Source organism: Callospermophilus lateralis, chromosome 7 (genome assembly GCF_048772815.1).
Source record: "Callospermophilus lateralis isolate mCalLat2 chromosome 7, mCalLat2.hap1, whole genome shotgun sequence".
Taxonomy (NCBI): domain Eukaryota; kingdom Metazoa; phylum Chordata; class Mammalia; order Rodentia; family Sciuridae; genus Callospermophilus; species Callospermophilus lateralis.
The window spans coordinates 50,000,588-50,144,766 of NC_135311.1; the positions used below are offsets into that span (position 1 = coordinate 50,000,588).

Here is a 144,179-nt window from a genome sequence, read left to right on the forward strand (position 1 = left end):
AGTTTTGTGCATGGTGAGCGATAGGGGTTCAATTTCATTTTGTTGCATATGGATTTCCAGTTTCCCCAGCACCATTTGTTAAAGATGCTATGTTTTCTCCAGTGTATGTTTTTTGCACCTTTGTCTAATATAAGATAATTGTAATTTTGTGAGTTAGTTTCTGTGTCCTATGTTCTGTACCATTGGTGCCAATACTATGCTGTTTTTGTTACTATTGCTCTGTAGTATAGTTTAAGGTCTGGTATAGAGATACTACCTGCTTTGGTATTCCTGCTTAGAATTGCTTTAGTTATTCTGAGTCTCTTATTTTTCCAAATGAATTTCATGATTGCTTTTTCTACTTCTATGAGGAACACTATTGGGATTTTGATTGGAATTGCATTAAATCTGTATAGTGCTCTTGGTAGTATGGTCATTTTGATAATATTAATTCTGCCAAACCATCTTCTAAGGTCTTCTTTGATTTCTCTCTTTAGGGTTCTGTAGTTTTCATTGTATAAATCTTTCACCTCAATCAATCAACAAATATATGGAAAAATGCTCATCATCTCTAGCAATCAGAGAAATGAAAATCAAAATTACTCTAAGATATCATCTCACTCCAGTCAGAATGGCAGCTATTTTGAAGACAAACAACAAGTGTTGGTGAGGATGTGGGGAAAAAGGTACACTCATACATTGCTGGTGGGACTGCAAATTGGTGCAGTCAATTTGGAAAGCAGTATGGAGTGCTGGTAGCAGGCCTGCCCTGGCCCCTGGGGCTCGGTCCCCAGTTCCTTGTTCTGCATGTCAAAGTGGCCAGCTCACAGGGTTGTGACGCAGGTTTGCGGTTTCCCGTTTATCTGCCTCAGTCATATGTGCCTCTTTGGGAACATCTTGACCTGTTCGGAGCCTTCTGATAGGGGACTATGACGGTAACCCAAGGACGCAGTTATTACTCTTCCCTCCTCGCTTTTGAGTCATTTCCCCAGCTATTTCAAAAGATATATAAGGGGAACAAATTTGGCAATAAAGCGCGGCAGCACACGCTTCCTCCTGGATGAAGAACCTTGGTGTCCTGTGTATTTCTTAACCTCACCGTCCCTCGCTGGACTCGGCTCCCGTAGCCGGACGCGGCATGGAGATTCCTTGGAAATCTGGGAATGGAACCACCATTTGACTCAGCTATTCCACTTCTTGGACTATACCCAAAGGACTTAAAAACAGGATAATACAGGGACATAGCTACATCAATGTTTATAGCAGCACTATTCACAATAGCTAAACTGTGGAGCCAACCTAGATGTCCTTCAGTGGATGAATAGATAAAAACAATGTGGCATTTATACACAATGGAATATTACTCAGCATTAAAAAGAACAAAATTATGGCATTTGTAGGTAAATGGATGGCATTGGAGAAGATAATGGTAAGTGAAGTCAGCCAATTCCCAAAAAACAAATGCTGAATATTTTGTCTGATATTAGGGGGGGTGATTCATAGTCGGGTAGGGAGGGAGAGCATGAGAGGATTAGATTAATTCTAGATAGGGAAGAGGGTTGGGAGGGAAAGGGAGGGGGAGGGTGATTAGCAAGGATGGTGAAATGTGATGGTCATCATTATACAAAGTACATGTATGAAGACTTTAGTTGGGTGTCAACATACATTAAATACAAACAGAGATATGAAAAATTGAGGTATATATGTGTATTAAGAATTTTAATGCAAAAAAGTACTTGTATAATGGCATAAATTGGCATGAACATACTTTATATACAGAGATACGAAAAATTGTGCTCTATATGTGTAATAAGGATTGTAATGCATTCCACTGTTGTCGTGTTTTTGAAAACAATAAAATCAATTAAAAATAAGAATAAAAAATAAATAAGTTTGAAACAGAAGATGAACATAAACCCCTAAACCAATATTTAGACAACATACACTTTTAATTCAGGGAAGAGTTACAAAAATCTTAATGACTACTTGGGTTTAAATACATGATGTCTTCCAAAATCTCACCTGGGAGATAATACAAGAGGGTTCAGAGGTGAAATTATTAGATTATGAAAGCTTTAACCTAATAAGCAGATTATTTCACAGATATGGATCAACAGGGAGGTACCTATAGGCAGGTAGGGTGTGGCTGGAGAAGGTGGGTCACTGGGGGAATGCTTTTGAGGTTTAGATTTTGTCCCTGGTGAGCAGAGATCTCAAGCTTGTTTCAGTGTTGCCATGTCCTGAGCTTCTTTCTGCCATGATGTTCTGCCTCATCTTGGGCCCACAGCTATGTTTTTGGCAAATGGCGAATTGAACCTCTGAAACCATGAGCCAAAATAAATTGTTCCACCTTCATGTTTTTCTTGTCAGGTCTTTTAGTCATAGTGAAGAAAAGCTCACTAAAGCAATGACAACCTGATAAAGAAGAGAATAAAATCTCAACACTTTTTTTTTCTGGGTACCAAATTTCTTTATTTGAAGGAATGGTACAATGAACATAAGTGGATGTTTTGGTACAACTTATAGAAAAGGTAAAGGTAACCCCAACATGCATGCACTGCCTTGGTGACCAGGGAAGTCACTTCCATGGCTATGGAAAGTCAGCCTAAGGTGTAGCTCTCATTATCACTTTCTCCCAGGTTGTGCTTGTCAAAGAAATATTCTGCCATGCCAGATTCTGGGAATCCCATCTTGTGCAAGTTGGTTACATGGACACCCAATTCTTTGATGGGTTTCACCTGATCATTCAGGTAATGAGTCTCAATGAAGTCACAAAAGTGGGGGTCATTTTTGTCAGTGGCAAATTTGTGCAGTTCTAGAAGTGACTGGTTCACACTTTTCTCCAAGTGCAAATCACATTCCATTGTATTGAGCCCACTCTCCCAGTCATCATGGTCTGGGTTTCTTGATATCCTGAAGGAAGACGTGGCCACCTCGTTGGTTCTGCAGCTTCATCAGTTTCTGGGCATGTTCCCTCTCTTCATGAGATTGGTGAAAAAAATATTTGGCAAAGTTCTTCAAAGCCACATCACCACAGTCAAAGTAGTAAGACATGGACAGGTAGACATCAGAGGCGTAGAGCTCTAGGTTGACCTGGCAGTTGATGATGGCCTCGGAGTCCGGTGGTAGTCTGGCATACCTGTGAGGGGGATGTGGTAGTCATGGTGGGTGGCTGAGGAGAGGCATGGTGCTGGAGAAGTGGCAGAGGCCTTGGTGCAGTCTGAGGGCGCTGTGAAGGGCTGCTGGCTCTGAGCCACTAGCCATGGTGGGGGTCCAGTGCTGGTTTTGTCCAAGTACTGTTGAAGCAGAAAACCCTGCATCTTTTGGTGGAGAACCCCTCTATAATTTCAATAGATTTTAAAAGAACCACAATATCTGCTCATTAGATAAAGTTGGAAACTAATACCAAAATACTACTACTAGTAATAATAAGAAGAAAAAAATAAGAAGTTTGGAAAATGATAAACATATTTTTAAAAAACTAATGTATCAAAGTTGATAATAACTAGCCTACATATCAAACTTCATCAAGACTAGGAGGTGCAAAAAATAAACACATTAAAAAATAAAGGTGGAAGGAAAGCAAGGAACTGGGAGATGGGAGAGCAAGAAATGAAAGATGGAGACCAGGCAGACATACACATGAGAGTTTTGTCAGAGCTGACAAATAAAGGCACATTCCTTTTAGTGGAGGTTTGGATTTGGGAGCATTTATGGGCCAGGCTTAGGAATCAGAGATGAGTGGATCATAATGTGGGCAGCTTAAGGGTGGTGTTGCTATGAGGAGGTGGTGAGCCTTTTCTGGAAAGGTCCTTGGGCAGAAAAATGGTGACTGTCACTTAAGATGGCCGTCCAGATGCTAAACAAGGACTTTACAAAAGGAGGCACAAAATTACAGATGCTATAGAATGGAAATTGAAAATACTGTAATCTAATGTAAATGAAAATAATTTTGAAAATGCAATAATGACTTCTAGAGAACTGATGAAAAATAACTAGAAACTCAACATCATTCTGTGACCAGTATATGCATTAAGTCCACCAGTATAAATTTTCTCACAAAGAAAGGAGACCTCAGGATTACCAAATGTAAAAGAACATAATGGATCTTTCACAAACAATTCTAGGTCCTACTGTTTTCTGTTTTCTATTTCTGTCTAGGCAAATTACTTATCACATGTGTGTGTCACTAATCTCATCTATAAAGTAGGAACAATAATACCACTCACTTCAAATAGATTTTAAGAGCATTAAGTAGAATCGTGCAAGGCTAAGAAAGTCTGGCATGCACTTTGCAAAAATTGTCTATTCTGGACTTAATACTTGGAACACATAGAATAAATCAGATGTTCAATAAATATGCATTGAATTCATCTGAGTTACTTACCACTCTTTACTAACTCTTGCTATAGTAACTCTTGCCCTTTTTAATTAATAAAATATTATTTGAAATTGATAGAATGGTTATAATATGCCAGACTCCAGTGTATTACACCTTTCAAATATAATATCCCATTTAATCCTTAACAGTAACCTTTTAAAGTTGGTATTGTAATTATCTAATTTTGTAGATTAGAAAACTATGGTACCAAGTGGTCAAGTAATTGACCTAAATTCACACAGGAAAGCTGGATTTAAACTTAAATTGGTCTGACTTTAGAGGCCTCAAACTTAATCACAGGTTATATACTTTAATTTCTAATTAGCACTTCACTATAATTATTCCAAAATCTTTTTAAGTCCCTCTTGAAAAGGCTGAACTCTATTCTTCTTGATTGAAGTATTTAAATATACTCTAATAAAACCAAAAGTTTTCATTTGAGATGCTGTTACCACTTAAGAGCTTTTCAGTTTTTCCTTTATATGTTAAGTACCACCTCTGAGATCACAAGACAGATTTTTTTCAACACCAGGACTAGTCCAGATAAGTATGATTATGCAACTTTGTTTGAAAACTCTTGAACTTCAAGCTACTTCTTCTAGGACAAGGTCTATAGAGAAATCAGTACACAGAACTCCAACTAATGTTGGTGTTTTAATGCTGCCCTGTTAACATATTGGAATGCCTTATGGATTATAGCTGATTTAAATTGCAGTGTTAATCATATATTTCCTACCCTATGTCAGAGCCGTTTTGATTCATGCCAGTATAGTGGTTTGGATGTGGGGTGACTCCCAAAAGCTCATGTGTGAGATGGTTCAGAGGAAAAATAATTGGGTTGTGAGAGTCTTAACCCAATCAGTGATTAATACCCTGATAGAGATTAACTGAGTGATAACTTAAGTGATAGGGTGTGGCTGGAGGAGGTGGGAATTAGGACGTGACTTTGGGGTATATATTGTATCTGGAGAGTGGAGTTTCTCTTTCTGAAACTCCTGATCAACATGTGAGCTGTTTCCTACTGCCACACTCTTCCACCATGATACTCTGCATCTGGAGCCATAAGGATTGGGGCCAGCCTTCTATGAAAAAAGACCTCTGAAACTGTGAGCCGCCAAATAAACTCTTCCTCCTTTATCTGAGCTCTCTTGAGCCCTGTCTTCACTGACCACTGTCCTATTGGCATTTTGGTCTTCTTAGCTCTTACCAGAATCGGCCATTAATCTTCCCTTAAACAATCTAAAGTATTTCTAGCATGCCCTGCTGCACATCCCAAAATTCCTCCCATCAATTTCAGAAAGCTCCCCCAAATTCTGAACCACATGGTCATTTAGTCACAGCAGAAAAAAAGCTGACTAAAACAGCCAGTAAGTCAGATATGGGAATGAGAGAGATGTAAAATTTAAATTGTGGCTCTGTTCTTTACCAATTTATAAAGGCAAATACAATGATAAAAAATATAGTTCCTATATTTTTCAAGTCAAGTGTAAAATATTTTAGGTATGAAATTAATAGGTAATTTAACCATTATCCAAGCACGAATAAATTCTTAAATCAGGTTTCTCATTGTTGATGCTCATCAGACTCACCTATTCTGATTTAATGATTATTACATGCAATCTAGAGTCCTACATATGAAACATACAACTAATCTTTTACTTCTCACATAATAAAAACTGAACATGCTTGTGTTTTAATAACTTAACTAAAAATAACTTTAATTTTAGCAAAATTTCAACCAAATCTTTAATTGACTTTTTAAAAATTGTACTTTATTTTTTATTTTTACTCTTTTTAGTTATACATGACAGTACAATGTATTTTGGCAAACTAGACATACATAGAGTATAATTTATTCTAATTAGGATCCTATTCTTATGGTTATACCTGATGTGGAGTTACACTAATTGTGTATTCAAATACAAGGCTAAGGAAGTTATGTCTGATTAATTCTACTGTCCTTCCTATTTCCCTCTCTCTCCCTTCCATTTGTTCCCCTTTGTCTAATATAATGAACTTCTATTCTATCCCTCTCCACCCTCCCTTGTTGTGAGTCAACATCCATGTACGAGAGAGAACATTCTGTCTTTAATTTTTGGTGACTGGCTTTTTTCACTTAGCATGATAGTCTCCAGTTCCATCCATTTACCAGAAAATGCCTAGCAGCTCAGGAGACTGAGGCAAGAAAGAGGATCAAAAGTTCTAGTCAATCCTGGGCAACTCAGTGAGACTCTCAGCTACTTAGCAAGACCCTGTCTCAAAAATATATTTTTAAAAAGGGCTGGGGATGTAAAATGGTGGTAGTAAGGCACCCCTGGATTCAATCACCAGTACCAGGGGAAAAAAAAACAAATAAAAAAGATTTGATGCAGTGTTTGTAAAAAAAAAAAAATCAAAAATTTAAATGAAACAAATTTTAAATACATAAAATCATAGAATATTCAGAGGTTATCAGGATATTTTTATAGGCCTGAGATCTAAAATATAATGAAAATATTTATTGTTAAGTTGGGAAACTAAGACATTGTTCCCAGTAAGGAAATTGCAGTTAATAAGAATAATGAAACATAAAATTACCAGTGATAAGAAAAGTAAAAATATGGAAAAATAAGATATTATTTTTATTATGATTGATTTTGTCAATTGGATATATGGCTTTACTGGATGACAGCAACTAGTTAGTTTTAAAATACTATAATTTAATGTTCCTTTTGTCCCAAGTTTTCATAATTGTATCTCAATTCAATTTTAATCATTGAAATATTAAATTATAATTAAAATGCTACATACAAATTAGTACATGTTATGTAACATTAACTATAATTAATTCCCCATACATAGTTCACCTAAAAATGTGTGAACAGTAACCAATACCCAAATATTTAATCTCTACCTAACATCTATTATTGCTAAATAATTACTAGTATTTGGAAAATTATTTTTTCCTATGATATCTGAGCTATTGATGGTCATTTTGACTTTTCATACAATAGTGTGGGAGAAACATATTGATTAAAATGGAATATGAACTAAAACAGGAAAGGACACCAAAAATGACAATATTTTGTTAATTGGAAAACAGGAATGAAAAGCCAAAAGCTGCATCTGCCCATAAGGATGATAGTTGGTGATAGTAGGAAAGGAGTTGGAGCATACTCTGGTGATGAACAGCACAAAAGAGCCTTTCAGGAATAGAAGGGTTTCTGGTCTTACGAAACACATGATTGTGATAGGCAGAAAGTACTCAAAGCTATCAATCACCTAACCTACTCATCACAGCTAAGTAACTATCATTCTTCCTCCATGTCCCACATAGTTGTGGATAAACTCCCACCTTCCAGAAAACTTGTGATTTATTCTCTGATGAATTTGAATTGGAGATAATTTAAACTTGAGACAATAGGCACAGGTGAAGACTCTACTAAAGTTAGCAGGACTTGGAAAAGTTTACCATTGGACAGTGAAACCCCAGCCTTCTATCTATATATGGCCCTTATTGCTATACCAGGACAATAAAAGATCTGTTTCTGGGGAAATGAGCCCCAAAGAAAACACCTTCAACTGCTTCCCCCCAAAATACATGGATCTTCGTTCAAACATTTCATTAAATTTCAGTAATAAATAGATTCCTCTCAAGAAATACACATACACACATAATTATTAATAAGCTTTTTTAGTGCTCTGTTTATAAATATAAACACCTACAATATGAAAGACAAAGACCAAAATTCCAAAAAAAGGAACTTACAGAAAATAAAAATAAAAATAAAGTTTAAGTAGAACTAAAATTAAGGTGCACCAAAAAGAGATGATTTTACATCCATGAATTAAGAAAAATATTTCCTTAGAAAAAGAAAATTTGGGGAGTTAGGCAATCTTAGAAACTAAAAATATCATTTATTAACATAAATAAGTTCAGTGAAGAGATAGAATATAAAGTAGATACGTTGAACAAAGATGAAAATGTATGAAATAGGAAGCATCAACCTAGAAATCCAATATTCTAATAATAGGGATCTCAGAAAGACTAGAAAAATTAGAATGCTTTCAACAAATAATATAATGACATTTCTGTAAGTAAAGAACACATTTCCAGATTAATTGAGCTTTAGTATATAGAATGAAAGATTTTCCAAATCAAGAAATCAGAAATCATGATAATCTGATTTACTCTGAAATTTCAGAACATCTAGGATAGGCTAAAAAGAAAAAAAATCTGAAAGTTCATAAAAAGCAAAAATTGGCAACATGTAAGAGACTAGGAATAAGGATGATGTCAGGCTTTTCATAGCAACAGTATATTCAGAAAAAAATATCAACAAATGCTTCCAAATTCTGAGACTATTTCATATATATATATATGCATATTTATATTCATATTCACATATATATAATTCATATGTATATAATATATGTGTATATATACTTATTATACGTAACATCTATATCTTTCTATACTTATATACAGTACAATGCACTATATTTCTCTAGATCATAGATACATATATTATGCACGTCTATCAATATATATCTATCCACAATATATACATATAGATATACATAGAGAAATTTATTTTAATGAATTTCCTAAAAAAAAATGTGATGGCCATGTCCAAAATTTATAGGGCAGGCTAGAAATTCAGGTTAGAGCTGATGTTGAAGTGTTGAGTCTGAATTCTGCAGGACTATGGGCTGGAAACTCAGGTAGGGTTTGTCTGTTTCCATCCTGAGGAGATTTCCTTCCCTTTTAAGGATCCTCAATGTTTGCTCATATGGTCTTCAACTAAGTGAATAGACATATCAACAATATTTGATAATTCGTTTTACCCATACTCTACTGAGTTAAATGTAAATCAAATCCCATCGCCCTCACAAAAAAAAAAAAAAAAAGAAAAGAAAAAAAAGAAAAAAAAAGAAAGAAAAGAAAAAAACTCAGAGCATCAAAATTTGTACATGACTAAAACACCTGGGAACCAGAGCCTAGTCAGACTGACACAAACTTAATCAACATATCTATTGAGAAGATTATACCCACTCAAAAATATTAAAAATGAATGAGGGTATGATGAAAACTTTATTCAAGATCTCAAACAAGTATTTTCTATGCATTCTTTCTTGGAAGAAATACACAACTAAACAAAGGAGGAAATGAAGATATAGTGCTGGTACTAAGAAAACAAGTATCCCAACATGTGAAATAAATAAAAGTCAGTTGTGAACAAAAATCCAAAGATAATGGAAGTATATTAGGCCTAAATATTAGCCAGTCTAAATTAGTACAAGAGGATGGGAGAGTTACAGAAGAAATATTTTCACATTAATTTCCAAAAATGGGTTAGATGGAATATTTGACACTTTCTGTTATGGAGGGGAATTTACACTTTAAGTCAGAAAGTTCACCATGAATTTGTATGAGCATATAGCAAATCAAAGAGTCAACACAAAAGCAGCAATTATGAAATATAAATCTTCAAGGAAATGTGTGAATATATTACAAGAATCAGTTACAGAAGGTTTTTACTCTACCTCAAAATATCCATTATTTCATCTGTGATAATTAATTTTACGTGTCAGTTTGAGTTTGGTAATGAAGGCCCAGCTAACTCGTAAAACATTGTTTTGGGTGTCATTTTGAATGTTTCTGGAAGCCATTAGCATTTGAATTGCTAGATAAACACAAGAGATCTGCCCTTAACAATGTAGGCAGGCATCATTCAATCCACTAATGTCCAGAACAGAATAAACTGATGGAGAAAAGGAGAATTCTGCATCTCTGAGTTGGAACATTCTTAGTCTCCTCTTCTCAGATACCAGAGCTTGGATATCAAAACTCCCAGTTCTTGGGCCTTCAGATGTCACCCTATACTCCTTCACTCCTGGTTCTCAGGATTTCTGACTTGGAATGAAAGTATATAATGGAACATTGACTCACTGTGTATGTATGTATATATATATATACAAATATATAAAAGGTTTTGGCTCACATGACTATGGAAAATAAGAAATTTCACCATCTTCTATCTGCAAGCTGAAGAACCAGGAAAACTGGTGGTGTAATTCAGTTTAAAGGCATTAAAATTCTGTTTCTCTGGTGAACATTTATGAATATAATCACCATTCCACAACATCCATGCCACCTGATTTCAAACCATCATCATCTCATACATGGATTCTTTCAAATGCCTCCTAACTAGTCTCCTTATATATTAGTCCATTTCCATTATTATACCAAAATGCCTGACGCTTGAGTAATTTTATGGAAAAAAGAGGGTTTTTCTTGTTTGTTTTACCTCACTATTTTGGAGGCTGACAGTCCAAGTTGGGTAGCTCATTGGTTTGGCCTCTGGTGAGAGCCTAACAGAGATGGCATAATAGGAGGATCTTTTTTTTTTTTTTTGCTCCTACTCTGTGTATTTGTTTTAACTTATTTTTTAAGTTTTAATTTGTTTTATAGGACAGCAGAATACATTATAATTCATATTATACATAGAGAGCACGATTTATCATGTATCTGGTTATATACAAAATAGAGTCACACCATTCATGTCTTCATACATGTTTCTAGGATAGTGATGTCCATCTCATTCCACTGTCTTTCCTACCTCCATACCCCCTTCCTTCCCTTCCCTCCACTTTGCTCTATTTAAAGATTCTTTTTTACATCACTGAGACTCAGTAAATTGAACAGAATCACACACACACACACATCTGTAACTCAAGCACAGATCTCCAAACTCTAATACATGTTGATTAAGTATGCTTCAACTTAAGTTTCCTAATGCTAGCTCCTTTTGAGTGTGAAGTATTCTTTTAACCAACAATATAAATATGTCAAATTTATCTTATTTATTTAGATAATTCCATAAAATATAAAGAAATTATTTTATATTTTTTAATTTGTTCTTTCTATATATACATGACAGTAGAGTATATTTTGACATATTTCACATATGTGGAATATAACTTATCCTAATTAGGATCCTATTCTTGTAGTTGTATATGATGTGGAGTTTCACTGGTCATGTATTCATAGGTGAACATAGGAAAGTTTGTGCAATTCAGTCTATTAATTTTCTGATCCCACTACCCCTCCCTTCACTTCATTTCCCTTTGTCTAAACCAATGAATTCATATTCTCTCCACCCCTTATTCTATGTTAGCATCCACATATAAGAGAGAACATTTGGCTTTTGGTTTGGGGGACTGGCTTATTTCACTTAGCATGATAGTTTCCAGTTCCATCCACTCTGCTTTATGGCTGAGTAATATTTCATTATGTATATATTCCACATTTGCTTTATCCATTTATGTGTTGAAGGGCACCTAGGTTGGTTCCATAGCTTTGATATTGTGAATTGTTCTGCTATAAACACTGATGTAACTGCATCACTGGTGTTCCTGACTGGGAAGTGGTGGGCCAGACTGGGCTGTGGATGGGTGGCAAAGTACCTGACCATGTCCAGTGGGCCTAGCTGGCCTGGGCCAGGTTGATCAGGATCAGGATCAGGATTAGGATCAGGATCATGGATCCTTCAGGCTGGCAGTGAAGCTATGTTCTGGTATGTACAGGCATGGCAGTGAAGTGGCAACCTGGTTGGCTAGAGCCAGGGTAAAACTGCTGGCCTAGTGGATGGAGCAATGAACTGGATCAGGGGCGAGGGTTTTGGAGGACTGGTGACTAGGGCCTGGGGTTCTGGGAAGGTGCTGAACCCCACTGGCACTGGGCCCTGGGGACTGGGTGGGTGCCAAACTGGGAAAGAAGCAGGGGACCAGCCTTGTGCTAGGACCTAGCAAGTGTTGGCCCCAGTGGGCCATGGGAACTTAGTGGGTTCGGGATCAGTTCATTGGGCATACTATTGGCCAAGTGCCCTCACACCTACCCTTCCAACCTCCTGTGCTGTAGCTGGCCCTGTCAGCCTCCACAGGCCACAAGGCTCACAGGGCTGGGGAGAGCTGGGCTGTCTCCAGCCTCTCCAACTTGTGTTCCCTGTGGGTAAAAATGCTCCTAGTTTCTGACTTTCCATAGGTTTGTTAGGCCCACACAGTCTGGGCAGACCTAACTACAAACTCTCTTCCCCTTCCCCTTCCCCTTCCCCTTCCCCTTCCCCTTCCCCTCCCCCTCCCCCTCCCCCTCCCCCTCCCCCTCCCCCTCCCCCTCCCCCTCCTCCTCCTCCTCCTCCTTCTCCTCCTTCTTCCTTCTTCTCCTCCTTCTTCCTTCTTCTTCCTTCTTCTTCTTCCTCCTTCCTCCTTCCTCCTTCCTTCCTCCTTCCTCCTTCCTCCTTCCTCCTCCTTCCTCCTTCCTCCTTCCTCCTCCTTCCTCCTTCCTCCTCCTTCCTCCTTCCTCCTTCCTCCTCCTTCCTCCTTCCTCCTCCCTCCTCCTTCCTCCTTCCTTCCTTCCTCCTTCCTCCTTCCTCCTCCTTCCTCCTTCCTCCTTCCTCCTTCCTCCTTCCTCCTTCCTCCTTCCTCCTTCCTCCTCCTCCTCCTCCTCCTCCTCCTCCTCCTCCTCCTCCTCCTTCTCCCTTCTCCCTTCTCCCTTCTCCCTTCTCCCTTCTCCCTTCTCCCTTCTCCCTTCTCTCTTCTCTCTTCTCTCTTCTCTCTTCTCTCTCTCTCTTCTCTCTTCTCCCTTCCTTCTTCTTTCTTCTTTCTTCTTCTTTCTTCCTTCTTCCTTCTTCTTCCTTCCTTCTTCCTTCTTCTTCCTTCTTTCTTCCTTCTTCTTCCTTCTTTCTTCCTTCTTCTTCCTTCTTTCTTCTTCTTCCTTCTTTCTTCTTCTTCCTTCTTCTTTCTTCTTTCTTCCTTCTTCTTTCTTCTTTCTTCCTTCTTCTTTCTTCTTTCTTCTTTCTTCTTTCTTCTTTCTTTCTTCTTCTTCCTTCTTTCTTTCTTCTTCTTCCTTCTTTCTTCTTCTTCCTTCTTCTTTCTTCTTCTTCCTTCTTCTTTCTTCTTCCTTCTTTCTTCTTCCTTCTTCTTTCTTCTTCTTTCTTCTTCTTTCTTCTTCTTCCTTCTTCTTTCTTCTTCTTTCTTCTTCTTCTTCTTCTTCTTTCTTCTCCTTCTTCTTCTTCTTTCTTCTCCTTCTTCTTCTTCTTCTTCTTTCTTCTCCTTCTCCTTCTCCTTCTCCTTCTCCTTCTCCTTCTCCTTCTCTTTCTCCTTCTCCTTCTCCTTCTCCTTCTCCTTCTTTCTCCTTCTCCTCCTCCTTCTTTCTCCTTCTCCTCTTTCTCCTTCTCCTTCTCCTTCTTTCTCCTTCTCCTTCTCCTTCTCCTCCTCCTCCTCCTCCTCCTCCTCCTCCTCCTCCTCCTCCTCCTTCTCCTCCTCCTCCTCCTTCTTCTCCTTCTTTTTTTTTTTTTTTCAGGTCTGTTTAATGAGTTGAGCAGGCTCTGGTTCGGCTAGGGCAGACTGCCTCTCCAGTCTCAGGACTTTCACTCTAAACCTTGGGGAGAAACAGTATTCCCACTTCTTGAGTTCTGTGTAGCTGAGCTAGCCATCTTACCAGGAAATTATTTTAAATTCTGATGGTCCTGCCATCAGTATTTATTTTCTACCATCATTCTCTCATTCTTGTTATTTCCAAGTTGCCTCCACTCAGGTCAACTTCTTTGGTTGGCAATACTTTGTGCGTGTTGCTACATGTTGTAGCCAGCAGGAGATATCATTATTTATAACTTGATGGGGATAAGACAACAAGAAGTTCCACATTTAGGTCCCTTTTAGACTCTGCCTTATGTATCTCTTCCCATGGCTTGTTTTCTGCATCCTTTACCTGTAATAAACGTACTCATGAGCAAAAGAGGTATCAGTGAGTTCTGTGATTCTTAGTAAATTATCAAAATTGAGGATGAAGGATTATGGAAAAATAATATTCCTACATGACAATCCCTGAGAAAAAAATGGAAAGATAGTGTGACTTGTAATGAAGGAGGGGAAATTAGCCAAACATTAAACCTCTCCCAGTAAATCCTTTCTACCAAACCATAGACCCTAAAGGAAGGGGGCAGATATTGAATACTGGGTTCTAGACTTTGACCTTCCCTCATTGCAAATTAGTCCTAAATGGAGGCACAGTTAATAATGAAACTGTGGGAAACAATAAATGCCAGAGGAAGAAGAAAAGCAATGGGTAGGATTTGAGCATTCATCCTTCAGTATCTATGCTCCTATTTGCTGGTAACAATGAGTTTCAAACTTTTTAAGACTGCTTTCCTGAGTTAAAATTTTAACCTGCACAACTTGTTCCCTGACTGCCGAATAGGCATGTTTACAGTTTCCAATGATCATATCCAGAAAATGAGCCCTGTGGTGCTTGAGTGATTGTGTCCACAAATGAATAAATGGCTTCACTGAATTTGTTTAGTTCTGCATCTTTCATTTTGTACTTACAGAGGATGGTTAGGAAAACTTTTGAACATGTAGTTGTTGTCACAGTGAGGGTATCCCCTGTAGACATAGACAGGTGACTAACTCTGGATATCATGACCATTATGTTTATATGTCCAGTATCATTCTTTTAAAATTTGTGTCTTACTGAATAAGATGAAATAAAAGATACAGAGTTGTAGTTTCACAAAATGAAAAAGTGAGTATTTTTAAAGAAATTAGTGCCTTGCATTACAAAGTACATATAAAATATCCTTCTATATTACTTGATTCTATAAAAGTAGATAAGTCACGGAAGGAAGTTCATGATTTACAATCAATTTTATTTTCCTTTAAAAAAAAGCTTTATTTATTTATTGGCCAGAAGTTCCTTTCATTATGTCACAAGCAAATGCATTGGAACAAAATTGAAAAGGAAACATGAGAAATTAATGCTATTGTTTATCAACTTATACATAATTGTTACTTTGAAAGAATATTGGTTTGCTCCTCTATACAGAACTACAAATGAAAAAGTAAGAAAAAAAGGTGCTCTAATGGATAGATTATAATGGCATGATGTTGAGAATTACTTTAATGATAATACATTCTAATTTAAGAATTTAAAAAATATCTCAGTTATTTTTCAGTGCTAAGTAAATAAACAATGTCTGTATAAGCAATTGTGAAAAACCTAATAGTAGACCTTTCCAGGTTGGAATTATTAATAGAATGTTTGTGGAATGAATTGTGTTCTTAGTAGAGACCAACAGGCTGCAGTAAAGACCTTTATGAATAACATTTGAAGTTTTCCTCTCAGAATGAAAAGAAAAATATGAGTGTTGACCCTGGCAGCTACCATCATATGTTTAACCACTGATTTTCCAGTGAAAAATGAACAGATCATAACAGAACATACTACACAATCAAAACCAACCCAGTGTTCCTCATAGCTTTATACATTTGGAACAACTCACCAGAAGGATCGTTTCCCTCAAACCGAAGAAAATAATTGCTGCTTAAATGGTAAAATGAAGAAGACAATCCTTTAAATAGTCACTACAAAGCCAAGAGATGATGCCTCTTACTCTACCAAGTGACTCAGGTAGGTCAGAGCACACTGTTAGAGAAATTCACGTCTCACAAGAAGGAATATATCATAGAACTTTAGAAATCCTTAGTTATATATTTTCAGAGACTAAAGTGCAAATTAAGAACAGATTCATCTTAAGTTTTCAGCAAATCATATTCTGTGAAGATCTATTAAATAAACAAAACATGTCCTCAAATGGCTCCTGAATACTAAAAAATGGAAATGGTTGGAGACATTATTGTCAACTGGCTGAAGTAGGCGCCTGATTAACTCTAAGACTGGGTCAGATAAGGTGATGTTTCCTTTGAGGAGCAATGTTACTGTGCACCCTACTGCTGCCATTTAAACAATCTCTAGTCAGTGACTTTCCCTGGAGGATGCTACTGAGGGTTCAAAGGGGGATGCAGGCTTCGTGTGGTCCCCTCCCACAGACTCACTTGTTTGTATAAAATAATTGCCCTGCCAGAGGCCTCCCTCCAAGAGATTCTGATTTCCATTTAAAAACATGGTGTTCAATTTTTCTGGACAAAATATTCATAATATTAGAAAAATATTTTTGATGAAAGCAGCACATAGTTCAAATCAAAAGTAAGCATTTAAAGTTATATTTATTACCATATGGTGTGATTATTTATTAACCAAAAAGTAGAATGTTAAATGCTAATAGAAAAAATATAGAAACACTAAAATATTGAAAGGAGAAATTTATTCAACACTAAATATGTGTATTTAATTCATCATTACATCACAAAACAAGTCACACATTACTTGGTATTCCTTTACTTGAAGTTAGGTGAAAATTAGAGGAAATGCAGAAAAAGGAGCACATTATCCATCTACTGTTTATTATTGTCAAAGAATATAGATGTTGATAAAAAAATTTGGAACACCTGTATCCTTAAATTACATGTTGTAATCATCTAAATTTAATCATAAATAAGTAAACCACCTATGGAAAAGAAGTTTTACTTATATGTTCTATAATTTTTAGAACTATAATATAATTCAGTCTCATATTTAAAGAATAACTCACAAAGAAAAATAAAACAAACATAATAAATTGGATAATTTTGTTATCAAACTAAATATATAAATTCTACAAAAATAGAGTTTTACCAAGACTAGAGCTGATTCCCTGAAACTAACCATAAGTTTAGTTGGTAAATTCTCAGCTATAGCATTTCTTTGTTCAAACACAATTCAATTGGATTGACATCTGCTTGCTATATAGGGACTCCAAAAAAGTAGACACAATTTATACTTGTGCTCAAAGACATTTCAATGCAGTTGGCAAAACTAGCATACTCTGAAGAACTTTGTATTCATCTGTTATGGCAACTACTATTATACAAAATAAGTTACAATATATACTAATGCTCTACTGTACTGCAGGATTAAGCAATTGTTGTATCCTTAGAAAAACAACAGAATACCTTACAAGCATAAAAAATATTAGGGAATAATATCATTCATTCATTCATCAAAAATTTATTAGACATTAGTTTTGAGCTAGTAAGTCTTCCAAGAATGAAATACAGAGTAGTGATAAAAATGAATAAGATATAAATTTTAAGAAAAATTATATTCTAGACATAGTTAACCATTTTCTCCTCTGTCTTTTATCTGAGTCTTCAACCTGTTCCACTACCATCACTTCTTTAAATTTAGCAAAAATCCAAGCTGTACCCATCATGGTACCATAAACTTCTGGCAATAATTAGTTAAGCATTATGCATATGACTCAAATAAAATAATAAGATTCCTTATGTGGTGTTGACATTTCTCCTTAATTTCATTTACATTCTGTCAACTCAATTTAAAATATTCCAATTAATATAATAGATGCACCATAAATAATCATTAAAAATAAATTTGTAGTGCCAAGAACTATCTCCATTTTTTCAGTTTGGAAATTATGAACTCCTAAGGACATAAATCTCATATAAAAACTGCTGAAATTTATTGGTTTTCAAAACCACCGCTTTGGAAGCAAATTACTACAAACAGATATTCCCAGAGGCTCTCTGAAGATTTTTAAGAGAACAAATTCAATAATAGTCCTAATTAAGATATAATTTGTAGGTATCAGTTAACTTACAATGTAGCTATATTGTTCACAACCAATGAATTGTTTTAGTCAGCTTTTTCACTGTTATGACTAAAAGACCTGACCAGAACAATTGTAGAGGAGGAAAAGTTTATTTGAGGGCTCCTGGTTTCAGAGGACTCAGTCAATGGACAGCATGTTCCATTCTCTGGGCTGGAGGTGAGGCAGAACATCATGGTGGAAGAGTGAGGCAGAGGTAAGCAACTCACATGATAATGAGTAAGGAGAGAAAGACTCCACTTTCCAGATACAAAATATATGCCCCAAATGTATGCTTCTACAGCCATACCCTACCTGCTTTCAATCTGACAGTTAATCCCTTCAGGTCAATTAATTCACTGGTCAAGTTGAGACTCTCATAACCCAATAATTTCTCCTCTAAACCTTCCTGCATTGTCTCACATGTGAGCTTTTGGGGGATACCTCACATCCAAACCTTAATAGTAATCAAAATTTTTGTTAATTTCTTATGTATATTATCTTATGTTATTTTTTAAAATGTGCTTATGTATGTAGTAGATATTAAAATATTTGTAATAGTCAATTTGAATTATCAACTTGATTGGATTATGAGATGCCAATGATTAAGAGGCTTCTGGGTGTGTCAATCAGAGTGTGTCTAGGAATGATTAGCATGTGGGATAGCCAACTGAAATGGAGACTCTCCCTAAGCATGGGCAGTACCAACCAACACTTTGGTGGCTTGGATGAAATAAAAGTTGGAAGAACAAGGAAGCAGCAGCAGATGCAAGCTCCATTCTTCTTAAATGAGTTCTTGATTGCTGCTGTGATCGTTGAAGAAGATCAAACTCTCACTTCTTCACTCTTCCAAAGCAAACTCTACCAGTGCTTCTTTAGAAAGTTTCCAGAAGCTTTCAGTCTTGGAGTAGGATAGCATCATTGATACCTCTTGTTTTGGGGCCTCAGCCTTTTGGACTGCACAGGTTCTGCACTGATTCTTTCAGCTCTCCAGCCTGAAGACAGCTATTGTGGACTATCCAGCTTTTGGTTGTGTAAGTCAACCTAATAAATCCCTTTTTCATAATTATACTTCCTGTTGATTCTGTTTCTCTAGAGAATTTTAATAGAATATTATTATTATGTATTCTCAATGTGCTCATCAAGAAGTCAAAGTGTAATATGTTAAATACAGATTCCAAAGATCCAATGTAATATGAAAAATTGTGAAGTAAAGAAGGCTATGGGGAGGTATTGGATAATTAAATCTACCAAATTACACTATGCCTATGTACTGATATATCACAATAAATCCTGCACACACAAATAAAATAACACACTATTAAAAATAACAGTAATAGAAGGGGGATCATTATAGCAGAGCAGGCAAATTGGGGAAGGGAGGAGGAAAGGGAAAGAGAAGGCAGTGGGGAATGTGATTGATCAAATTATGTTATATGCATGTACAAATATGGCATAATGAATTCTACCATTAGGCATAATTATAATGCTCCAATATAAATATGTAAACTGAATTTAACATCAATTTCAAACATCCCAAATAATCACCAGAAGTAATGAATAGATAATATACATGGACCCTTGCATTTTCCCTCAGTACTTCATATATACACATCTTGAGACTGATCCTGAGTCAATGGAAGACTCCTCCCAATGAAAGACAAGTATTTTTCTATAAGGTTTACAATTCACCATGTACCCTTATTACAACTAACATTTACAGAGATTCTATTTATAATAGAGGTACACTGGGAATGCTTTTAATGAATTGCTGAGTGTCTGGGAATTCAATTCAACACTTAACTAGAGTCAATGTTTCTTAAGTAAATATCTATCATCATCATAGAATGAACTTCTAGATTATAGGAATATGCATGAAATTTTATGAAGAAATTTAATTTTTATTAGAAATTATAAAATATATTAGTCAAATTTTCAAGTTTGGCATCATTGTGCAGCAACAGATTGGCCTGTGACGACTATCTTGGATATTTGCAATGTTAAATAGAAATTCACTTTCAACTGAGGTCAGTAAGGAGGCAAGACCTTGTTTGGCTGACTCCATTAAAAGGCCTGTATGTTGATAAGTATATAAGGTACGTAAGATGATGTCACCATTACCAAGTCCTTTCTTCTCTCATAATAATTGATATTATATATTCTTTATAAGATAATTATATTATATTATACCTATAAGATAATTGATATTATATATTCTCTATAAGAATCATATTTTTTTACTCCTAGACATAAATATTTTAGTTGGTGGTGATGGTGCAATTTCAGGATGCAATCTCACAAACTGAAATTTTGTAGACAACTTGAAAAATTAGCTTTCTAAATGAATTTATATAAAGACAAAATTTTATTTATTTTTTTCATCTGTAGTTATGAACTACAGTATTTTTAAAGAAGCTACTTTCTTGTGAAAAATAATCTTAGTGGCCAATTTTGCATTCTTCTAAAATTTTTCTTAAGATATAATAAAGAATTTTCAGAATAGGATTAAGTAATTAACCATAAAATAGAAAACTTTTTTAAAGATGTTTTTATTTTTAGATAAACATAATAACTTTATTATATTTATTTGTTTTTTTAATGTGGTGCTAAGGATTGGACCCAGTGCCTCACATGTATTAGGAAAGTGTTCTACCACAGAGCCACAACCCCAGCCCTAAAATAAAGATCTTAAAATTTATTTTACTTATTATTGAGAACACTGGATGCACTACATACTTCTAGAAATATTAGAATTGTAACATGATAGCTTTGAAGAACCCCAATGCAGCTAAAAATTCTTTTTACTCTGGTTATTGTCATTGATGTGTAGGGATAGGACTGTGGCTGACTTTCTCACAGTGACCACTAAATATCATTAAACGTAATAAATTTATACTGCTACTCAAGTTTTCCATCTAGAAGCTTAGAATTTTGAATTGAGAGATAGGGATGAGAATTATTTTTTAATGGGCCACATTATTGTCCTAGCTCCAAAAGGATGTCCAGTGTCTAAACTGATAAGATTTCTGGAGCTATCTTGGTGTCAGCACTTCCTAAGTTCTTTGACATCATTAGTCATTGATTAAATTCTCTCAATAAGTTCTACTTTTTTCTTGGATTCTATTACTTATGACTAAAACTGCACGAAATGTAAAGAGTATATCCTGTCACTGGCTTTTTACTCCTGACACTTAAGTATTTCTTATTAAATTTAAGCATTTTTGATGGTTAAAATTTTTTTCAGTTATTAAAAATTCTGATAAACGATGTATAGTAAATTAAAAATTTGTGTCAATACATAAATTATAAAATATCTTAATGAAGATTATCTTAATATTAAACATTCTGAAATTTATCTATAGTATTGTATAAAAGAGTAGACACAGGAATCTCTTAGGAAAGATAAGAAACAAGCAATAAATAAGTATCAAAACATTGGAATAAAAACTTTTTAAAAATTTCAAACATATATAGGTCTACTTATGAAAAGAAAACCTTTCTTTTTTAAAACAAATATTTTTTATTAACTACTCATAATTAAACAGGGTTAATGTTTTGTCATTTTTCTTCAAAAATTTTAATAAAAATAGCTATTTTAGATACAGTTGAACTCGACTTTGTTTTCTTCCTATTGCTTCATTACAAATCTGATGACTCAATCCATCTTTTTTATACTTTTGTAGGTATAAAAATACATTTTAATTTTTTGAATTTTATAAATTTGTTCTAATTAGTTATACATGATAGCAGAATGCATTTTGACATAAATGTTGGCAATGATGTGTGAGAAAAGGTACATTCGTACATTGCTGGTGGGACTGCAAATTGATGCAACCACTATGGAAAGCAGTATAGAGATTTCTCAGAAAAGTGGGAATGGAACCACCATTTGATGCAGCTATCCCACTCCTTAGATTATATCCAAAGGACTTAAAATCAACATTCTACAGCGATGCAGCCACATCAATGTTTATAGCAGCTCAATTCACAATAGCTAAACTATGGAACTAACCTAGATGCCCTTCAACAGATGAATGGATAAAGAAAATGTGCTACATACACACAATGGAATACTACTCAGCCTTAAAGAATGAAATTATGGCATTTGCAGGTAAATGGATGGAACTAGAGAATATCATACGCAATAAGTGCAATAATCTAATCCCCCCAAACCCAAGGCTGAATGTTTTCTCTGGTAAGCGGATGCTTATTCATAATGGTGGGGTGGAGTGTATGAAAGAATGAAGGAACTTTGGACTTTAGAGGGTAGTGAAGGGAGGGGTGGGACTATGGGGATGGGAAAGATGGTAGAATGAGATAGACTTTATTACCCTATTTACATGTATGATTACATTACTGGTGTGACTCAGCACCATGTATAGTCAGAGGAATGAGAATTTATGCTCCATTTGTGTACAATAGAGCAATAGAAAATCTGTTTTCCCCATAGAAAGCCTCTTTGTCTTTAATACTTAGTTCTTATTGGATATACTTATTTCTTAGTACATTTTCTTGTCAATAGTAATACAGGAAAAATTATATTTTCATCCCTAAATGTTGTGGTTTAGAGATGAAGTGTCCTCCCAAACTCAAGTGAGACAACTCAAGAAAGTTTAGAGATAAAATGATTGAAATATGAGAGCCTTAAATTAATCAGTATATTAATCCCCTCATAGGGATTAACTAGGTAGTAACTGTAGGCGGATAGGTGTGGCTGGAAAAGATGAGTCATTGGGGTGTGTTCTTGGGGTTTATATTTAGTCCATGATGAGGAAAATCATGTTCTTAGCTACTTTCCTCTGCAACACCCTTCTGCCATGATATTCTGCTTCACCTTGGGCACAGAGCAATGAAATCAGGCATATAAGGACTGAGATCTCTGAAACTATAAGTGACAAACTTTTTCTCCTCTAGAATTCTTCTTCTCAGGTCTTTAGGTTATGGCAATGAAAAAGCTAAAACTCTGTAAAATACTGTTATGAAAATAATTTGCAGGAAAACATTTGTGTTGCAATAAAAATACAATTGGTAGACTGTCACAATCACATGTAGAAATGGCTGGGCCTGAGAGCAATATCATGGTGTCACAGAAAGAGTGACTCTATCATTGTTTCTTGTCCTCTAAAATGTTTTCAGCTTATTTTGACTAGTGTGGTGCAACAGATACTCAAGTTTTTGAGAAAGCATTGGATTATAGAGAATTTAGGAATTTAAGTAAGAATAGTTATTTAAGTGGAAGAAAATATTTTTTCTGCATAAAATAGTAATCTTTAACAATCATATTAACTGCTTGGAGAACAGAAATTATTGTTTTAGAAATTGTTATTAATTTCTAATAAACTTGTTACATTTTAGTTATATTCTGGAAAATCGGTTGGGGTCTTATGGTTTATATGTAATGCAGAATTTTTTTTTTTTTTAGTTCTTGATATATTATATTTCACACTTTGATTCAAGTGGGATATGAACTCCCATTTTTACCCCACAGAATATTTTTTAAAATACTATTTATTTAAAATTTTTTTTTAGTTATAGATGGACACAATACTTTTATCTATTTATTTATTTATCTATCTATTTATTTATTTACTTTACATGGTGTGGAGGATTGAAACCAGTGCCTCACATGTGCAAGGTAAGTGCTCTTACACTGAGCCAAAACCCAGCCCCAGAGATTTTTATTTTTTCCTAAAATAATGGAGGAAAACTCTTTAGTATGAAGTATCTGAAGAAACGATTTCCTGTAATTAAAGTACTGTACAGTATAAAGAAAAAAAAACAATATTTCTAAATTATTTTATAAGAATTCAGTAGAAAACTTAAGGCCGTTCTTGCTCATTATTTTCAATGCAAAGATTATACATAAAGATAAAAAAGAGCACTAAAAGAAAAAAAAAATAGAAAAACCAAGAGCGATTTATTTGAGAAATGCAAAAACTAAAAATATCCAGTATTATCTCAATTATAAATCATATGAGGTTGAAGAAGTAAAGATTTTTCCATATAATACAAAAGATATTTTAAAAATTAAACATCCATGTGAAATTTTTTGATGCACAAACAGTATGCTTAGTGGTGTAACATTACAAATATTCCTACTAAAGTTATGAGTAACTCAATCACTACCACTATTTGAAATCATCTGTAAAGTGCAATGAAATTTAAATAAGACAATGAAATGAGCATCAAGTATTTCATGTATTGCAATGATAGTTTGAGTTCTTTATTTGGGTGTGGGGTACAGGGGATTGAACTCAGGGGCATTCAACCACTGAGCCACATTCCCATCCCTATTTTGTATTTTATTTAAAGATATGGTCTCATTGAGTTGTTTAGCACCCCTCTTTTGCTGAGGCTGGCTTTGAACTTGTGATCCTCCTGTCTCAGCCTCCTGAGCTGCTGGAATTGCAGGCATGCGCCATGGCCTAGTCTAGAGGTCTTGGGAAAAAAAAAAAAAAAAACAACTTAAGTTCAAATGAGAATTCTTTAAGATAGTACATTTCAAAAATAAAAATTCCTCATTTAGACAAATAATAGCCAGTAATAAAGTATAACAAAATAAATGATTTTATGTATAAGTATAGCAAATACTCATATATAGAAGTAAATCAATCTGGAAAACAATGAAAAAAATGCTTCTCAATTTATAATGAATTTATGTTATTAAATCCATCATCATTTGAAATTCTTTTAATAAAACCACATATGGGATATCAGAGTTTAAGTTAAATGAGCTCAGAATACTTACATTAGCCTATGTTTGTGCAATATCATTAAACACAATCTATTTTATAAAGAAAGTGTTGAATATTCTATGTAAGTCTTGAATTTCTTTTTTTTAATTAAAGTGAAAACATCCATTTTATGCGCATAGTTTTGCACCATCATAAATACAAAAAAATTGTAAGCCAAACCATCTTGAGTCAGAAATCAATCTGTAACTCTATGGAGAGAATATGAAAATTCACTTAAATACTATAAGTAATTATTTGAATAAGTAAAAATAAATTAAAAGAAAGAACTTTTTCTTATGTTGCCAAACTCAATATTTTAAAAATTCAATCCTTCAAAATGAACATGTAAAGTTAACATATTCTCAATATAAAGACCAATATATGCCTTAATATTCTTGTTCCTTTTCTACTCTCTTAAAAATTAAAACAAATCTAAAACTCATTCAGATAAAAATCAGCAAATAAAATATCCAATAATATTTGAATGTGTCATGAGTGAAGATAATAATTCCCAATAATATATTAAAATATAAAGCTACAGTAATAAAATATTGTATTTCAAGCACCACTACAGATAGATCAATGGAGAGGATTAGATAATAGAAAACACATGTATTGTACACGGGGATTTAGTACATGATGAAATTGTACCATATTATTCAGAACATTTAAGGTCACAAGGGAGAGGAACACAACTCAAATCAGTTGCTTTGGTCTGAAGGTCTGTATTCCTTCTACATTCATAGGTTGAAACTTTTAATTTGTAATGTGATGGCATTAGGAAGTAGAGTATGGGAGAGGAAATTAGGTCATGAGGGTACAGCCCTCATACAGAATTAGTATCCTTTATTTTTTTTTAAAAAAAAAAGGCCCTAGAGAGCTGCCTTGCCCCTTCTACCATATGAAGAATCAGAAAGCACAACCTATTAACTAGGAAATAGATCCTTACCAGACACCAAATCTTCTGTGGCTTTGTTCTTAGACCTCGCAGGCTCCAGAATGGTAAGAAATAATTTTTTTGTGATTTATTACCTACCTCGTCTATGGTATTTTGTTACGGAAATCTGAATGGGACTAAGACACCAGCCCAAAGGGGAACTTTTTTAGTTAGTGGAACCATTCCAGGCAAATATAAGGTTTGTAGCTGTATCAACAGAAATCAAGGATTCTTCTTTCTGTAACAGTATGTAATAATTGTCACAGTTCCTGGCCTATAAAATTATAAACAACAAATATCTGTTAATTGTATGCACAGATTAAAGAGCAGTCTGGAATCCAGAAGAAGTAATGGAGAAATGCAGTGGCAGGTATAAAGTGGAACTTGATTCTCAGGCTCAAGACAATTACAAGGTTAGAAGCAAGATTGTGTTCAAATTGTTAACGGCTCAGAGGACACTCAAAACAGGGAACAGAAGAGAAAAAAACTAGGTAAATTCTGGGTGAAGTCTGAGATATAGAATTTGAGGGAGAATGTAGTAGGAGAAATACATCTACAGATGCACAGGGTGTGATTTTTAAAGTGGCAAGTTTAAAGTACAATTTGGAAAAAAAATCACATAGAAATAAAAAACAAATAATAATTTTAAGTTGAATGAATTCTATCAAGAAAGAAAATTACTCAGTTGTAATAAGGACATTTTTAAAAAGAGTAATATTTATTAAATTCTTATTATGATTCAGAGAAATTTCTAAGGTATTCACCAATCAGTAATAGCCAAATAAGATTGACAATATTATCACTCACTCTCATTTTATGCATAATAAATAAAAACTCAGAGGGTTAAAATATTGTCCAAGATCACATGGTTAATAAGCAGAGACCTGAGTTGTATCTGAATCTAGAGCCAATGGATATAAACTCTACAATGAACTTAATTGTGTATGTATACATTTGAAAGGAAAACTAAATTAATTTAAAAAATAATTTATTTTAAAGTGATATTACATATATTCATATGCATATATATGTATATATGCATATGTGTGTATCATACCAAAACACTAACACATCTAAATTTTCATAATATATTTTTGTAAATAAAATTTAATATGCTTGCACTTCTGCTCTCCTGGTTGATAAGGAATATTGTCATATTCATTTTGAGGTCTTCTTGCCATAATATATTCATGTACTCATATAAAATTGATAGGCTTCTGTGGTCAGAAAACTAGGGAAGATGTCCAGTCATTATTTCAAAATTGTTGCCATTTTTACTATTGCTCTTTTGCCCACGTTGATGATATTTTTAAATTCTGATAACTACTATCTATCTGGTGGGCCCTGGGGTTTCAGACTAACTGACTTGATTCTTAAAGGCCTCCATTCATCACAGACTCAGCCCTAGTAGCTTTTTCTCTTGTTTTTCGAATTTAGCATTCCCTATTTAGTTCCCTATTAGCAAAGTGAAGTAAATGCCCCTCTACTTCCCTTGAAATCTCAGACCACTAACTCTGAAATACTTTTTTCTTTATAGGTGAACAGTACCTATTTTTGTCTTATCTCAGGTTAAGAATCTTCTTGGGAATCTTCAATTCTGTATTGTAGTTCAAACCAGTGAATATCCTTAGAAATTCACTCCTCTACTCAACAACTACTTCCACCTCTTTCTTTTCTTTCGTTTTTAAAAGTTGAAAACAGTTGGAGGGAGGGGTTTAGTTTCCATCAGGCTGAGCTCACAGTGGAGAATTTACTTATAGCAGCCCTTCCCTGGGCCTGTTCATACTGGACCCAAGCCATGCTCCCTAGGACTATGGTTTTCTGGCCAAGGCCAAGTCTCTACAGTCTCTAGCCTCAGCGTCAATGCAGAAAATTTCAGCCAGTCCTCTGTTTGGTATTTAAAAACCTGACCCGAAAGAAGCTTATTCTAAACTACTCACATATTTAGCCATAGCACTGAACATTTTTTTGAGTTTCAAACAGCTTCAAACTCAAGACTAATCCTAGTTACCAAAGTTACTGTTCCATGATCTCAAATATCTTCCATTCCTCTAGCAGGGAATCTCTCCAAATCTCTTAGCCAACACAGAAATTTTACCTACTTCAAAAATATTCAGTTTGTGGACTTTGTCACTTTTTCAACAATAGTGCCCTCTTCCCAACTTCCAGTCATACAATTTCATCCCATACATAAATGATATTTAGACTTCCAGGTAATGGGTTTCCATAAAATAGATAGAGCTTTCCAATTGATTTGTTTAAATTTTGATCAGAAATATAGTTTTCATTATGATGAGTTACAAAAAATTTTATATATGTATATAAAATGTATTCAATAAAAATAAAACAATATAGACTCACTATATGTAATACAACCAGACATTTCTATTCTATTGTACTTCATTTGATGTTTTAAAAATATTCTTGTTTTGACTCTCGAAGTTGATTTCATGATGTACTAATGAGACCCAAAAGTCAAGATGAAAAACAATGGCCTCTGAGACCTTGGAGACATTAACTTGTGTGTGTTCTTCTCTCAGGTGTAGACAATTAAATCAGTTTTGAATTATTTCAAAGTCTAAGATAGGAGCTTTAAGTGTCCTTTTCTATTCCTCTCATTTCTCAGTAGTCTCTTAGAAATTCCTTTTACACTAAACATTATATCAGACCACTGATGTTGCCCATATATATGGGACTTTATGAAAAGTTTCTAGTATCCATTAATTCATCAATCAGGGTAATAGCCATTGTCTCAAAATTATCCATTGACTGGTCCTTTTGATAAGTATACATTGCATGAAGTTTCTGAATAATCTCCAACTTGTCCCATATATAACTGATGCTAACTTATTCTATAATATTCAAGCCTGTGAAGTTGTATATTGATTTAATATTCTAAATTGTTATAGTTAAAGAAATATCCCAGGGTTTCATAAATTGACTTCCAGACCACTCACATATAATCAAATCAAGGCTTTATTGAAGCACACCAGTGGTAACTGACCAGAACATAAAGGTGTTCTCCTGATCAGCCCCAAACAATTTCAAGGGCACTCCTAATAAGCCTGAAAACTGCAAAAGGGATGTTTTGGGGTCTAGCCAATACAAGAAAACCAAGTTACAGAAGCAGAGAGTACAGGCAGGTGGTGGGAAGCTTAACCCATCACAATTAGCCTAGTCACCCCAATTACAGAAACATAGCCCCATTAGGTAGTTCCATGTTCTTAAGGTTTCTATAGCAAAAGGAAAAGAATAACTTTCCCCAGTAATGACCTTTCTATTTGGCATGGTTGTTTTACAAAATAGAGTCACTTGGGCTTGACTATCACAAAATCAATATCCTCCAAGACACTACACAATTTACTGACTGAAAGGAAAGTGAGTAATTGGGAGACAAGTGAGTGAGAAATGAAAGACTGAGTGCAGGCAGAGATATACATGAGTTTATTTGTCAGAGCTGACAAATGCAGGCTATCTCTACATAGACAGAGAGAGGCAACGGGCTTGGGGTTTGGGACTTTTATGGGGCAGGCTCAGGGATTAGAGTTGGGTGGGCCCTCATACAGGTAGTTAAAGGTGGGATTGGTATGAGGGAGTGATGAGCTTTTCTCAGAAAGGTCCTTGTGCAGGAAAGCAAAGTTTTTCTCAAAATGGTGGCTGTTACTTAAGATGGCCATCCAGATGCTAAGCAAGGACCTTATACTGACAATAACTTCAAGTCAGTCTTTCCAATAAAACATTTTAAAAATCCTTAGTTTATACAATATCTGAACAAATCATGATTTCCTTTTTCATTGCTCCTTCACACTGCAACAATTAAGCAGTAATGTAGACTGTCTCTCATTAACTGGTTCTCTCTTAAGTTAACTATATTCAGAGATTCATGTCACTTCAGCTCTGTGACCCTCATTTCACAATACATAGCAATCTTAAAACCCACCCCCAGTATTGGGAAACACATGCCACCTGGACACAATTTCCATATCAAGTTGAAATGCCAAAACTCCTTGTATAACTCTCAGGTAACTTTATACCTTTGTACTAGCCACATTTCCTGCTCCCACTGAATTTTCACTTTCATTGCCTACCTCTTGGGATTATTCAGCCTTAAAAAAAAATGTTGTTGTATTTTTTCCTCTTAAATGCATTACTTCTTTATGGGAATTCAGAGTTTTAAAATATAATGAAGATATTTTACTTTTAGGGAATGGGTGAGCATAGAGAAGATGGGTACAAAGAAAGTAGCTTCTTGTTACAAATTTATTGTAAGCACTTAAGATTACCCTCTTCTGAATGATAGGAGAAGCTTAATAAGACAGCATGGAAAAAAGTGCACAAACTCTTATATATACTTTACAGTACTTTGTTTCACTAGAAGAAATATGAGATTAAAGATTATTATTTGTTGGGTTGGGGACGTGGCTCAAGCGATAGCGCGCTCCCCTGGCATGCGTGCGGACTGGATTCGATCCTCAGCATCACATACAAAGATGTTGTGTCCACCTAAAAATAAAAAATAAATATTAAAATTCTCTCTCTCTCTCTTAAAAAAAGATTATTATTTGTTGACTTAACTTCCCAAAGTGCATATTCCATTGAACAAATATAAGTTCAAAAACAATTAAATAGAGCATGTAAATTGACATCAGTAGAAGACTTATAAAATTATGCTTTGTATTACCTCAAAAGGAAAAACTCTTTTATGTTTTAAAGACACATAAGTGGGATGTAACTACTTTTGTATGAGAAAAACTTGAAGTATGGGTTTGGTCTAAATTACACTCACAAACACATAATGTATTCATATACTTTTGATAATTAATACAATGAACAATATAGCAGACACGTGCCATTGAATGTCTGATCAAGTTCATGGCTTTTTATTGTTAGTACTGCTGTTAAATGCTGACCTCACCATTCCTACATAGGTTATAACAAGTGTTACAGATGTAAGGGATACAGCAGACAGTTATATTAAGACTGTACTATTGTGGACATTAGTTCCATTAGTTCTAAGAGGGGCTGGAAAGAGATTGAGACATTTCAGGATCATAGAATAGAGATCCTGCTGGTGAGAAATATTAACATCCCAACCAAGCAAGAATGATTCTCACCCAAGCACAATCTAGTCCCAAATGAGCCTTAAAATTATTTCAACCAGAATTACTGTGGAGACAAAAGCCCCAAACCAACAACCAGGACCTAAGGAGGAACAATCAGAGAGGGACCTCAGGTCCCACCATTTGAAATGTACTCATATATCAAAAACAGAGAGACATCCCAGAAAAAGTAAGATAATTACACACCAAAAGATGTGTGAAAAAGTGGAAGGGATTCCATCAGCCGATGCATAAGTCCAGAATTTCTGAGAACACAAGAAAATAGGCAAACAAACCCACCTCAAAAATTCACAATCCTCTATCTAAGGATTCCATTGATATTAAAGTGAACAAAATCCTAGCAAAGATCATAAAAAACTGAATGTTAAAATGTTAATTAACAAAAGATCTAAGAAATCAATTAAGACAGCATATACAGGAGATGAAAGACCACTTCAATAAAGAAACAAACATTGAAAGGAAACCAATCAGAACTCCTAGAAATGAAAGACACACTCAATCAAATTAAAAACTTTCTAGAAAGCATCACCAACAGACTAGACTGCATAAAAAATAGAACTTCAGCCCTTGAAGACAGAACTTCATGCCTTCAAGAAAGGGTATGTGCACTTGAGTACACAGAATTAAATAAAGGGAAAATGATAGAACATGATCATAATATACAAGAACTCTGGAACAACATCAAGAGACCAAACCTAAGAATCCTTGGAATAGAAAAGAACATGGAAATACAAACTAAAGGCTCTAAGAACATTTTCAATGAGATGGTTATGGAAAACTTTTTTCCATCTCAGAAATGAGATAGATATCCATATACAGGACTCCAAATACACATAATCAAATAAGAAGTTCCTCAAGACACATCATAATCAAAATGCTTGACATAGAAAATAAGGGAAGAATATTAAATACTGTAAGAGAGAAACATAATTTTATCATTTAGAGGCAAACAGTAAGGCTCATGTCTGATTTCTCAATTCACACCCTAAAATCAAGGAGGGCTTAGAATGAGATATACCAAGATATAAAAGAAAACAACTGGTAGCCCAGGTTACTATATCCACCAAATTTCAGTTTCAGTTTCAAATTTGAGGGAAAATGAAAAATTTCCATGAGCATAAATTAAAAGAAAAAAATTAAATAAAATAAAGCACACATTAAATAAGATAAAATAATAAATTAAAAGAATTCATGAACACCAAGCCAGCACTGCAGAGAATACTCAAAGATAAAATGCACACAGAGGAACTTAAAAACAAATCCCAAAGCTCCCAAATAGAGGAAGTTCAACAGAATAGAATCAATAAAGTATTAAATGTAGCAAAAAATCCAAATGGAAGGAAAGCACAAACACATATCCATACTAATACTGAATGTTAATGGTCTCAACTTGTCATTTGAAATACATATATTAGCAGAATAGACCCAAAAGCAAGAACTACATGCTGTTTATAAGAGACTCAGCTTATCAGCCAGCAACTACAGGATAAGAGTAAAAGATAGAAAAATACTCCACACAAATGGAGGAGTAGCTGTTCTCATACCTGACAAAGCATATTTTAAGCAAAAATTAATCAGAAGAGACAAAGAAGACCGCTACATCCTGGTAAAGGGAAAACTTCAACAAGGAGATATAACAACAGTAAATATTTATGCCCCAAATTCCAGTGAACCCAATTACATTTTAAAAAAGAAAAATGCTCTATGACATTATATCACAGATAGACCCCAACACAATACTACTGGGTGATTTCAACACACCTATCATGAATAAACAGGTTATCAAAACAAAAAATCAATTATGAAATTTCCAACTAAATAAACCTATAAATTAAATGGATCTAACAGACATATAGGATATTTAGTCCAAAACAGCTGAGTTTACCTTCTTCTCAGCAGTTCATGGAACATTTTTCCAAAATAGACCTCATTCTACGTCTCAAAGTAAATCTTGGAAAATTAAAAAAAGATATAATTTCATGCATCCTATCAGAACATAATGGAATAAAACTAGAAATCCACAGCAAAAAAATAATAATAGAAATCACATAAATACAAGAAGATTGAACAATACTCTCTTAAAATGTAGTATACATCAAAGAATAAATAGCAAGAGAAAGACTTTCTTAAAAATGAACGAGAAGAGAGATGCAACATATCAAAATCTCTGGGACAGTATGAAAGAAGGTCTAAGAGGAAAATTCACAGCTCTGAGTACCTACAATTAATATAGAGATCCCAAATGAATAAGCTTATTCCTTACCTCAAGATCTTAGAAAAAGAACAAATTCCAAAATCAGTACAAGAAAGGAAATAATCAAGATCAGAGCTGAATTTAATGAAATTGAGAATAAAAACACAATACAGAGAATCAATGCAATGAAGAGTTTGTTCTTTGAAAAGATAAATAAACTCTTAGCTAAAGTACCCAAAAGAAAGAGAAAAGACCCAAATCAATAAAATTAGGGATGGAAAAGTAGATTCAGACTCTTGGAGAATCTTTAGAATACATTTTGAAAAGCTATACTCCAATGAACTGGAAAATTCAGAAAACATTGACAAATGTCTAGATTTATCACACATATGGCCTATCCAAATTGAATCAGGAATATATAGAAAAGAAAGACCAATATCAAGTAATGAAATTGAAATAGCAGTTAAAAACCTTCCAAATAGAGAAAAGCCCAAGACCAGATGGATTCTCAGCTGATTTCTATCAGACCTTTACAGAAGAACTAACACGAGTCTTTTTCAAATTATTCCATGAACTTGAAAGAGAGAGAATACTTCCATATACATTAAGTAAATATAACCCTGATACCAAAAACAAAGAAGTATCAAGTAAAGAAAACTACTGACTGATATCCCTAATGAAAAGAAATGTAAAAATCCTTTATAAACTATTATCAAACTGCATTAAAATACACATCAGGAAGATAATATACCATGATCAAATGCAGTTCATTCCTGGGAGGCAAGATTAATTAAACACACAAAAATCAATAAATGTAATTCACTGGTTAAACAGAATTAAGGACAAAAATCACATGATCATCTCAATAGATGCAGAAAAGGCCTTGGATAAAATTGAGCATCGATTCAAAAATGCTAGAGAAGCCAGAGGTTGAAGCAACTTATTTCAGCATCACAAAGGATATTTATGATAAACCCAAAACAAACATCATACTGAGTAGAGAACAACTATAAGCATTTACTCTAAAATGTCTGTCGACTTTAACCATTGCTATTCAATGCAGTCATTGAAACATCAGCCAGAGTGATCAGGTAAGAGAAGGTATTCAGGGAAGAGAAGGCAATCAAAGGAATACAAATAGTAAAAGATGTCAGAGTATCTTTGTTGATGACCAGATTCTATATATAGAAGACCCCAAAATACCTCACCAGAATACTTCTAGGGATTATAAAGGAGTATAGCAAAGTAGCAGAATACAAGATCAACACCAATAAAGCAATAGCTTTCCTATACTCCAACAGATCCAACTGGGAAGAAATCAAGAAAACCAGCCCATTCACAATAACCTGAAAAGAATATTTGGGAATTAATATAACCATGGAGGTAAAATATTTTACAGTGAAAATTATAGAACACTGAACAAAGAAATTGAACAATAGCTTACAAAATGGAAAGAACTACCATGTACTTGGATAGACAGAATTAATATTGTCAAAATGGTCATACTTTCAAATGCATTATTATACAGATTCAATACAATCCTTATCAAAATGTCAATGACATTCTTCACAGAATTAGAAAAAAATCCTTAAATTTATTTGGAAGATTTTAAAGAGATCCAGATTAGCCAAAGCAATACAAAGCAAGAAAAGCAGTATTGAAGGCATCAAAATACCTGATTTTTACTCTAAGTACACATGTGATTGCACAAATGGTGAGACTCTACATTGTGTAAAAAAAGAGAAATAAAAAGTTATGCTCCATTTGTGTACAATGAAACAAAATGCATTCTGCACTCATGTATAACTAATTAGAAAAAAAATAGCTGATCTGAAATTATACTACAGAACTGTTGCACCAAATACAGCACAGTCTTGGCATTAAAACAGACATGAATGCTTTATATATCCTACAGATTAGTGCTCTATCTGATGTGTTTGTGGTAAAGATTTTCTTCCATTCTGTATTCACCTCAGATCATTTATTTTGTTGAGAAGAAGTTTTTTAGTTTGAATCCATCTTATTTATTGATTCTTGATTTTAATTCTTACACAATAGGAGTCTCATTAAGAAAATTGGGACCTAATCTGACATGATGGAGATTTGGGCCTACTTTTTCTTCCATTAGGCGGAAAGTCTCTGGTTTAATTTCTGGATCCTTGATCCACTTTGAGTTGAGTTTTGTGCATGGTTAGAGACAGATGTTTCATTTCATTTTGTTACAGGTGAATTTCCAGTTTTCCCAGCACCATTTGTTGAAGAGGCTATTTTTTTCCAATGTACATTTTTGGCATCTTTGTCTAATGTAGATAACTGTAGTTATGTAGGTTAGACTCTTTGTCTTCTATTCTGTACCATTGGTCTACAGATTTATTTTGGTGCCAATACAATGCTGTATTTGTTACTATTGCTCTGTAGTATAGTTTAAGGTCTGGAATAATATTGCCACCAGCTTCACTCTTATTGCTAAGAATTGTTTTGGCTACTCTGGGTCTCTTATTTTTCCAGATGAATTTCAGGATTGCTTTTTGTATTTCTATGAGAAACATCATTGGGATTTTGATTGGGATTGCATTGAATCTGCATAGTGCTTTTGATAGTATGGTCATTTTGACAATATTAATTCTGCCCATCCAAGAACAAGGTAGAAATTGCCATCTTCTACGGTCTTATTTAATTTCTTTATTTAGTTAGTTGTAGTTTTCATAATATAGTTCTTTCACCTCTTTAAGTTTATTTCTAAGATTTTTTTTGAGGCTATTGTAAATGGGGTAGTTTTCCTAGTTTCTCTTTCAATGGATTTGTCACTGATGTACAGAAATGCCTTTGATTTATGTGTGTTCATTTTATATTCAGCTACTTTGCTGAATTCATTTATTGGTTCTAGGAGATTTCTGGTGGAATGTTTTAAGTCTTCTAGGTATAGAATCATATCATCTGTAAATAGTAATAATTTGAGTTCTTTCTTTCCTATTTGTATCCCTTTAATTTCTTTTGTCTGTCTAATTGCTCTGGCTAGAATTTCAAGATCTATAGAAGTGGTGAAAGAGGGCATTCCTGTCTTGTACCAGTTTTTAGAAAGAATGCTTTCAATTTTTCTCCATTTAGAATAATGTTGCCCCGGGGCTTAGCATAGACAGCCTTTACAATGTTGAAGTATGTTACTGTTATCCCTAATTTTTCTAGGATTTTTAACATGAAGGGATGCTGTATTTTATCAAATGCTTTCTCTGCATTATTGAGATAATCATATTATTTTTATCTTTTAATCTATTGATGTGATGAATTACATTTATTGATTTCTGTATGTTGAACCAATCTCACATCCCTGGAATGAACCCTACTTGATCATGGTGCACTATCTTTTTGATATGTTTTTGTATTCGATTTTCCAGAATTTTATTGAGAAATTTTCATCTATATTCATTAGAGATATTGGTCTGAAGTTATCTTTCTTTGATTTGTCTTTGTCTGGTTTTGGAATTAGGGTGATATTGGCCTTATAAAATGTGTCTGTAAGTGTTTCCTCTTTTTTCCATTTCATTAAATAGTTTGAGAAGTATTGGTGTTTGTTCTTCTTTATAGGTCTTGTAGAACTCAGCTGTGTATCCATGCAGTCCTGGGTTTTTCTTGGTTGATAGGCATCTGATGACATCCTCTATTTTTTTGCTCGAAATTGATCTGTTTAAATCTGTTTAAATTGGGTATATCATTCTGATTTAGTTTGGGCATATCATATGCTTCTAGAAATTTATGAATGCCTTTATCATTTTCTATTTTATTGGAGTACAAATTTTCAAGTAATTTCTAATTATCTTGTGTATTTCTGTAACCTTAACATCAAAACAAACAAACAAACAAACAAAGAACCCAATCAATAAATGAGCCAAAGATTTCAACAGACACTTCTCAAAACAATCAACCAACAAACATATGAAAAAATGTTCAACATCCCTAGAAATTAGAGAAATGCAAATCAAAAGTACTCTAAGATTTTATTTCACTCCAGTAAGTATGGCAACTATCAAGAATACAAACAACAATAATTGCTGGCGAGAATGTGGGGGAAAAGGCACACTCATACATTGCTGGTGGGACTGCAAACTGGTGCTGCCAATCTGGAAAACAGTCTGGAGATTCCTTGGAAAACCTGGAATGAAACCACAATTTGACCCAGCTATTCCACTCCTCAGTTTATACCAAAAGGACTTAAAAACAGCATACCTAGAGCACAGTCATATCAGTGTTTATATCCACACAATTCACAATAATTAAATTGTGGAACCAACACAGATGTCCTTCAGTGAATGAATGAATAGGGAAACTTTGATACACACACACACACACACACACACACACACACAATGGAATATTACTCAGTATTAAAAGAGAATAAAATCATGGTATTTTCAAGTAAATGAATGGAATTGGAGAATATAATGCTAAGTGAAACAAGCCAATCCCTAAAAACCAAAGGCGAATGTTTTCTTTGATATGAGGATGCTAATTCATAATGGCAATGGGGTGGGTAGCATGGAAGGGAATGGAGAAACTTTATTAAGGGCAAAGAGGAGGAAGGGGAAAGGAGGGGAGAAAGGGATAGGAATGATGGTGGAATGAATTAGACATCATTACCCTAAGTACATTTATGAAGACACAAATGTTGTGAAAATACTTCGTGCACAACCAGAGATTTGAAACATTGTGTTCTATGTGTGTAATATAAAATGAATTGCATTTTGCCATCATTTATATCAAATTAGAATAAATAAATAATTTAATAAAAATAAATAGCAACAACAAAAAAGACATGAAGACTAATGGAACAGAAGACACAGATACTTATAGCCATCTGATACTTGACAAAGGTACCAAAAAATATACTTTGGAGAAAAGACAGCTTTTTAAACAAATAGTGCTGAGAAAACTGGGTGGCTTTATGTAAAAGAATGAAACTATAATCCTATCTCCCAACCTCCATAGAACTCAAATTAAAATGGATCAAAGACTTAGGAATTAAACCAGAAACCTTGTAACTGATAGAAGATAGACAAAGTCAGCACTTCATCTGACTTCATCCTTATCAAGATCCCGAGCCTAAGTCTTTGATTGACTTTGAGTTGAGTTTGGTGCAAGGTGAGAGATAGCGGTTTAATTTCATTTTGCTACATATAGATTTCCAGTTTTCCCAGAACCATTTGTTAAAGAGGCTATCTTTTCTCCAATGAATATTTTTGGCACCTTTCTCTAGTATGAGATAACTGTATTTATGTGAGTTTGTCTCTGTGTCTTCTACTCTATACCATGGGTCTATGTGTCTGTTTTGGTGCCTATATCATGGCATTTTCTTACTATGGCTCTGTAGTATAATTTAAGGTCAGGTATTATGATGTCTCCTGCTTCACTCTTCTTGCTAAGGATTGCTTTGGCTATTCCAGGCCTCTTATTTTTCCAAATGCATTTCATGATTGGATTTTCTAAATAATTGTGTCATCAGCAAATAGTGATAGTTTGAAAAATTCTTTTCCTATTTGTATCCCTTTAATTTCTTTCATCTGTCTAGTTGCTCTGACTGGACTATGTTGAATAGAAGTGGTGAAAGAGGACATCCTTGTCTTGTTCCAATTTTTAGAGGGAATGCTTTCAATTCTTCTCCATTTAGAATGATGTTGGATTTGGTTTAGCAGATGACATTAAAAGCCTCCAACCAAGAAAAGCCCTGGGACCAGACAGTTTCTCAGAAGAGTTCCACAAGACCTTCAAAGAAGCATTAACACCAATATTCCTCATATTATTCCAGGAAAAAGAAACGGAGGGAACTCTTCCAAACTCATTCTATGAGGTTAATATCACCCTGATACCCAAACCAGACAAAGACACATCAAGGAAAGGAAACTTCAGACCAATATCCCTGATGAACATAGATGCAAAAATATTCAATAAAATTCTGGCAAATTACATAAAAAAAGGTATTAAAAATATAGTACACCATGACCAAGTAGGGTTCATCCCAGGGGTGTAAGATTGTTTCAACATATGGAAATCAATAAATGTAATTATTTATAACATCATATTTAAAGAGAAGATTTATATGATCATCTCAATAGATGCAGAAAAAGCATTTGATAAAATACACCTTCATGTTCAAAACACTAGAAAAACTAGGGATACTAGGAACTTACCTCAACATTATGAAAGCAATCTATGCTAAATCCAAGGCCAACATCATTCTAAATGCAGATAAGATTTTTAATACATATACATATGTATATATCTTACAACTTTATATTAAAAACACAATCTGGCCATGGTGGTGCATGCCTGTAATCCCAGTGACTCAGGAGGCTAAGACAGGAGACTCTCAAGTTCAAAGGCAGCCTTGGCAATTTAGCAAGACCCTATCTCAAACTAAAAAGGGCTGGAGTGTGACTCAGTGGCTAAGTGTTCCAGGGTTCAATCCTCAGTATCTCCCCACCTCGGGAAAAAAAAGTCAATTAAAAGTGGACAAAAATGTCATTCCTTTATTTATGAAGTATCAAAATTTTGCCCAAATTTTCATGTGATATTGACACTGTGTAAATATCTTGTACTTAGCTTCTATCATTACAGCCTGCCACAAAGTCCATCCTAAATTATGTATGCTGTTTCAAAAATATGGCATAGGCAGTAGATGATCCTTTCCACATTCTTAAACAGAGGTTAAATTGCACTTATGATTTAAAGATGATTCCTCAGACATTATTGTTTAGCTAAGAGCTTTCATATTTGAGCCCTATATTAACCTATGATGGTATAGAAGAGAAAGTATATTTGTGTTTATTTAAGAATAAATAAGGAAATTGGGATAGAGAATTTAAACTACACAGGCAGTATCAGAGTCAAAAAACAACATATTTTTCTAAGTATAAATCCAATGCCAATTCTATGATCCCTGATAATGCTAAGCAGAATATTGGATAAAACCAATTTATCTTGGATCACATTTGGGGGAATTTAATTGTGTCTGTACTAAAAAGTATATACATTTATAGGTTATCCCAACAAATGTGCCCAGTATTGAGTATTAGGAAGTTTGCTAGTGCAGTGTGCTTTTTCACACATAAAGTATGCTAGCCAATATCTGTCTCTGACAAAGTTGTGATTTTCCTAATGCTGAAATATTATTATTTTTTAAAAGAATGAAATTCACTTTCCTATATTTACTGAAGAAAAGAAAAAAAAAAGAAAGAAAAGGCCTTCCCTAAACCTCACTGAAAGTTGTTAATGTCAGGAAGACTTTTTTATTTTTATTTTAAAATCATCTTGGGGTTTTCACTGCTGTTTCCTTACTTTATAGAACTTGAGTGATCAATTACTCTTAACTGACAAGTAGACTCCATTGTATTCTGGCTCTAAAGAATTATACTCTGGTTGGCTTTGTGAGATATTAAACTGCTCTAGTCTCACTCCCTGAATACTATTCTTCTTTGCCACAAATTTCTGGCTCTTTCTCAGGGTCTACCTTCCCAGAACCATTGAAGTGGAAGTTTTAGATTTTTATTATTGTTTTCAAAGCATAGTTACCTCTTTGACTACAGCCAGAAGCTTTGAAGGTAGTTGTTGATAACAACCTGCACCTGATGGGCAACTGAACACTTGACTGAATTTTCCACTTGGACTACCTCAAAAGCATTATCATACTAGTCTCTGGTTCCAGTGAAGACAGACTTCCTGGAGTGTTCTGAACTGGAATCTCTTGGCCTACTGGGCACATAAAATCCTGCCAAATTAGACCTGTATTTCTGGACTCCTGATTTATAAAATAAATAAATAAAGAGTTGCATATTGGATATCTTTGACCTTCTTTCATATCCACTGATAGCAAAAGTTGCTTGTTTTTTTTTCTGATCATAGCAAGATTTCTTTGTATAAATAGAAAAGGAGTTGAGATGATACTAAGGGAATGAGACCAGTAGACTAACTTTAAAAGCAGCTTCCATGAGAATAAACAGGGAGTTTGGCTTAGAAATCTTTTTCATGAATTATATATTTGTTTTGTCTGTTTCTCTTGATAGTCAGGTTGACCAAAATTAGAAATATGAGAATTTAATACTTGTGCTCATAGGTGAACATAATGTATTGTTATCAATTTATTTTTCCACATATTTCTAGCACATATGATTTCACTAAATATCAGATACTAATCATATTTAACATTATATGTTTAGAAATCTCATTCATGTCCTCTCTAAATAAAACAATTGTAATAAGCTAATGAGAAAATAAGTTAATGCTTCCTAGAAATATAATTTTGAAAAGTGAAACCAGGCTAAATCACAATACCCAACAAAATTGACATGCACATTAAAATAGGTTGGAAATCATAATCTAGAGCTTTTATTTTATATTTATATTAATATGTTACTATATTTGCTATTAATATTATTTTGTTACAATTATGTAATTTGGTACCAAATTTAAATTTTTAAAGGTGTTCCATATCTGGGACAATGGGACAAAATGGTTTGAAAGACCAGTGACTTCTAAACTTTGCTGAATATTGGAATCACCTGAGGATCTTCAAAAATTGCTAATGCCAATTCCCATTCCCCAACTTATTTAGTTAGCTTGGAGTTCAAACGGAGCACTGAGATTACTAAAAGAAATGACACAGAATCTTAAGTCTTGAGTTAAATTCAATTTGCTTATCTACTGTAGTAGTGTCTTGAGAAAATTGGTTGATATCTCAAATATTTTTTCTTTTGGTAAAAAGGAAATGTTGACCATGCATTTTCTATATTACTAGTAGAAATTTTAAAAATTACTTCATTTTAGTTATACATAACTTTGACACAATTAATATGCTTAGAATTAAATTTGCTTCAATTCAGTCACCTGAAAAGAATATTTGGGAATTAATATAACCATGGAGGTAAAATATTTTTACAATAAAATTATAGAACACTGAACAAAGAAATTGAACAATAGCTTACAAAATGGAAAGAACTACCATGTTCTTGGATAGATAACTTTCAATCCATACTGACAGAAATAAATAAATGATTAAACAAATTAAAAAATGAGTGAGAAAATATGTTCTCTCATCCAGAATAATTACAAGTAAATGTTTTAAAGTAAATTACAAGTAAATGTTCTGCCTTCAAGAAGGAAGTTCATAACTTCCCCCTCATTGAGTGTGGGCTGTACAAAGTAACTGCTGCCAAAGACTATGTAAAAAAGAAAATAAAGAGTAACTTTATAGTGGATAAATCTGACAAACAGTATCTCAAGCCAGGTGATCAACATTAATATCAATATGATAGTTCATGTTGGTAGTATCTTCCAATATAATATAATGAGAATGGCATTTTACCTCTGAGTCTTCCTTCCCCAAACACATTACTCTAGTGAAAACATGAGAAAGATATCATAAAAATTCCAACTGAGAGGCATTCTACAAAATACTTGACATCTTTTCTCAAATTATCAAAGTCACTGAAAATAAGGAAACTCTGAGAAATTGTAATATCCAAGATGAGCTTAAGAAGACATGGAAATTAAATGCATTGTACTCTGGGTGAGATCTTAGAACAGAAAAAAGAACATTACAGAAAAACAGAAGAAATGTAAATAATGTATGAAATTTACTTAATAATAATGTATTACTATTAGTAAATTAATTTTGATCAATGTATCATGCTATGATAAGATGAGGAACTGGAGAATAATAATAGAAGAAATTGGTATTGGATATGTAGTAATGCTCTGTACTATCATTTCAATAAGTCTATGAATCTAAACCTCTTCTAAAATAAAAAGATTATTAAAACATCTGTGTACAATATTATTAATTAGTATTTGGAGAGGTTTATCTTACATGTAATCATTTTGAAGTAGACATTTACCGACACTTTAACACATGTCATCATCATTTCCTAGAAAGAGAAAAAGGGACCTTTATAATATTTTGAATGAAAATAAACTCTATCAAACATATGTACTTAATGAATTTCTTTTTGGTTTATATATGCATAATATTTTGTAGGTCAAATATTGATAGTATCTACTATATTAATGTGCCGAATTATGAAGTTCAATAGCTTTTTCAAAATTAAGGAACTAAATTAGGTATATAGTTCTCTTTTTTTCCAAGAAAGTTTATATTTATCCATTTGAATTTTCTAAATAGCTTTATGATACTGCACTTTTTATGTAGGTTTGTTTTAATAGCATATGGGTTAACAGAGGCAAGGCATATAAAGATATCTTTAAAAACTTGCACTTTCTAAAATTTTACATTTTAAATATGTGTGTGTGTGTGTGTGTGTGTATTATAAAAGCCCAAGAAAATAAGTTCTCAGTATTATTTCCCTGACTTCACTATAATAAGAAGTATTCAAATTTTAGCTCATATTCAGAATAGGCATAGCTAGATATTTAGACCTATTTTTCTCCTGAACTATATTGAATACAGTGAACCTTTTATTTTATGTTTCTTAAGTTTCGGCATTTATTTAAATAAAAATGTTAACCAAGCCAAGTAAAATACCAGTTTGGTAAAACTGAGTTCCAACAAAAATACATGAGCCAGTTCCACACATACAAATGAAAGGGGCTTGGTAGACTCTAAGCTTTATTTTTCTCTTTATTTAACTACTAATTAAGAGGGGTAGCTGTAAAACAAACCTAAAACTCTAAGATGAAGAAAATTAAGATTTTTCAACTCTGTTCTTCTAGGAACAAATACACTTAAAATACTTTATTCCATTTTTAAATTTTAAGTTGTTATATATGATAGCAGAATGCATTACAATTCATATTACACATATAGAGTACAATTTTTCATATTTCTAGTTGTACACAATGTCACACCATTTGTGTCTTCATACATGTACTTAGGGTAATGATGTCCATCTCATTCCATTTTTAACAAGCATGAAAAATCTGATCTCCAGAGAGACCTACTTTATAAATATATTTATAAATATAAAATTCATCCTTTCCCTCACTCTCTTTATGCTACCATTCTAAATATTAAGTAAGATTTATAAATTTTAAATATATATAGATTATAATTTACTTATGGGCAAATATCTCATAAATTTGCTGAAATCTACAAACTGTGCTTTTGCAATAATCAGTACCCACAATGAAAATCCCTTCTTAAATTACTACAGTCATGCTCTACATGGTCCCTGTTATGTATAAGATGACCTAATCAAATGACTGATCACCAGAGATTCCCCACCTTCTTCCAAGTAAAAATTTGGCCAAAGGCTATTAGATATGGTTTCCAGGTGGGAAAAGTCACAATATCTAAGATCATGCTATCCCCCTCAGGTCATATCTCTTTCAGTTATTAATTGTTCTAATCTCTCTTTATTTCTCTAGATTCACTGCAATGTCTGAAAAGAATAAAAAAATTATAAATTCACTAAACTAACAAAATATTTTACAATTATTGATAATCAGGACTAACAAGATGTTGGAGGAACCAGTAAATATAACCAGCCCTGATGATTCATGGGGTGTGGGATTCTTCTGTGATAGATAGATATTAATAAATTTCATGTGGATATTTTTCCTTTAGCTGTCCCTTCCAAATAGTTTTAATAAGGCCCAATTTTAATGTCTTTGTTTACATAATGTTAAGATATAGTCAAGGGGCTGGAGTTGTGGCTCAGCGGTACAGAACTTGCCTAGCCCTGGGTTCCATCCTCAGCACCACATAAGAAATAAAATAAAATAAAGGTATTGTGTCCATCTACAACTAAAAAATAAATGTTTTTTTTAAAAAAGATATATTCAATGTCACTTTTCAAATTAAGGCATCTAAGTAATGAAAAATCAATACTGTGTTTAAAGTTACATAGATATGTATCATTTTGTCTTTACAAAGATATGAATTTGCCAAGTGTGAAGAGAAACAATATAATACTGAATATATTAAAAATAATGATATATAATGAAAGATTTTTACTATGGTTTCTTGACTAGTGCTTGCATGTCACTTACCTTTTAGGTAAGACTGTTGTCAGTCTCTTTATATCCATTTATTCTGAAATGCCAGCATACGTATGAAGCTTTCATGTAATTCTCCCCTGTACTACAGGCTGAAATCATAAATTCCCTTCCAGACATCTCTTGTTGAATGTGTAATAAGCATTTTAAATCTAATACATCCAAAATAGGAACTTATTGCATTAATTTTCTATCACTGTGGGACTAACTTAAATAGCTTAAAACATTTCTTGATTATTTCAGTTTCTGTAAGTCAGAGACCTAAGCACAGAGTTTTTGTGTTCTCTGCTTAGAATCACATATGGTTACAAGCAAGGTATTGGCTCATCTTGAGTGTGGATACATCTCCAATTTTATTCAGGCTACTGACTAAATTTAATTCTTTGTTGCTATATTACCAAGGCTCCTATTTTCTTGATATCAGCTATGGGCAATAATGAACTCTCAGGTTATCCTCATGTCTTTGTTGTTTGATCTCCTTCCTCTCACCACACATCAGCTTGCTTCTTTAGGTCATTAGGAAAGCATTTATTTGACATTTCACCTTTTGAGGCTGTCAATAAAGATGTCATAAAATTCTGTAAATTCTACCTCCTAAACATAATCCAAACCACTTTTTATCTTCTTCTTTTCATTAATTTCTTCTATAATACTTTCTCTACGCAGAGCAGAATTACTTTTTAAATTTTTATATCAAATCATTTCACACTTCTTAGTTTTCTTGTCTTTCTACTTTGAATGAAAGTCAAATTTCTTAACTAAGTCTTATAAGGCTGTACGTAAAGATGTTATGGTTTGAAGGTGATCTCTCCAATTGCTCTACATTATGAGTTGAAACTTAAACCCCACTGTGATAGTATTAGGAATTGGGTTCTTCTGGGAAATGAGCAAATCATGAGTGTTCATGAATGAATTAATTTCCTTATAAGATAGGTTTCAGGGAGAATTCACCCACTTTTTTGCCCTTGTGAGGATACAGCATTCGTTCCCTCTGGAAGAAGCAACAACAATGGAAGCAGAGAGCAGTCCTCATCAGACACCAAACCTTCTGGATATGTGATCTTGGATTTCCCTGTTTCTGTAACTATGAGTAATAAATTTCTATTGTTTATAAATTACCCAGTCTGTTGTATTTGATCACAGTGATACAGACTAAGAAGGCCTCTCTGAAGGGATATTATTTAATAAATAACTGACTAAAGGGAGCCAGCTTGGTACCCATCACAGGGAAGAGTATACCAGCAGAGAATACAAAAATTCTGAAGCAGAGATATGCTTGACATGTTTGAGGAACTGAAAGAAACCCTGTATTACTAGTAACACCTTAGAGTGAGTAAAGGGGGTGGCTAACCACAATATCTGACTCCTCTGGGAAAAGTGACAGGAAAGATGTTCTGTGACTAGTACCAGTGTAATTTAGCATTGCTTTTCACTAACCTTAGATATTTAAGCTGCTAGTTTCATGGGTACTTTGTGGATTGTCTGAACATCTCCAATCACAGAAGTCTTTCACCTTTAGTTCCCTTGATGAATACAGTACATTTATATTGGGTGTTATTTATAATTCCTGTCATTATTATCCATATCTTCTGTTATAATATCCTTTCCCTGTTAAGCAGAACTCTTTAAAGTGGGTATAAGAAAACTCTGGCTTTCTTTTTTATGTAGCCCACATCTGGGACAGAGGAAACATGTAACTTTAGTGTAATCATGGTGGGCATACCACCACTTTCCACCTGTAATGTCTCCGAGGCTTCCACAAACTGCTTCAGTCATACTTTTCTGTTTAGCTTTTTCAGATGTTCATCAGATTAGTCTTTTCTCATCAAGCTGCTATGAGCACTTATGAATTTCGACTTGTATTCTCGATAAACTTCTCATTTCACTTGAGGCAAGTGGGAAACAATCCCCCCCATTTGTGGGAACTCAGACATTCTTACAAGTACTTTCAAATTCCTACTTCCTGGATGAACCGTTTAATCCTTGCTTATGTAAACAATGGCATTTACATTCTTTCCTATGTTATTAGTGCATAGATCGCCTGGTGACACTCTTTAGATAGTACAAATAGCATGTACACAGAATAGAGTACATACTTGAGAGAACTAACCATGATGCTACATTGCTGGGTTCAACTCCTCCTGTCTCTGCCACTTACCAGCAGCGTAAATGTGACCAAGTTACTTAAACTTTCTATGTCTGTTTCTTCATGTGTAAAATATAGAAAATAATAGCATGAATGTTGTAAGATTATTAGAAGAATTAAATTAACTATATACATATTCTTACACATAATCCTAGGCATACCCAGCTACACACACACACACAGAGAGCTGGATGTGTATATATATTCATATTTATTTATGTATGTACTTGTATTTATTCTTTTTTTAAAGGATAGCAAAGTTTGTATGAAGGGAAAAGAGAAGGGTAAAAGAGACTCTAAAGGGAGAGTGGGTCTTATCAAAGGAGAGCACAACTTACTCCTTCGTTCCCAGCTTTTATTGGAATAGGGGGTAGATTATTAGAAGATCTTAACCAAGTATCAACTCTTGGCTCTGGATAGACAGACTATATTAGTTAATGACTTAAGGGCAATTCATAGTCATCTTGGCCTGACAAGTCCTAACTGGGACTAGTTTTATAGAGTTTATGGTCAGTGGGCTCTGGTCTTAATTATTCTACATTCCCAGGTCTGGGAAATCTCTGATCTGGCTTGAATTGCATTTCTCCTTCAAAGAGTCCCATCTGTGGGCTAAACTTGGATTGCAGGGTAGTCTTAGAACTTTCCCTCCATCTCCTAAGACCCAGATCCCTCCCCACATTTGTCAGCCACACATCCACACATTTTTTTAAAAACTGGATCATATGGTAGCTTTATTCTTATTTGTTCTAATTAGTTATACATGGCAGTAGAATGCATTCTGACACATCATACATAAATAGTGTGTAACTTATCCTTCTAGTTATACATGATGTAGAATCACACTGGTCATCTAGTCATATAAGCATATAGGGTGTTAATCTCTAATTTATTTTATTATCCTTACTACCCCCATACCCCGTCCTCTCCCTTCACTCCCCTCTGCTAATCCAAAGTACTTTTATTCTTCCCTAGCACACTCTCACCCTTATTGTGAATTAGCATCCACATATAACAGAAAAAATTTAGCCTTTGGTTTTTTGGGATTGGCTCCTTTAGCTTAGCATGATATTGTCCTGCTCCATTCATTCACCTGAAAATGCCATAATTTCATTATTTTTTAAGTTTTTGTTTTTTAAAAATTTGTTCTTGTTAGTTATACATGGCAGTAGAATGCATTTTGACATATCATATATACATGGAATATAACCTCTAATTTTTGTGGTTGTACATTATGTGGACGTACACTGGTGGTGTATTAATAAATGAACAAAGTTATGTCTGATTCATTTTAATGTCTTTCCCATTCCCATTCTCCCTGCCTTCCCTCTCCCCAATCCCCCCGTCCAATCCAGTGAACGAACATTCCCTTCTCTCCCCACCACACCTATTGTAAGTCAGCATACACATATCAGAGAGAACATTCAGTCTCTGGTTTGGGGGGATTGGCTCATTCTACTTAGCATGATAGTCACCAGTCCCATCCATTTGTCAGAAAATAGCAAAGATTCATTCTTCTTTATAGCTGAGTAATATTCCATTGTGTATATGTACCACATTTCTTTATCCATTCATTCATTGGCTGAAGGGCACCTAAGTTGTTTCTATAGCTTAGCTATTGTGAACTGAGGTGCTATAAACATTATTGTGGCTGCATCACTACAGTATGCTGATTTTAAGTCCTTTGAGTATATGCCGAGCAGTGGGATAGCTGGGCCAAATGATGGTTCCATTCCAGGTTTTCTGAGGACTCTCCAACTGCTTTCCATAGTTGGTTGAACCAATATGCAGTCCCAGGAGCAATGTATGATTGTATCTTTTTTCCCACATCCTTGCCAACATTTATTGTTAATTTTATTCTTAATAATTGCCATTCTGATGGAGTGAGATAAAATCTCAGTATACTTTTAATTTGCATTTCTCTAATTGCTAGAGATGTTGAATATTTTTTCATATATTTGTTGATCAATTATATGTCATTTCTTTTCTTCTCCCTCCCTTCCTACTTCCCTCTCTCCCTTTCTTTCTTTTACAGTAGAATGGATTTTGACATATTGTACACAAATGGAGCACAATTTCTCATTCCTCTGGCTATACATGGTACAGTAGTGTAATCATACACATATATAGGGAAATAATGTCTGTCTGATTCAACTGTCCTTTCATCCTCACAGCCTCACCCTTCCCCTAACTTCCCTCTATACAAACCAAAGTTCATTCATTCTTCCCTATCCTCCACCCCACTATGGATCAACATCCACTTATCAGAGAAAACATTCCACTTTTTGTTTTTTGGGATTGGCTTATTTCACTTAGCATGATATTCTCTAGCTCCATCCATTTACCTGTAAATGCCATAATTTAATTCTTCTTTAAGCTGAGTAATATTCCATTGTATATATGTACCATATTTTCTTTATCCATTCATCTGTTGAAAGGCATCTAGGTTGGTTCCATAGTTTAGCGATTGTGAGTTGAGCTGCTAAAAACATTGATATGGCTGTGTCACTGTAGTATACTGATTTTAAGTCCTCTGGTATAAACTGAGGAGAGGGATTTCTGGGTTAAACAGTGGTTCCATTCCTAGTTTTCTAAGGAACCTCCAAGTACATATGTATTCTATTCACTAAAATAAACTATATATATGTAATTTATATAAATTTATATATATATACACATATATATATATATAATTACTTGTAACCTATTTTATTGTAAGTCTATGTATATCTTATAATCAAGACAAAAAAGTTCCATGTTAAGGTGCTGCCAGAAAAATACATAAATAAGAAAGAAATAATAAAAATATGATGAAAATTCTTAAGTAAACCACATGCATAGTATGTATATGTGTTATAAAAATGTCTGAAACACTACTAAATTTGATTTGTATTATGGCATTCGATGTAAAAGGTATTTCACAAAGAATTATTGCATTTTTACTCAGAATAAGATAATGCTCCATTGGGTTCTTATCTAGTGATCTTTAAGCTGGACATTGTTCCTTACCTCAGATACAGGAGCAATCATTCCACCCATTAGCAGTGATTATCACACAACATTTGTGAATTTTTTATAAGAAACACAATTAGTATGTTGAACACAAGTCTTGTAGTGTAATTTTAAATCACATTTCTGTTTTATCTCTGATATCACTTTAAAATTTAATCAATATGAGTAATCTTTCCTGCCCCTGGACGGAAAATTGGCTAGATTTCATTGCTTTCTAGCTTCCTCTCTGGTAATAACAACATTATGACCCCTCATATCACAGAACATTGTTTCCAATTAAAAGTATAATATATACAATATAATCTATTAATCAATGTTTCAATGGCTATTCAAATTAAGACTTTTCTCTGCCAAGGTCAAGGGTCTACAGTTGCCTGACTCAACATAAAGAGAATGGTTCTTTGTCTTCTGTCTTTTTTCCCCTTGTCTAATCTTCTTCCATGGCTAGCTGCTTTCTCAAAACTCTTGGGAGATCAAAATGAACAGAAGTAAAATAAAATAGTTTTTCCCTGGCTGATTATGCCATATTCTTTGTATCTGACATGTGGATAAATTTTACTTTCTTATGAGAATTAGATTTGGAGGTTTCTAGAACTATGGAATTTTATTCTCCTGACTGGATGGTCACTATTCAGTGCCCAATTTCCTTGGAGATCTCTTTCACATAATCTCACACTACTGGAGACAATTGGAGTTCCTTCAATAATTCTTGTTTATTTTCTTGGTTAGGCCTTAAAATAGCTTCTGTCCAGCTCTCTTTCTTACAGTGGCTCATAGTGGTCTGTAGGGCATGGCTGCCCGCTTCCCAGTCTTGGGGCCGCCCATGTGGCTGGGATGGCCCCTGGCGATCAGCCAGGAGGTAGTGCTGTGGGCAGTGATGGAAGAGGTGGACAACCTACAGGATAGGTCCAGGACTCTTCTGCCCTCATGGACAGCTCATGCCTTCCCTTATGGACTATGGGATGGGAACCTACTCTGGGGCATCTGATTGTCCTCCGGTGAAGGAGGGCTGGGTGTGGGATGCCAGTCGACCTTTACATCTCTTGGCTCATCCTGGTGGGGGAGTGCTTTCCCCGATTCTCCCACCAGTCAGGAGGAGACAGGGGGCTAAAAACCCCAACAGTGGTCCACTTACATATCCTTTAATACAACAAAGGTCTCTTGGAGACCAGACTAGTCTCAGAGAAGAGGCATAACATCATGGTATTTGCAGGTAAATGGATGGAGTTGGAGAATATCATGCTAAGTGAAGTAAGCCACTCCTAAAAATCCAAAATCCAAATGTTTTCTCTGATATGTAGATGCTGATCCATAATGGTGGGTGGGGGAATGGGAAGAATGGAGGAACTTTAGATAGGGTAAAGCTGAGGGAAGGGAAGAAAGGAGGCATGGGGTAGGAAAGATGGTGCAATGAAATGGACATCATTACCCTGGTATGAAGACAGGAATGGTGTGACTCTATCAGGTTCTTATCTAGTGATCTTTAAGCTGATCTTTAAGTACAACCAGAGACATGAAAAATTGTGCTCTATATGTGCACTATGAATTGAAATGCATTCTGTTGTCATGTATAACAAATTAGAATACATAAATAAATTTTAAAAATTAATTATAAAAAAAACAAAAACAAAAACAAAAAACAGCCCTGGCTATATACTAAGCAGATATTCATTCATTTTCATCCCTTTTCTTACCCTTTAGATAAGCTGAGCAAGTGTCTGACTCCAAGTTGCAATCCATCAATTTCAGGAAACTCATATAAAGCTGTCTTAATGGTTTCATTGAAGTCTACTCTAAGACCACATCAATATTCTTCTTGAGTTTTACGGCACCATTTTCTTCAGATAATGCATTTAACCATCTGTATATGCTGATGTTTTCCAAATGTCCTTGAACTACCTGAGGGAATCAAAAATCAGAGAACTGGGTTTCTAGATTTTCTTTTGTATATTTGAGAAAGGGGGCAACAGGTAAGGTCTATCTCATTTTTATTCAAAGCTATTATATTGTTACTTCAGTAAAAAATTTAGATGCTATTATATTATCACTTTAGTAAAAATTTAAACAAATCTATGTACGTGTTATACATTTTTAAGTCCCCTGATGAACTATAACCTCCTTATAAAGAGATAACTGTGTTCTAGTTTTTTTTCCCCTATATTCCTCATGACACACAGAATAGAATCTATACTTGGATCAACAAGGAAAGCTAGTCAAAGGCTAGAGCCTGGTATTAGGTGGGATATGGCAGGGTATAATAGTGAAGCAATTCAAAATAAGAAAAACATGAATTTAAATCCTTACTTCACCATTTGTAGTTAGTTGAGTAATCTGGACTTGTTTAGGTTAAACTTAGTAGGCACTAAATTGTTTACCTGGAAAGTGTAGATAATAAAGCTTCCCTCATAAAGTAAAAAATTACAAAAGTATTAGCTATTAGCTACTTCTGTTAATAGTAGTATATTTAATAATACCCATTTATCTAGAAGAATAATAAATCTGGCCAAATACAAATAGATTAATTTTATTTTATAAATAATTTTATAATTAAATTAAACAAATAGTTCTGCAATTATCTGCAGATTAATCACTAAAAGCAATTTTTATTAGTATTTTCTGAATTACAAAGCCTAGTTACTTTATATTCCCTCTTTATATACATGTGACAAGGAAGAAAGGAAACAATGAAGGGAGCAGAGGAGGGAGGAAAAGAAGGAGGAAGCAGAGATAAAGGAAAGAATTACTGAAAAAAGAAGACTATTTAGAATACTACCTACTTAAGGGAAAAGGACAGTGAATGTTACATGTTAATTTCTTCTAATATGAGTCATCATAAAAAATGTAATCACAATGAAAGTTGGTTTCAAATTTACTATATGGTAGGTAGTTGGCCATGGATGGTTTCCCACCATTTAATCCAAAAGCCTCTGTCTAGATAGGAACCATCTATCTTGATTACAAATAAACAATAGATATTTATTAATAAGCTGAATGATAAATTGGATTTCACAGGTGACATTAGATAAGTGGATTAACTAAAATATTACATAAACATTTGATTCTCTAATTGTATGTACAGGTTATAAGAATCTGTAAATATTTTACTTTTTAATAAATGGAACCTGAAACTTTGCTATTTTTTAAATAGTCTTGTATTTAGGCACTGATTCTGGAAAGTTATGGGTCCTCTGACTGAGTAGAGAGCTAAAATACAGTAGTTTCCCTTTATTCACAGTTTGGCTTTCTGATGTTTCAGTTACCAGTAGTCAACCACAGTCTGAAAATATTAAATGGAAAATTCCAGAAATAATTCATAAGTTTTAAATTGTGCACTGTTCTGAGTAGATTCATGAAAAATCTCCCGTAGTCCCACTACATCCCACCCTGGACATGAATCATCCCTTTATCCAGCCTATCCACATTTACACATTTATCCACCCATTAGTCACTTAGTAAGCATCTTAGTTATCATCAGATTGACTGTCACAGTATTGCAGGGCTTGCATTTAAGTAGATCTTATTTTATTTAATACTGGCCCCAAAGTGCAGAAGTAGTGATGTTGATGATTTTACTGTAGTAAAATTATAGTTTACTTTTATAAATATCCTATTTTATTATTAGTCATTGTTGTTAACCTCTTATTGTACCTAATATATAAATTAAACTTCATCATAGTATGTAATGCATAGGAAAAAAGCATAGTATATATCAAGTTTGGCATGAGCCTTCATTTCTGGCATCCACTGAGGGTCTTGAAACGTATCAATTATGGCAATCACAGCAACTTGGGATTCTGATGTAGGAGGGTCACAAGTTCAAGGCCACTACGGGAAACTTAGCAAGATACTGTCTCAAAATAAAAATAAAAAGGGATGAGAATATAACTTAGAGGGTCTGAGTTCAATCCCTAGCACAGAATCTGACAGACAAAAAATAAAAACAAAACAACAACAACAAAAAATGTAATGAATAGTTTGGATGAGATGCAAAGTAAAATCATTATTTTAGATAATAAATTCATGTATAAACATGTGTGTTTATGTGCCTACATGATATTTTTACCTTGCTTCTCTTCTAAACTTATATTACATATATACACATCAGTAAATGCTTCCTTTATAGAGTCTACTGTCAAATCCTAATTAAAGTAAACTTGAATATAGCTCTTCTATAACACATGACACAAAGTTAAACCAAGTGTCTATGGTTCTGTAGTCTGCTCTTAAGAAAATACAGAAAAGGAGCTGCAATGTGAGTCAAATACAGAACATTGCAATTGATTCACATTTCACAGGGATGGGGAGAACTGTGGGTCTAGATTGCAGCTCTTAGTCACTAGCCAGCTTTGCCTGCATTTTCATGATAGGCTCTGTCTTCACTTTTTAAAATACTAACAGGCTTCTTGTGGGTGGGATCAAATGACTGCCCCTCTCCCTTCACCTGTGAAATTTCAGAGCCTATTTGAAAAGGTCCATTGTTTCCCAGGAATGCCAGGCCTAGTCCAGGAAAGAAAGTCTTCATTTCAGCAGGAATTTGGAGCCTGCCTGAGAAGGCCAGCCAGTTACTTGGTGAAAACTGTAGCAATTCATTCAAGCTCTGAACAGTACTATCTGAGCCTTACTTGCTTACTTTCAACTCCTAAGTTTTATGACTGTGTTTTTTCCCCTTAAATCATAGGGATGTGTGCATGTGCATCTGTTTGTGCACATCGCAGAAAAAAGGAGTATGTATATGCAGCATGTATACAGGCAGAGAGATGATGGAGAAAACCTCTTTCCCCAGTGAGCTGTTGCCCTGAGTATAAGACATAGGTTCCTCTGTTCTAGCTTTTGCCCCTATATTCACAGCACTTGAATGCATTCATGTGAATAAGCTCAGATGTTTAACAAGAATTTAAAGTAGGTTCCCAATAAAATATATTTGTACAAGAATACAAAACAAAGATACAGTACATGAATTCAAGACCTAGACAGAGAGCTCCTGTCTGAAGTACATTAAAAATAATTTCTAAAGCTAAATTAGGACTAGAAGCCAAAAGAAGAGAAACACCTTGATACAGAGATGCAGAGTCAAATCTTTCTGGTTACAATCTACAGGGAAAGACTAGCAGTTATCTAAATTTTCTATTGTTTATATTCTCTGACATTTTCTACAAAATAACACAGAAATTTTCCAAGATTTTTCATTCTACTAATAATTATTTATAGATCCTTAAAATTTACCTCTGCTCCTGAAAAAATTCAAAACATCACCTAAGCATTCAAATTGACCTTACACTTTAGTGTAAAAGTAAAATAAGCAAAAATAGCACCAATAAACTTGAAAGGAAAGTATTTATCCTTATGCTTTTTTATCAGAAGAATGATGCCAATACAGCAACAGAATAGGATTTTGGAATTTTCTTTCTTTTTTTTTTCCCCAAGGAAAAGGGAAGTAGTCCTGAATATGAACTGATACTAATTATTATGTTGAACATCTAAAGATTTGGGGAAAGCTTTATTTTCTGACTCTGACACTTACAGAGTTAATCTGTAATTTAATATGGTGAACCACTATGTAATTGTTTTCCAAAAGGAATATTGGAAAATCAGAAAACAGAGTAAAACAGGCTAGTCAACTCAAAAAATGGCTTTTTCCCTTCTCTTTTCCTTCGTCAGATGTTTCCTGTGATCTTGGGAAAAACCTGATGTGACATTATTAGTCACTGGACTTGAGGGTAGATGGTGCACAAAAGGAAGCTTGTCCTTTTGGGACCTGGTTTTGAACCAGTTTCAGACGACAGAAAAATACTCTTTTGTGGCTACTAAAGTTCAGGAATGAATTCTGGCAGTCTTACCCAATTCCCTAAAGCAGAGTCCACATTACCAGCATCTAATTGGCAGGCTTTGCTTGTAACTCCCACTAGGGCCAAGGTAATGAATGGATTCAGTGAAGGTGTCCTGAGTCATCTGTATAGTGGCTAGTCTGGGTACTAGCTCTTCCTTCTAACCTCCCCAGATAAGTCACTCAAGGGAAAGAGAGAGGCCTACGTGCTTTCATAACAGTGACAAGACACAGCAATTTTATTGATTTGTAGTTCCAAAGAAAGTTATTATCTTTATTTGATCTGGAGAAACAAAGGAGTCTTAGGAAACAAAACATATTCTTTTGGGGTCACTTCATTCATTAATTTCCATTCCAAATACTTATTTTTGGCTTAAATATTCAGCTAAATGTGGTTGCTAAATGTTCAGATTATTCTTTAGGCATCAAGGAAGAAATCTGGACAATTCTACCTAGACAAACCCATAAGGGTTTACTGTTACTACTAAGTAACTTTTATTTCTTATGTTTGGGAGGGAGAATTTGCTTGTTAAGTACAAATAAGTAAGATTAAATACTTGGTGTTGATGCATTTTTATCTTGTTAATTATTTAAATAATTAATATCAAATTTGTATCTGAAAATATTACATTTGCCTTTTTAGTAAAGCTCACCAGTCTCCCAAATCCAGCAACCACAATCGAACACGACAATTTCAGTGCCAATAATATACCTTTACTCAAGTTAAGAGTGTAGGAAAAAGATTGTTAACAAAAATAAAATGACAATCATGAGAAAAATTATGGAATGATTCATTAGTGTTGAAAAAAGTACTCTCACTTTCTACCAAGAGACTTATGATAAAGTAACATTATTTATTTTCTTAGCAAACATTTTAACACAGATTCTGCTTAAACTCAAATAAGGCATTACTATGTGAAAGTCACAAGGATTATTTCTTCAGAGAATTTTCATACATTTGTTATATTCTTAAACTCTTTCCCTTTCCAGAACCAAAAATCAACATGTATGCTACACTCCGATTTTTTTAATGAATAAAAAGATACAGTGAAGTCCCAAGAACAAAATCCACATTGAAAAGTTAGGTGCTTTGAACTTTCTCATCACCTTACCAGGGTTTCCGCACGGGTAGTCTAAAAGACAACTCAGCAATGTCTGAATGAACTACAAACAATGGCTCCTTCACAAGTGGGTCTTTAATTGATTACGGCTGTGTTTATGGAAGCAGAAGAGAATTTACAAAAAATAACAGATTCCCTTCATTTGAGGGAGTTCTACCAGCATACATGATAAGGGTGGTTCCTCTACTAAACAGTCCTGTTCCCTTTCCCTATATATACTCTTCTGTTATCCATCTAACTGGAAAAAAATGAAAAAAAATATTACTTTATATTATTTTTTACAAGAATTATCTCCTCTTTATTTTTTAATGGATTGTATTCATACTAAAATATAGCTCATACTCAGAATTCAAAAAAGGTCTGGTTTTCCTTCCTCTGTTATAGAATCTTTATTAAATATTAGGGAAGGTAATTAATTAGGAAACATTAGAACTTAAATTAGTGTGGTCTCTGCTGTCAATTTGCCTATAAACTAGACATGGGAAATGTGGGAAGTGAGATGATTTGGCTAATTGGTTCAAGGAGTAATATGTAATTTTTCCATTTAATTTTATGAAAAATTAAAATTTTCAAGTTATTTTACATTATATAACGCCTTAATATGGGATAGTGCTATGAATTATCTAGTGATTTGAGGTAGACGGAAATTAAAATTTAGCTCTTAATGTGTAATTTCAAAAGGTTTTTCATTTGTCTGTTAATAGTGACCTCTACAGGTCAAATGTAACAACAACAAAGCATCCATATATAACACTCTAGGGAGAAAGATTTAAGAGAAGACAAGGGATAAAATTGTAATATTAAATTTAAAATTTCTAAGTCTCTCAATGTCAATTTATATTTTATATCGTTAAACCAATAAAATTAGTAGTCTCATAAACATCTATGAACTCAATCTCAAAATAAAGTAATACTTGATAAGGTCTTAATTAACTTATTCAAATAGAATTAATTAACTTTGAAGAGCTTAGAAGCAGAGAAACCTAAGGAGTATGTTAATGTTAATCTTTCATTATGAAAAATGAAGATGAAAACATAATATTATGAATTCTTTTTCTGAAAATTATGTGAAAATAAAAGTTGATAATAAAAAATGTATCTTAAAGCTTAAACAGTATGCTTTTAACTCATTCACCAAGGACCTCTTTAAAAAAACAGTGAAAATAAGTAGTTGTGGAATTTTTATCTTTGGTATTGGACTTATGCTTTAATTAACATGTTATTAATTTATTGATTCTTTAATGAAAATATACTGATAGGTCCACACAAGATAAATATTTCTGTTTGCAACATTAAATTTGATAGTTCTTTATAAGTAAGCTAGGAAATGCTGCAATAATGTTTAAACTACTTAAACATTTTGGGTTATCATTCTAAAATTCTTTTTAGCTCAAGTCATCAAAATAATTAATCTAATAAATTGACTCTCTAGTTTTAGTTATTATTCGCCAGTTACACTAGATATTCTAATGTACACCTGAAAATTATAAATTAATGCACAAAAACTTTCTCACTTCAACCTTTTAATTCCTTCACACACTTGCATTATCTTTCATATCATTGGTTTCTCAAATTCATTGATCTCTTTATTCTTTCCCCAATATGGTCCTACAATTCAAATACTCTCTTGAAATATCTGAAACTCCTCCTCTCTATTCCATTCATGATACTAGATTAACAGACTCTAACCCTTATACTTTCCTATCTATCCTGAGTAGGTGTGTTTTCAGACAGAAGAATTTGACAATTTAAGGATATATTTAAGAAATCTATAGTGCCCAATAAAGCTAGTCAGGATCTCTTGAAAACAACAAGATAGGGTTCATTGAAAAATAACTATTTAGTTTTTATAATGAATAATAATAAGCATCTGAAATCTGGGATCAAAATGAATTATGAAAAAATATGTCCAGAATTATCCGGATGTACATTTAATGATAGTTATGAAAGAAGTTATTTGTAAATATCTAGGGTTATTTGATACTCTTGGTTTTCTAAAGTTAATTCTAGTCAGTATTAAATGAATTCTTCCTCTGTCATTTTCTTGCTAAATACTCCATGTCTCAGTTTCCTCTTGTGTAAAATGAGCACAATAGGATACTTAATATGATAAAATGTAAGTACATTAGAAATTCACTTAAACAGTGAATTACTTTTAATATGTTAAAGAAAATAAATTCTACTAAAATTCATGCAACAGTGATGATTCAGAATTTTGAAAAATCTTAGAAGTATGCTTCCTTCTTCATGTCTTTTAAAGTCATTCTGCTAATTTTGCACATTAAACTGAAATATTTTATGCACACCATATAATTTTTGCTAATTATTGAATAGGTTTTAAGCATATTTTTTAAAATGCTAAGAATTATAAATAAAACATTGACTATATTATTCAATTTTAATTTTTAACCTCAAACTCATTAAGCATGACTAGTATCAAAACAAAAAAGAAAGAAAGAAAACTGAATGAGTGTAGGTGAGGATATGGAGAAACTGGAACTCTTGTGAATTGAGGTTGGGAATATAAAATGATGCAATTGCAGTGGAAAACAGTGTGATGATTCCTCAAAAAAAAAAAAAAATCTCACTTCTGGCTAAATATCAAAAGGAGTTGAAAGCAGGCCCTCAAAGAGATATTTACACATTCATGGCAGCATTATACACAAAAGAAATGGAATCAATCCCGGTATCCCTCAATGAATAAAGAAAGAAAATGTGATATAAATATATATGCTATTACATAAAATAAACTTGAGGATATTATGATAAATGAAATAAGTTAGTCACAAAGAGACAAATACTATATATGATTTCACTTACATGAAGTAGCCATACCTCATAAAATTTATAGATGAGGCAAGTAGAAAGATGGAGTTCAGGGACAATGGGGAGAGAGAAGTGGGAGTTGTTTCATGGGTATAGAGTTTCAACTACTCAAAATAAAGCAGTTCTGGACATAAGTTTACACAACAATGTGAATATATTTACTGCTATTAATGAGTACAGTGGAAACTGTAAAATAGTAAATTCTATGTTTTTACCACAATTAAAAATTTCAAAATTATGTAATATTTTAAATATATAGAAAGATTCTCAAAATAATAAGCATCTATGTGCCCATTAAATAAATATTACTTACTTGAAATTACAGAATTAAATACTGGATCTTCTAGCCCAAATGGATAGATAAAGATTTATATTGTGAACGGAAGAAACTTTTATAACAAAGAACTTAGAGGGAGGAAAGGAGAAGGTATATAGACATAGATGACTGAGAGGGTAAATGTGGCTGTACAAATGTGATATTGTAACCTGTGATGAAATATTCTGAAATCAGATGCCTTATATAATTTATTCAGATATACTGCAAAAGGGATGGTCAATTTTCTCTAATGACACCATCTCTATTCCCCTAACTTCTGCCAAAGAATACTAATTCTTTAGGATAAGTTCCATGAGAACATACAAAAGGAACATCTGTAGGAAATATCGAAAGCAGTTTCACCTTATTTTGTCGAGTAAAGATCTCATGGCTGGATTTACACCTTGCCTGTTTATGCCTTTACCAATCTAATTATGAACTGAGATAACTAACATATACACAGTAACATATTTATTTGAATTTCAAAATAAAGGTAGATTTATTGACAAAGAGTAGTCAGAATTTGGTTGATCTGCTACATAATGAAGATAGTCTCTACTAATAAGACAATTTAGTGTGTCTTAAATTTTCTTAATTTACTTTATTTACCTCTGCTCAAATGAGAAAGCACATGATTCTAATGACTTGATAAAAACTCCTCTAAGTCAGGTATTTTTCAAATCTTTGCTTCAAATAAAACTAAAGGATAAAGTTATCAGCAGATAAAGGATTAGGAATAATTTTTAATAATCTGCCATGTCAATTTACTATATAAACAAGTTTGGAAAATTGAGTATAAACTCCTTCCATTCTTTGCTACTTATTTATGTAAATGAGAGCTCTGTTATGGTCTGAGTGCTTATGCCCCTGCCCCCAACTTTATATGTTAAAATCCTAACCCCTAAGACAATGGTATTAGGAAGCAGGGGATTTGGAGGGCATTTGGATCATGAGGGAAGAGTTCTCAGGAATGAGATTGTTTCCCTTATTAAAAAGGTCACAAGACACTCTTATCCCTTCTATTATATACAGACACATCAAGATGGCGTCATTTGTGAACCAGAAAGTTGGCCCTTATCAGCCACCAAATTTTCCTATATCTTTACCTTATACTTTTCAGCCTCCAGAACACTGAGGAACAAGATCCCTACCCAGGTAACACGTACAATTTCTACAAAGATTACAATAAGAATAAGAATAGGTGATTCTCATCAAGAGAGAGAAAGTAGCCAACAGAACAAATCCCCCAAAAGCCAGATGTTGGATTTAGCAGATAAGGACTTAAATCAATTCCATTTAAAGACTTAATAAAAGAGATGGGGGGAGCTGGGGTTGTGGCTCAGTGGTAGAGTGCTCGCCTAGCACATGTGAGGCCCTGGGTTTGATCCTCAGCAACACATAAAAATAAATAAGATAAAGACATTGTGTCCATCTACTAAAAAAAAAAAAAAAAAAATAGTGAGAGATGGGGAATGGGAACAACAACAACAACAACAACAAAAATACCCAAATGGACAGTCTAAAGTTGAAAAGTACTATCTGAAATCTAAAAATTATGGCTCTAATTTAATAGCAGATAAGAGATTGCAGAAGAAAAATTTACTTAGGGTAAATTTACTTAGGGTACTCAGGTCAATATCAGTTATCTAATACAAAGAACACAGAGAAAACAGCTTAAAAAGTTAATAACCAGAGCCTCAGTGTCTTGTAAACAAGTATCACACAGTTATTAGCAATTTAGGTAACACAATAAATGTGCAGAAAACATATTTCAGGAAATAATTATCAAAAATTATTAAATAATTATCAATAATTATCAAAAATTATTCGAGACTTGGTTTAAAAATCTACTCAATATTCAAGAATCTTAGTGTAAAACATGCTAAATACAAACAACTACAGTGAGACTGTCATAGTCAAGCTTTTAAAAAACAGAAACAACAAATATTTCACCCAGGGGTAATAAAATCTATATATACAGTGAAAGAACAATAATAATAGTGGCTGGTTTCATAAAAGGAAGAAAATGCAAACAGAAGTAATTTAATATGCATGGAGTGCTTAAAGGAAAAGAATGAGAATCCTGAATTCTATTTCCAGTGATATATCCCATATGCATAAGAGTTTAATGTAGACATTTTCAAATAAAATATGAGATGTACCCCGCAACAATGATAAAGGAAGTTCTTCAGACTGATGGAAAATGGCACTGGATGGAAAATCACTTAAGAAACAATGAAGAGGACTAGAAATGGTAAATTAATGGGTAAACACTAAAAGAAGCAAAAAGTCATTTTATTTTGTTCCAAAATATTTCAAAGTAAAAAAAGAGCACTATATTATGATGTTTATTACATATGCAGATTTAAAATATATGACAACAGTAGTCAAAAGGATGAAGTACAAATGGAATTTTACTACTGTAAGGTTATTACAGGTTTTTAAAGTTATGTGAAGTAGCACAGTATTAACTTGAAATATGCTATGACAAATTAAGGATGCATATTGTAATTCCTAGAAAAAGTGCTTACAAAAGAAGTACAAAGAAGTATAACTAAACAACTATGAAAGGAATTTAAGTGGAATTTTTAAAAAGTAGGTAAAATGGCTGAGTTTGAAGGTAAGGATAGTGAAAAAGAATTCAAACTATAGCATATTAAACAAAGTGGAAGTGAGAGATTAAATACTTTAGACCAATTTCCCCTTTCTTTGTTCCCCTGGTAATGCATTTCACTCTTCAATGTACTGCATAATCAGCTAACTTGTAAAATAATTATTTTAGTTTTCTTTTCTTTTGGAATTGATTGCAGCAACATGCTATGAATGGAATAAGGCTTAAAATTCCTCATGTAATATTTATGTTTGTAAAACAGAGAGAGGTGATCCTCTTAGTACAAAGATGTTTGGCAAGAACCAAAAATATACCTGTGTTAATGACTGTGAGCTAAGAGGCACAAAATACCAAACATCTACTAGATGAAAAAAAAATACTTTATGGAAAACCTTGAGGGAAAAGCCCTGTAAATACAGGGCAGAGGATTTATATGTAGGTCCACTCTTTTGATTATCCTGATAAAATTAACACCTGTTACGGTCAATGGGAAGAAGCTGAATTTGGAAGAGTACTTGAGAAAGATTATAGAATAAAGATAGGTTTTAAATATCTGAGAAAATTTACTTGCTGCAACATGGCTTGAGATAGCCTAAACACTATTTTTTGTTGTGGAAAATGTCTTATAAATTTCAACAAATTAAAAATAAATTAAAATTTCAAGATATTTACCTGAGAGTTTGGAAGTCAGAATAATTGATCAATGTAATGATCCTCACTATGTTACTCAAGTATCTCAGAGATTAATAACCCTTACAGAGAACTAACCCTAGACATAGGCAAATAGGACCACCCTTAAAGACATAATACCTGAGAGTTTTAGTACTTTGGAGCAACTTCTGAATACCTTCTAAGTTCCCGAAACCAATCAGGTTTGTAAAGGCATCTGAAGTTCAGACCAGGCTCCAAACAGACCTTATCTCAGTTTTTTCCCTTTGACACTCCCCAGATGGCATACATACTATGGGATTTGTACCTGTAGGAACTGTAGCCGAGTCCTGATTCCTAGGAAGTTCTGAATCAAAGGGGATTATTCTTACTACCTTGAGCAGTATCTCTCTAATAAGATATTGGGGATTGGCTCCAGAATGTTCCTGGTATGATAATAATTTTTTTTTGACTCACTCATGTGAAACACATGCCAAGCTGTATACTTCCTTAGCCCCTCACAGAACCTTAGTATTAAATTGTATGTATAGTCCTGTGCATGGGCTATCACCTACATGTATTCTAAACATTTACCACTCTTGGTAAACAACACCCAAAGAAGACTGTTATAGCAGTATTCTTTAACTTTCTGTCTCTGGTACTGAGAGTTGTCAACCTGCCCTCTCAACAGACTTCACATCACATGTTAAGCCAACTTTCAGTGGTGGCGATGAGAGACTTTTATTGAAACTAGACCTTTCACTGTAAATGGTCTCTTCCAATTAATGCTCTTTTTAAATATTTAATCAGTGTGATAATATCATGCTACTGTGGGTAAATTTTAGACCTTCCCAGGTCTAAGGAACAATCATCATACAAATGGGACCATTCTTCTTGTACCACCTACAGGACCCTCATTGTTTTGTCCACTATTGGCAGTACATGTTGGTTCAATTTACATTGAAAGTATAACATTTTAGGAATGCTGTTTACAGACTAAAGTATTCAAGAGAAGATATGGTAGGAAATGGATTGCTGTATGTATACTCTATAAAATGACAAATGATAAGTTTAACAAAACTAGAAAATAAATTATTCTTATAATTATTGCAAGTTCTAGGACTTGTATGAGTGTCACCACAATGAAATACTTTGAGAAAGACAGTGTACCAGTATTAACAGCAGCATGATGGATGATACAGCATCATATGTAGTTAGTAACCATCATTAAATTAATAGTACTGGAAATACAGAGGCAAATTAGTCTGTTTAAACAAATGGGTTCCAGAGAGCCATGTATTGTGAATAATAAGTGTTGCTATCTTTTTATTGTGATGGGAAATATTTGATTATGTAAGAATTGTACTTTTGACAATAAAGAAAAAAGAAATGGTTCCTAAATCTAAACAGGCAGGGATAGAGCCTGAACACTATGAAGAATCTTCATTTGCTCTTGATTGCAACAAACAAATATGTACGTGTCATTCTCTATCCACTATTCTAAATCTTAATCAATAAATTTCTAAGACTTAATAGATCTATGAACTTTGCAAATGCTTTAAGTCAAATTATTTATTTCAACAATGAGTCTCCAAAAACTTATTTTTATTGTGTCCTATATATTCTAGCAGTGCCTCTACTTTTGGGAAAAGGCAGGGGCCATTGTTGTGTGTAAGAGAGTTCAAGGACAGTAGAATTAACAACTATGTTTGAGTCTCTGTACTAGATATTTTATATATATGTGTGTGTGTGTGTGTGTGTGTGTGTGTGTGTGTGTATTTGAGAGAGAGAGAGAGAGAGAGAGAGAGAGAGAGAGAGAGAGAGAGAAGTTTAATATTTATTTTTTAGTTTTCGGCAGACACAACATCTTTGTATGTGATGCTGAAGATCGAACCCAGGCTGCACGCATGCCAGGCGAGCGCACTACCGCTTGAGCCACATCCCCAGCCCTAGATATTTTATATTAATTACACATCTAATCCCCACAATTGGTCTATAAGATAGACATTTATTCATTGATTAACAATGAACAGAAACTTAGAAAACAAGTTGCTCAAAGTCATACAACTAGTAATTAACAGAACTAGGATTGAAATTCAGGTCTGTGTTCAATGCTATAGTTAGTCAAATTTTAAGCTGAAACAAATAACTTATTTCTACCCAGAAGAGTTTGTTTCAACAATGATGACTCTTGGAAACAAGAATACAATTCTAAATGTATCTCAACAATAATTTTTACAGCTACATAATTTGTCTTTGTGAGTAGACATTTATACTTTTAAACTTTCCTGGCATTCTGCTTTTTGCAAAAAAAAAAATATTTAACAATATAAGGCAAAGTTTAGTCTATCCATATCTAGTTCTAGAGTAAAGGAATATAACAACAACTTTAAATTAGATTTTGCTGCCATCAATGAGAAACTAAAAAGGTCCACTGAATACCAATCTTAAAGTGTAGGGTTAATGCAGTTATAAGGAAACTCATTTTGGAAAATGCTGATCTTTAATGGTAATTGACCAATTAAATAGTACAACTGGAAAAGGGCCATCCTATTTGGTGTTCTGGTAAAACTGAATGCAGGCAGAAAGCAATTTTTTTTAAAACCTTGATTGATTTTTCTGTGATACCCAGATTGTTTCTTTCAGGGAAAATAATCTTCATTCTGAGCATAATGTAAAGGAAGTGATGTAGCAATAGCTAACATTTAGATAATGCTAATCACCAGACACTATTCTAAATGCATCATACATATTAACTCATTTGATTCTTACAAAATCCTTATGAGGAAAATACTATTTTAACTATTTCATCACCATTTTATAGAAGAAACAGTTGAGACAGAGGTTAGCTCATACAACTGGTTAGTAGCCAAGTGGAACTTGAAGCCATCAATCAGGTTTCAAGCTCTATGCCTTAATCACAACACAATACATCTTCTCTGTGTGGTGTGGTGGTGAAGAGGATAAACTCTGGAACCAGACTGCCTGAATTAAAAATTCAGCTTCACTACATACAATATGTGACTTTGAACATAAGTTCTCTTAGCCTCAGCTTCCTCCTTTGCATACTGAAATTATAAAAAATCTTTATCAGGGTTGAGTGAAGCAGTCCACTTAAAGCACTCAGCACAATCATTATGATAATGAAATAACTTCCTAGTAGATAGGGTAGGGTGAGGTAGATTAAATAAGAGACAGTCTAATTCTTTTGTAACCCCAAATGGGGAAAAAGAATCAACCAATATGTGGATATATTAACATATAAATATTGTATATCCTTAAACTTGGACTTGATGTTTTTACAAAAATACTTAAATAATATTGTATTAAATATTATTGAAACATTTTCTCTAAGAAGCTCCTGATTAATCACAACATATATTTATAACATAACATTGGCAAATCCCTCCTAATTAAATTCTGAATAAATGCTTTTTCCACTTACAAGTTTATTGAAAATATTAGCTTGTAGTTAAATTTTTGCACATTTTTAATATATATCACCTGAAGAAAATATTTGTAAAAAAAGTTAGTTCATTTATTAAAATCTTCTTTACAGTTTGACCATACTGTGTTCCAACACAATATCGTTCCTATGTCATCAAAAATATTGATGATACAATTCTTAAAAGTCCCATATTGTTTTCTTCAGATTTTTCTTTCAAGTTGCTGGCACCCATTCTGAAGTGGAGATCCTGTTGCTTTCCTAATTAAATAAGCTCAACTGCTTTTCCTCTAATTCTATTACATTTTGTGAAACCTTAAGCAGTTCTGTTCAAAACCAACAGAATGTTGTTTAACAAATTAATGTTTCAATATCCTGCCATTTATCTTGTGTGTTGCATGGATTTGGTCATTGAAGCTTCTCTTAGCTTTGCAATTTATCTATTTCAATAAATTCAGTAATATTTCCTGGTTCAAGTGCATTACTTAATATGTAGTTACATCACATGCAGTTTCAAAAACACATAAATTAATGAAGTAAATACAATCTAAATTACTATACCATGTAAAACATGTACAGGCACTGACTACTATGCTACAATTGATATACTTAGTTGACAATAATTATAAAATGCATCCTTGTTTTAGATATGTTAATATTTGGAAATATGAGTATCTTTAATTTGGCAAGCTATATATCCAGCCCCTCTAACTGGAACATTTTTATTTTTAATGTTCTCAAACTTCATAGTTTGAAATAGAGAGAGCTACTGTCCTGTAGCAGTGCTACCAAGAGAAATACTATCTACTAACTCATCTACAAAAGTCTAGATAAAAGCTTATGAGATGTATTTAATACAAAGTTGACCTGTTCTCTTTCATATTTGTGTTCAGACCTTTCCTCATATTCTACATCCATTATTTGGACTTAATCATGCTAAGTTTTGAAGAACATATTATACTACAAGAATTTTCTCGTTTTTTTTTTTTTTCTAAATCTTAAAGACAAGTTAACTACATACCAGAAGTTCAAGGTTATGTTTTAAATTTAAAGGCTGTGATCATTTAGTTAAAATTCCTTGGCTCTTCCAGACAAAACTGTTGAAAGGCTTGCACAAAGTTGAGAATAAACATTCAATTGTATCTTTGCATCTCCAGCATAAAAGTAATTAAATACAACTTTCTTGATGATGGCCATTAAGTTACTGATAATTCTCTTTTTAAAATCTTAATCTTTATAGTGTTTGTATCCATTTTTAAAATTCTATATTAATACTGCTTAATAATCACACAGAAATAAGCCACACAGAAATAATCAAAATGCAGTATAACTTTTCAAAGTATATAAACAACTTACAGAAAGCAGAGATTAGAGACTAAAAGAATATTCAGACTAAAACTGAAATCTCAAGTTGACATCTTCTTTAACAATCTTCCTTAACAAAATAAGTCATTCTCTGTTCTTAACAAACTAAAGGCAAAACTTTATAGTCCAACTATTTGGACTATAATTACATTCTTTTAAAAAATATTCTTAGTTTTAGATGGATTCAATACCTTTATTTCATTTATTTATGCGGTGCTGAGGATCGAACCCAGTGCCTCACATTATGAGGCAAACGCTCCACCACCGAGCTACAATCCCAGCCCTATAATAACATTCTTACATGCAATTTTTTAAACTGTTGTTTTATCTTTCATATTTACCTTCAAAGTATTTTAGCTGTTTCAGGTATTTTAGAAATCAGAGTACATTAGGATTTAAAGTATTTTAAGGTATTTTAGAATTTAGAGAAAATATATGCAATAAATTCCAGTTCATTTATTTATTTACATACCTGAATATATTTATGTACACAGGACTCTGCTGTAGGTTATGGGAGATAAATATATAGTTACAAAATATGCACCAAGAAAAACAAAATGATAAAAAGTAATAATATATGGTATAAAGTGGAATTAGATGTTATTTTAAGGGCACTGTATACCTTTAGGGATTAAAAGATTTCATCATCTCTGTTATGTTTTATCAGTTGAAATTTGGTTTGGTTTATATATCAAAGATTCAAATTCAGTAACCTAAGATAAAGGTGCTTCATTTTTAACCTGGACCTTGTAAGGGTATCTGAGGAAACATCTTTATTTCTGTCAACAGGAAGAATAGAAAGAGTGTGGAAGGTCATATTTAGAAAGATTTTATGGGCCAGACCTGAAAGGACAGTGAATCACTTTTATTTCCACTGGCTGGAACTCAGTCACATGACTACTTCCAAATGCATTTAAACCCTGGAAATGTTTGTCAGTTGAAAAGAAGAGAAAGTTGTGGTTTGGGTGAGCACTTAGCAGTTGTGTAATTTTTCCTCAGAGGGTATTTGTAATCATTAAATGAATTATTACACATGGAGCACTTTAATGGGATATCTCTTTCATGATAAGAGCTCAATTAGTGTCTGCTATAATTATTTTTCATTCTTTTCCCAGAAATTCCAGTTTTCCAATACAGAATAACCAAGTTTTGTTAAAAGCATCTTAAAAAAGTATTTCCCCCATTTCTTTTGTCCCCCTACTGGTGTGATCCTGAGTAGTTAATTAAAAAGATCTAGTTGACTGAAATAAAAATTTAACTTTATATGAAATTTCTATATTTCCATATTACATATTATTGCTTATATAGATTATTAGTTATCCTAAATGTGAACAAAGATTTTCTCTATGTAAATTTTATAGTTAAGTAGGATATATAAAAATTAAATTTTGCTAGTTTAAGTGTTTAATTTGTAACATGTACAATAGGATTATTATTTCTTCTTCCAATCCATGACATTCTGTTAAAACAATTTAGCAGGGGGGATGGGGGGTGGTGGATGCCCACACTGGTGTAATTGGACTAGATAAGAGTAAAAAGGAATTCATGAGAAAAGTTTTGCCTATTAAAGTAAATTTGTAATTGATAACCAAGTACTAAAAACCTTCATTTAACTAAATGTTTATCTCGTTAAATATTACTGTCTTTGGAACTTGTGATTAAACAATTCTTTTAGGCAGCAGTTCAATATGGAAATTAGTGTAACTATATCTTATTTTATCCTGCTTAAAATATAGCATTATAAAGTTTTCACATTGTACTTTGAAATCACAAACCATTAACTGTTTCAGCATGCCATTAAATTGTGCATTCCAATTCAGAATGTGGCTCTAATGATCTCTTAAATGAACTTACCTTAAATAAATTAATGTTAAATTAATGTTAATGTTAAAGCTTGGTAAACATGGTGTCTGAAGGATATTATTAAATGTAAAAGAATATTGTGGCAATCACTAAACGGTGAACAGAGCACATTTAAAAAAATTTCCAAAAGCTATATGAAATTTTTGAGATTGTAATCCTCTATGTTCTTTCTAACATCTCCTTTTAAGGACCAACTAGGACACCATGAACGTAGTCTGGTACAATGTTTGGTACAATGGATAATAATTGATGTTGGGCAAAAGTAAAGAATATCTAAATAGACTAACAACTTTATGTGTTCAATAATGTCCTTTACCAAACACCAAGAACATACTTACAGGTTAGGTGCATTAATTGTTACAGCAAGAAAGAGTGCATACTATGGAGAATTGTGGGACTTTTTTGTAAGGAGATGTTAGAAAGAACTTAGAGAATTAGAACTTTGCATGGACAGTTTTGTGAGGATCAAATAAGGATAGAACATCCTTATGTAGATAGGATTCTATCAGAAAGTTGGGACACTTAATGATTGGTATCTCAGTAAATATAATCTGTAGATAAAGCACACAAGAGAAACACCAAAGTCTAGTTGACAGTACTATCCCTGAGGAGTTCTTGGAGAGGCGCAACTCAAATCTGGACACGTGGGGTCCTTGGAAAATGTGACAGAAAAGATTTCAGCATACCCTAGTCAGAGACACAAATTTATTTAAGAAAGCAGAAAACCATGAGAGAATGTCACCTATCTTGAGAGAGATGTCTTTTATGATAAAGTACGAATATACACTCAAGGGAGAATGCCAGCCATTTCCAGAGGGAAAGAAAGCAACTCCTTGGTGTAGTATGATAATATTTATAGAGGAACAGTTACTAGGAACTGGATTAGAGTTGTTATCAGAACAGAATTATCAGTTTCTTGTCAGTTTTTACTGCACTTGCAAATTGCTTGAATTGTTAATTTTGCAAGCAAGTATGTGGCCCAAAGGGATTGGGCCATGGACTTGGGCAAAGGCTGGGTTGCTCAGGGAATACTTGTTTTACATCTCAGAGGTTTATAGGAATCCTACATTCTAACATATCTTAAACCCTTCTCTTTTAAGTCTCTTCCTTTTCTGAGTCCCAAATTCCTCAATACCAGGCCAGTTCCCAAATATCAGGGTCTGCTTTTTATTCTTAAGGAAGTGCTTACAAAAATAATTATAGTCAGCATTCCATATCCATGGGTTCTTCATTCAAAGATTAAATCCACCAAGGATGGGAAATATTTAGAAAAGATGAATCTGTACTGAAACTCTCATTATTCCTTAAACAATTCATTATGACAACCATTTACATAGCATTTACATTGCATTTTAGGTATTCAAGTTATCTAGAGATGACTCAAAAGTACACAAGAGGGGTGTGTATGTTACATGCAGAAACTATGCCATTTTATATAAGGAACATGAGCCAAGATTTAATATGGTTGGGGGTAGGAGGTTCTGGAACCAATATCCCTGTGGACAGATTTCAGGGAAGGTCAGCAATTGATTTGAACTAGTAAACATATACATGAAGGATTTTACTAAGTTCTGTACTACATCATCATCTGTATTGATAAAGTGAATTTTACTAAATTTAATGTTTTATTATAACTAATAACATGATTTTTTAAAAAATCTAATTTTTTATATTACCTAATGGACTTCCACTTTATACTTTGCATCATATACAGAAAATTTTATCATTAAAACTAAAAATGCAATAAGATTTTAAAACATGGAAAAAATTAAGTTGATATAAGAGCTGGATTTTTATTTGCTTAGGAGTACAAATTTTAGAAAAAATAACAGAAAGTTCATAGGGCAGAAATAATTATTCACTAACATTTTTGAGCTTTATAAATCAATTATTAACCAACACTGAGTGCTTGCTATGGGCCAAATTACTGACAAGTAGTAACTAATTTACTCTTTTCAACAATATGAGTTCTGTCATTTTCCCTATTTTACAGGTGAAAGAAAAAAAAAAGAATTGGACACCCTGTCTGTGTGAATTCAGAGGTAAGTCTTCAATCTTACCTCTCCTACTAAGGAGGTTCCACTAGACCAATAATCAAAGTTTAAGATTGTGAGATATCAACAGCCAGAGTGGACCCTTAAGATGAGGATTTAGATGATATGGTACCAGTCATTGATATTGTAATTATTTTAGACTAGATAACAAAGTGTAATATTAGTGTAAAACAGAATGGCAAAGTCATATTTAGTTTATATATATAGTTTTCTATACATACTCTGTATGTATATATACACACTACATGTGACTTAATGAGTAGATCTTTCACAAGAAAATGAGTTAGACCCTTTCATACTGTTTCACAGAAGAAAGAATTAGTTGCATTATGAATATATAATAACAATTATATTATTTAAATATTCCTTAAAATGATTCTTTCCTTTAATTTTTAACAAGTATACTAAACATGTCTATTAATTCTTAGACATCAATTTTCTTGGATCTGCTATAACCATGAATCAAAAAAGGCACATGAACTTTTCATTCACCTCCTCATATGCAACTATGAAAAATCATCTAGCCAAAAGTCAATGTACTGATAACCCAAAATCTAAATCTCAGAAACGTAATTGAGACAGAGAAATTGTAATTACTGACAAGGATAGGAGCTGAATAGACATAGGAGTTGTTGCTAGTGATTCCAATGGACAACATACAATGAGTAAAGAAGTGGTGTTAGAGATAGCCAAATAGCAGTTTGAAATTAGGAAACAGATTTTAATGAATAAGGTACCTGGGAATAAGAAAGAGCATTCTCAGTGTCTGACATTCTAAATTCAGCCCCCATGAGGCCCAATATTATCATTTTCATTCTTTGGAATTCTAGGACATCTGAGACTTTACAGTAAACAATTCCTTTTTGGTGGGAGAGGTACTGGGGATTGAACCAGGGGCAATCAACCACTGAGCCACATCCCCAGCTCTATTTTGTATTTTATTTAAAGACAGGGTCTCACTGAATTGCTCAGCACCTTGCTTTTGCTGAGGCTGGCTTTGAACTTGCAATTCTCTTGTCTCACGCTCCCAAGCCACTGGGATTATAGGTGGTGCCACAGGATACAGCAACATTTACTTCTTTTTAAATCTAGTTTACATTAGTTTCTGAACCTTAAGACCAAAAGAATTTGACAGAATAAACAAAAGTGCATATAGCGGAAAGCTTTAATAATGCCACTTCATATGAAAGGTTGGAATTCCAGCTAGAAGATTACAATTTTTAATTGTGTTCCTGGCATAACCCGCACCTGACAATCAAAACAGAGTAGGAACATCAGTCCTACAACCTTAAGGAATTAAGCTCTTCCAACATCTTGAATGATCTTGAAAGTTAATTCTCTTTGGAGCTTTTCCATAAGATCCAACACATTTATTTTGACCCTCTGAAAGCCAGAGCAAAGAAACCAGTTGACCAATCTGGACATCTGACCTGTGGAACTGTGGGACTGTGAGAAAATCAATTTGCATTGTTTTAAGCCACTCAATTTGTGGCAACCTGTTAAGCAGTGATAGGAAATGAATACATTATCTCAGACCATATACCTGCCACTGAATCTTCAGGTGACTATAATCATTATAAGGATCCAAAGTAAACCTAGCCCAATTGCTGATCCATACAACTATTTGATGATTTAGGCCACCAAGATTCTTTGTGGTTTATCAGACATTAATAAAAAGCTGATAAATAAAATAAAAATAAGTACTGAAGATTGGAATCTGCAGTATTAAAAATCTGGAACAGATGACACTAGCTTTAGGATTAGGTAAAAGGTTGAGCCTTAAAAAGCATAAAGTAAGCTGTTAGTGCCCCTCACCAAAAAAAAAAAAAAAAAAAAAAAAAATTGTGAGGAAACTGCTTTAAGAAGTCAGGAGAAGGAATCATATACCTAGATGATATATCCTGATGAGGGTATGTACAGTAGAAAGCCAACAGTCAAATCCCTAGGAAACAGAAACATGTAAAGATACAGGCAGAAAGAAGGTCTAAGTAAAGGAGATTGAAAGGTTTTCATTTTATTTATTTATTTATTTTTAGGAGAGTAGTCATGTAACCAAGAAAGAATGATCCAAGCAAATCAATATTCAAAGAAGAGGCCAGAAAGCTGTGAGAAATCTGACAATATGGATTCCAGGATTCTTAAATATACGTACTTTTGACTTATAGTTGCACTTTCATCAAATTATCCTACAGAAAATTAGAGAATTTTTTAGATTGATAGAAATTTTCAAAGAAAACCATAACATATTAAGTACTGATTAAATAAATGATGACACAGACATATTGTGCAATTAAAAAATGTTGGATATTGGTTGGCATTTCAGCAAATAACAGAAGGATGTTCACTCTCATACCTCCTGTTTCTCTACTTCTTTAAAGCAGGCCATAAATCCTGGCTTATAGCAGTTTCTCCTCTAAAGCAGTCCATAAAAGCAACCTTTCCCAGATGTAGGTCATAAAACCCTCATTCCAGAGGAGTACACCCAATTTCTGGAAGAAAGGAATGTTCTCATCTCTGAAGTAAGACACACCAAGAATCTGAACAAATAGGTCTCACTAAGTTTCCTCTAATTTGTTAACCTTTTGATTTTCAATTGTACTTCTGCATAACTGTCCATAAAATATACTGATTTCCATGTTTCTTTGGGTCTTCATTTCTAAAGGCTACCATATCATGTAAAACTTATATTAAATAAATCTATATGCTTTTCTCTTGTCTGTCATTTGCTCTAAGAGTCTCAGCCATGAACCATGCAACTAGTGAGGAAGACATTACATTTTCATTTGTGTTTGTATGTGTGTATATATATGTGTTTGCATACCTTAAGTAGATATACATGAACGTGTATCAGAAAAGAAAATCTTAACATATATAATGATATCTGAACATATTGAAATATACACACATAATGTTAAAGGAGTCATCAGCATAATTATATAATATTTTTTATTATTTTTTCCTTTATGTTACTATTTTAAAATTTTCCTATTATAAATAAATGTAAGGCAAGCTTCATTTTTTTTAACTTTAACATTAGTGAAGACGTCTTTCTCTGCAAAGAGTGCCAAGAAATACTAAATACCACAGAAAATAATTTTTTTTTAAAAAGCGATTATTTGACCTGGCATTCAATAGTTTATTCACAACTTAAAAAAAAAAAAAAAAACATTTTATTTGAATTTGAGACCCCTGGAGTTAATGAACAGGAGTCCTCACTTCAGGAGGATGTCATGAAGACAAAACAAGAAAACTCGGGTAAAGAACTTAATGAGTTCTTGATCATCACAGAGTAAATAACCAAAGAGTACTAGTTAAAAAATTTTACGGGAGAATAATAATATCCATATTATAGTATACATGCTTTGGATTCAAGTTACCTTCAGCAGCAGATCTTTTAGCCTCTTTCAATCTGTTTCCTCATCTGTAAACTGAGGACAGGTGCATGTATTTCATCCAAAAATAAAGAATTAAATTTGGTAACATACATGATGCCTAATCCCTAACATTGGTTTAGAAATATTTCCGAATGAATGAATGAAGGGATAGTGAGAGTAAACTGACACACCCCTTACAAGAATCTTGGCTGTGAAATGAAGTATGAGTGTGGTCAGTATATACAAAACAGAGAAAGGGAGCATGATTTCATGGCAGGAAAAATTGAGTATATTCATTTCATGAAGAGAAGAAAAGAGTGAAGAGAGAGAAAATCTATGAAAAGACAAATGATAACTTAATAAGAGTGAGTGGGCTCTAAAGCATAGGAGATGCATTGACTTTAGTCTGTGTTCCTATGGGAAGGAAGGGATAGATATTGATGTAGAAGAACCAAATCCTTAAGAAAAGATTTTCTTGGAGTGGCCTATGTTGAGTGACCTATCTGAAGCTTGAACAATATTCATGTTGACTCATAAGTCTGTAAGCATCTGCTATTATCATTATTAGGGTTTTCTGTTCTTGGTGTTTTAAAAAAAACATCCTTGCCTTCACCCTCAAAAAAGTAGCAGTAAAATAAGTGGAAACTTAGAAAGGTACCTCATTGAATTAAAAAAAAAAAATGAGAGAAGACATTTACTTACTTGAGTAGTGCCTTACCCTTACCCCAAAATGATTGCCAAGATCCAGATAACGCTACATAATTAAGCCTCAATAACTTGAATTCCAACTTCATATAAACACTGGTTGACACAAGCTATGGGCTTGTTCCTCAGTACTTCAAATTAACATTTTGAACATTTTTAATTTGGGGGGTTGTGTAAAGGAAACATTTTAAAGGTATTTTTGGCAGGTGCTTTGGCTAGCTTCACTGAATCTATTCATTAGTAAAAGGGAGCATTCTCCACTGGTTGCAGACAAAACTGAAGGTAAACTTACTGGGTAAACACTCCAGTTTACTTGTCCTGATTAATTATTTATGATTATTTCACTATACACAATAGTTTTGTGAGATAAGTTAATAAATAACATATGGAATCTAAGTAGATGGTCAGTTATCTCTCAAGGACTATATAACATTGAGAGGTACTCAAGAGAATTTTAATTTATGTAGCTTTATTGTAATTATCATTATCATCATCACCATAACCACCACTGCCATCACCATTTTATTTTCATGTGGAATAAAAATTTATCCTAGAAAAAAGCATTAGCATACTTCACATTTAGTAACTATAATGTCCCTTATATTAGTCAAGGTTCTCCAGAGAAACAGCAACAATGAGGTGTTTGTGTGTGTGTGTGTGTGTGTGTGTGTGTGTGTACACAAACATGCAAAAAGAGACTTATCTTAAGGAACTGACTCGTGATTATGCAGGCTGGAAAGCACAGATTCTGCAGGGTGGAGCAAAAACAAACAGCATGTTGACCACATATATGAACTTCAGTGTAATAATTACATAGATATTCACATGTGTGAGAGTGCATGTATGCATACATATTAAGAGGAAAAATAGCTGGCCATGGTGGTGCATGCCTGTAATCCCTGCAGCCCAAGAGGCTGGGCAGGAGAATTACTAGTTCAGAGCCAGCCTCAGCAACTTAGCAAGGCTCTAAGTAACTTTGCAAGACCCTGTCTCAAAATAAAAAATAAAAAAATGGGCTGGGGTTGTGGCTCAGTGGTTAAGACCCTCTGGGTTCAATCCCTAGTACAGAGAGAGAGGAAAAGTAGATGTGATTTGTAGGCTGAAGTTCATTAAAATTATAACTACACATTTGCTATTGTGGCAAAATAATTCATCTCCCTCTGGTAAGGATTTATTTTGTCATGAGGCATACTACACTCATTTTGATGATGACTATTTGCAAACACTGGAAAATAAATTTTATGGGTTGTTAGTTACTTTGGGAAAAAAAATCTCTTCATACATAAGTACTAGCCATTGCCACAATTGTGCTTGTGACAACCTACCCCACAACTAAGAGGCATAAAACAACAATCATTTTTTTCTTGTTCACAAATGGGTATGCTGACTAGAGGTTGGCTTATTTAGGCTGATCTTGGCTCCAAGTATAGTATAAGTTGAAGTTCTCTCTCTCTCTGTCTCTCTTGTACTCATGGGACTAGTGGCCTACCCAAGATATATTATTTATATAACAATAACAGAAGTATAGGAGAGTAAGCCCAATTGCTGCATTAATTTTAAAACTTTTACTTGTATCATGTTTGCTAATAGTGCATAGGGCAGAGCTGGTCATATGTTCAAGTTCTAAATTAAGAGCTGAAGTAGTATATCCCACACATCTAGTAGTATATCCCATACATTTTATTTATTGTTTTATTTATTTTATGTATCTGTGTATGTGTGTGTATAACTGAAAGGTTACATGGTGAATGATTACAGGTAGGTGAAGGGAAACAATTTAACCAAACTCTAATTTCTTATAAATGCTGATATATATATCTATATATGTTTGTGTGTATGCAGGTATGTATCTATCTACATTTCCACTATTCCTGTGTATGTGTGATTATATATGCTTCCATATATTATATATAAGGCATTATATAATATATAATAAAATTATATATATATATATATATATATATATATATATATATATATATATATATAAAACCACCAGTTTAGGTGGATATAGAAGCTCAAAAGAAAAGAAACCAATACAGCAGGTAGGAGATAAAAGTAGTACTCAATTCTTAGATGTTTATTTTTCTTATATGTACTTTGAACATAATCCAAAAAAAATGAACTATATGAATACATTGAAACCACACTTGGAACCAGGGAAATTAAGATACAGGTTATTGCTGGGCACAGTGGTGAATGCCTATAATCCCAGTGATTTGGGAGGCTGAGGCAGGAGGATCATGAGTTCAAATCCAGCCTCAGCAATGGCAAGGCACTAAGCAACTCAGTAAGACCCTGTCTCTAAATAAAATATAAAATAGGGCTGGGGAAGTGGCTCAGTTGTTGAATGCCCCTGAGTTCAATCCCTGATACATTAAAAAAAAAAAAAGATTCAGGTTATTTCTTGTCTCATTAGCACGTGCATTAATTCAATGAATGTTTAGCTGACTTTCCCAATTGGAAAAGACAAAATGGGATGATTTTTAGATTCTCTTTTGTTATTACTTAACAGAATAATCTCTATAATCTGTTTTATTACTCTTCTATTTCTAAAATATTCTTGGTTTTCATAACTGATGGCTCTTATTCCATTTCTTTTCTAATTTATCTGGTCTGCTATAAAGAAATTAGTATAGTTGGACAAACCAATGAAGATTTTCAGCAACCTTGCCATCAGGCATTCTATAAAAGTGGCTGCCGGCAATATTCTTCAATTGAGACATTTAACATGAAACTTTGATGTGACTATTTAATGAGATGTATAAATCCAAAATTGACCAGATATGCTTAGCATCAAATTTAACTGTAAATTTAGTTTTCAGAATCTTTCAAGATGGCAGAATAGAGAACAGCCACTTTCCTGGCTGCTCTGTGGTATGAAACCAATAAAGCAGATAAGCAGCTAACTTCAAGCAAGGTGGGTGAATAAAAAGGAGGGCGGAACCTAACTGGGATTTAATATTGGACATTCAAAGTAGATTGGGGACTCAGGACGTTAGATATAATAAAATAAGAAAGAAATCCCTAATGCCATGTGTTGCAATGGCTGGAAGCAACAGCCAGAGTGGTTCTTTTGTGAGCAAAGTGGAGGGAAAAGGGAATTAAAAGAACCCACATTTTTAGGAGGCCTCAGAAGTGTCTGATTATGGAGAGACCAGAGATCAAAGACAATGTCCAACTGGCCTGAAAGGTGTGCTGCACAATATACTTCTGAGGGAAAGAAACCACATCTCCCAGGGCTACCCTCAGAGAACAGAGGAAAAAACCATTCTGCAGCCACAGTGCGGGAGACCACCAGCTGGAGGAGCTGATTCCTGGCAAACCCACACAGCATAACAGAGTATGCCTAAGTGACCAGGAGAAAATCAAACATGGAGAGGGGTTTACACAGGGGATTACTGGTCATGGAAACCCACCTGGCTTTCCCCATTCTCATCCAATCCTGCCGCTTGCTAGACTGGATGGGTGACATGTGCAAGACTGGAAATATGAAAGGGTGGGCAGAAGAGATTGGAGTTTAAAGACTGAACCCAAGGAACCAGGAACATGGAGTCTGCGGGTGACAGAGAGAACTAAGAATTGGCTTCTCCACTGCATGAGTGAAACCCACGGGAGATGGGTGGGGTCCAGTCTTCCAGTAAGGACTGGCAACTCTTGGGCCCTGGAGTTGTGCTGATTTAAAATCTTCAGATCAATCGCCATTCAAGCAAGAACCTAAATACTATGTAAGCCTAAACCCCACCTTCAGGAGTTCTGCCTACAGAATTCCTCTTACAATCCAGCAACCCAACCCTGAGGGTAGAGAAGGCATCACACTCCAGCATTCTAGGCCACCCCACCTACCACTGCCATGGGAAGCTGAGAATCATGTGACCTCCAACGGAAACAATTCTTTAACTTTTCATCAAGATCTTTTTTTTTATTTGATTTTAATTTAATTTATTTTTCTATTTTCTCGGTTTAACTGTAACTTTAACGGTTCATGGACACATACCTACTCATATATTTTCTTTTTCTCATTTCTAGCATTTTGCCTAGTTATTTTTTCATGGATCAGTATTTTGAGAACTAGGATGTTTGATTAATATAGTTCAACTTTATTTTTAATTAATTTTTTAATTATTTAAATTTTTGCTTTATACATATTTTTTCTCTTACTTATCTATTTCCCTTGATTGTCTTTCTCTATTCTTCCACTAAATGGCCAATCTCCAGTGTTCTCACTTCATACTTCCTTTAATTTTTTACTTCTATTTTCTTTCTTCCTCCCTCATAACCATCACATTCTACATCATTTCTGTTCTCTCCTCTCTACCACTTGAAACTGTATACCTGTTTGCAAACTTAATGTTATTACTGTGGGTAATAATTAATCACATCATTTCTGTTTATTGTAAAAATTAACACTGTAGATGTCATAGCAGGAACTATTTGATTTAATGCTATATATTGTTTGCAGTGGTTGTTATTATTTGTCTCCCTGTACATGGTGAGGTGCTGGAAACTTTCAGGGACACTATTAAGTCCACAGGGTAGAAACTCTACTGTCTCAGATCCATGATGTTAGATGGGTAGACACACAAACAACATGAAAAACAAGGGAACAAATCACCCTAAACAAACCAAAGATACTTCAATAACAGAATCAATGAAAGGTCTTTCCATTCTGTTTACAGTAATTGTACATCAACAAGACATAACATTAATAAATATTTATGCACCAAACAGTGGAGCATCTACATACATCAAACAAACTCTTTTTAATTTCAAGAATCAAAGAGATCCCAACGCAATGAGAGTGGGTGACTTTAACATGTCTCTCTCACCATTGGATAGATCCTCCAAACAAAAACTAAGTAAATAAGCTATAGAACTAAATAATACAAATGTTAATTTAGATTTAACAAATATGTGTGTGTGTAAATAACATTTCACGCATGAATGACTGAATACACTTCCTTCTCTAAAAGAAGAAAGTTCCTTCTCTAAAACAGATATTTTAGGCCACAAAGTAACTCTTAGTAAATACAAAAAAATAGAGATCACAACTTTCATTCTATCAGATTGTAATGAAATGAAATTAGATATCAATGATAAAATAAAAAATATAAACTACTCTAACACCTGAAAACTAAATAATATGCTATTAAATGACCAATGGATAGCAGAAGAAATCAGGGATGAAATTAAAAAACAAACTTAGAAGTAAGTGAGAATAGTGACACAACATATCAATCGCTGGGACACTATGAAGGCAGTGCTAAGAGAATAGTTCACTGCATTGAGTTCATTCATTAAAAGAACAGAAAGTCACCAAATAACCTAACATTACATCTCAAAGCCCTAGAAAAAGAACAACTCAACACCAAAAGTAGAAGAAGTCAGGAAATGAATTAATATCACAGCTAAAACACATCAAATAACATGAAATTAAAACAAAATCAATGAAATTAAAACAAAAATAAATTTCAAAATAATCAATGAAACAAAAATTTGGCTCTTTGAAAAATAAAACTGAAAATTCAAATTACTAATATTTTTTAAATTTATTTATTTATTTATTTACATGAGCATTATTATTATTATTCTTTTGCATTACAATTCTTAATACACCTTTATACCACAATTTACCATATCTCTGTATACAAGATATGTTGACACCAAATTCACACCTTCATACATGTATTTTGTATAACCATAGGGTCTCCTTCCACCATCCATGCAATTTCCCTTCTTCCTCCCTTTCCCTCCCACCCCTCTTCCCTATCTAGAGGTAGTCTTCTTCCCATGATCTTCCTCCCTACCACATTCTGAGTCACCACCCTTATATCACAGAAGACATTTGTCATTTGTTTTTTTGGGATTGGCTAACTTCACTTAGTATAATCTGTTCTATTGCCATCCATTTCCCTGCAAATGCCATGATCTTATTCTTTTTTAGTGCTGAGTAATATTCCAATTCTTGATAAAAATGGAAATATCACCATGGACACTACCAAAATTCAGACAATAACCAAACATTACTTTGAAAATGTATACTCTAATAAAATAGAAAATCTTGAAGACATCAACAAATTTCTAGAGACATATGACCTACCCAAATTCAATCAGGAGGACATAGAAAATTTAAACAGATCAATTTTAAGCAATGGAACTGAAGATGTCATTAAAAGCCTATCAAAAAAGACAAGGACCACACAGATTCTCAGCCAAATTCTACCAGATCTTCAAAGAAGAACACACACCAATCCTTCTCAAATGATTCCATGAAATAGAAAAGGAGGGAACATTTCCAAACTCTTCATTATATGAAGCTAATATCACCCAGACACCAAAACCAGACACAGAACATCAAGGAAAGAAAATTTCAGACCAATATCCCTGATGAACTTAGATGTAAAAATTCTTGATAAGATACTGACAAACTACATAGAAAACACATATCAAAAAGACAGTGCACCATGATCAACTGGGGTTCATTTCAGGGATACAAGTTTTGTTCAACATATGGAAATAAATAAATGTAATTAATCACATCAACAGAATAAAAGACAAGAATCATATGATTATCTTAATAGATGCAGAAAAAGCATATGACAAAATATAGCATTCATCCATGTTCAAAACACTAGAAAAACTAGAGATGGTAGGAATGTAACTTATTTTAAAAGCTTTAGATGCTGAACCCAAGGCCAACATCATTCTAAATGAAGAAAAATTGAAAGCATTCCCTCTAAAAACTGGAATGAGAATGGAATACCCTCTTTCACCATTTCTATTCAACACAGTCCTTAAACTAGTCAGTATAATTAGACAAAAGAAAGAAATTAAAGCCATATAAATAGAAAAAGAAGAGCTCAAACTATCCCTATATGATATGATTTTATATTTAGAAGACTCAAAAATTTCACCAGAAACCTACTAGAACTCATAAGTGAAAAAGTAAAGTATCAGGATATAAAATTAAACACCCATAAATCAATTGTGTTCCTGTGTAACAATGATGAGTCAGCTGAAAGAGAAATTAGGAAAACTCTCCCATTTATAATAGCCTCAATAAATAAATAAATAAATAAAATACTTGGGAATCAATCTAACAAAAGAGGTGAAAGACCTCTGCAATGAAAACAACAGAATGCTAAAGAAATAAATTAGAGAAGAACTTAGAAGATCTCCCATGTTTTTGGATGGGCAGAATTAACATTGTCAAAATGGCCATACTACCAAAAGCACTATACAGTTTTAATGCAATTATAATTTCAATAAGAAAAATTGAGATACTTAATATACTTTTTTTTAGAACTTCATCTTCAAAATCTTGTTTGTATTTTCCATTTAACACCATTTTCAGAATGGATAAAGAAACTGTGGTATATATACACAATGGAATATTATTCATCATTAAAAGAGAATAAAATTATGGTATTTACAGGTAAATGGATGGAGTTGGAGAATATCATGCTAAGCAAAGTAAGCCAATCCCAAAAAAAAACCAAAGGCAGATCATTCTCCCTGATAAGTGGATGTTGATCCCTAATGGAGGGAGAGAGGGTATGGGAAAAATAGAGGAACTTGGGGCTAAGGGGAGGGAGAGGAAGGGAGGGTGAATGGGGGCAGGAATGATGGTGATGGACATTATTACCCTAGGTACATGTAGGACTGCATATATGGTGCTATGCTACATCATGTACAACCAGAGAAATGAAAAGTTGTGCTACTATTATGTACAATGAATCAAAACACATTCTGCTGTCATATATACCTAATTAAAATAAATAAATAAATAAAATACCTCAAATTCAAGTGATCAGCATGTTGCTAGTTAATTATAATATTAAGACAGTGCAGGTCAAGTTCACATTTCTACATTTGATTAGAGTCACTGCTTTTCTTTACCCATTTTTTAAACATATTAAATGCCTACTATGTGACAGGCACTATAATAGATACAGAGGTAGGATGGGAATGAGCAAAATCTGGACACTCTGTCATAAGTTTATCAATACATTATAGTGTATTTAATATTCCAATGTGTAGAGCCTTGGGAACATCCACAAATTGTAATATTTATGCTTTTAAAAATTGTTCTATTCAAACTGTCTATAATTTCATCATTAATTTTCATTAGAAGAACATTATAGAAATTTTCAAGTATATAAAAACTCATAAAAGAATTGCAAAAACAAAACAAGAAATGCACACACAACATTTAGTCATCTCTTTAAAAAAATATATATTTTTTAGTTAGAGGTGGACACAATATCTTTATTTTATTTTTATGTGGTGCTGAGAATTGAACCCAGTGCCTCATGCATGGTAGGCCAGCGTTCTACCTCTGAGTCAAAACCCCAGCCTTAGTTGGCCATCTTTCTACCAAACTTCTGAAATCCACCTTTTTGCTTTTTAAAAAAAAAAAAAAAAAAAAAAAAAAACACAAAACTTGTTACTGGGGATTGAATGGAGGTATGCTTAACCACTGAGCCACATACTCAGAACTTTTTACTTGTTGATACAAGCTCTCAGTAAGTTGCTGCAGCTGGCTTCAAACTTGTGATCCTCCTGCCTAAGCCTCCCAAGTTGCTGGTGTTACAGGTATGTAACAATATGCCTGGTCCCTATTTTGCATGAACATTTAAAGGACTTTCCAGATATCATAGTATATAGTGTATAGAAATTTCAGAATTTATTCCTACCAAAAAGCATTTTGCATAACCAAATGCTATTTTCCACACCCAATGAAAGCATAATTTCTTAATATTATCTACTAGTATGAATATTCCTATTTTCCCAATTGTTGTGAAAATGTCACAACCTGAAGAAGAACCATTCTTTCATTGCATTTGATATGTCTCTAAAGTTTTTTCAATATCTTAGGAGTCCTAGCTTCTTTTTCCAATATCATTTTATTGGTTGAAAAGCTGGGTTACTTCTCTTGTACAATCACCCACAATTAGATTTGTTTCTTGTTGTGTCATGACATTTGTTATTCCATTCCCTGCTTTCTCTAAACTTGGAGTTGGATCTTCAAGCTTAAATTCAGTTTCAATATTTTTGGTAAGATGTGTGTATTTTATTGCATCACATTGGGAAGCACATAAGATTTTCTTGTACTACTTCTAATCAGTGGATTCAGATGCTGTCAACCTGATCTGTTCACCATAACACTTAAGTCAACCTGTAGAACTGGTTCTATATCCATTATTATATGTTACAAGATGTTTTTTTTTCCTAATAGAATTTCTAATTCTATAATTCTTTCTGCATTCATTAGCTGGAATTCTCTAACAAAGAACTTTACCTTATCAAAATCTGGTTTCCTTAAATACAGTTTATATAGGAATTACAAGCTAAATGATTTTTCTTTCTTTTCATCCATTTTCAGTGTGAGCTGGTGCCCTGGCAAATTTCAGAGGTACACTACACAGATAGAAGAATAGGGATGATAAAAGGTAAAGCCAAAAGCCTTTCACATTTAGTTCTTTAACAAAGTTCCTTTCTAGAGTGAATTTCCTGTAGTTTAACTTGGTTTGATTGTGAAGAAAGGCTTCTAGTCATTAAATTAACAGACTGTTTCCTTTAAATAACTAAGTTATGAGCATGAAGCAAAAGGGATTTCTACATGCAAAAATTTTCCTCCAGGGTTTATTTTCTAATGCTCCTTAATACTATGTTCACATTTGAAGGATTCTTATAATTATTAAGTTACATTATGAATTTGCTGGTGGTAAGGTGTGAATGTTGTCTGAATGCCTTCTTGCATTCTAAACAAGTTTAAGGTTTCTTGCCAGAATGAATTCTCTAGAGTTGCATAAGCAGTACATGAAGTTTAAAGTCCTTTCCACATTCCTTACTGTCATAGGGTTTCTCGCCAGTGTGAGTACTCCGATTTTGAATAGTAAGAGCAGTCTGAAAGTCTTCTCATATTCCTTACATTTATAGTTTCTCACAAAAATAAATGCTCTGGTGTTGAGTAAGTTGTGAGAACAGCCTAAAGGCCTTCCCAGATTCCTCACATTCGTAAGGTTTCTCTACAATGTGTGAATGCCTTAATGTGAAATAATTTCTTTTTGTTTTTAATATATATTTTTCTTAGTTATAGACGGACAAATACCTTAATTTTGTTTATTTTTATGTGGTGCTGAGAATCAAATCCAGTCCCTCATGAACGCGAAGCAAACGCTCTACCACTGAATCACAAACCCAGCCTGTGAAATAGTTTCTGAGTAAGATGAAAGAACTTCTCACATTGCTTGCATTTGTAAAGTTTCTCACCTGTATGAATTCTCTGATGAAGAGTCAGGTTGTAACCACAACTAAAAGTCTTCCCATACTCCTTATAATCATAGGGCTTCTCACCAGTGTGAATCCTCTGATGCAGTTTAAGTTGTTGCCCCACTCTTTAGGCCTTTCTATACTCCTTGCAGTCAAAGGGTTTTTCACCTGTATGAAGTTTGTGATGGATTCGAAGGCCAGTACTGCAAAGAAAAGCCTACCCACATTCCTTACACTCACAGCACTTCTTATCACTGTTAAGTCTCTAGGGTCGAGTAAGATGTGCATACTGTTTAAAGGTCTTCCCACACTCCTTATACTCATAAGGCTTCTCACCAGTGTGAATCTGCTGAGTAAGTTGTCCCTGCACTCTGAAGGTCTCCCCAAATCCCTTATATTCATAGGGCTTCTCACCAATATGAATTCTCTGATGTACTCGAAGGTCTGGGCTACATGTAAATATCTTTCCACATTTTTTACATTCATAGAGTTTGCCAGATGTATGAATTCTCTGATGTCTACTCAGGCCTTTTCACATTCTTTGCATTCATAGGGTTTCTCACAGGTATGGATTCTCTGATGGAAAAGTAAGTTGTTGGCATACTCTAAAAGCCTTCCCACATTTCCTGCATTCAGAGTGCTTTTCTCTATATACAGTGCTTTTCTGATATACAGTAAGACATGTGAGTTTTCTGTAAAGGGTGTTTTTTTTTTTTTTTTGTCACTTGCATTTTTCCTCCAACATTTCATATTCAGTCTTTTCCAAAATAGAAATAATCAAGGATACAACTTTTAATTCTTTCCATTATTTCTCATTGAGATAAGTTCATTTCATAAATATCATTTTCTTGAAATAACTTTTTAGTGTCATATTTAGATTCCAAATCTAGGTTCCATCTTCTTTTTACATCTATCACAATCATCCAAGGCTTTTTCCCTTGTTCCAACAGAGTAATCACATCTGCTTTAGAAATGGAACATTGCAGTGCTGAATTGCTATAGTTCTTTAAAATCACATCTCTGTACAAATTCTTCTCAGAGGAGTTCAGGTATTCCCAACCCTCATGAGAAAACCCTACAGTCACATCTCTGAACATCACCAAATCATAAGCCATAATTTTAGAATTTCAAGAAATGGTCAGCTTTCCTCAAGGTTCATTTACTGAAGGAGGAGAGTCCATAGAGGCCAGAGAATGCTCAGTCCTCACTGGTCCCTGAGAGCTGCCCAACCTCAGATTCCGCAACTCGCTCCTGGAGAGTGCTCAGATTGGCCCATCCTATTTAAAAATTTTGTGAGTAATCTCTATAAATGTTTTTGAGAATAATCATAATATAAATGAATTTAAAATAGAATTACATAACAAAAAGTTCTTCCTCAGTTTACTTTACGCTTACTTGAAAATATATTGTTGTACCATATATTATGCCAAGATGTTGTCTTTGCTGCTAATTTGCCAGATAAATATGAGTGAGATGAATAAAATTCATTAAAGGCAAAATGTACATAGGTAGTTTGAGGCTATAAAGTTAGTACATTAACATATCTATTTTGTATAAATTTTAGATGATTTGATATACACATTTGCTACTAAGGACCTTTTATTTTTATCAATTTTTAAACTTACACATAAATGCATAAAATTCATACAAATTGTTAGAATAGTGTGATGATTTTATACATGTATACATTGTGTAATGCTTAAATCAGATTAAACATATTTATCTCCTCAAACATTTATCATTAATTTTTGGTAAAAAATTTTTTTAAATAATTTCTTCTAGCTTTTTGAAATGTGCAGTTTATTATTGTTATCTATGTGCAATAACACCAGAATTTGTAATTTGAAAAAGAATTATCATCACACAAAAAGATGTAACCTGCACATTGCTAAAAATTTTAAGGCAAAATAAATAGTATAAATGGTAATATTTAATTTTTACAAATACATGTAATACAGGTAGAGTAAGAATTAGAATTATTCCAAGTTATTAAAAAAAAAACTTTCAGTGGTTGGCAGTTTATACTTTTTTTTTCATTTTGCTAGTAAGTATAAAGTTTCAACAATAAATATTAACTTTAAAAATAATAATGCATAATTTCAACTGAGTTATAATTATTTTTCAAAACTGGTCTTTAGGGTGACTAAGTCTGGGATATTTATGGGACATAATGTAGCTGAAAAACGTACTTGCATGACACCTTCTCCTTATAATAGTTCATCTCATGAAATCCTCCCTGAGGTTGGATATAAAATAATTTCATGAATTATGTTTGAAGGAGAAGTGGAAATGGGATAGTGGGAACAGAGAGGAAGCTGAAGTCAATTCTAAGTCTCAAAATTAATACTATATATACCCATGATATAAGAAATCACTCTTGATGAAATGTTTCCTTCCATTTTGAATCATTTAAGCTGAGAAAGATTATCAGTATGTTTGAATCCCAACTACCATCATTAATAGTTTAACTTGAAAAATATAGAAAGAAATTTAATGTCAGCAATTGAAATATGAGAATAATCTATAATCACTTTTCTTACTAAGGAGAGGTGTTTGTATCTCTGCAAAATTAATATGCTAAAGTTCTAATTCCAAAATGATGGCATTAGGAGAAGTAGCCTTTGGGGTAAAGATTAAGTCTTGAGTATACTAGTGTCCTTACAAAAGAGGATTCCGAGAGCTTCTTTTCCCCTTCTACTCTGAAGACATACTGAAAAGATGCCAAGAGACCAGGAAAATACTTCACCAGATCCTGAATCTGCTGGTGCCTTGATTTGGACTTATTAGCCTCCTAAACTGAGAAAAATATATTTTTGTCACTTATAGATGCTTAGTGGTATTTTGCTAAATCATCTCAAATGGACTGATTGAAACAAGAGAAAGGGAAGGGAAAAAGTTTCTTTTAGTCAATAATATGTCACATCCAGGAATAAAGAATAAAAGAATATTTTAAACATTTTTAAAGTCTACATCATTAAGTAGCTATTATTTCAAGAAATAAGAACATAATGACTCTAAATACTACTATAATGAAAACTATTACTGCTGTCTTAAAATGCTATTGTTCATTTTGATATTCCCATAATTTGAATATACATTGATAAATGTAGCTTACAAAAGCATATGTGTACACACACACACACACACACACACACATATACACACACAGACTTTAACAATTATAAGTAACTTATATATAAAATTTTGATAATTCAAAAGAAAAACATTTAGAGATTGGTTATTTCATCTGTAGGCTACTGAATACTTCCTTATACTAGGAAACTTGTTTGTTAATCTTACTACACAAATATGAGGTTGGATATGAAAAAAAGCAATGGCCTAGTAATTTATTTTCCAAAGATGGCACATGGAGAGTTGGAAGAGAACAAAAAGCAGTATAAGCTTTACATCAAAATCAAATGACCAATAATCCGAAAATAATGTCAGAGTTCTTGCTCAGTAATGGAGCATAGCAAGGATATGATAAAGAATAATTTATGTTCCAGTCAAAATAAAACAATATTTTGGAATAATCAGGTAAAAGGCTTGAGACTGAAAGAACTAGGAAACAATACATTAAGATTTCTTTCTAATATTGCTTTTTAAATAGAAAAATTAAATTACTATAGTAACAAGAGATTAGTGGAAATAATAAATATCACTATGCAAAAAATGAACTATTCAGGAGGGTTACAATATAATGGAAAAGCAGAAATATCATATAAGCCAACATTAATTATGACTAAACTTTTAGCCTTTTATCATTTAAGTAATCTATAAATACATGTATGACAATTTCCCCTATTTCAGCCCTGCTGTCTTTAGTTTATAAGGGCCTAGCGCTAGTAAAACTTTCATTTTCCTAGGATAAGGCTTCCATCTAGTGACAATGGATGGTAACTACAGAAAATGGTAATGTGCTTTATGTACACAAAACACCTGTTGGTGTTCTTAAATTTTAAGTCATTTTTTAATTAATTTGAAAAATATTTATAGAGTTCCTATTATAAGCATAAATTTGTAGATTCAATTATGGAAAATTAATGTTATACTAAAATTATAGTGAAAAAGAATGGTTTTGTAGTCAAATAATTACCAATTAAATATAAAAACAATAAATATAACTTCTATAGAACTTTTATGACACAGATTCTCTGCCATACTAATCCACTTACTACCACCACTAAGCCCATTAGGCTGGACACTATCTCCAATTTACAGATTTGAAAATTATGGCAGAGTAATTAAGTAACTTCCTTTATATAGAGAGTAGAATATGAATATAAACCCCGGGTTGTATGAATCCCCAAATTTGTTCTTTTAGTCATCTCTAAATGAAAAATTGAAAGACTGATAAATGACAAGATAAACAAATGATGAGACAACCTTCATTATTTATTCATCTGTTTATCCATTCAATAAATATTGAGTATCTACAATGTGTCAGGTACTACTTTTGGCCTGAGGATAAAGTAGCAAACATGATAAAGACTAGCCTAATGGAACTTATGTCTTAAACATGCACATACACAGGCATTAGCATGTACTTTCTAGGCTGTTATAGTACAAGAAATTAATAAGGCAGAATAAGTGATTAGGGATGGGTACATGAGGAAGGCACTGTTTGCAGAGTAGTCATGGAAATCCTCTGTAAAGAAAAGACATCTGAATAAGGATGAAAAATATGAGCATCTGGAAGCAGAATACCAGAAAGACAGTGAATGCAAAGGCATCAGGAGGGATTCCAGTGAATTGTGTATCTCCACCTCCACTGCAGCAAGAGTGACTAAATGACTAAATCTCATGAAGCAGCATAGTAGGATAGGAGATTTTAGAAGTGCCTAGAAAGACTTCATAGGACAAGATAAGTTCTTTAATTGGTACTGCAACATTCCAGATAAAGGATAAAGATTAAATTGAATAAACAAAATAAATTTACAAATGATTTTATGGGAAACTATGTAATAACAAAACATATAGGATATCAAAGGAAAGACCACATTTAAATAAGGATTAAGAAAATCATCACCTAGAGAGTGGCATATGCAGCATATACGAGCATATAGAAATAAAAATGGATCTTCAAAAAGAAGGAAATAGTTCAATTTCCCTGCAGCATGAGGTGAATACAAGAGTAAAATATAAATTAAGGCCAATGGAAGCACTCAAAGGATTAGGGAGATAAAATTAATCCCTCCTTTAGTTTTTATTTCTTCTCTTGGCCTTATATAGCTTCCAGGAGAGTACTGTAACAACTCAAGTTATGTACTGGTTTCCATCTAATATGGTACTATACGTGTCATTTTAATGTCTTGGAGAGTGCTGGGCACAGAAAATGTTCAAAATTCACTCTTTAATCTTTTTATAGACCACCAGACAATAACAGATCCATTGACAAAGTTAGGTTTATTAATTTGTTATAGTAAGAGAGTCTGCACATTAGAGTAATGATGGGGCATTTTGCAAAAACAAAGGAAGTGTTCCAGTGTTCTTATGGTTTGAGAGTAAGGTACAAATGAAATTTAAATGAATAGTTCTCTGATAGGTTAAAAGCAAAGGAGGGTTGTGTTAGGAGGAGGCCAGGACTGAAAAGTGAGCATAGGGTCCTGTTTTCTCGAAACTACAGAAATGAATGTCAACTCTTGGTCTGAAAACACATTACCTGAAGCTTTGATTTGAGAAAGAAACAGGCAACTAATACTCTGTGTCATAGTGCTTACATAGTTCAGCTTCCCAGGATTAGTGAAAAGTTCCCATCTCATTAATATTTTTAAAATGAGGTTTCTGATAATCTATGGACTTAGAGAATTAAGTTTTTCAGTGTTGTCACTGTAATTAATTAACAAAAGAATTTTTGTAGCTTTATATATTGTAGCTTTGCAATATATTTGAATTATTAAAGCATGATTTTAAAACATCAGTTTTGCTGTGAAGCAGGAGCATGACTATCTTGGGAATGAATGAGGAAGAAAGCAAAGGAATTTAGGTAAATTGGGGACAAACCATTTGTTCAGACCACTTGTAGGCTAGTACTAAGAGACTGGAGTTTTCCTGGAAATTGATAGTCTGGCCAGAAATATCACTTAAAGAGACAGCTGGACTCACTCTATGTGACCCCACCCAAGGAGTCTATCTGCTGGGATGAATGACTGCAAGTAGAACTGAACAGAGGGAAAGAGCATGAGGAAAATATTAACATTAAACTGAGACGAGTGATGGGAGGGAAAGGGAGAGAGAAGGGAAATTGTATGGAAACGGAAGGAAACCCTCATCATTATACGAAATCACATATACGAGGTTGTGAGGGGAAAGGGGGGGGGGAAGGGAGAGAACGGAACAACAACAGATGAGGTAGAGAGGGAAGATGAGAGGGGAGGGGAGGGGGGATAGTAGGGGATAGGAAAGTCAGCAGAATACAACAGTCACTAATATGGCATTATGTAAACATTGTGAATGTGTAACTGATGTGATTCTGCAAGCTGTATTTGGGGTAAAAATGGAAATGCATAACTCACTTGAAGCAAATGTATGAAAGATGAAAAAAAATTAAAAAAAAATAAAATTATTTGAATGTAAAAAAAAAAAGAACTAACACAGAATCATAGGTGTCAATCAGAAAGTTCATCACTGATATCATGAAACTACATGGCATAAATTCTTCAGGTCCCTCTTAAGGGACCTATATATTTAGTTCCCATCAATAGCCAAGAGAGAATTGACTCCCTATTCCCAGAGAATCTTGAAGCAGAAAGAGAAGGTGAAGGAACAGAGAAAGCAAGGGCTGTATCTCCCACCCTGCTACAGTCCCTGAGATCAAAGGACATAATCCTAGAAGTAAGATTAATATTTGTAATTGGATTAAAAGTAAATTCTAAGTAGTTAATTGGTTTAAAAATAAAATGAATAGGAAAGCTAGGGACTATTATAAGGAAGAGAGATCCACTAGAGCATGTTTGAAGCTGTAAAATAAAGTTTTTGTTTCTTCATTTTTTTGGTAGCCCACTAAGTTCAAGTAATTTAACCATTCAGAAATTAGTGACATACAGGTGCTTTTACTTCAATGAGATACATTTGAAAAAATGCTGAAACAAAAAGCATATATGTACATTTTGTCTGAATAAATAAATATTCAGTTGCTTTTCCAAAAGATTGTGACAAAAATTTGCCCACATGTGCACATCAATATTTGATTGACTATACCAAATATTTTCCAGTTTGATAGTTACAAACTAATATCTTCCTGTGGAATGGAATCAGTATTCACTTTACTACTGGTGAGGCCAATCATCTTCTCATCTAATAATGGCTCATTTATAATTCTCTTTTGGAAAATTACCTGCTTATATCCTTTACATACTTACCCATTCTTTTCCAAAATGTTTTAGTGACCTATATTTTCTGACACTTTATCACTAGTTTATATATTTTTTTATATTGAGAGGATGGTCTAGCTTTATAGTTTCACAGAAAGGCTATTTATGCCAGTACCATTTATTGGCAAAATAATTGTTTGAATGTTTAATATATTTCAATTTTTTGATTGACCAATAAACACTTAAATGTATAAGCATATATGCAGGTAAATATCCATTCAGGTTGCATGTTTTTAAAATTCTGTATGCTAATCAAATCAATCCCTAATTACAAATGGACTTAAGCAAATATTCTAGAACAGGGTGCTACTTCCCTACCTTTTATGGATTCTATGTCCAAATACCAGAAATAAGCACGTCACATTATATTATAAGAGGTTGATTTTCCTTGCAGTAACCAAAATTTCAGGAAAATTATACTTTTGTTCATCTGGTATTTGAAGGTAAAGAATAAACCTATAAATAACTATGTGTGAAATTCACAATCATCTATAAAAAATAACACAGCATAATAATGACATATTACATTTATCATAATTTTACAAAGAAATTTTTAGCCTTGTTTCTTAAAATCATCATACAAATCAATGAATATATAATACCTGATTGCCAGCAGAATATATTTTATTTCTTGTGAGTTATATTAATTTACATGCTTTAACATTCAATGATCATCAAACTATTTGTAAGATTCTGTGTCAATGATGGGAGAATGGGGATAAGAATATATCAATTCCTGTCTTCAAGGAGCTTACCATTGATAACAAAATCATTTTTATACATGTAACTATAATAAAGCCTAAGTATGATGACTTCTATGCTAGATGTAAAAAGCACTGCAAAAACCAAGATGAAGATATTGTACTTTGGGAAAAAGGAAAACTCTTTGATGGTGGTTATTTTGAGTTAAGTTACTAAATTTTGAGATAGCAATAAAAAACTAAAACATTGAAAAATATGATCTCTAGGGCTGGGGTTGTGGCTCAGTGGTAGAACACTTACCTAGCATTTGTGAAGCACTGGGTTCATTCTCAGCACCACATATAAATAAATTAGTAAATAAAGTAAAGGTCCATTGTCATTTAAAAAAATATTTTTAAAAATCTGATCTCTGGTCTTTTAGCCCCTGTAATATAGAGAAGACAATGGAAGAGGTAGAGAGGGTGTTGGCTGACTGTAGACAATTTAATGAGGTCATATTTAAACGACTGAAAGAAGGAAGCTAATCAAGTAAATAACTGTGAGAAAGGATTCCTGAGTTAACAACAAGTGCAAATATCTGAGCTGTGGGTCTGAAGAGCATAAGAGCCAGGTCATTGGTTGTCCACAGCAGTGTAAAAGAGGTAGAGAATAGATATCAAAAAAGTAATTTGCTGGTGAGCCAGATCATGTCAGTTCTTACAGAACAAAGAAAGAGCTTCATCTTTTTCTCTGAAAAAAAGCCAGTAGAGAATTTTGAGGATTTAACAAAATCATTCTGGTCTCTGTGATAAAAATATATTGGGGAGTTTCTTTTTAATCATGATAAATAGGCTTTGTCATTGTAAAAATACATACTAAACTACCAATGTATTTAACATAAAAATCTTATTTTCTACTTATGCAAACTTGAGTGGGAGTCAAGCAATTCTGCAGGGCAGTTGGCCAGTTGTCACTTACATACTGACTTGTTATTTTTGGCAATATTTACCTTGAAGTTCTAACATCTAAACGTGAACTCCACACACACACACAAAAAAAAAAGCTTCCATTGGTTTACCCCAACACACACCTACAAAAAAACAAAAAACAAACAAAAAAAAACATTAGTTACCAATTTTTCTTCAGATAACCAAGTTTCTTACCAAACGCTAAGGCTATCTCTGACTACTGAAAATTTGGGGATGAATTTTTCTCCCCAATCAGTGCTCCAGGAGAACAGAACTGACAGCATAACTTTGATGTATTGTTAAATCTGCTACACCTCTCACAAGCACCTGTATAGCAAATAAAAAGACCAGGAAGAGGCATTCCAGTTCTCTACACTGCAGCAGCTGCATCTAGGGTGGTGCACCTGGAGGGCTGGATTTCTGACCTTCACTGTATTTCCATTATAGGCAGAGTACTGGATCAGAGTGTAGACTTGGAGTCAGACTACAAAGGATCAAATCCCACCTAGTGTATTAGCTGTTACAATCCCTTTTTACATCAAAAAAAGGGGGGAAGAGTACCCACATTATGTGTGTGTGTGGGGGGGTGAATGAGTGCTTGAGCATGTTTGGTTATTAGGATATCTCTTCCTAGAAGCTGATTATTCTCTAAAATGAACACTGGCAGGCTGTATGCTCCTGCTAATGCAAAGAAATACTTTCTGTCCCTTACACGGAGCTCTCCTGTTGACACAGACACTAAGTGTCTACAGATCTGATTACAGAACCGGCTGCCTTTGGGTTTTACAATCCCAAAGTGTAAGGACACACCCCATATTTCTGCAGGGTTAGCCTCCTCCAGAGCCTGTCACAGTCACTTCCTCAAGGCTGGAATTAAGAGCCCAGAGAGCAAAGGCTCCAGAGCGCGCGCGCGCGCGCACGCGCAGCGAGTGTCCTTCTGCAGTTTCGTGTACACTTTCTTTTATTTACGTGACTCGGGGGCGTTTGTTTCTCCTTTAATTATGACTTTTAAAAAGAATCCTTCTGTTTCTCAGGGCCAGTTTTTGTTTATAGTACCTTCGGCACCTACCTGGCATTACTTTAGCTTCGCCATAGCACCTCCTACTTCGGTTTGTGGGAAGTATCACCGCCGAGGGCCCGCGCGACCGTGGCTCATTATCGCGAGAAGGAGACAATCTCTCGCGGTGTTTTCTTGTTTCCAGAATCCTTAGCGCGAAGCGGAAAAGATACCCATTTATCTCAGGTTCTGTTGATGCTGCAGTTTTGACGGAGGCTTCTTCCGTGTGTTTCTTCTGCTTTTTCTCCAAGGGAAATGGCGGCCCCCGAGCAGCCAATGCCCTTACCGAGAGGATGCCCAAGCTCCACGTCGCTCTCCCCGCCCCGGGGCGACAGAACCCTTCTAGTGAGGCACTTGCCGGCAGAGCTGACCGCGGAGGAAAAGGAGGACTTGCTGAAATACTTCGGGGCGCAGTCGGTGCGCGTTCTGTCAGATAAGGGGCGACTGGTAAGGATGCACTACGCCAGTTCTTCCCGGAAGGCCCTTGAGTAGTGATTCGGAACGTGGACTGCCAAAAAGAAAGGAGACCGGGACTAAGCTCTTGTCGTGGGAGAGTCCGGGTCTTTCCTCTTAAGTCAGACTACTTTGCGCTAGAAGTGAAGCTTTAATTAGCTCCAGTCTCAGTAATCACATCGCTGCGGAAAAGGCAAAAGAGAAAGGCAAAGTAGACGAATGGGTAAAATAGTATATTAACACTTAAAAATTCCTACGCAGGAATTCATACACTTTTTTATTAATATACTAGAAGTGTCTTTGAGGGTTATTTCTTCACTTCAATATTAGTGGGGATGTTAAGTTTGCAAGATGACCCACAATAAAGCAAGATATCAGTTGTTTTATTAAAGTGTTCTTCTTAGATGATTCTAATGTGCAGCCAAGGTTGAGAATCTGTAAGTTAAAACCCAGTTTTGATCAGTCTTAAGTGTCATGTATGCCAACAAATACAAATAAAAATGCGCCTTTTGTTCAATTTAAATACCTTCAGGTCATCTTGTTTCAGATTAGGCGAAATTAATAAGTGTGATATTAATTACAGAAGCAATTTCTTGTAATAAACATTGACAACTTATCCCTAATATGATAATTAGTTTACTTTTGGCTTTTTTGTTTGTTTGTTTTTGGTAATTTAAAAAGTATTTTCAACATGTACTTAAAAGTAGAATTCTTCCATTGAAACTTGTTACAAAATAAAGCTCAAATGAAACATACATATTGAGAAATGATTTCTGCATTTTGTGAACACTTTTGAATTTTGCCTCAGACTGTATAGATTAAATTATAAGATCTCTGGATTTGTTATAAATAGGGGATAAATATATAACATATTTAGATTTTAAGATTGATTCTCTGTGTATAGTATAGGTTTTTAAATTGTAGTTTATTGGCCGTTTGTATACATAACACATGCTAGATTGTACACCTTTATATGAAAAAGCTGCATCGCTTTTATTTCTGTCTGACCCAAAGAATGAAACTAGTAATCAGTTAAATAGTCTCAATGTCCCATTCTTTACTGTGGTTTTATAGGAACTGAAATTATATTGCAAGTAATTTGTACATTTACTCTGTTTCAGAAACATACAGCTTTTGCTACATTCTCTAATGAAAAAGCAGCTATAAAGGTATGATTTTTTTCTTTACTATTAAAGTTGTTAGTAATTTTTTTATTCTTAGTTTGGGTACAAAAATGGGAAGTAATATTAAACTCTAGTTTTCAGAAGTGAAAACTTTGTATTCCAAGAGTATACCCAACAGGTTGATTTGGTTGTCAGTTGGCAGACTTTGTCCAGTGCTTAGTTATTGGAACTCAGAAGTGGTAGGCTAACTATAAAATCAACTATATGTGTAATTGAAAATAACAAAGTTCTGAAAGAATGTAAAATGGATAACTATCTCTGTAAATGTTATAAGGAAAGATGTGTTAAGTATTAAAAAGTAGAAACCCCGGGAATCATTTGTGATAGAGCTTTTAAACTAGATCTCTAATGATTAGTTGAATTTTAAGAACAAAAGAAGAAGAGGCTGGCCTTCCACATTTAGGAAACACTTTAAGTAAAGCCATGCCATAGAAAGTTTTAAGTGGGAGCTAGGACCTGAGATGGAAAGAGGACTTGAAAAATATAGAGTCTGTGGGCTGAGGTAGTGACTCAGTGGTAGAGCATTCGCCTAGCACGTTCGAGGCCTGGGTTCAATCCTCAGCACCAAATAAAATAATAAATAAATAAAATAAAGGTATTGCTTCCAACTACAACTAAAACATAAATATTTTTCAAAAATATAGAGAGTCTAAATTTGAGTAGAAGAGAGGTATGGAATTTTATTTAGTAGTTTGTTCTAAAGGCATTGGATACTTTTGAGCTGGCTAAAAATACAACCAGACCTTTGAAAAATACACAATGGTGTTTAGATCTCAGATTGGATTTGGAGAAATATTGAAGATGAGAAAACCAAATAGAAAGATGTTTTAGTGGCCAAGGCAAGAATAAATATCTGAAGAAAACAAAGGGCAAATTACATAAACATTTGGTAAAGATTGAGTTTATAAGTCTTGTGGCGTAGGGATTGAGAGAGAAAGAGAATAGTCAAGATTTTTGTGGTTGAGAATTTAAATTGGGACCATGCAGCTTCTGAGGATCTTCTATAAGAATTTGGAGTAGGAATATGTTTGTAAAGGTATGTAGTGAATTCATATATTATCTATTAATTTTGAGAGGTCATTGGGCTACTTCTGTGGAATATTTGGTAAATATTTAAAAATACCAGTCTAGAGTTAAGGCAAGGTCAACAATGGAAAATTTCTTCAACTATGTGAATAGATATGGTAGGTATCATGACCCATTGGAAGATGAACCCAGAGAAAAGACTGGGAGGGAAAAGTTAAGGAAGTAGGGTAACTAGAAAAAAAATTTTCATAAATGCAAAAAGTAGAGTGTTAAGAAGACCAGCTCCTGTGACGACACATACTGAGTAAGTAAATGTTTACAGCCTTAACAACAATAAAACGTGTGCAGTTTTTTGTTTGTTTTTTCTTTTTAATGTGATACTTAGCAAATAGTTTTTGGTATAATAAAGTTTTTTACTCTTGTTCTTCCAATTGAAGGCATTGACAAGACTTCATCAGCTGAAACTTTTAGGTCATACTTTAGTAGTTGAATTTGCAAAAGAGCAAGATCGCATTCATTCTCCATGTTCCACTTCAAGCACTGAAAAAAAGAAAAGGTACGTAGATTCATTTAGGTTTTCCTACCATTTTAGGTTGGGGAGTGTGCGTGTGTGTTAGCCAGTTGTGTAATTACTTCATTGTTCTCAGAAGCCATAATGATAAATTTCTTCATTAAATCAAGTTTTCTAAAACAATATCTAATTTCACTTTTAATTGTGCATTGGGATCCTGAGTAATGATAAAATAAATGTAAAGTGAGATGGAAATGTGGTGAAAGCATTCCACTTTTAGTGGAAAGGAGGTAATTACAGCTCGTTTATTTCTTATCCAAAATGGTTGTCACCAGATGTTTCAGATTTTTTTTTTTTATTTTGAAATATTTGCAGATACATAATGAGTTATCTTAGGGATGAGACTCAACATGAAGTTTATGTATTTTCATGAATACCTCATATACATAGCCTGAAGATAACTTTATGTAATATTAATAGTGTGCCTGTTACATGAGGTTAGGTATGGAATTTTACACTTCTGGCATGATGTTGGCTCTTAAAAAGTTTCATATTTGAGAGCATTTGGTATTTCAACTTACAGAAGAGATTCCTTTCAGTAATGAAACTAAGCTGTCATGAATACGTGTGGCATTTGAAAACGATGACCAGTATTTGGTTCTCAGTTACGACTCTTTGTTATATAATCTTCACAAATTTGCTTTATACAAGTGGGTCTCAAAGTAAATCCCTGGACTAACTGAATCATGTAGAAACTTGATAAAAATATCAAATTCTACAGAATTCTAGGCCTTAATACTCAATCTTACTGAATCAGAAACTAAAGGGGGAGGGACAAGGAAGTACAGTGCTAGACATCTGTGAGATTGGACAAAGATATATAAAAAAAAATGGAGTACCACTTATGTACTATATAAATTTTAGTTTTCTTTTTGATCTTTGAGAATTATCATACCAAATTTATAAATTTCCTGTGAAAAGTAAATGAAAACGTGGAATGTCCAATTTTACAATAATGCAAAGGTTTTCAGTACAATTCTGCTTCTCTTTTCATTGATGCCTGCTTGAGAAATGCTTGAAGGTTTTTTTTTTCCATAACTGAATTGTTTTCATAATGTCATGTTTGAAAAAATTCTTTTTCTTTTCTGTATGTAATTTTAAGATAAGATCAACTTATATTCTGTCTAGGTCTGATGACACTGTAGAAGATGATAAAGAAAAGAAAGAATTTGGTTGTTTAACAATAGAAAATGGAATTGCACCAAACCACGGGTTAGCATTTTTTGTTTGTTCTTTTGTTGATTTTATGGCTTTTGTTGCTCTCTATGTGTGTGTGTACATATTTTGCAATAATGCAAAAAATTTTTCTTATTTGCAATATATATATATTGCAAATAAGACATATATTGCAAATAAAAAAATTTAAATGAATAAATTTAGCATGTCATGTATAATTGTAATATGTTGAATAAAATTTAGAGCTAGGTGCTTGTCACTGAATTCAGTTCAAGAAGCACCTATTAATGTGTTCAGAACTATATAAGCTCTGAAAATGTCTCCTCCTTTTGTGATGCAATCAGAAGGCAAGTTTCTTTTTAAAAGTACTTGTTTGGATCTTTAAGGAACAAGGTAACTAACTTTAAGTGTATCATTTGAACAATTTTTTATATTGTCAGTTTATCTAAAGTGAGTTATTGATATGAAATTATTAAAACGTAATAAGCACTCAATTTTTTTTAATTTATTTTTTTTTTAGGTTGACTTTTCCTCTGAATTCATGCCTCAAGTATATGTACCCGCCACCTTCAAGCACAATCTTAGCAAACATAGTAAATGCTTTAGCAAGTGTACCTAAGTTCTATGTACAGGTATATAAAATAAAACTTATTTTTCTCAAAATACTTATTTGTTTAGCTCAGTACTATATTTTCCACGATGATTTTCATACTTATGTATAATAATATCAATCAGACTAATTCTAGACAGGCAATGATATACAATGCATTCATTTACTACATTGAAAATGGATTCTAATAAAGAGAACCTAATTTGGGAAATGTCATTTCTGATAATTTTCTGTTATTTAGAATATACCATTAGTATGGAATTTCCTAAGGAAAGAGTGGGTCCTTCAGCAAGTGCTTGATAATTTCAGCAGTAATTGGATACTTTGAAGTAGAAAATATATGTGTTTTTCATTATTGTACTCTGTTTGATTATCTCAGTAATCAGTAACATTGATAGAGTAACATTAGATTTTACATTATAAGAGCATTACATTCTTATTAGTGGGGATAACTATATTGATAGAAATGACAAAAAAATTTAGGAAGACTAACCTGAGATATATCAGTGCTTGTTTTTCCTTGTCTTGGGATCATAAAGAGAAGAAATGGCCTTTCTTTTCACTCTATTAATCAGTAGTATTTTTACAGAAGGTTTTTAGTACATGAAATACAGGATGTGAGTTGAAACATTATGTTAATACTGTATGATTTTAAATCTCTTGCCACTTTAAGGTACTTCATCTTATGAATAAAATGAATTTGCCTACACCTTTTGGACCAATTACTGCACGACCTCCCATGGTAAGAAACCACTTAGAATTTTCAACTTTCATTTACTGAATGAAATTATTGAGGATAAATTGTACAAGTATTATGTCCACCTCTGATGTATAGTGAAGATAAGAAATACATATAAAGTAAATGTGATATTAATAATAAAGCTGAGAAGGGAAAGAGGAAAACCAGAATATGAAAGTTTTGGTAATAGAGACCAAAATTTCTTATAGTATTGTTCAATTCTTTAACCTACAATGTTGCATCATTACAACATAACCACAACAATAGAAACATCTAAAAATTCCATTGTTGTCGCTCTGTTGTGTCATTTGAGAAAGACAAGAAAAAAAGGTTGCTAATACTATATTAGAATTTACCTGCAAATCTTGTAGTAATTTAGACATTAAGCTATGTCTACTCTTAAAATTATTCCAATGTAATACTGTATATATTTATGGATAATAATAATGCAAAATTATTTTGAGTGTTACCATAGAAGAGAATTTGCATTGGGCTTGACTGCTTTTCTGCTGTATGTAGTGTTAGCTTTATAATTTTTCTTTGGAGCTTTAGCACCTACTCAGTGCTTGTTACAGGGTTTTTATGATTATGCTAGGGGCTGGGATTGTGGCTCAGTGGAAGAGTGCTTGCCTGGCATGTGTGAGGCCCTGGGTTCCATCCTCAGCACCACATAAAAATAAATAAATAAACAAAATAAAGGTATATAAAAAAGCAAAAAGATTGTGCTAGCAGCTGTTAATGAACAAAATTTACTCTTAACTCTTTTAATACAGTAAGTTATTTCTTGTTCACGTTGTTTCCATTCCAAAATTATGATAGAAAGATAATCTATTCTAAGTTATTCAAAAGCCTGAGTTGTCTTCACCCTGTGCCTTGTCAGGTTGATGAGGGCATTACCAAATAGTCTGCAGATCAGGAAGGGAAAATTATGTTAGAGTTCTTTTTTCTCCTATTTTTGGTTACATGGCAAACAATAACTCTAAGAGGGGCTTTCAAAGTTGGTCCAGCTAGAGGCCAAAGAAGACAAAATAAATTTTGTGATCAATTAGTAGTCTGCCACAGCACACATGAATATGTTTCTATGCTGAGTATGCAAAAGAATATTATGAAGTAAAGGGAAACAAGAATCAAGTATTTACATGGAAATTGGTTTGTCTATTCTGTAAATATCACGGATTGCCATAGCATTTTTGTTTTGTTTTTTAAATTAGTATGAAGACTATATGCCATTGCATGCACCTCTCCCACCTACATCTCCTCGGCCACCTGAGGACCCTCCTTTACCAGATGAGGATGAGGAGTTATCTAGTAAAGAATCAGAATATGAAAGCAGTGATGATGAGGACCGACAGAGGTTAGTAATAAGAATAAATTGTTCAGATTGTAAGAAGCATAGAATGTGGGAAAGACTTTTTTGTTCTTCCTATACTTTGCATATAATTCTTCAGATTTTGGAATCATTAGAATTTGTTAATAGCCATCACCCCTCTAGCCTGTAAAGTTTTATAAATTAACCTCTGTAAAGTTTTATAAATTAAGACCTGAGAATAGGTACTAGGACCTAAGGGTATTTTGAGGGAGTATGCATAATTTTTTAGATGAGTGATTGTGGCATTAAAAGCACACCATGAAACTTCATTATTTGTGGATTTGTGTTTGTGAATTTGCCTACTTGATATTTTAACTAGCCCCCAAATAGTTTATAATATACTTTTCAAGTATTTTGTGGAACTGGATGCGTATAGCTTGGTGCAAATTTATTTAAGTCACCTGACATGCAGATATCAAATGAGGTCAAATAAAGTGGCTGTGTTTGTTGGCATTACATCATTATAATGAAGTGCTTGAGATAATGAACTTAGAAAAGGGTTTTATTTATTTATTTACTGGCCTCTCCAATTGTGGAGGTTCTGGTTGATTGGCCTCATTATTTTAGGCATGCGATGAGGCAGCACATCACATATAGCACAGCAGAACTACTTGCCTTACGGTCAGAAAGAGAGAGATCACAGCTCACAGTACACTTCAAGGGCATGCCCTGGTTGACATCAGGACCTTTCACTAGGCCCTACCTCCTAAAGATTCCATTACTGCCTAATAGGGCCACCCTGAAAACCATGCTTTTAAACACAAGGCCTTTGGGGGATGTTCAAGATGCAAACTTTGTCAGTGACTCTCTGTCTTCTTGTTTTAGCTCTCATACTATATACAAGTGTTCTTTGCATAGTCTGTGTTATAATTTATTTTTATACATCCAAATTCAAATTTAAGCTTAACACCAACAGTATTGAATAATTATGCTTCTAGATAAGGATCTTGTTTACACTCCCTCTTTTCCAACATAGAATGACCAAACTAATGGAACTAGCAAATTTTCAGCCCAAAAGACCAAAGATGGTAAAGCAGCGCCATGTGAGAAAAAAGCGAAAAATAAAGGATATGTTGAATACACCCTCATCTTCTTCACACAGGTAGTTTTATATAGAATTATGAAAGTGAATGCTGTCCATATGTACTTTGTTTACTTGCTTAACTACATTATTCCTAAATGTAGCTTTTGTTTAGTACACATTTACTTGGTTCACCAGTGGCTTCCTGTTTGCCACATTCACAACTATTCATAATTTTCTCACAGTTTACCGTTGTTTAATAATACTGAGTAGCCCGGGTCTCAGAATTTTCCACGTTTCATTTTATAACATCATGTTCTCTTTTTGTCTTTTCTATTTAGTGTCTCAATATTAATTGAAATTTTAACTTCTTTTAGTTTTTCTATTAGATATATTTGTCTTACAATTAACTTTATAAATTAAGAGGGGAGTTTTAAATTTTTTTTTATTTTTAAGGGAATATATTTTTAATCACTTATTTCAATTTAAGTAGAAATAATGTGATATATAATTTGATACCCACCTGACTTGACACTGCTATTCCATACTTTTAATCTCTATAGCAGTACTGAACAGCAGAAACAATGTGAGCCACATTAAACTTTCCAGTAGCCAAATTAAAACAGTAAAAAGAAGCAGATGAAATTAATGTTGATAATATGACTATGTAACATGTATACCCAAAATATTATTTAAGCCGAACTCAGTATAAAATTGAGATATTTATTATATATTTGTTTTTCATAAAGAATCAGCAGCCACTTATAGCTGTTACTTATTTTGTTAACACAGTGCTGCTGCATACTGTATAAAATATAGTGCATTAAAAATTTATACATTAATATAAATTTAACTTTTTTGAGTATATTAGTAAATACCATGGTGTATAAAATCAGTAGTCAAGTAATTCAAGTACTGCCCTTCATTTACCTGGTAACTTTATGCAAATTATTAGCATCTTTTAACCTCAATCTCATCTGTAAAATAGAAATTTAGTAATACATTAGTGCATATCTTAGAGTTTACTGAAGTATTTAAAACACTTTATGCAGTGCTTATAAGTGTATTGAATGTTTTATCAAACTGTTACTTTTAAATTGAGAATGAAATAATATTCTCAGGATTTGCAATTACAAATTCATGCTGTGGTTATTTTTAAATAGCAATGTACATCCTGTGCTGTTACCTTCGGATGTATTTGACCAACCACAACCTGTAGGTAATAAAAGAATTGAATTCCACATATCAACGGACCTGCCAGCTGCATTGAAGAAAGATTTAGAGAAAGAACAGAATTGTGAAGAAAAAAATTCTGGTAAGAATATTTGAGTTCTTTCACGAGATAAAGTCAGTCTTATTGTACTAGAATTAAGTTTCATATATAATATTTGTCTGTTTTCGTATTTGTCAGTTTTACTTAAAATATGTGATTAGGCTTCCTTAATATCATGAAATAATATACATTTTCAACTGTTTTATATACATAAAACTTACTTTGCAAGGTTGTCACTATTACTTTTTTGCTAGTAATGACATCTAGAGTGAAATTTATGTTTTCTGGCTGGTATATACACTAATAATACAAGAGTTTTGTGTTGTGATAACTTCTCATTGCTTGTTTAATGTGATGTTCTATGTTTTTATTAATGTCATTGTATTATTAGGAAACAACATAGCTATCCTGTGAGTTGTAGATTTTACACATGTATCTATATTTTTGTGTGTGTGTGTGTGTGTGTGTGTGTGAGAGAGAGAGAGAGAGAGAGAGAGAGAGAGAGAGAATATTCGTGTATTTTTTTTTTAATCCAGAACTTTTGGAGGATTGTTTACCAGATACTATTTTTACATTTAAATTTAGCATATTAAAAACTACAGGGGTTTTTTTCAGCTTTTTTAGACATTAATTTTTTATTTCCAAAATCATACAAGCTTATTAGAAATTGACTCAGGACAGAAACATAAAGTAAATTTTTTTAAAAAGTTAGCATTCCCAAACCCTACTATTCTCTGTTCTACTGTGCAGAGGTAACCAATGTTTTTGTTTCTGCATTCTTCAAGACTTTATCTTATGGGTTAGCTTTGTGTTGCTAAAACACAACATCAGAGATCATCAATTTAAAGGAAAGGTTTATTTTGGCAGTTTAGGAAGTTTCAGTCCATAGTTAATAGACTCATTGCTTTTGGGACTATGGTGAGGCAGTAAATGGTATTTGTAACACATGGCAAAGGAAGCTGCTCATCTCATAACAGCCAAGAAGCAAAAAGAAAGAAAGTGTCATAGACCAGTGTTCCATAAGTCCTGTCAAGAGCAAGCTCCTGGTGACGAGACTACTTCCCACTAGACCCCATAATATTGCCGTGGGCTAATCAAGCCTTTACCACATAGTCTTTTTTAAGATCAGTGTAGATCCAAACTATAGCAGTCAGTACATGTAAACACATTTTTCTTTTATTCTTGTTTTTGAACATGAATATAAATAAAATATGCACATCATATTTTACAGTGTTCATCTTTCACTCAGTGACTTATTGAAAGTTTGTTATATAGCAGACTCTGGACAAAGACATTTTCTCTTGTATTTTAGAATTTACAGTCTAGCGGAGATAACTTACTATATCAGAGCATAAAAATATGTACCATACTTTTTAATGGCTGTGTAATAGAACAGAGTATAGTAATATCAGTCATTATTTAATCATACAATATTATGAGTTTTCTAATCTTTACTGTTACAGAAAACACTAAAATATATATCTTTTTTACGTATATATTTGAATACTTCTGTGACTATTGGGTAGAATTCTAGTAGGTATTAGAGACATAATGAGTGAAAATCTCTAGTGAATTTTAATTCCCATCTGATGGTTAGTGAGAATGCATTGATTTTTGGGGGTAGCTTCATTTTTGTTTTTTTCAATATTTTTATTTTTTGTTTTGTAAGTTCATCTTATAAGTCACTCATTAACATAAAAATTTTTTAATCTGTTTTTTCTTTACTAGTATATGAAAATTGTGCATATTTACGTGGTACAATTTTCTTAGGTTTAATTTGCTCAAAGACTTATACATGTACAAAAAGGGAGCATTCTACATCATTGGCAAAGCAGTAAAATTAATAGTAGAAGCATTTTAGAGGTTTTAGGTTTTCTTTTTTAGGTAATATTAACTAGAATGTTTAACCCTTTCTAAGAATTTTTCCCCTATGCCAGATTAATTATTATTGATGCTAAAATTCATATTTTATTAATGAAATCCAGTATGTTGATAACTAAAGTAAAAAGTTTTTAGTATTTTTTAATTTTCTTAATTTGAATGAGTAATTTTTAAATTTGGGGTTTCTTCTTAAAGAATCAAGATTATAATTATCTTTTTTTCTTTGTAGTGTGGGGAGGTTAATGGAAGGACATACCTTGTTATGGTGTTTATTTCAGCATAGTTTACTTATCCTAATCTTATAATTATTGAAAAGATTGAGGTTGTTTCACAATGTTCTGATGTAACAATATAATCTTCATAACTATTATATAACACTGAGTATCTTAGCAGAATTATGTAATTTATTTAATTGCAAATTTCTTTTTGTTCCTGCAGTTATTAATATTTCACACTGTCTACCCAGTAAACGTTTCATCAGATGCCCCTTTGGCACCTCAGACTGAATACGTTGAAACTAAATTTATTTTTTCCTCTTTGCAGAACCTCTATGTAGCAACACAAAGCAATAGTTTAGCTGCTTAGCTCTTGTCTATGGGTGTTTTCATATTACAATAACAAAATTAAATAGTCATGATAGAAACCATATGACCTACAAAGCCTAAAATATTTACTATTTGGACCCTTACAGGATATTATTTTCCTATGTCTATTCTAGAACATTGAGAAACACCAAAAAATTCAGTGATGCCAAAAATATTTGTTAAATTAAAATAGGGAACAGAAACTTGAAAACTATATTGAAAAGAGAGATAGTTAATGGCTAATATTAATGCTGAACTCTTAGAATTACCTGCTACTGAAGTTGATGCATCCAGTATAGGATTTGGGAAAATCTTCCCCAAACCTAATCTGAACATCACAGAAGAAACTAAAGAAGACTCTGATGAAATGCCCTCAGAATGTATTTCTAGAAGGGAGTTGGAAAAGGGCAGAATTTCCAAAGAAGGTAATGTTATGAAATAAACCAGTTTATATTCCATTTCACAGTTCTTTAACTACACAGAAACAAAACAAATCCATTTATATCAAGAAACATAACTTAAAGCATAAACATCAATTTTTATCTGATTAATGTTTTTCATCTCTTTTGGGTTTTAAACCGTATACTTTATAGGTAAATTTCGTTTCCATACTGTTTCCTGCTTATATTCATTTGGGAAAAATATTTCTTTTCATTCCTAAAACTTTTTTATACGGCATGTAAAACAAATAATTATATCCACAAGTCTGGAGTTATGTGTTACAAATATAGAACTGTTAATTGATAATTTATTTTTCTCTGTTGTGGATTTAACATACTATATCTGAGGTGCATACAAAGCAACTCTAAAACAATGTTGATGTTTAAAAATGCATATTTTAGGATTTTATATTCTCACATAATAGTTTTCACTTTTAAAAGATTTTTTATTATTTAGTTCATTTCAGAAAAATATAAGGTTTTTGGACTTTTCATAACATGTAACTTTTTTTCCACGATAATGAGAGATAGACTTCCAGCTAGTATTTTTGCATATAACTTCTAGTTATGAAGAACAGATTGCTTAGTAAACTTGGGGAACTTATAAAGGGAATCTGAAATACATTTGTCCGAAAAACACGATTGTTATTTTGGAGTACTTCATAATTATTTTTGAATGTGGAAGTGGCTGGTGGTTTGGAAAATTTATTTTAATCAAAATGTTATACAAACAATATCAGATATGCTTTGTTCTTTAATAAGTAACTCATCTTAGGACCTTTAATAGTAAATATTTTATTAAACAGATTTTAGTTATTGTAGATGTCGGAGATTTTTCAAAACAATACTTAAATTTTTTCCTTATAATCATTTCAGATTTTTAATTTGTATTATATAACCATCAGTAATATTGCTACTAATATCTATGGCTTTAACATTTTCATAAAGCCTATTTTACCTGTTTAATAGTTATTTGCATGTTATAAGTTTCTTTGAAAAATTGGTAAAAATATTTTAATTTTATATCTTTGTTTTGTCTTTAAATAAGAAATGGAAACGCTTTCAGTTTTTAGAAGTTATGAACCTGGCGAACCAAACTGTAGAATATATGTAAAGAATTTAGCTAAACATGTTCAAGAAAAGGTAAGTTGAACTTACAAATCGATTTCGTTATTTTACATTTTCCCCGCTGGCTTCCTTATTTATTTCTTTCTTATTGAATTTCCAGGATCTTAAATTTATTTTTGGGCGCTTTGTTGACTTTTCATCAGAGACACAACGAATCATGTAAGTAGCAATCATAACCTCAAGTTATGTTTTGGTTTTTCTCTGTTGTGAATTTAACACTTTTTGTTATGCCACCATTTTCCTTTTAAAGATGAAGATTGAATGAATATATTGGAGTATTTTCTTTCACAAGTAACCTTTTAGACATCTAGAATAGGAATTGACAAACTTCTTTAAATGGACAAACAGGAAAAAATACAATGTTTTTATTTTATTGCAGGCCATGTTGTCTGTAGCTAATAATTTTTGTAGTCCTAGCTTCAAAATATATAAACAAATATTTATGGCTTTATTCAGGTATTTCTTTACTTACAGGAATGGACTTTTGGTAAATTCTGCTCCTGTACCCTGCTCTAAAGCACAGGTATTCAGGCTTTAATATACCGCACAATAATCACCTGAAGATTGTGGTGAAGCAGTTTCTTGGGCCCATCTCCAGAGAGTCTGGTTTTCTAGAATGTAATAAGACTCATGAGTTTGCATTTTTCAAAAGCTTTTGGGTGATATGAAGCTACTGGTCCAAAGAGGACACTTTGAAAAATATTATTTTAGTGGTTTATCCAAGAATATACAGTAACCAGGAAAGTTTTTTAAGAATTTGTACTCTGGCAAGAAAGTTCTCATCTTTTAATTGAACTGTATTAGTCAAAGCTAGTAACTCTGTGAAAGTAGAAAAAAGGGATGTGATTCATTATTGCTATAAAGTTAATATTTGGAGTTAAAATTTCATTTTTAAAATTTTATACTAGTTAATTTCAAAGTAAAGATTCTTTGTCATATAAATAAAAAGTAGAATGAAGTAGAAGATGAGAAATGTTTGAGTGGAGTTAAAATAACAAGTTAGTTTTGTTTTAACTTTCAGTCAAAAAAAGTACTTTTTAATTCTTATCTGACCTGCATGTCTTTTTTGATAGATATCCAGAGTTAGGACCACATCTTAACATTCTCGGTCTGTATTCATTAGTGGCAGATGTCTCATCAGGATATCAAGTTTATTTTTCTGGCCATGCAAAATGCTGTTCTTTGTTGTTGCCAATAGGACGTGATTGTACAGGGGAAAAAAATATATATATATGCATTCATATGTTTGTGTATATATGTAAACATTATTTTCAGTATTGTCTATAATAAGAATTTGAACTTAAAATATATTTCTATGTTGAGAAAACTGTAGGTAGCAAAACAGTATATTGTTTCCCATGAGACTGACCATGTGATTAAAAAAGGTCAGTGCGTTTTTTTTTTATTTGATACCTTTACATCTTAGTATTCTTTTCCCATCCAGTATACCATATCTTAGTGGAAAACTATACTCATTTTTCTAAGTAGTTTTGGAGTATAGATTTCTCTCAGAAATGTTGAAAAAATGAGTATGCTGTAGAATAATAGAACACTGTACTAGGAATAAACTCTGTGATTTGAGCCATCTACTTTTCAGAGTCTTCTCTCTAGGTATCACTTTAAAATGATAGTTTTGACTAGAAAATAAGTAAGGTCTTTTTCTATCCTGATACTATAATTTCTTTCCCTTTTTTTTCCTCTTATTAGTTCTTTTTAGTTATACATGGCAGTAGGATCCATTTTGCTATAATTGTACAAGCATGGAATATATCTTATTATGATTTAGGACCCTATTTTTATGGAGGTACACCATAGTGAGATTCACTATGGTATGTTCGTATATGTACATAAGAAAATTATTTTAGATTTATTTCACAGTCTTCCCTTTTTCTTGCATGCCCTCCTTTCCCTTCATTTCACTTTATCTAATCTACTGAATATTTATTCTCCCCCTCTCCCTGCATTATAATTTCTTGTAGTAATAATAATAATAATATAATAAATTACTCAGTTGCTTATATTTGGTTCCTATTAATCTTCTATCCTTGGTCGTATGGTTTTTTGTTTATTTGTTGTTGTCACTTTGAGCAGAAAGTATTGAATTGATTGCAAGAAACTTTTTGAAAATAGGGATATATGTGGCAAACCTAAGTAATAGAAACATACCTAGTATGCACAGGACTCTGAGTTTAAGCTCCAAAACAATAACAACCAAAAACTGTGTGTGCTTTTACTGTTACTTTATAACTTTTAAATAACATAAATATATGTTTAAGAGTTAAAATATAGAGATTCACACAACATGAAATTTGTATTACCTACTTGTAGAAAAATAGAATACAAAATAGAATTTTAGAAAGCCTGACTAACTGTGTTAATCAGAGAGTATAGTCATTTTTATTTTGAAATAGCAACTTTTGAATTGTTGAACACATTCTTATTCATTGCATCAAAATAATTTTACATTTTTTGAAGTAAAACTACTTTTCTTCCTTGTATTCTAGGTTTGATATACGCCTGATGAAAGAAGGTCGCATGAAAGGACAAGCTTTCATTGGACTTCCAAATGAAAAAGCAGCAGCAAAAGCCTTAAAGGAAGCAAATGGATATGTTCTTTTTGGAAAACCCATGGTGGTTGTATCCTTTATATCAATCTATTTCAAAACTATGTAATTTTGGGGAAAAGGGTATAACTGAAATTAATTCTCTTGTTACCCTTTAAAAAGCTCATCTGGCATTCTACCTTGAAATATGCAGTTACAGTTAAACTTTTCTTAGCTGAGGCAGGTGATGATTTTATTTAGACTTTTATTGCATGAAGTTATTAAATTTCAGCCAAGTTTACTTAATATTTCACTTACACAGCTCAAAAGTACATCTTCTTACTAAGCCTTACAAAGGGTATCTAGAAATACATTTGGAGTCACAAAAACATTCATTATACCATTATTATTCTCTTGTATTATTATTAATATTTTGCTTGATAATTTTAATATCCAGATCATATCATTGGTTAATCATCTTTTAGTTATTAATGTATAAAGGTAGAAAGTCCAGGTATAAAAACTAATGATACTAAAGGAAAGGCTAATTTTTTTTTTTTTTATTGGTTGTTCAAAACATTACAAAGCTCTTGACATATCATATTTCATACATTAGATTCAAGTGGTTATGAACTCCCATTTTTACCCCAAATACAGATTGCAGAATCACATCAGTTACACATCCACAATTTTACATAATGCCCTATTAGTAACTGTTGTATTCTGCTACCTTTCCTATCCTCTACTATCCCCCCTCCCCTTCCCTCCCATCTTCTCTCTCTACCCTATCTGCTGTAATTCATTTCTCTCCTTGTTTATTTTCCCGTTCCCCTCACAACCTCTTATATGTAATTTTGTATAGCAATGAGGGTCTCCCTCCATTTCCATGCAATTTCCCTTTTCTTTCCCTTTCCCTCCCACCTCATGTCTCTGTTTAATGTTAATCTTTTCTTCCTGCTCTTCCTCCCTCTCTGTTCTTAGTTGCTCTCATTATATCCCCTCCCCCCACAATGATTATGTAGAAAAAAAATTACTTTCATTTTTATGAAGGAAACCTTAATTTTAAAATACTAGCAGTTTGCTCGATCTGCTAGACCCAAACAAGATGCGAAAGAAGGGAAAAGAAAGTGTTAAATATTAACAAAGGTAAGTGTGGAGAAAACATAAAAAGACAAGACTTTCTATATAATCAAAATTAAAGAAGTGTAAAAGCCTGATAGAATAATAATTATGATACCTCTTAAGAATTTTAAGGAAATTTCTGTGTATACAGTTAATTCCAGAAAACGTCAGAATTATTGACTGCAGAAAAAAGTTCATTTGTATGTAAAAATTAAGTTTGGAGAAAGAATTTTATGAAGTATATATCTATTAGTATTTATTTATAAAGAAGCGGGTTTTAACCTTTAAAATATTAAATCCCTTAGAGAGCTTGGTAGAACAGTCTGCTAGGCTTCTCCCTCCCTACCAAGAATTTCTCATTCAGGAAAACTGATGTGGGTGACAAGTCATCCTAGTTTTCCTGTGACTGAGGGATTTCTCAGTATACACTACCTTCAGTGCTAAAAAGATCCAGCATGCCAGAACAAGCTGGTTATTCTGGATGGCACCTGGTAATTTATGTAGCGTGTTCCCTCATAATAGTAAGGCAACTTGGTCCAGAGCCCACACTTAGAAACTGACAGGAAACAGTTAAAGGAAGATTTTCCAACTCTTAAAATTCTGCAGTGCTGAGAATATACAATTAATTATTAATATAAAATGTAAAAAAAAAAAATTTGTGGAATTAATTTTTTTCCCCTCTGGATCAAGCAATTTTAATGTTATGATTAGAAATAATAAATTAGGCATTATATATTCTAAAGTTTGTTACTTAAGAAATAAGCAGAAGTAAATTACTTTCCTTTTTTTAAAAAAAAATTTCTCCCTTTTTAAACTGGAAGGACATGAAATAAATTGGTCAAAATTACTGTGTCTAGCTGAAAAAATGCTAAATAAGAAAATTTTACAGTGTTTAGTCTCTCTGAGAAGCCTTGGATATTTGAATTTTGTTTCAAACTATCTATACTATTGTAACCAGAAGTCAAGTATCTTAGGGGAAAAATTGAATAATTTCAGTATGTTTTAAAGTCATTTATTTGTAAATCTAATGCTGAAAAAATAAGAAAAAAATTAAACTGCATTCTGCTGTTCTTCTTTAGAAGCATTCCTGCGTAAATACTGCTGTAATACTGTCATGCAAAGTGTATCCTTTCTTGTTGTATCCTTTTTGGGGCAGTGTTTTTTGTTTTTTTCCTAGAGATATTTTTTCCCTTTCCTATCCACTGATCCAGATTAAGTAGTCATTTTTCTATACTTTTATTCAAGTGAACTATTTCTAAAATTATTTCTATGGCTTGAACAGGTTTGTTGTTGAATTTTCTATGCTTTCATTTACGTTGTATAGTTTTGCCAAGGAAAGTTAGTGAATCAGGTCAACTTAGAGAATGTATGCATTTGTTTTAACAGAGAATGTGGTCTTTCTTCTATTTATGTATTTCCTAAATCTAATTCAGTAACATGCTTTTTTATTTTATGATACACCTGGTTTAGGTGTTCTGTATAACATGCTCTCCAATTTGAATGGGAATTTTTTTAATGTACATATATTGAAATAACTGGATTTCTGTATAAATGCCAAATAAGAGTAGCGCACCTCACATACGAAGTCTTCTTTTTGAAATCTTTTTTGACAGAGATAGCAGTAGAAGTTTCTTCTCCCTGTTTCTTTTCCTAAACAAACAATAATAATAAGGAAAGAGAAAAAACATAATGTTGACTAGGGTAGTTCAGTAAGTGAAAAGAAATGATCCTGGTAGAAATATAAGAACAGAGATTTCCAGACCAGTTGGTGTCCAAAATCCACTGGAACACAGTGGTTCTCAAATTTGGCTGCACATTGGAACACCATGGGAACTTTAAAAAAAAAATTTATATATTTATGTATCTATCTATCTATATCTATCTATCTATCTATCTATCTATATATATATATGTATATATATGTATATATATCTTTAAAAGGGGTGAAAATAACCTTAAATATATATTGATATCTAGTTCCTTCCCTCTCACAGAGTTTAGATTTAATTGGTTTGGGGCGTACCATGGATGTTGAAATTTTTCAAGCCTCTCTAATGTGCAGTCAAGGTAGAAAGCCACCAAAGAAGGATTTTTATGCATAAAGATTCCTAGACTGTGTGAAACAACACTGATGAATTAGAACCTCTGAGAAAGAGGTCCAATAACCAAATTTGAAAAGGTTTCCTTAGTAATTTTAAGGACTGTCCTATTGGGTTATTACTTTATTAGAGTAAATGGTTGGCCACCTATTACCAACTTTGTCATCCAACCTTTTATAAACAGGAAAATAAAGGGGTAGAATCTCTACATCTCTTTGTGGGAAACTTTGCTATTATACATACTATGAAAACTACTCAAAATTTTGTCAAGAACCATTATAATCCTAAGAGTTCAAAAAGTTCATAGATAACTGAAATTACAATTTTTTTGATATGCACAATTAAAATGTTTTATTTTCTAATGTTATAGATCAGTTTCTGCGAAACATGTTTATTTGCATAAAAATTTTGTTGTACTGACATGATTCACTAATTTTCTAAGTAAAAATATTTTAGCTTTTAGTTATTTTTGAACTAATAGATTATTTTATAATCATGATTATTTTTAATGTGCTTTTCTGATATTTTAGGTTCCTTTTGAATTCCATATCTTTCAAGTGCTTTCCAACTTTGATGAGAAGAAATTGACCATCTGGCTATGGAACTGTGCGTAACATCTTTGAAAGTATATTTAAAAATTAAATCTATATGCCTTTAGATCATATTATTGAAGATATATAATGTGTTTTAATGATTTCTCTCATATATAATAAATTATTTTCTTTCCAATAAAATACTGCTTGTATTTTTAATTATGTTAGTTTATATATATAGAAAAGTATAAATCATATGAATTTCTCACTAAGATAATTTAATAGTAAATTTTAAGTACTCTTTTATGATTATATAACCATTTCATTCTTAACTTGATACAGTGCACTTTTTCTACAATAATCTTATTTCTTATAATTATTCTAGTAGGTTTCTTTGGTAGTGGGAAATTTGTTCCAGTTTAGGGATTTTGTACTCTTGTCTTAAGTTGAAATTTCATTTTTATTCCCCTGAATCTCTTACCTACTAGAACATCATTCACCTGTGAAAATGTTTCCCATATGGATTTATTCTATTCCTCTTAGTAAAATTAGTTCCAGGGATATATAAGTGGGAAAATTTGATTTCTTTTTTTTTAAGTTTACTTGTTCTACTTATAATCTGTGAGTATGTGATAACCTTCACATTAGAGTCACTGCCAACAGATTTTCTGTAAAACTGTAAAAAACAGGCATACAGATAATGTAAGAAGCAGTAGAGAAGAAGACATACAGGTCTAGATGTTTGTAGTTTGGTAGATAGTACAAACATGAAAGTTTTGTTTTTTCTCAGTAAAATAGGAAGTGACATTATAGAGAACAGAGAGAGAGTCATGAATAATTGAGGAAAGGAAGAAGGTGTTTAAAATAACAAGGAAAATGGAAGGATAAATATACTCTTGGGATGACTGACTAGGTATTACCTAAAATACTTAACTGTCTTTAAAGTTTCTGGTTGTTAATTTAAGTGAGATTAGTCAACATGTTTTGAGTTTTTCTCCAGTTAAGTTCCACATGGGTGCCATCACTGTGCATAGGCTCAGAGTTGAATTTGATGAAAATTGAGATTTTTAAAGGTAAATATGACAAATTTGGAGGAGAGCAAAAGTATTGATATTCAAGAGATTGATTATAATGAGGCACAATGAAAGTATTCTAGTTAAGGAGTAAAGTAAGAGAAAGTTGAGATGTGGTAGGAAATGGTGTAGCCAATTGTAAATTGCAGTATAGTTGTGGATGTGTTAAAGTTTCTTACTAGTAGTAGGAACTAGAAATTTGGTTGTTTGAAATAAGAACAGGGTGACTAAAATTGAAAATATCAGTGCAGTGATTAATGACTGAAGTTCTAGGATGTGAAGATGGGAATAGGATGAGGCCAAATAATGGAAAGAGATGAATTTAAGAAATTAATAAGAAAAGTTTGAAAGTATTATGTAAGTGGATTTTGAAATTGTCAAGAATTATGACAGGAGCCAAGGAGTAAATTATCCTTAGAGCATATAAATGTCAAATATGTAAGAAACAATAATTTAAAAACTTTAAAACTCTTGAGTCCCTATCCTGCAATACTGACAGGGAATTAAATAATAAACTATTTGACTTTACTGAGATATAATGGTTTTATGAGTATGGGTTTTAAATCGAAATCTTGTATCTATGACTTGACTTTTAGCCTAACTTGACTTTTTTCCTCATTTTCCATGGGGATAATAGTATCTACTTTAAGGCTGTAAAGACAATTTGGTGAACATAAATATTGAATACAAGTCTGATATATGCTATTCAAGTATTATGTTAGGTCTCATGGTAGTGGTTTTCAACTGTATTAATTTCTTTTCCATTTCTGATACAATAATTTTGGAAGGAAAAATGTATTTAGCTTACAATTCTGAAGGTCCAAGAATATGCCACTGACCTTTTAACTCTCAGGGTTCCAAGGTGTATGGCATCACAGAGGCAACAGTGCATGGTGAGAAGAGATCGCATAGTGAAACAGGAAAATCAAGAGAGTGGGAAGAGGCTAGTCTTGCTCTTTTGCAGGAACCCCTTTCTTGGGAATTAACTGGGTTCCCACAAGAACTATGAAATCTTGTCTGAGGGTGATGTCCCTAATGACCCAGTCATTAGGGTTACTAGGCTGGTACAAGGTTCCACTTTTACAGTTTTCTCCATTTCAAAACTGCCACACTGAGGAACAAGCTGCCAACATTTATACCCTTGGAGGACAAGCTGAAACTGCCATATTATAGTATCAGCTCATCTCATTTCTGAGTTGTGTGAATATTCTTTTTTTTTTTAATAATTTTTTTTTAAAGAGAGAGAGAGAATTTTTTTAATATTTATTTTTCAGTTTTTTGGTGGACACAACATTTTTATTTTATGTGGTGCTGAGGATCGGCCCCGCGCATGCCAGGCAAGTGCGTTACCGCTTGAGCCACATCCCCAGCCCCTGTGTGAATATTCTTAAGTGTTATAAAACCTCAGTCATTCTTCCATTTTAATTATCACTTAGATGCCCAGCACTTCCACTAATTTCTTGCCTTACTTGGAGGATGATGCTATTTAACAAATTTAGGAACTTAAATATTGAGGATTATAAGTATCATACAAATATACCCTACCTGTTCTTCATAAAGAGAGCATATGGCCCAAGTGTCGAATTTGAAAGATTTCTAGAAATTGTTCAGAAACTTTTTTTTCCCTTCTGGATAGAAATAGACGTAGATGTGTTAACCATAATCCTGTCAGTAATCTAATGATAGTTCCTGATCATTCCTGAGTCCAAAAAAGGAGTTATCGAGGTATTGAGAAAGTACTGATAATATAATTTGAGCCTATTTACTTCCCTATTTCTTTTTCTTCTTACTAGAGGATTTGGCATGTAACTGGCAGTGTATAGGTCAAATACATTACAGCTGAGGGTGAAAAGTGAAATTTTATCTAAAGGAAATTTCATCTAAAGGAAGAAGCATCGTACTACACATTCAAGTGGGAAACTAGGTTTTAGGCAGCTGAAAACAAAAGTATTACTGCAATGTAAGATATGTAAAATTTATTCTCATGGTTTTCCATTTGTGCCTCCATCCAAGGCTGGACTAGTGTGAGGTGAATGTGAACCAAGGGTATAATATATAAGGAGGCAGTTTCTCTCAAAATGGCACAAATACCCTTCACCTAGTCCTATTCATGATTGTGTCTTTTGTATTGATAACATGAACAGAAACAGCATAATCAATCTTTATTAGGTAAATCACCAAAGGGCAATAGTTTTCAAGTTGCTGTTTTAGATTCTATTTAGAAAATACTGTTGTACAAATGAGACTCCTTCAGAATCAAGTCCAAAATATTCTTTCAAAGAAGGAAAGGGAAGAAATCAGTACCTATGAAGCATTTAACACTAAATGGCATTTTGCTTAATGGTGATAGTAATTATTTTATCTTTATTCCACTTCCCTTTGTAGTAGAAAGTTCTTCATGTCTCATCTGTAAGAATAACATATACATTACATCAATTGTCTTTACTAATGCATATAAAAATGGTAACTTCATTGGGATTATTCAGGAGAAATGAGAGCTAATCATGTGTCAGTAACATAAAAGGTAGAACTGATGGTTCTTAAGGGAAATAGAGAATTTCCACTTCAAGTACTTTACTGTGTATCCTACCCTGAGATTTCATGCAAAGTAGAGAGGTACAGTATTCACATGACAGTCATGAGGGTACAGGGAGCAAGACAATTATAAGCTTTAAAGCAGCATGGAAAGTGATAGGATATTGACAGAAATTTAAAATATTAATGATTACAAAGACCTGAGAGGCAATTATATCTATTTTTAAAACGTATCAATTAAAAATGAGAAAAGGGGTATTTGACTCTAAAAGAACAATTCTATCTTTTTAAAATTATGAGGGAGCACTTATGGTCCTTATATACTGGAATCTTTGAAAAATTTAAAAATTCAAGAAGAAAATATGAGCAATTGTATGAAACTTTTCAGAGCTTAGAAAGATTGGTATACAAAATACTGCTTTACATTTTTCTTGGGAACCTAAGTAAACATTACAAAAACGTGCATGGAATTGATAGTACCAACTGTGTGAGGTAATGGTTTCTTCTGTGGAAGGAAAAGATGAAAAAAATTCTATGGTTTGTAGACAACTGTGTGTGTGTGTGTGTGTGTGTGTGTGTGTGTGTGTGCATGTGTATTATGTTACTTAAAGATGTGTGTGCCTGTGGGTGTGTATACATGTCTATTATATTACTTAAAGAAATTTTTAGCAAAATATCAACTTCCATTAAATCTGAGTCATGGGAAATGTGGCCTTTTTTTTTTTTTTAATAGCCTTTCTGTATATTAGTGTTTCACAACTTAAACAAAAATAAAATAATCAAATGCCTATAAACCAGTGTTTCTCAACTATTTTTTTCCCCTATATTGGCTTTGCCCCCAGGGAACATGTTTTAGACTTTTTTTTTTTTTCAATCCTAATCACCTTCTGCAGTATTTTAAAGCCACACTATACTGTATATCTGTTTATGTGTCCCTATGGATACAGAGTAAGATTTTTCTCCCTTCCCTGCCCCTGGAATCAAATTATATACGACATTAAGACACATGATCTTGTTCAATAAAACATTTTAAAAATTAAGACCTTAAGAAATCATAGAGTGAATTCTCTAACTGTAGCTGATTTAAACTAGACATCAATAATAGAAAAAAAGTACATTGCTAATTAACATGGGTTTAAATGGACTATTCAAGGGAAATTAGAAAATATTTGAATAACTGAGCAAAAATAAAAATACAATATCAAAATTTGTGAGATATAACTAAAGGAGTATTTAAAAAGAAAATCACAAGTTGATTTAATTTTTCTTTTCTTTTTTTTTTTTGGTTGCAGGCATTGAACTCAGGGGCACTCACTGCTAAGGCACATCCCCAGTCTTATTTTGTATTTTATTTATAGAGGCAGGGTCTCACTGAGTTTTTCTTAGTACCTCCCTTTTGCTGAGGCCGGCTTTGAACTTGTGATCCTCTTGCTTCAGCCTCCTGAGCTGCTGGGATTACAGGCATGTGCTACCACGTCCAGCTCAATTTTTCTTTTTAAGAAACTAAAAATGGAAGACTAAATTAAACCCCCAGAGCAAGTAGAAGGAAAAAAAAAAAAAAAAAAAAAACGAAACATGAACCAGTAAACTTAAACATGAAACAGAGAAAATAAATTGTGCAAATAATAGGTGATTCCAATAAATAATAACCTGAGAAATTGAAAAAGTTATTGCTAGGCTACAAAGAAAAGATGAATGACAAATGTCCAGAGTAAAAGGTTATCATTGATGTGGGCTATCATTAAATCCCCAAATTCTAAGAAGGTACTAATGGAATATTTTGAACAATTTATCTCCACAAATTTGATGAAAAGAACAATTTCATGAAGATCACAAACTGCTGCCTATTTAAAAAGTAGGTTATCTGAATCCTATATATGTTTAAGAAATTTACTTACTGTACATAAGTTTTCGCGTAAGGAAAACTCAATAATTTTCCCATATTGTTTCACTGGTGAATTCTGCCAAACAATAAAGGAAGAAAGTACAGTACAAATCCAGCATATAGACCATTCAAGAAAACTACAAATTACTACTTTTCATGAATATGAAAAAAATCATTTTGTCAAGTGGGATTTATTTTGGGAAATACTGACTATTTGAGCCTTTAAAATCATTGTAATCAAGTATAACAATAAAGAAAAAGCATATGATCATCTTAATTAGGGAAGAAGAGATGGTGTTTTACAAGATTAAATATCCACTTACAACAAAAACTCAGGAAACCAGGAATGAAACAGACCCTTAAATTACCAGTGTGTACAGAACCTATCTTCATTTTGATAGCGAAATATTGAATAATGAAAGTCTTTCTCCTAAAGTTGTAAACAAGGAAAGGAGGTACAAACTCTAGATTCCGGTTCAGCCTCTCACAAGCAGTATGGCCAATGAAATGAAAAAAGAAGAAAGTATAAAAATTAAGAATGAAATAAAGTTATTCTTAGAGATGGCATGGTTTTGGATGTAACAAGTAACTAAAAATTAGCAATATGGCTCCTACAAACAATAAATGAGTTAAGGTGAATATCAAAAAATCAATTGTACTATATATTTTCAATAAACAACTAGAAATTTAATTTCCTTTTTAATATTACTTCTCATAATGCCAAATGTAAGAAAGAATTTGGTGTATATAACTGAAATATCTGCTAGGGCTGAATGTTGAAAAATCTTTGCCAATTTTTATAGAAAGTTGTATACCCTAGCTAGGTAAGAAGATTTGTTAAGATGTCTACTCTTCCCCCACTTGGTTCATTTTCTTAAAAAATCCCTGCAGGATATTTTGTTGATGTTGCCAGATTAACTCAGATTTGTTTGGTTTAAAGGCAACAGAACTAGCAGAACCACCAGGTTTGAAGATACATATAAAACCGGATGGCTAGTATTACAAATCCCAAAACTTAATTTAAAGCTACTCAACATAGTGTGGTATTGACAAAATAAAAGACATAAATCATTGAAACAGAAAAGATCAGCAATGGGCTCACACATGGCCAATTAAATTTTGACAAAGGGAGAAACCAAATCAGTGGAGAAAAGATAGGTTTTTTTCAGTATATAAGAGAAAAATTTGACATCTGTATGAAATAAAAAGGACCTCAACACATTTCTCTCACTTTACAAAAAAGTGTATTCAGAATGGATCATAGACCTAAATGTAAAATGTGAACTCCAAAGTCACTGTGACAATAAGTCAGCAAGGAGTTCTTACATACAACACCAAATATTGGGTCAATTATTTTTAAATGACAAATGATACAGAGGATTTCATCAAATAAAAATATTTTGCTTTTTAAAAGACAGTAAAATTTTAAAAAGACAGAGCATGGGGACTCGGGTTTGGCTCAGTGGTAGAGTGCCCGCCTAGCATGTGAGAGTCTGGATTCATCATATATAAATAAATAGAAAGTAAAGGTATTGTATCCACCTACAAGTATACATATACACATATATATATATATATGTATACACATACACATATATTGTTTTAAGTCAGGGCCTGGGAGAAAATTTTTACAACCATGTATTTGATGAAGATTATATCCAGAATATAAGAAGAAATCTCAAAACTAATAAAAGAAATCTCACTCACATTCTCAAAATGGATAATGGGCTGGAGCTGTGGCTCAGTGTTTTTGAGTCCTTGCCTAGCACGTGTGAGGCACTGGATTCAATCCTCGGCACCACATAAAAATAAATAAACAAAGGTATTTTTAAAAAATGGACAATTAATTTGAACAGGCACTTTGCCCAAGATTTACAAATGGCAAATAATTATGTGAAAAGTTACTCAACATCATTCGACTATAAAAGAATGTAAAAAAAATAGCTACAATAACACCAACACACTTAGAATAGCCTGAAAAATTCTAATAATAGCAAGAATTATCAAGAATGTAGTACAACTATAACTACATAGCTTGTAGTCATGCAAAATGGATAGCCACATTGCAAAACACTTTGAGGGGAAGTTTCTTATAAAGTTAAACATATAAATGTGACTCAATTAGAGAAGTATCCAAGAAAAGCTGCTCACACAAAAATGTATATGTGAGTGCAGTGCTTGTATTCATCTTTCACAATGGAAACCCAGGTATTTTCAACTATTGTAGTACATCTGTATAAAGTACTGATAACTACTATGTGAAACAATATGACTTTATCTTAAGTACATCGTGTTAAAAAGCCAGAGTCAAAAAAGTTACATACTGTGACAACATTTTCATGAAATTTTGTAAAGGTAACTTGTGTGACAGAGAAAATAACTGGTTGCCAAAAGTCAGATGTGAATGAGTAAGTTGAATGACTACAGAGGGTCAAGAGAATTTGGTGGCATAATAGAAACATTCTGATTGTGGTTATTGCTATTCACTGTGTTTAAAACTTGTGGATCTGTATACATTGCACAAAGAATTTCACTCTATAGAAAAAATAAAACTGCATTTGATGAAGAAGTCCTGCCCCTTTATCACCATTTGATATAAGTAGGATAGAACCTCTGTTGATAAAATTTAAGCTCTGATCCACTTTGTTATCTTCGGCATGAAATATGCTATTATTTAATATTAAACATGCTATTTTCACCTTTAAAATTATGAAAGAATTTCTTTTTTCAAGTGAATGAGTTCAAGGATTTTTAAATTTAATTTATGATCAGTTTCAAATGTAAACAATGTCTTTAGCTTTGCTAAAGGAGATGGTATTCATTAATTTTTATTTCTATAAACCCACCAACCATTATTTAAAGTATTTAATAGTGCATTACTCTACCTCTGTGTAGAAAGGAACATTTTACTCTCTCTGGATGCAGAATTGTAATTTAAAAACTAATTCTTGACCTCAATAAGTTATCTCACCTTTCTGACTTTTGGCTTTCCCATTTATAATTTGGGTATAATTAAACCAACCCAGCAGTATTGTTTAGGAGGCAAATACATGCCCACAGATATAAAAAGCATCTGTTACTACTCCAGATACATATGAGGTGACCTCTATATTAAAATGTATGTATTCGTGTTTGTGACATATTTTACAAAGAACCTTCATACATAAAATCTTCATGCCATTCCTAAGAGATGGGCAGCCTTACATCGCCCTTTAGATTCAGCAAACAAAGTTTGTCTAATACTAAGGAAAGGATTTAACGAAGAAGCAAATTTCTTACTGTTGATCTAGTGCCTCAAAACAGATAAGGCTTTTTTTTTTAAGAGAGAGAATTTTTTAATATTTTTTAATTTTTGGCAGACACAACATCTTATTTTCATGTAGTGCTGAGGATTGAACCCAGCACCCTACGCATGCCAGGCAAGCGCATTACCGCTTGAGCCACATCCCCAGCCCACAGATAAGACTTTTGAGAGCACTTTGTGCCAACCTAAGCTTTGTAAGGGTTTAATATCTTTGGCCTTGCATTCCTAAATTATCCTATCTTGAAACAGAATTGACAGGTCTTACCTCAGATAGAGGTGTTTTGAGAGAGGTGAGTAGTTAAGTGATAAGAAAAATATAGAAGTAATCTTTATGAGCTTTATAATCACTGCCCTAAAATATAATTGGTAAATATAATCACAGTATAAATGGGGCAAGACTTAATTGAAACAGTGACATTAAGCTTCTTTAAGTTACTGTGAATTCATAGTATTATTGATTAAATACTGACCATTACTAGTGTAATCAGAATTTAGACATATCTCCTTTTGCTGTAAGGAAATAACATTGTAAAATTTTTAAATTTTGTATGTTTAATACTGATTCATTAAGAATCATGGCATAAGTTAGATTTTAATACACAAAATATAAAGCCTACAGAAATGTATTAAAAACATCTTGGTATATATAACAGCAAGATTTAGATTTGTATAGACGACTTGGATTCGTCAAGTTTTTTAATGTATAGGAACACTTTGACTATGTAGTGTGAATTGATAAACTTTTTTCTAAAACCCATAACACTAGACAAGGTAAATACTCTGTAATCAGATGTTAGACGTTTTTACTTTTTGCTTTTAAATCTCTTTATGTAAGACAGATTTTAATTATTTTTATATTGACTATTAAGGAATTATGGCATGGATAAGATTTTAATCCCCAATTCAATGAAAATTGAATAAAGGCAATAAAGGTATCAATGCAATGCTGCCATAACATAAAAGAACAGATACAGTTTGGATCTCTTGTCTAGAACTGCTCTCCAGGTTAACCTGCAGCCCTTCTGCCACACACAGTGAAACTGTTTTGATGTGGAGACTATAAACTTATGGTGACAGTACCCATAAATGTAGCAGATGCTTTAGGAAACATTTAGAAAACAGTCTGTTAGTGCAATATTATGATCCCAGTTCGGGGGAGTTGTGAAACAGCCATAAATTTGATTTAGTAGGAAGATCCTGGGAATAAGAGAACCAAAGTCTGAGATAAGGTTTACAAACATTCTTAAGAAAATTGTTGTATTCCAATAGGATTGAAAGAGATCATTAGAAAGTAAACCCAAAGCAGACTTGAATACTCCTAGAACTTTGTGTTCTCATCCCAAATACAGATGTTCAGATAAACAAATATGACATACTAACAATTGTTAACTACAACTGGGTCCGGATAAAGATGATAAATATGTTCTAAGAATTAAAATAAACATTGCTTAAAGAATCAAATGAAATATGATGATAATGACTCAACACAGTAAATCTCAGCTAAGAAGTTGAAACAGTAAAAAAGAACCAAATGAGAAAAATGACATCAGCAAGATGGCAAAATAGCTAAGTCCTAGGCCCTCACATGTTCCCTACAGAAAATCAACAAAATACTTATAGGAGATACCTAGAAACTGGTTAAAAGGTCTGAGTCTCAAACAAGCACAAAACCAATTGCATAAAAGCTGTATAGGAAATTCAGTATTCTGTCCATTCATCAGAACCATACCACTTTTCTAATCCATATGAGAGGCTTATTTAGGAGGAATCCTGCAACTTCCTGTTTCTCTATAGGAAGGAAAACCAGTAGAACATACAGCCAACTGAATTGAAGGAGGCTGCCTAAAGGACTTTTTTCTGTCTTGTCTGTATCCACCGAATGACAGAACAAGATACCAGGTGGTGGGTATTGAATAATTAGAGGAAACACAGTTGAGTCTGCAAATCCTCTGGTAGACAGTAGATGGCTCACAAGATCCATGATTTAAGGCAACATCAAGAAAAAAAGGAGAAAACTTCAGAGATTACATGCAAAAGCTCAGGAGGGACTCATACTCAGAACTATGGTTTGAGAGAAACTGTAGCCAGACTCTATGAAATCTCTGTGAAACTAAATTGTAAAATATGGGTGTGTCAGCTGATTAATGAAATGACAAATGAAGAAAAAGAAAATGGAGAAAAGGAAATCATACAAAGAAACAGGTGACCCAGACACATTTAAAGGAACTAATTAAATTTCCATGAACCAAACACTAAAAAAATGGAGAAATAGACAAAGAAATAAAAATTACTGTCATAAGATGCACAATGAATTAAGAGAACTTGGTTAATAGTTAATTAAATAAAAGGAAAATGATGCATGGACAAAACAAGAATAGCAACAGAAGAGAGAGGAATTATGAGGGGGAGCCAAACAGATATTATGTAGCTGCAGAACACAATAAGTACTAAAACTCAAGAGGGACTCAATAGCAGACCTTACCAGACAAGAAGAGACTTGAAAGGACTTACGGCATACCATTAAATGGAACAGCATTCATATTATGGAACTCCAGTGGGAAGGTATGTGACAGAAAACCTATTTAAAGAACTAATAAGTGAAAATATCTCAAATATCAGAAAAGAGATGGGCATTCAAATTCAAGAAGCTCAAAGAACTCCAAAAGTATACATATAAAGAACCTACACTGAGACATATTATAACCAAACTGTCAAAATAGAATCTTAACAACATCAAAATAAAATTCCCATGTAAAAAGGAGCTGTTAGATTACCAGTAGATTTATTTTAGCAGAAACCTCACAGTCTGGATGATAGTGGGATTATAAATTCAATGTACAGAAAGAAAAATATTGTCACACCAACAATAATATATCTAACAAAGCTGTCTTTCAAAAATGAATGAAAAATTCAGACTCTCCTATATAAATGAGATAAGAAAGTTCATCACAACTAGTTCTGCTCTACAAGAAATATTAAAAAGAGTCTGATAAGTTGAAATGAAGAAAACAAATAATGCAAAATCACACAAAAATGTAAAATCCCTGGTAAAGATACATATACAGAGAATACAGAAGCCTATGGTATTATAATGTAAGTGAACAAATCACTTATAAATCTGGTATAACATTCTTTAAAGCATGAAACATGGTATAAACCAAATAGTGTTTTATATACAAATGAAATTAGTTTTTATCAGTTTAAAATAGATTGTTATATCTTTACTTATTTTTATTTAGTATTTGTAGTACTGGGAATATAACCCAGGTCCTCATTACACCCCAAGCCCTTAGATTATTATAAGGGCAATGGTAACCATTGTGATATGCAAACTGGCAAATAAGAAAAGAAATAAAACATGCCACTGCCAAAAAAAAAAAAAAAAATCAGTGAAACACACAGGAAGACCATTAGAGAGGAAAAGAGGAACAAAAATCCTATAAGACAAAAAAAAAAATCAGTAATTTATTGAAATGAAAATGGGTTGCATGCACCAGCAAAAATACTTAAGCTAAATGGATAAAAAATAAGATACAATGATATGTTGTTGCCTATTAGCAACTAACTTCACATCTAAAGTTAAAAATGAAAAGGTAGAAAAAGATCATTTCAGTTATATTAGAACCTAAAGATAGCACAGATGACCATACTTACACAAAATAGATTTTAGGACAAAAATTGTCACAAGACAGAGAAGAACATTGTATGATGATGAAAGGATCAATTTAAACAGAAGATAAATGGTTTAATATGCACCTAATATCAGAGCACCTAAATGTATTTAGCAGACATTGATAGTATGCATGGGAAATACAAGTTAAAAATAATGGCAGGAGACTTCAATATTCCATTTTCCAGCAATGGATTGAAAAACAGTATCAATGAGGAAACAGAACTTGAACAACACACTAGAAAAATCAAATCTACCCGACCTATATAGAATAGTTCATCCAACAACAGAACATACATTCTTCTCAAGCAACAATGGTATATTCTCCCAGATAGCCACATTAGATCATGAAATCAATCTTAACAAATTTAGGAAGATTTAAAATATACAAAGCATCTTTTCTGACCCCATAATGGAATATAAGTAAAAATCATATCAGAAGAGAAACAGGAAAATCCACAAATATCTGGAAATTAATGATGCATTCTTAAATGACCAATGAGTCAAAGAGGAAATGACCAGGGAAATTATAAAATATTTGGAAACAAAACCATAACAACTTATGGGATGCAGCAAAGCAGTTCTGAGAGGAGTTCATAGTGGTAAACACCTGCATCAAAAAAGAAGAAAGATAGCAAATCAAGATCCTAAATTTATATCTTAAAAGAAGAACAAACTAAATACAAAATCAGCAGGAAACAAAAAAATAAGAGTATGAATAAATACTAGCAATATAAAAATCAATGAAATCAAGATTTTTTTTAATGATCAACAAAGTTGACAAGTACTTAGCTAGACTAACAAAAAAAGAAGTTTTGAATATCTAACTTAGAAATTACAAAGGAGACATTACAACTGACTGAGAATTGTATGCTGACAAATTGGTTGACCTAGAAGAAATGGAGAAATTCCTACAAAAGTATGATCTACTACAAAGCAAAGCCCAGGATCACAGCATTCACTGCAGAATTTTACTGAACATTTAAAAAGGAATTAACATCATTTTTTCGCTCTAATTCTTCCAAAGAAAGGAACAGGAGGAGACACATCCAAACTCATTCTGTGAGGCCAACATTACCCTAATACCAAAATACTCAGCACAACAAAATTATAGAACAATATATCTGGTGAATGTTGATATCTAAATCTTTAACAAAATAATAGCAAACTAAATTGAAGAGCACATTTAAAGGACCATACATTATGGCCACTGATATTTATACATGAAATTTGAAATAATTCATCATATATAAATCAATGAATGTGATATACCACATTAACAGAATGAATAACAAAATAATATGATAATGCAGAAAAGTCACTTGATAAAATTCAACTTATCTTTATGATAAAAGTACTCATTAAGAAAGGAAGAGAAAGTTTCTTGATATATTAAATTTCATATATGAAATGCCTGTAGTTAATATCATACTCAATGGGAAAGGCTGGATTATTTTTTCTCTCTAAGATTAGGAAGAAAACAAAGATGCCCCCTCTAACCACTATTTTTCAACATATAATTGGAAGTTCTAGCCATATCAGACAAGAAAAAGAAATAAAAACATTCAAATTGAAAAGGGGAAGAATTTAAACAATTTCTGCTCACAGACAGCATGATTTTGTCCATAGAAAACTCTTAAGGATTTATACACATAAAATTTGTTCTTATTAGAAATAATAAGTGAATTTAGCAAAGCTGCTGGATGCAGTATCAGCAAATTCAGTTGCAGCAATAACCAAACAATAAAAGAAATAGAAGAAATCTATTTATTTTGACATCAAAGAGAAGAAAATACTTAGGAATAAACTTAAGCAGATGAAAAAACATACATTAAACATATTGCTAAGCGAAATGAAAGGAATACAACAAATAAATAGAAATGCATTCTGTGTTCGTGAATTGGAAGACATCAAATTGTTAAAATGTTCATACTACCCAAAATGATCTAATTTCAATTCAATCTTTATGAAAACCCCAATAACATTTATACAGAAGTAGCAAGAATGTCTCAAAATTTATGTGGAATCTCAAAGAGTCATGGACAGCCAAAACTATCTTCAAGAGGAACAAAATTAGAGGGCTTACACTGCCAGACTTTTTTTTTTAATATTTTTAGTTGTAGATGGACACCTACCTTTACTTATTTATTTACTTTTATGTGGTGCTGAGGATTGAATGCAGTGCCTCACACCTGCCAGGCAATCTACCACTGAGCTACAACCTCAGCCCCAACACTGCCTGATTTTAAGTATACAACAAAGAAAAAAAAATAGTTTAGGCATGTGCTACTGGATATGAAGAGAAATATACAGGCCAAAAGAACAGAACAGAAAGCCCAGAAATAAACCCCTGCACATATGGCCAAGTGATTATTGACAGAAATTCCTAGACTAAACATTTGTCTTCAACAAATAGCACTTGGAAAATGGAGTAGCCACATGCAAAAAGAATGAGTTGGATCTTACACCACACACAAAAATTAATTTGAAATGGATTAAAGACCAAATGTGAGATCTAAAACTATTAAAATTCCAGAAGAGGGAACTTTCCAGAATGTTCAGTGAGAGGCGGAGGAGGCGGAGGAGCAGCAGCTGCCTGGGCTGTACACAGTTAAGTGTTCCTTCCCACTCCCCCACAATTCCCCCAGCACGCTCATGGGCTGTAGAAAATGGTGAAAGAAACCACTTACTATGATGTTTTGGGGATTAAACCCAATGTCACCCAGGAAGAATTTTAAAAGGCTTAGAGAAAACTGGCCTTGAAGTACCACCCTGATAAGAATCCAAATGAAGGAGAAAAGTTTAAACAGATTTCTCAAGCTTATGAAATTCTCTCTGATGCCAAGAAAAGGGAATTATATGACAAAGGAGGAAAACAGGCAATTAAGGAGGTTAGAGCAGGTGGTAGTTTTGGCTCCCCCATGGACATCTTTGATATGCTTTTTGGAGGAGGAGGAAGGATGCAGAGAGAAAGGAGAGGTAAAAATGTTGTGTACTATCTCTCAGTAACATTAGAAAACTTATATAATGGTGCAAAAAGAAAACTGGCTCTACAAAATAATGTGATTTGTGACAAATGTCAAGGCCAAGGTGGTAAGAAGGAGCAGTAGAGTGATGTTCCAACTGCTGAAGTACTGGAATGCAAATAAGAATTCATCAGATAGGACCTGGAATGGTTCAGCAAATTCAGTCTGTGTATGTGGAGTGCCAGGGCAATGGGGAATGAATCAGTCCTAAAGATAGATGTAAAGCTGCAATGGAAGGAAGATAATTCAAGAGAAGATGATCCTGAAAGTTCATATTGACAAAGGCATGAAAGATGGACAGAAGATGAAGGAGACCAGGAGCCAGGATTGGAACCAGGAGATATTATCATTGTGTTAGATCAGATGTGTTAGATCATCACCTGTCATCCAAGTCAGATTGTCAAGCACGGCAATATAAAGTATGTGCTAAATGAAGGTATGCCAATTATTGTAGACCATGTGAAAAGGGTCGCCTAATCATCGAGTTTAAGGTAAACTTTCCTAAAAATGGCTTTCTCTCTCCTGACAAACTCTCTTTGCTAGAAAAACTCCTACCTGAGAGGAAGGAATTAGAAGAGACTGATGAAACGGATCAAGTATAACTGGTGGACTTTGATCCAAATCAGGAATAATAGCACCATTATAATGGAGAAGCATATGAGGATGATGAACATCATCCCAGAGGTGGTGTTCAGTGTCAAAGCTCTTAATGGGGCTAGTGAATAACACTCACTGCAGGCATATTATATGCAGTAGTGAATGCATGAAGGAATACAATCATAATATCTCACTACTTCCTATTGTTTTAATATCCAATTATAGTAGTGTTTTAAAAGTTAAATGAAGAAGAAATGCAAATATAAAAGCTCTTACTTTGCCCTGTATGTATGATGACTTCAGTGTGCAAGAAGTTGTGTAATACCTATAAAAACTACTTTTAAAAAAGTTCCCCTAGCATTTGTTAGGCCATACCTTACAATTGATTTCAGCTGTGTAGGATGAAAAACAGACTGAAATATTAGGTATATGTGTTGATTTCAGTGTATGACCCTTTGTTGTTAAGCTATAAAATTAAAACTCTATATTTAACTGACAAGAAACCTTAATTTGTAAAAGATTGTTGGTCTTTCTAGTTATTTGTATTAAGTGGGACTCTTGTAATGCCTCTCCCTATGTGGTTTTACATTATCTTTCCTCGCATATTCCTGCATTGCCTCAACCTACTTGAAGGTTGTATATGTATAATGCATAATTTCACTTCTGGTGTCCGTGAAAGAAATGATAACTTTCAAAAGAAGAGGTTTATGTTGAAAACATCATCATTAAATTGAAATATATAACAGATATCTATGAAATGTTCCTAACATTTGCAAATTTATTAACATACTTCTGAGTCATCTTTGCCTTCAAAAGGAAATCAAGAGAAATTAGAAAAAATGGAGATAAATAATGACCTTATAATACTTCAAAATCTGATATATCTTATCAAATTACAACACTTGACCTAGTCAGTCTTTTTAGTTTTAATCATGCCATTCTCACATGTATCTTATTGTGTGTGTGTGTGTGTGTGTGTGTGTGTATATGTGTATGTGTCAGTTTTAATCATGCTATTCTACTGTAAGTAGCTATTTTTTTGAGGACATTAACACCTAACAAGACTTGTAAGAAAAGAAACGTTAAATCCACATACTTCATGAACATAGGTGCAAAATCCTTAAGAAAATAAACTTTCTAATATGGAAAATAAGATAATAGATCATTACCACATGGAACTTATTCTAGCAAGGCAATTTTTAAATATTGTTTTAGTTGTTCATGGACCTTTATTTTATTTATTTATATGCAGTGCTGAGAATCAAAGCCAGTGCCTTGCACATGCTAGGCAAGCACCTTATCACTGAGCTACAACTCCAGCCCTAGGAATGATTTTTTTAATATTCAACAAACAATTAATCTCGAGCCTATAATCCCAGCAGCTTGAAATGCTGAGTCAGGAGGACCACAAGTGAGGCAGTAAGAAACTCAGTGAGATTCTCTCTCTAATTAAAATACAAAATAGGGCTGGAGATATGGCTCAGTGGTCGAGTGCCCCTGAGTGAAATCCCAGGTAACAAAAACAAACAAACAAACAAAAAAAAACAACAACAAAAACCAATATGATCTAATTTACTATTTTACATCAAAGGAGATGAAAAAAGTATTCAACAAAATTCTTTAAATATTCATTGTAAAAGACAATTTAAGAAGAAAATAGTCTCAACTTGATTAAGGTATTTGTAAAAATTTTATAGTTAATGTCATTCTTAATGGTAAAAAAATTGAATGTTTCTATATTAGGGCTACCATAAACACACACACACACACACACACACACACACACACACTATGTGGCTTCAATGACAGAAATTTGTTGTTGGAAGTTAGAAAGTCTAAAGTTAATGAGACAGCACTGTTGCTTCTTTCTAATGCCAGAGTAGGAAGGATCCTTCGTATGTTCTTCTCCATGACTTATAGATGATGTTCCTCTACCTATGTGGTTTTACATTATCTTTCCTCATGTATAGTATGTGTGCCAAATTTACCCTTTTTACAAGGACAATAGTCATCTTTAACTAGGGACTATTCTAATAACCTAAGTTTAACTGGATCACCTCTGTAAAGACCCTTTCTCCAAATAAGGTCACATTCTGGGGAATTGGGCATTAGGACTCCAACCTGTGAATTTTTGAAGGATACACAACTCAACCCTATTAGTTTCTTTTTTGAGATCAAGAACAAGGTCAGGATGTAAACTACTCAGTAGTTTGTTGGAAGTTCTAGCCAATGCAATAAGGCAAGAAAAGGCATAGATATGAAAAAAAGAAAAAAATGAAAATGTTTTGTTCTCAAATGCCATGATTATGCAGAAAATCCTACAGCATCTCTTTTCTCAGTGATTTTATTTTTTTAAATACATGACAGCGGAATGCATTACAATTCTTATTACACATATAGAACACAATTTTTCATATCTTTGTATATAAAGTATGTTCACGCCAATTCATGTCTTTATACATGTGCTTTTTTTGCATTACAATTCTTATTACACATATATACCACAATTTTTCATGTCTCTGTATATAAAGTAGGTTGACACCGAATTTGTATCTTCATACATGTACTTTGGATAATGATGTCCATCACATTCCATTATTCTTGCTAATCCCCTGCATCGTAAAAATATAATTGTTATAACTAATGAATGAATTTATCAAAGATAGAAGATAAATTCTATATGTAGTAGCATCACTTGGAAAGTGATTTTTTAAAGAAAATACTTATGAAAGGATATAAAACATAAAATAATGGATAACAAATATGACAAATAAGACCCATACAATGAAAAGTATAAAACATGTAGGGGAGGAAGATTGTCAACCTTACTGGTTCTCAAGAAAATAAAAATTAAAGGCTAAATAAGATAACCATTTTGCAATAGAATGACAAAATTAAAATAAAAAACAACAAAAAAACAAAAATGAACAACAAAAAAGGCAATGTCATGTGAATGATGTGTAGCAACTGAATGTCTTAAATTACTAATGGGAGTATTTGCTATCATATTGGCAAAGAGTTTCATAATCTTTATAAGTGTATACACTTAAAATGAATACCCACAATTTTATTTCTAGATATTAAGAAGAGATACAAAATATAATTCTCCGAAAAGTCTTTTTCTTGCTTTTTTCATTGTAGCTTCATTTATTAGAGCCAAAAATAAAAACAACCCAAATGTCCATTAACATGTTAACAGATAAACAAATGATGAGAAGTTCATAAAACAGTATACAGCACAGCCATATAAATGATAATACTACTACAACATAATTTTTTAAAATAAGTGTCACATTGATTCAGCTTTTAGGTAAGTTTCCCTTTTAGAACAACTGATGAGGTTCAAAGACCAAGTACCTCCCTTATAGAATTCTCACTCTGTGTGGCAGTCTGATTTCCCAGGTTCTAGGTACCAAACAATTAGGTTCAACTCCCATTACCTAAAGGTCAATGAAATTATTCAAAGGAGCTAGTCCTAACCACTCCCTACCCCTTGCTTGCCCATTCTGTCCTATAGAAACCATAATAAAAGTGCTTGCCCATATTTCCCTCTATACTTCTGCCTGATATTTTTGTGTTCCATCCTAGTACTTCCCCTGAGGAGTTTTGTATGGTATATTGTTTCTCCCTAGGATCCATAAGCATAACAAGCTCTTAAACTCCAGTTTCTTTCTCTTGATCTGTATCTGCCCTCATCATACTTCACCCAAGAAAATATATTTTAAAACACTGATAAACACAAAAAAACATACTTAAATTCATTTCCTATGGATGCTGTAACAAATAAACATACTCTTAGTGGCTTAAAACAACAGGAACATATTCTGTTACAGTTCAAGATGCCAGAAGTCCAAATCAGGGAGTCAGTGAGGCAATCCTCCTTTCAGAGGCTCCAAGCAAAATTCAATCTTATTTCTTCCAGTTTTTGGTGGCTGCTGGGATTCCATGAGTTGGGACCACATCACTCCAGTCTCTGCATCTTTAGTTTTCTGTATGTCAAATCTCTCTCTCCTTCCCTCTATTAGGATAAATGTCATAGCATTTAGATCCATTGTGAATAATCTAAGATACTCAACCCATCTCAAAATCATTAATATAATCTCATCTGCAAAGACCTTTCTTCTAAACAGGTAATGTTCAGAAGTTCTAGAAAATAGGGCTTGATGTCCTTTTAAAAATTTTAATAGATTTTATTTTTATGAACACTTTTAGATTCATAGCAAACATGAATGTATAGTACACAGTTTCAATATATCCTCAATGTAACCCCACAATTCCACCCCCACTATCAACTGCACCAGAGTGGAACATTACTACAATTGATGAATATATGTTGACATACATTTATCACCAAAAGTTTACATTATGGTGAATGATTGGTATTGAACATTTTATATTTTGACAAATGAACTATGATATGTATTCACTTTTAAAGTATATAGAATGGTTTCACTACTTTATAAATCCTCCATATTCTACCTATTCATCCCTCTCCTACCCTTAACCTCTGGTGATCACTGATATTCTTACTTTGTTTGCACTTTTGTTTTCAAGGAATGTCATATATTTGTAATCATACAGCATGCACTTTTTTTTAAAAAAATTTTATTCATTTGGTATCATGCATTTACATTTACTTTATAACTTTTCAGCTCATTCTTCTTAGTGCTAAAAAATTATATATACACACATAAGCATACATACATCCCTCAGTTTATCCATTCACCTTCTGAAGGACATATTGCTGCTTCCTAGTCTGGGCACTTATAAATAAAGATGTCATAGACATTGGTTTGTGGGTTTTGTGTGAGCATAAGTTTTGGCTCGTGTTGGTAAATACCAAAGTATCATGTTTTTTGGATTACATGGTGAGAGAATGTTTAGTTTTAGTTCTAACATTTTACACTGATACAAGCAAATAGTTGCTGTCAAAATTTTGGATTTTCAGCATTCTAATAAATCTGTAGTAGTTTCTTGTTGTTTTAATTTGCAATTCTCAATGAAATATGATATCAAATAAACTTACAATCAATGTATCTTTTCATAAACTATCTGTTAAAATATTTTGCCCAGTATTTAATTGGATTGTCCATTTCTCATTGCTGAGTTTCAAGGGTTCTTTGTACACTTTGGATAACAGTCCTTTATCAAATGTCATTTGCACACATTTTCTCATAGTCTGTGGCTTGTATCTTGATAGCATCTTTAACAGAATGGATGTTCTGAATTTTAATTAAGTCCAGGTGATTAATTATTTTTTCATGAATTATGCCTTTGGTGTTGTATTTAAAAAGTGATGACCACATCCAAGCCTACTCAGATTTTCTCCTGTTATTTTCTGAGTATTTCATGCTTTTGCCTTTTATACTTACATTTGTGGTCCATTTTGAGTTATTTTTTTGTGAAACAGGAAAAGTCTGTGTCTCAATTTTTTTTTTAATTTAGATGTTCACTTGTTCTAGCACCATTTGTTGGGAAGTTTATCTTTTCCCACTGTATTTCCTTTGTTCTTTTGTCAAAGATCAGATGGCTATATTTATGTGGGCTTATTTTTGAGTTCTCTATTTTGTTTCATTGAACTACTATCTTTTTTTTTTTTTTATTATTGACCTTGGCAAAGGATCTAAGAGTTTTCTTTGGACTTTAAAAATCTCTATGGTGTGACTTTTGTTGAAAAAATAGAAACAAAGTACATAATTTCCACTATGATGAAATGTAAAAAGAGATTTATAAAAATATTATGAAAGAAAAAAAGAGTATAAAAAGAAGAATAAATTTGATAGTAAGTGGATTTAAACACAAATGTATTAATTACTTTCAGTGTAAATGGACTAAATGTTTCTGTTAAAAGAAAAGCATTTTCACACATGATGTTAAAAGTAGGGATAGAAAAAGAAATAAAGTTAAAAAACCAGAACAAAATAATCTATGAATAGTCTAACAAAATAAAAGCTAGTATATCTTTGTTAGTATTGAAAATATTAGCTTTAAGGCCAAGTAAGCACAAAAGATAAAAACAGTTATTTTTAATAATAAAATATTTGACTCTGTATATTATCTATTCAAATTATAACTCACCTTATAATTCATGTTTAAAATAGATAAGGCTAAAAAATAGTAAGAAATAGTAGCTCACAATTAAATTGGGAGATATTTAACATACCAACCTCAAGAGTTGTTAAAACAATAGATTTGAATAGCATTTAATTAACCTAATCCAATGGAAAGATAGAGAAAATATTCTTTTGACTATTGTGTACATCTGGGCTCAGAAAGTGAGTCTTTATAAGGTCAAAATAGAACAGAATGTGTTAACTGTAGTAATATCACGTTTGCTCTTTAATGATTGTAACTTCAATATTATGAAAATGTTATTATTTAATTTTATTTAAAATTATTATTACAGTTGGTTCCTTACAAAGGTACCACTTTAATAATATTATTAATATATTATTAAAGTTGGTTTCTTACAAAGGTACCACTCTGTGGTCTCTCTAGTGTTGTTGTAATATATCATAGCATATTTATTATATTCTAATCTGAAATTGTTGTTATGAAGCATCTAACTTTTGCCTTTCTATTGAATTAAAATTTTTAAATTTTTTAAAAATACCTTCATTTTATTTATTTATTTTTATGTGGTACTGAGAATCGAACCCAGGACCTCGGATGTGCTAGGTGAGCATCTACTGTTGAGCCACAACCCCAGCCCCAAATTATTTTTTAATTTAATTTGTACTTCCCACATTATCAGAAAAATTGGGCCTCTTTTATACATTTGGCAACTTGGGTTTTCATTTAAGATTCCTTGTTCCTTTTTCTGCCATTTTTGTTTTTAGATTTGTCTTCTTCCTATTGAGAATTTGGAATTCTTGTATTCTTGTTATTTCTTGTTTTATATTGCAGATATATTTTTCACCTGTTCATCACTTGTTTTTGAATAATTTTTGTAGTGTAAATTTAAGTAATCTTGAATTTTGGTAATAAATAGGGAGTGCCAAAAGTATGCTGGCATTATTATTTGGTTTAACTATTAACATGCAAAAAGGTTTTATTACTCTTTAAATTGTTTATTGTTATACTATATGTCACTTGTATCATTCTTAAATCACATCAATAAAATAAAATTTTAATTAGATAAGTGGTTCTATGTGACCAAAAAGTACAAATTATGAAATTAAATTTAAAAATAAACAAGTAAGACAACAATATATTAATTTTATATTGAAGTTTTTTTATATAATTCTCAGAAATTTCACTGGTTACTTAAAAATGAAAGTCTGGAAAATACGGAAGTAATTATTCCAATAGTGTCTTTGATTGTTAACATTTTCTGATTCTATGATTTATTCTTCCCTTAAATTTTCATATCCCATGAAAAAAGAAATGTATAGAATATCTTATGAATTAAAAAGTTTACAGGAATCTAGTGGATGTATCAGTCAAAAGGCTATGCTGTAGTAAGAAAGACTCAAAATTTTTCAGTGGCTTCAAATACCAAGTTTGTTTTTCATTTTCATCTAAGATCAGCAAGGGAATTCTTATTAGTCCTTTGCAATGGCAATAAAATCTTTATTTTGACATATATTTTAACAATTTAGGAGGCCCCTAAGTAAACATTATTTTTTTTCTTGCATTTCATTGCAAAAGCAAATTACCTGGACTTCCTCAAATTCAAACAGGTGTATATTTCACCTGCAGGGAGACACACCAATTATTGTGAACTGTCTGTGAGTGTGAATTTATAATTGAAAACTACCAGAAAGAAATAATTCCATTTGAGTTAACACTTGAAAAGCAAGAAATGTATGAAGAACCCTTACCACTTCCACAGTCTTCTAAAAATATTATTAACTAAACAGAACTTTATATATTCCAAAATATGTTCACTAACAATACTTTGTCTGATTTTCATAACAACCAAACAAGCAAGAGTATAGGAAGAGCTCACTGAAGAGTTACACTACTTTGTCTTGAATTTCAGTCCAATATTTTCTACAATTTGACAATGAACAAATCATATGGCCTGCTTTTTTCAATGTCTCTGTTTTCTCATTTTAAAAATAGTGATAATCCCATTTGACAGTGTTATCCCATTCCTCAATATATGTCCAAAGGAGTCAATATTATCATATTACAGTGACATAGCCACATCAATGTTTATAGCAGCTCAATTCATGATGGCTAAGCTATGGAGACAAACTAGATGCCCTTCAACAGATGAACGGATAAAGAAAATGTGGCATATATACACAATGGAGTATGACTCAGTCATAAAGAGAATGACTTTATGTCATTTGCCAATAAATAGATGGAGCTAGAAACTATGATGCTAAGTGAAATAAGCCAATCCCCCCAAAATAAAGGTTAAATGTTTTCCCTGATATATGGAAGCTAACCCACAATAAGGGGTTGGAGTAGAAGTTCAGTGAATGAAGGGAAATGAAGGGAAGAGAGGGTAATAGGAAAAGGAAAGGCAGTGGAGTGAATCTGACATAACTTTCCTTTACATATATGAATATACCACAGTGAATCTCACCATGATACATATTGACAAGAAATTAATTAAAAAATAATTATTGGTAAATGGCAGATCAATCAGTAGAGGCAGCAGGTGGGAAGAGGGAAAGGGAAAAAGAGGTACTGGAGTATGAATTAGAACAAGTTATATTCTGTAATTGTATAATTATGTTAAAATGTATTCTACTGGTTACTTAAAAATGTAACTAAAAAGAGCCAATATAAAACTTTATTACAAATAGTGATAATCATAATTCAATCCTTCAGGGCTGGCTCGGGGTGTGGGGGTGGATCAAACTGATAAAGCATAGAATTAGAAAGCAACACTCAATACATATTGTTAATATCCTTAGAGGATTCTGTTCTTTCATCATTTTGATTAAAATACTACCACCCTCATTTCCAAAGTGAAGATCCTAATGAAATCTGTAGATATCAATTGATTATCCAAGGTTCACATTATAGATAGCAGAACTTAGACTTAAAATGAGGTTTCTTTTGTAGTCACTTTGTTTACATTCTAGTCTCACTTATTTTATTTAGCTAATTTGACCCAATTAGATGATGATACAATCTTTATGATTAATTTAGCAAAGGTTTTTTCTATGTATATTAGTTTAAGTGATTCAGGGGAAAAAAAAGATTAGTTGAGAGTGCAAGAGGACATTGTAGAAAAAGAAATTGAAACAACTGTGTAGGTATGGTGTAATCAGAAAAGGTTGCAGAACAGCAAATTTAACAGAGGAAAGACAGTGGTTGGCTCAGGAAGCAAGGATGAGGCCAATGCGGTGTCATTATGGAGATTGGATTACTGCTTGTACAAATTAGATTTGAAGAATTGGAACAGGGCTGTAGGATTGCATTGAGAAAGGAAGAGGTTTTGTAAAATTTATAAAATTCTACATCCAGCATTTCCTTCTTTTCTGCTGATCAGAAAAAAAAAAGCAAAACTGAGATTTTTGTCATTTCACAATTGAAAAACACTGAACTGTGGATTTGGGATATTGCTGATTTTAAGTTGACCTGGTAAGTGGGTTTTAATATTTTCTTGAGTTTAATATAAGTCCCCTCTCCCCTTCATCCACCCTTTTTGTCTTGAAATAGGTGGTTTCTGTCATATGGTTTGATATACAGTTCAGAGTTTCACAGTCTATTTTAGGTTTGCTGACAGCTCATGTTTCAGTGTCTAGCAGAATAAACTGTACTATTTATGTTGGAAATGTGACTGAGTGCTGGCTCAAAACATTTCTCTAATTTTAGAGATCTGGTAGGCAAATTTCATTATCTTTGCCTTCTTTATCTAACCTTCACGTGGGGCTTATCCTAAGCTTAGGTTTATTTTCTTTTTCCTCACTTCTGGTGGGGGCAACTGATGTGTGAAGGTTTCCTGTTTTGAGAAAATCTTACATAACACAATGTAAAATTCAAAGGAATTATGGCTTCTTTTCAATAAGAACAACTATCCACTTGATCAAGTTTTATAGTTAATAAAACTAACTAAAGCTTTAGTACATTAAAAAACTGGAAAAATAGAAAAAAATCAAAGTTGCAATACTTGGAGGTAGATATATGTGATAACATACCTTGCATAGATGTGACATTAAAAGTATGTCCTTTTTACAGCCTATAGAAGAATGAGAAATAAATTTCTATTGGTTATAAACTATAAAGTAAATAAAAATATTTCTATTGAATATTTTAATGATACTTCTATTAAATTTTTTTACTACAAAATACATAAATATGAGGTCTCTGGCTAATAACTGTAAATGACAAGAGTATGTAATTTGTCTCTTCAATTCCTTTGGATATTAAAAACTCCAGTAGCATTTAACACAGTTGTGAGACTACTTACAAGAGGTAGAAAGAATTTTGTGAGTAATTGATATTTGTATAAATAGACAGGAAGTTATAGAAATGTACAGGTTTCTTGGGAGTTATTACTCTTTTTTTAACATTTTAATAGAACTCTATCAATTTATGTAATTCTGGCTTTGGCATGACTCAAGTAGGGTTTAAGCTAAATGGATTAAGTGAAATCCCGAATTTTTGCTGGAGTCTTACCATTATATTGACATATATATAGCAGACATTAAATAAAATAACAATGTCTCATATAATATCTATTGGAAAAATATTTTAGAGAAAACTATGCACTGGATAATTTTCAGTTAGAATTTTCTTCATATCTGTGGATATGATTTTTTACAATTATTCATTTATATAATATTATTTTAATAGTACATATTTATTAGGTGTGGTATAATAATTTGACTCATGTATACAAGGTACAATGATCAAATCAGGGTAGTTAGCATTTCCAACTGTTGATGGGGTGTTATATTTCACAATAACCTAATAAATATGTTATGAATAACTAGAAGAGAAAACTTGAAAGTTTTAAACATAAAACAATGATAAGAAGATGGACACATTAAATATCCTGTTTTGATCAGTGCATATCATATATATATGAATCAAAAGTATCACAGTATATCCCATAAACATTGGGTATGTATATTGACTATAAATATCGACCTGAAAGATTGTTGATTTACTGTTAGGATATTATTAGATGCCCTGTTTTATGTATTTTATGTGTATGAATTTCTAGCCTTATTTCATATTTTTAAGGAATTTCCAAGTTATATCATTTGCTACCATGTATAGTAACAAGAGAGCTTTCGAATAGAGAGAAATTTCCTCTTTGTTGTGCAATGCAAAAAATAAACATACATGGTTAACAGAATTATTATTACTAACTTTGATAGGTTTTCTGAGGAAAATTCTTACAGGATAGCTATTCTAGGAAAATAGATACAACAAATATTGCAAATCCATATTGATTTTGTTTTTTATTCCAAAGCTATCCAGGATTTGATTGCAGATTTAATTTCACAAGGTAGCAACATATTTATTTATATGAAGCCTTCTCCTGTGGGGTTTAGAGATCTTCAGATTGCTTGTTTGAGGGGAAAATTAAGATTAAATGGGTCATAACTGCTTCCAGGTTGATGAAGGACCTGGAGCCCTCAAAAACAGGATAGCAATTCTCTTAAGATTGAGTGTCCTCTGCAATGTCCAAGGAGGCTAAGCTCTGTTACTTTGGATACCAGTGGTCAGAAATGCTCATGTCTCAATATTTCTCCAGCACTGACTTACCCCAGGATGCTGTGGAATGCAGCACCTTCACTGGTCACCAATCCCCATTTTGGTTTCAAGGCTCCATTGAACTAGTGAAAGGGTTATCAGTGTTTTGCTCCTGGGGATGCTCTGGCTGCATGTTTG

At 33.0% G+C, this 144,179-nt stretch overlaps 2 protein-coding genes, 1 long non-coding RNA gene and 3 pseudogenes across 9 annotated transcripts in view; 3 read left to right on the forward strand and 3 right to left on the reverse strand.

Moving 5' to 3' along the window:
• Positions 1 to 2,579: 2,579 nt before the first annotated feature.
• Positions 2,580 to 5,122, reverse strand: LOC143404253 (ferritin heavy chain pseudogene; annotated as a pseudogene).
• An 18,865-nt stretch (positions 5,123 to 23,987) lies between these two features.
• LOC143405022 (uncharacterized) lies at positions 23,988 to 96,770 on the reverse strand. Of its 3 annotated transcripts, none has more exons than XR_013091948.1 (4): positions 96,542 to 96,770; positions 95,514 to 95,594; positions 51,718 to 51,922; positions 23,988 to 24,321 (listed from the first exon to the last, which is right to left on the reverse strand). It is a non-coding gene; the product is annotated as an uncharacterized LOC143405022 (long non-coding RNA). The 3 variants fall into 3 exon arrangements; XR_013091946.1 differs by lacking the exon at positions 23,988 to 24,321 and adding an exon at positions 36,845 to 37,018; XR_013091947.1 differs by lacking the exon at positions 23,988 to 24,321 and adding an exon at positions 49,409 to 49,490.
• On the reverse strand, positions 85,876 to 87,565 carry LOC143404832 (uncharacterized; annotated as a pseudogene).
• Rnpc3 (RNA binding region (RNP1, RRM) containing 3) lies at positions 96,696 to 116,359 on the forward strand. 4 transcript variants are annotated; one of them, XR_013091945.1, is made up of 16 exons: positions 96,696 to 96,976; positions 98,104 to 98,151; positions 99,630 to 99,748; positions 100,892 to 100,975; positions 101,460 to 101,571; positions 102,223 to 102,291; positions 103,500 to 103,642; positions 104,634 to 104,759; positions 105,842 to 105,993; positions 108,680 to 108,841; positions 109,905 to 109,999; positions 110,085 to 110,143; positions 112,489 to 112,621; positions 113,602 to 113,673; positions 114,729 to 114,931; positions 116,279 to 116,359. XR_013091945.1 is itself a non-coding variant. In XM_076863351.1 (15 exons), the coding sequence occupies exons 1-14, from the start codon at positions 96,785 to 96,787 to the stop codon at positions 113,659 to 113,661; spliced, it is 1,554 nt and encodes a 517-aa protein (XP_076719466.1). In that variant the 5' UTR covers positions 96,696 to 96,784; the 3' UTR covers positions 113,662 to 113,673; positions 116,279 to 116,358. The 4 variants fall into 4 exon arrangements, 3 of the variants coding, with proteins under 3 accessions (XP_076719466.1, XP_076719465.1, XP_076719467.1); XM_076863351.1 differs by lacking the exon at positions 114,729 to 114,931 and having other exon boundaries at positions 116,279 to 116,358; XM_076863350.2 differs by lacking the exon at positions 116,279 to 116,359 and having other exon boundaries at positions 114,729 to 116,158.
• Positions 116,360 to 131,417: 15,058 nt separating this feature from the next.
• On the forward strand, positions 131,418 to 132,484 carry LOC143404025 (dnaJ homolog subfamily A member 1-like; annotated as a pseudogene).
• A 9,219-nt stretch (positions 132,485 to 141,703) lies between these two features.
• Positions 141,704 to 144,179, forward strand: part of LOC143405021 (pancreatic alpha-amylase) — a 15,676-nt gene continuing 13,200 nt past the window's right edge. Inside the window, exon 1 of one of the 2 annotated variants that reach the window (XM_076863353.2) lies at positions 141,704 to 141,917. The gene's annotated coding sequence lies outside the window, so the exon portion shown is untranslated. The remainder of the gene's footprint in view (positions 141,918 to 144,179) is intronic. The other variant, XM_076863354.2, reaches the window with a different exon arrangement.

What these genes read in the sequence shown, in the direction of transcription:
- Rnpc3 (XM_076863351.1), top strand. Translation starts at nt 96,785, where the DNA reads ATGGCGGCCCCCGAGCAGCCAATGCCCTTACCGAGAGGATGCCCAAGC. An exon ending in ATGAAAAAGCAGCTATAAAG is followed by an intron (nt 98,152 to 99,629) that starts GTATGATTTTTT and finishes TTCCAATTGAAG; the next exon opens with GCATTGACAAGACTTCATCA. An exon ending in GGGCAGAATTTCCAAAGAAG is followed by an intron (nt 108,842 to 109,904) that starts GTAATGTTATGA and finishes TCTTTAAATAAG; the next exon opens with AAATGGAAACGCTTTCAGTT.